We start from the raw sequence: 139,371 nt of genomic DNA on the forward strand, positions 1-139,371 counted from the left end.
GACGATTTAATTTCTCAAAGTCAAGTGGTTGTCATGCTTGGCATTGCCTTTTATTTCTCTATATTTCTCTCCAATTAAAAGATAGAGTTGAAATGTGGGTTTGGCTATACATCCTCGTCTTGTTCCATTTATCTATGTCTGTCTCTCGAAATGCAAGATCGAATCTCACATCGGTGTTAGCTTGAAATACATTGTAATCTTGTGTTGATTTATTCATTTCTCGCGTTCATTTCTAGGCCGAGTTAACTCGGTGGTGTTAGTTCATAATGTTTAATGTAGGAGTGAATGAATTACAAAGTCCTGATGAGGGGAGGGCCTGCAAATCTTTAGACTTTGACTCTAACTTTTCTCCATTTTTTCTGTCAAGTGGCACAGTGACGGTCTGGACCGCTTTCACACTAGGTAAAGCTTTGCAATTTGCTCTTGCCACTCTCCCTTGAACTTTTTTGGACATTCTAAAGACAGTATTGCCCTTGTTCAAAGTACACGATAACATATATGCAGTGGCAATGTTGGGTTTTCAGAATGATGGGGAGCGGATTCATCAAATCAAGGGTGTTTAGGCAACCAAGTCCCTGTAAATCAAAGGCATCTCTGTCGGCGTGAGAGAATTTCGGACAATGGTGGTTTGTCCAAAGAACATTTTGATACGTCTTTTGTACCTACTGAAAATTCTACTATACATATACATCAATGTATAGGATGGTCAAAAATGCATGCCCGATAACCATTATTAGGAGAGAAACTTACCAACGTCAAAAATACAACTATGAGTAGACGACAAATTGTGGAAGGTCTAGGGTTCGATGCTCCAAGCTAGTAAGTCTGCTTAACTATGGTCACGAGTAGGGTGAAATTCTTCATAGTCTCTCTGGTCGAGAAGAAACGGATAACCATGACTTGCCACTAGTTATGCTCATTTTACAAAAAAGAATAGAAAAAGAAATACAATTATGAGTATATGAAACTAAAATCATTACAAGACCTTAATACAGTTACAATAGCATCTATTTTAAAGCATTTTCAAAAGAGATGGCAAATTTTTAACATCAAAATGATATTTGATGGCTTATGTGGTAATTTGACATTTTTAGCAATTTTTTACTCCACCAAATATGTTATATAATAATAATTTGACAACAAAAGGCTTGCCTTCTATTAACTTAGCGCCACGAAAAAAATTGAAGGCTTCGTTGGAGAAAATTTGCTACCCTTTTGTATTTTTATATGTTTGTTTCACTTATTTGCGTTACGTTAACTGTACCGTAAAATGGGGGTCGTAGTAGGCGCAGAATTATTAGACACTCGTTTGGAGCTTAGTGCATGACCCTAATCATACTTAAGACGTAATAAAGCAACTTTATTCCCCGACACGTGTACAAAAACTGTACGTTGCGACACGTGTGTGCTACCAAGGGGCTTTAAGCTAACCACGTGGCTTCGTGCCGATCGTATCCAGCTCGACTACAGTATGGCTGCGTGGTCCGGAAACCGTTGGACCGTGCACTGATTCTGTTGTAATTAGTTAAGGCTGATTGGATAATTAGTGCAGTGATTAAAGGTGGGATTAGCATCGGGAATGGTGAAGGTGCGGTACGGGTGACGTCATCAGGCCAATCATGGAGCAGCGAAGGTTTAATCATCGAAGGGCGTGCAGATTAATCCACAGCCGTTAATCCATTTGCATCGAAACTCACAATTCATTGAAATTTATTATCGCAAGGTTGTTTTTTTCATGCGGATTATGTATGTACTTATAAAATGGTTAAAAGTTTTTTTTAGAGGAAATATTTTTTTGTTTCAAAAGTATTTAGAGTGTTTTCTGTAAGAAGTATTAGTTATTTGCTTTTTTCAGGAAGCACTCTAAGTGTTTTTATAGAATTTACTTGCATTTTTACTAATGATTGATCCAAAAACATTTTCACCAAAAACGTTTTCAATCATTTTAAAAGTATATCCAAACAAACACTATAAAACTAAGAAATAAAAAATTTATAATTGATTAAGATCCTGGTTTAAGATCCATTAGGTATATTTGAATACAAGTTTTTAATCACAAATTTTGAATTCTTGTTTGGTAAAAAGTTGAACTTAAAAATAATAAAAAACCATGCCTGAGTTCTGAAAATACAAAAGGTCATTATTTTTTAAAAAAATTCTTAGTCCCAATCTCTTCTCTGCGAGTTGAGCTAGGGCTAACTTGGTACGTTGTACTTTGAAAAAAAAAATATTGTTATTGTACTATACGAATAAATAGATATAAAAAGTTGTAAAGTTTTTTATAAGCTCTAGTTATAAAAATGCATTTAGCAAACAAACAGTGTTAAAGTGTTAGTAAATTTGCATGTTAAACAGTAGTGGATGTGTAAAAAGAACCAAAGGACATAATACTCGTTGTACTATTAATTTAGTTGTTTGGGAAATAAAGATCAATTATTAAATATACGTTGTTTTCTTAAGAAGTATCACATGTCGTTGTTGTGGTCAGCAAAGGAACCAGATTGAATATAAAACAAATGGAATTAACGGTCATGATTTACAGGGGTGTTAAGAAGCTAAAACGGTGAATTAAAATCACTTCCCTTACCAAACTAGCTAATTTCCAGATTTGAACAAAAAATAGCATTATCTTAAGCAATAGAGCATTACTCGAGAAGTTGGAACACTTGTTGTGAGCATTCGAGATTTAGAAAATAGACTTTGTAGCTTTATATATGTTGATGGCCAAATTTATGACAACTTAAGATTTTACATACTAGTAATTATTTACTATGGTATCCTCACTCTGTTGTACGTGTAATCTTATAGTTCAAGTACTACTAAAGTTTCTTCATTTTTTCTTCAATCGCTTTCAAGTATAAACCTTCTTCTTTTTTTTTGGTAAGGAAGCATAAACCTTTTTTTAATTTATCATGATTAAGGATCAATATTATTTGAGATCAAAATAATGTTGAATTCCAATCAAAGTAAGGCAAGGCACATGGGATTTTCCATCTATGAGGATACATTGCCTTAATTATAGATTTAGTCCAATAATTTTCTTTGGCCATCGATCCCACTGGCTAAATATTGCTAATGGAAAACATAGCTGGATATAACTTTGTTGCTGGATTTCTTCGGTGGAACCCATCATTCTTCAATGGGACCCAAAATTGCAACTTGTGAGCTAGCCCAAGTTCCTTAGTCCTAGGTCCCGACCATGACCCGAGGGTGGATATAGGGACAGACCACCTCCCTCACACCTACAAACTTCCCATCCTTAGGGACACCGTCAAATTTTTTGTGGAGGCGCATCACTGCCATGACAATTACTTGCTCTCTCCTCCTCTTGATTTCTTTTTGTTTTTTTTTTTTGACTTTTTACATTTGTCTTTGTCAATTTCTTCGTAGCATATTCGGGAACTATGATGATTATGTTTCTAAGAGAAGTTCTTTTGTACGATTATTACATACGTCAATAGCTTCTTATAAGTACAAGATCACATGCACAGTCGAATGAGAGTAAATTATAAGGAAATATATTTTTTTTTTCTGTGGTTGGTCGCATGATAAGTGTTGTCCATGATGGATTTTTGAATTTCTCCATTCCTTGGAGTATGAGTTTTTTGTTATCTCTTAACTATGTAAACTTGATGCTAAAGATATATAGAGAAATCAACGTAATACGTAGATATATGAGAACTATGTAAACATTGTGACAGTGATATAACTTGAAAATGGTTAAGATTTTGTCAACTTTGTAAGCCATGGGGCCTAATTGAGATGATTAAGTGACCAAATGCATGCATAAATCCAATTTGCAGGACCTGTGAAATGGTTTTGGTCCAACCGTCCAAGACTAATTGTGTTGATTAATGTCCTCAACCTTGAGTCGAATTCTTAACGAAGATGAGATTATAATCCCATGTTCTTGGTGCTATGAAAAGGACATTGTAGTAACTTAATCGATTTGGTACGTAGCAAAAAGATTTGCTGATCGATCCAAGTTCATCAAATTCACAATACGATCGACTTTCAATTATTTAGGGTTTCCCTGCAGCTACACTATGTTTATAATTTTATTTGCTGTGACATCTTCAATCTTATCAGATAGGCTTCTCATGTATGTACTAGGTTGGACATGTAGGAAAATGACTCCACGAAGCCTTATCCTGCCTTTCTTGATGTAACTATTTTCAGGTTTTGTTAAGAACCATATTTCGGGTTTTTAGCTTCGATGCATGCTTTTATATCTCCGATGTTTAAGTATTTATTTTGGCATTCACGACGAAGGTTTGATTCTTGTTTGTCAATGTACTTCAATGAATATTTGATTTTCATGATGTACTTCGATGAAAGTTCGATTCTTGTTCTTCTATTGTACTTTTTAGGGTTTTATAGGTTCCTTGTGAAGAAAATGAAATAAATTTTCCTTTGCAAACAATTCAAAGAAATAATGAAAAATCCAAAAATCATAAACAAAAATTAATAGGATGACTCAAATTTGCTAAACAAACCATTTTTTTATTTGGATGTACAAAATGCAAATCCCCCACCAATGTTAATAATGCCTCATGTTTCCTTGCACAGGTACGTACCTGAAGATAGTGCAACAATGTGAAAGCTCAGCTCTACCAAAATAAATCAACTGGAACTTGGAAGAGAAACAGCACACCTTCTTCAATCATACAACGGGCCAGTAGTAATGCATTTCGACCATCAGACAATTCCCTACCATCCAATAATAATGGTCGTTTATATAATTACAACGTTTCATTAATAGTACACAATCATTGAAATACAAAATGTGATATTGATCGATGCTATAAGGGCATTTCATAGCTTCATTTTTCTGAGTTTTCTACTTAAGTTCTCATATGTTTAGTAGTTTTTCGATGTTAGATTGTGATATGAATTTTGTCTGAAAATTACTTGGCACATTTCTTGTAAAAAAATATTTATTTACATATAAATCAAAAATTGATAAATATACGTAATATTCACTCAACGCATGCAAAGGAAAAATTATGTACATGTATCAAACGTCTCAAACTGTGATTTTGTCTGTAAAGAGGTTTCTTACATACAATAGCCAAGTATTTTTCAATAATTATTTCTTGAAAAATGCTAAAATGATTCTTTCAAAAGTGTGACTCTTCATGAACTATCTGCCACCTGATAGTTTAATATTAATTTTCGTTCCTAACATTATTTTTTGTTGTAAGCATTAGAATGTTTTTTGGTCAAAGCAAAAAACAGTAAGTATACTTCACACATGCATCGGTACCAATGAATGAGCTAGGGGAGGTACGAGTCTAAACAGTAGTGTCTCTTGTATTTTGACATATAATCTGTCTGATCGCAAAGCTAATTATACAACCAACGATGTGAAGTTGCATTCCAAGACATATAAACTCTCGCACTCTCACCTCGCCTTTGGCGCCTTCTACTTTCATACACAACCCAAGTGGAGTTACTGGTGACCCAACATATCCAAAAATTCTGTTCATGAATGTTACAAGTCTAACGTTCAAAATAATGATTTATTTATTCATTTACGAAAATTGACTCAATGAGGATACGAATTTTCCTTTCTTCTTTCTTACAATATGATAATTTAGATTAACATATTTTCACTTTAATGCAAAAATATTGACTCACAATTCTGACTAACGTATCTAACTCACATCTACATAGTTAATAATTTGATTTAACCTAGTAGGATTTTAATTTCTACTAAATTTGTGAGCATGACCAATTTGCTCAGTCGCCTTCTCTTCTGATTAATTTGCCCAGTTTCATTTTTATCTTTTGATCTGGTTTGCTCAATTACCTAACTAACCCAATCAATTTTCTGATCATTTTATCTTATGCAGGAAAATGTAAAAAATAATTCTCAGACAATAAATTTTCAATCTGAGTAAGATTTCTGTAAATCTAGTTAGGACTTTACTATTAAGTACTAATAACAAATGGAGATGGTGTAACATATGAACGGAAGAGGATCCTCCCCTGAGCTCAGGATGCGGATCCTCCTGACCAGCCCATCTGGACCGTTCAAATTTAACCTAACAGCTCCAAACAGGGAACTCTCTAAAAATTATAATAATTACAATCGTTAAATTAAATTTGAATGGTCCAGATGAGCTGGTTAGAGGATCCTATCCTGAACTCAGGAGAGGATCCTCTTCCCATTTGAACAATGCTTGGCTGCTAGAAGCTCAGCAGGAATTCCTGCACAAAAGTGACGTGGCATGTCCAGAGAACTACACGTGTGGTTTTATTTTTTTGTTCCATCGTCACCATCTTCTTCTCTCTTCCTTTCCAACCCCTCAGATTTGAAATTTGAGTAGGTGTGGGTTGTGATGATCGGTAGGCTATGGCGGTGGCGGATAACAGTGGCCTCAACAGATGGTGGGTTGAGCGGGAGTTGCCGATTGGAAGTCAGAAAGAGGAACATTACTTGGGTTAAAGAACAAAACCAAAGTTAATAGATTTTTGGAACTAAAAAGAAAACCACACGTGTTGTCATCTAGTTCTCCCACGTCATTTACGTGCATGAAGTTTTGCTGAATTTGCAGCAGGCCAAGCATTGTTCTTAATATTTAGGATTTAGGCCTAGCTAGTTAGTTATTCACCAGGCCATTAAGAATGTAATTTAGGATAGTTTGGAAAAATTAGTATCCGGTCCCTAATTCTTATTGTTCATTGACTAAGACCTTATTAGTTCTCAAATTTTGATTCAAGTCCCTAGCATTAATGTGATAATGAATTTACATGTTTATTATATAATTTTTTAATATAAAAATTAGTAATTAATTTAGGGTTTAATACTCACACCTCTATTAAACTTCTAATTAATTTTCAATTCAAACATTTCCAAAATAATACTAAATTAAATTAAATTAAGTTTGTACCTATTAGTTTTTTTTAAATATATATAAAAAGATTCTCAATTTTTTAATCTTAAATGTACCCATTCATATAATTTTTCAATTTTTTTAATCTTAAATGTACCCATTCTCAAATATATCAATTTGTTATATTTAAAATGTACCCTTTTTTTTTAATATAAAATCCTTTTAAATTTTTTAATCCATGTTTAAACTTATATGAATACATTCTTTTTCGTTGATTTGAGAATGTATCCATGTTTTGGTACAATAACTTTTTTTTGTTAATTTTGGTTAATGTACCCATACATATATGTACACACACACACAATATAATAGAGAGTATAATTTATATTTTATTATTTTTAATCCCATAAATTATGGCTTTTATTTAAAATCTCATTAATATAAACAATTTCAAATTTCAAATTTTTATTTTTAATTTAAAAAATATAGTAACTTACATTATTACATTAATGTCAGGGACCTCAATCAAAAACTAAAAACTAACAAAGTTTCAATCAAAGAATATTGATAGTTAGGGACTGCATCCAAAGTGTCCCTAGTATAAATCTAGTTGCTCTACTTTGGAAAACCTAGAGGATCCAAAACAAAATCATACAGTGTTGTGGTAATTAAAAGGGATTTGGATTCTCTCCTGAGGAGGGGGTCCAAATCCTCTTGATCTAATAACACGGACTGTGAATTTTGATCAAACAGTTATAACTGTTGCATTTTGATCAAATGGCTACAAACAGATGACCTCTCTAAAAATTATAATAATTATACGATCCGTATTATTGAGTTAAGAGGATTCGGACCCCCTGATCAGGAGAGGATCCAAATCCTTGCCAGATGTCGGTGAAACATTTAATACTACAATACTGTTGCCCATTGACCAGGTCAGTAAGGAGATTGAGATTAAAAAAAATAATGCTACACTTCCTAACAAAGTTCATCACGAAAATAATGCATTTAGTAGGATTGAGTACTTAATTGATGGGTGCACTTTTTTCTTCTGTTTCCCATTTAATTGGTTAAGGCAACAACCAGCATCACTTCCATAGAGCACTTGCGTGTTTCTTCACCAATGGTCATGGTGGCAAATGATTATGACCTACAAGAACATGGGTTATTAGGGATTTAACAAATTAGGTCAAATGTACGATTAAGATTATTTGGTACGTTATAATCTGTGGAATTTTTCAGGTCGACGGGCCAAGAGCGCACTTCAACAACATTGACATTGTCCCACATTACCATCTGTCCAATCCGTCAGTGGGGTTTTATCACAAAAAATTTGGTGTTAGTTAGAGTGTAATAATTCTATTTAGAGTAAATTCTAGCAATGGTCTCTTAACTTTAATCAAATTGAAGCAATGGTCCCTTAACTAAAAATCCATTACCATTGGTTTCTCAACTCATTAAAATGTGTAGCTATGGTCATTTTCATCAACTTCGTCAAATTTTTGTCAAAATAAGTTATATTGGAAGGACCATTGCTACAATTGGGGTCCTTCAACTCATCAAAACGTGTAATTATAGTTCTTTTCGTCAATTTCGTCAGAATTTTGTCAAAATAAGTTATGTTGGAAGAACCATTGCTACAATTGAGTTAAAGTTTGAGGGACCATTATTCCAATTAGGTTAAAGTTGAGGGACAATTTCTCCAGTTGGATTAAAGTTGAGGGACCAATGGTAATTGATTTTTAGTTGAGGGACCATAGCTGCATATTTTGATGAGTTGAGGGATCAACAGTAATAAATTTTTAGTTAGGGACTATTGCTCCAATTTAGTTAAAGTTAAGGGACCATTGCTACAATTTACTCTTCTATTTAAAGTGATTCTCTTCTTTCCCTCTTGCCGACGCGGAATAAATGGGATTCCAACATAATCCTTGTGTTTTACAAGCTCGAATTTCAATTTGGTTTACATCATTTTCTATTTGGCCCATTTGGTTAATCAATCAGTCATTTTCGTCTAATTCAAGTGTTACTCTGCATACATCACTCATAGAAAAACTCGCATATCATAGTTGACTAGTGTAAAGTTATGCAAAATAGATCAAGATTGTTAGTGTGATGAGACACAAAAACCACGTTAGGGACCATTTGATTGATAATTAGTTCGTTTTCATATTTATGTTTTTGAGTTCCGAATGAAAAACGGTTACTAAATAAGTTTTTAATTTGCAGCTATCAGTTAAAATCATTGATATATATTTGAGTTCCTACTTGTAAGCTCTTAGAAGTTCAAAACCACAAGGCATGCATAAAGTGAGAATAGTGAGTCGTACTCCAATGGGTAAGGGAACAAAAAATAATTGCAGAGTTTAACCCCCAAAGAGTATGCAAGAGCCTAAAATGATGGCTTATGTTTCAAGAAACACAAGTTCCAGCTGGTCTGATTGAGCAAACACAAACACAAACACATGTGGTTTGTCAAATTATCAACACCAAACTCGATTGCTCGTGGTTCTTACACAAGGCAATTATTGTTTATGGTGCCACTGCTGCAACAAAATTTCACTCCTATATTATTGAAACGAAGATAATTGAAACAATATTTTAAGGGATACTTTGGATGCGGTCTCTAATTCTTAACATTCTTCGACTAAAACCTTAATGGTATTCAAAGTTTGATCTAAGTCCCTTGACTTTATACACCTCATTATATTACAATTAATATTAATATTTTTATAGTTTTGATATTAATTGTTTGATATTTTATGAGATTTATAATCCTATAAATTTAAAATCCCTCATTATAATACTATTAGAAACGGTTACAATGAAAAAATTCAAACATTTTGATTGAATAAATGGATAAAAACTATGTAAAAATAAGAAATAATAAATGGCAAAAGAATGTATCCATAGTGTTAAAAAAATGGTACATTTTACAAAAAAATTGGTATATTTCACATATAACAAAGTGGTACATTAATAAAGAAAAATGATTATATTATAAATCAATTAGGGTACAAATAAAATATTAAAAAATTATGAGTACAAATGAATTTTTAAAAAATATAGGTGCTAAAAGAAATTAATAAATGGGTACAAAATAAAACTAAAAAGAAAATACTACAAATTTAAAAAAAAATGTTGCAAATTAAAAGTGGGTACAAACTAAAAATATAAATATATGATACAAAGTTTAGGCATAAAACATAAATATACCGTATGTAATTTTTCTATCATTGATTAAATATACAATGTCACGTGACGGTGTACACATGGGTACAAACACAAATAAAACTTTTAAAAATATGGGCACAAAAAGAAACTAATATATTGTGACATCCCACATCACCCAGGGGAGTGATCCTTAAATGTATATTCTCATTCCTACCTAGCACGAGGCTTTTTGGGAGCTCACTGGCTTCGGGTTCTGTAGGAACTCCGAAGTTAAGCAAGAAGAAGGCCAAAGCACTCCCAGGATGGGTGACCCACTGGGAAGTTGCTCGTGAGTTCCCAAAAACAAAACTGTGAGGGAATGGTAAGCCCAAAGCGGACAATATCATGCTACGGTGGTGGAACGGGCCCGGGATGTGGTGGACCCGGGCCGAGATGTGACTAATGGTATCAGAGCCAATCGTTGGCCGAAAGTGTGTCGACAAGGACGTCGGGCCCCTAAGGGGGTGGATTGTGACATCCCACATCGTCCAGGGGAGTGATCCTTAAATGTATATTCTCATCCCAAAGCGGCCAATATCGTGCTACGGTGGTGGAACGGGCCCGGGATGTGGTGGACCCGGGCCGGAATGTGACTAACTGACACACCCCGACCGAGATCAAGGCATGCTGGCCGTCGCGTGACAGTGACGTAGCCATGTGCACAGTGAGGAAGCAATAAAGATAAGAATTATATGAATAATTAAAAACCGAATTACTAAAGTGCACTACTAAACATGAAGTGATAGGAGTTAGTTACAACAGTAAACACTCCTAAGCAGAGCATATTAAGTCTAGGTGCAGTCCAGTAGGATAAGTACTAATTATACAGTACCAGGAATGTCCTTCTATTATTTAGATAAGTCAGAACCATCGACGTCCTCAAGACACCAACAACAAGCTTACTTAAAACCTGAAGATGCGCAAAACAGAAAACGTGAGTGGGCAAAAATAAATGTTTTACAAAATCATTTTCTTTATCAATATATCTAACCTCTCGCTGTAAAACATGTATTATTTTCCAAGAATCAAGATATAAGCATATATATATCTCTTTCTCTCTGAAATCATAACAATTCAATTCATGCTTCACATAATCATATTCAAATATATGCCATGCCAATATAAATCAGAGTAAGCAATTCAGGTAAGAATAAATTCATAGAAATATGATATGTTAGCTGGAACCCCTGTGGTAGTCTGTACGGTTGAATTCATAGCTCAAAAGTCAATCTAGCCGGAGTCACTACAATGACCTATACGGCAATATACTGCACATAAGTCGGAACCACTAAAAATGTCTGTACGACAAAATTGGGTGTAATATAGTTATGCTAAATTTTACTCTCTCATAAAAGCCGGGTGATAAATCGCTAGTCACCTATGAGTCGGAACCATAAATAAGGTCTGTACGACAAGACTGTGCACTTAAGTTGGATCCAATATGAGCATATAATGCGGGAGGTGACGTAAATAAACAGGCTTGTACTTCATATATCTGGCTAAATCACAATCACCCTAGGTGCAGTTTTATGAGTTCAATATTATTCAATCACATATCACATCATCGATAATTCACATAATCAAACATAACTTACCTGTGCCTCCACAGCACCACACACACACACACACACACACACACACACACACACACACACACACACACACACACATATATATATATGCAACCATGAAATGCATATTCAGAATATAAAAGCATTTGACATATTATTTCAAAGCATACTTTCCTTAAAAATGCATTTCTGGGAAATGTATCAAGTATTTAAATATATACTGAAAACAAAAGCCCACTCACTGGTACGTCGACGGGTCGTAACCCCCGAGTCGCCCATGGATACGCTTGTCCTCGGGATAAGTCTCACCTATATGTGAATTAACTATAAAAACGTTATTTTAAAGCACATAAACAAAACTAGCTAATAACTTCTCATACATTGCTCAAAATGGGTATATGAATATACCATAGTGACCTACACAACCTCAAGATCAACCCCAAATTTTTAGAATATTTTTCCGAGCTCCCACGCACCACCATGCGCTAGCCACGCGCGGCCACGTGCCTGGCACGCGTAACGGAACAGAAACAGCGTTAGGAATATTCTCTGAAATATTCCGTTAAAACCCAACGGTAACCGTCCAAACTAACTGACAGCATCAGTATATTCCATCTTCGTCCCCGACGAGTCGCCGGTCGTCGGAAAACTGGGTAAAACTTTAAACTCACTAATCTCACTATTTTTCAATCATTTTTCATGAAATTTAAACCATATGAAAGCTTACAGTGAAAAGAATGGAGTTATACCTATTTGAAGCTTCCAATCTCATGAAATCACGTCGAGGAAGCTTCGAAACTCCAACCAAAACTGCAACTCGACGTTTCTCATGATCCTGACGTCCAAATTCCTCGAACGAACTACCCCGAGACTCGTGAGGACCTCAATAAGCTTCCTATGAGCTTAGACTTCCCAAAAACATAAGGTTTTACGTGAGTATGAACAGTGCATGGAGATTACAGGTTCACGAGTTTTCGAAGGATTCCTTACCTGAAATTGGTGTCAAACGATTCGTATCATCACAAGGAACACAATGGTGACAATTTCACCCTCGATCTGCAAGGTTTGGGGTGAGTTGAAGCTTGTCCGTACGAAAGAGGGAAGAGAGAGAATGAAAACCGAGAGATAGAGTACGGGAGTGAAAGAGAGGAGGGAGGAGTAACGTGTGTGGTCCAAAACTAGCCAACAACTCAATCACAACCAAAGCTTCTTAGTTCCTAAGTGGTTCCAAAAACTTAGGAGAAGCTTAATTAATCCATCTCAAAACAAATCACGCACCACACATTTATATATCCAAGGGTAAACTAGTCTTTTCACATCAACGATAATTATTTCTCGGGATGGGCTGTGACATATATGGGTACAAATTAAAAATGAAAAGAAAATTGGTACAAATTTAAAATAGGTACAAACTAAAAATAAAAATATATGATAAAAAATTTAGCCATAAATATAAATATACTAATTTTAACATTTTTAACACTAAATGAATATATTTAAAAATAAAAATAATTTATTATTCAAATAATTAATGATGTTATTAATACCCAAGGACCTTGATCAAAAATTGAAAATGAATAGGATTTTAATCCATTGAGTAGTAAAAAGAAGGATGTGAACCTAATTTCTTCATATTTTAATTTACTGTGAACTAATTTAAACTGTGAGATGGAGTTTACAGATCTCGCAAAGAAACCAGAATTATTCTTAAAAATGGAGCATTAATGATACCATGAAAATCTATGGTTTCAGAGAGATCAAGAACTCAAGAGCTCGAAACTATACTCATTAGATTAGAAGTTTCTTTGTTAATATTACAAGAGAAAAGCCAACTGAAGTATCAATCCCACATCGGAGAAATGAGAGATTTTGCATGTGCTTATTAGCAATTGAGTTACTCTCCATATTGCCAATTGATTTTATGGTGGAACCTCAACTTTCTTCATGATATCAGAGCAGAGTATCCCATGTGTGAAGCCTAACGGCCACACGTGCTCCACGTCATCCAATTTGTGTTGCCTACATGTTAGACTTGAAAATTCGCCATATGTGAGGGGGTGTGTTGAGAGGATCAATTCCACATCGAAGAAAAGAGATAATTCACATGTGCTTAATAAGACTATAAGTAATTGAGCAATTTCTATATTATCAATTGATTTTATGGTGGAACTTCAACTTTTTTTCATATACAACTACAAGCATAGCCATTACTAACTATGAACAACTGATCATTAACTAACCGCCATGATTAATCATTACAACTAACTAACCTGCAAAACTGTCAAAACTAATCTAAATTACTAAGACTAACCACATTAAATATTGAGCTAATGCGTCACATAGACTAGCTATTACTCGGATGCACAAGGAGAGCATACTGATTCAAATCGATGTTGTTACGCTCATATCTGCAATCAATATGTTCCGGAACATGGTAAAATTTTCGCTATTCAATTACCTAATTCCTCATGGCAGTGACCAAATGTCATTTTCAAACTCCATAGAAAGGATCACCTTCACCAGGACACAAGCTTATCTCATTAATGGCGTCTGACGAGCCTACCAACAACCTTCACATTGTTGTACACAGTTTGAATAATTTATCTGGGTTAGTGGTGGTGGTGAATCAACTCATCTCATATGAAGTATGTGAAAAGCCCGTCGTTCAACCAAAATACCAACTGGTCCTACGTGCATGCTGCTCCGATCGGGCCCCGCGTCCCGCATTCAGGTCCGTTTCGTAACGTAGGACTCAATTTGCATTATTTGTTACTTTGGATAGAGAGCTAAGAGAAAATTGGTTCATCCTTGATACATAATAAGATTGGCACTATTGTCCAACTGACTAGCATGAGTTGTTGGTGTAATTTAACTCTTGTTTTTTAAGGTAAAAAAAACAAAAAGAATTTGGCAGGTAAAGTTTCGGTAGGACAACCTAATCAGCAGGAGTAGAGCATTGATGATCAAGGCTTGAAAGGTGGGGAGGTTTTAAGAGCAAAAAAGGGATGATAGTCAACTGTCTACAAATGTCTAAAACTGATTTTTATGGGCTAAAATGGCAAAAGCCCAAAATTATACAAAAAGAGCCCATATGCTTGGGCTACAACCCAATCAACTCTGAGCATAGCTCCACCCTTGCTGACTAGTTGGTCAGTCCATCTCATAGAGGAGGAGCCTCTGTGCATTGAAATTGTACTTGCGTGCTTCAACAAAAAAATAAATAAAAAATGTACTTATGTGCCGTTGAATGATAACCCCAATATGGCAGAGTTTTATTGTGAGAGTGTCATACCATTCAGTTTGTCACGCTGTCTTATTTAAGTTTTTTTTTTAATCTAACTTATCTTTTTTATTTTTTATAGTCAGTTTCGTATCCAAACAATACCAAAGTTCTTATTCAATCATTAATAAGAAAGAAGTTAAAGACAGAAAATTCTTAAAGAAGCTCAATGATGCTGATTTGTTAGGGTTTTGAAGGTGATTCTAATGAGGAGGAGAGCGAGAGAGAGAGAGAGAGAGAGAGAGAGAGAGAGAGAGAGAGAGAGAGAGAGAGAGAGCGATACAGAGAGATCGAGAGGAAGGAATGTTGTGTTATTTGTTTTAGTAAGGGTTTTGCGATTGTGGCTTTGAAAATTTTGGGTGGTTTCCGGGTTTAGTTGTTGGGTTTTATGTTGCTTTCGTTTAAAGGTTGTCTTATTGTGCTTATTCTTTCTTTTCTAAGTTATTTTAGGTACTGATAGTGTTGTATAATTTGGTCTATTAATTTGCTTAAATATTCCTTTGCCGTAGATTTCTTAATACCTAGCTGCCATTTGGAGTTAATCTTGAAGATGTTCTTGATGTCGCGGTTATGGAAATGATGGACGTGGTGTAGGCAATGTATGCAAGTTGTTGTATGTTGAAGTTCAAGTATGTGCAACGTCCTTTGTTTCGTATCCTGAAGTTTTGTCCCACGTGATTTTCTTTTGGAAGGTTTTGTTATGAGGCTCACATCGATGGAGCACACACCTAGCTTCATGTTCTCTTCTTGAAAGACTTTCGTATTTTATAGTTAATTAAGCTGGTATTTGTAAGACTTTTTTTATAATTTATGTCCCGTGATGTTAATCAGGCAGCGTGTCTTTTAATTAAGACGTAACTTTAGTTTCTGATCTTCACTTTTGGGTTTGGATAGATCTATCCTATGTATTATCTTATGTTGTTTAATTAAGCACCTGATTCATTAAAAAAAATTCCAAATCGAAAAATGAAACAAAATAAAATAATACACATAATGAAGAGTTCTGCTACTGATTCAAGGTTCTTTGGAATAAAACTTCACACATTTGGAGGTTTGTAAATGTTTAAGTTGAATATAATTAATAGTCGACTGTACTTAATTAACCTTGATATTTTCTTCAATTTAAACATTTTTTTTTATTAAACTTTGAACACAATAATGAATATAAGATGATATCTGTGCATATATTTACGTAAGACATTGGTGTTATTAAACCTTTCCTCTTATAAGAAAGAGGAGAGAATTTTGAGAAAGATCTAGCACCAATCATGTTGCTTTTAAACTAAATTGAACCCCTCCCGATGTGGTAGTCGGATCATGTTCACATGAAAGAACAAGAACACTTCAATAAGGCATACCTTATTTTCTCTTTCTTTCCGTGATGTACCTTGCAATGCACGACCCTTAATTTGTTGGAACAGGATTGTCTCCCCTTCAAGTCTCCCTCCTTTTCTTTTTTCTCCTATCTATTTAAACAATTACAATTAAGATACGTCAACATTTTGTGTTAATTTTTTTATAGACATAGAAAGATAAAGAAGAAAGTGTGAGAGAGAATTATATAATTACATTCCTAATTTGTTGGAGGGTACTATTCATTTGACCCTTTTTGTATATTCTTGCAAGTTTAGGCATCATCCATTTCATTTATGTATGATTGTGAAATGTTATTGTAAAAGTTTCTCAAGTTGGTGCAATTTGTTTTCCAATTGCTAATTGATCTTGATTAGCAATATTTTTTAAGATAAAGTGAGACAAAATATAACACGAGGTCTTCCCATTTTCTTTGTTGGGTCCGTAATACTTTAATAGCAGAATGTAGATTTCAATAGTTGTTTAAGCTCGTTTAAAATTGTTTTTAAAATGACTAAAAGCGTTTTTAAAGAAAATATTTTTGGGTCCGAAAGCACTTGAAGTGCTTCATGTAAGAAGCACCAGTTATTTTCTCTAAAAGTGCTTCTTACAGGAAGCACTTCAAGTGCTTTTTCCAGATTCACTTGCATTTTTACTAAAAATTGGTTCTAAATATTTTCACCAAAAATGTTTTTAACTATTTTCAAAACACTTCCAAACGAGAAGATAATATCTAAGTTCTAATTGCTGTTAATTTACAATGCAAGATGGAAGTTCATGTCAGAGTATGAGTCATTTGCGTCTCACTTAGGGTTTAGAGAATTGGAATATAATTCGCTTAATTATGGTTGTTGATTTTGTTTGACTTATTCGATTAAATGGTTATAAAAAAGTTTAAATGTCAAAATGATTCCTATGTTTTACTCTATCAGCCAATTTAATTCTTGTGTTTTCAATTTGGCTAAATCAATCCTGTGTTTACATCTGTAAGCCAAATTTAGACAAACCATTAAAAGACCGTTAAAATTGACATGTTCTAAATTGCATAGTATTCAAGTGAATTGAACGAAGCATCAATTTCTACAGATGGGCATTGTATCTGTTTAGGGGTGTACATTAAATTTACGTTTTTGTCCTCTGACGCACCTGACATATGTAAATTTTAACTATCTTTTAACAGATTGTCTTGAATTGGCTAACAGATGTAAACACAAATTTGGACAAATTGAAAATACAAAGGCTAAATTGGCCGATAGAGTAGAACACATAGACAATTTTGACATTTGCCTAAAAAAATGTGTAAAACTTACTATTGGAAACAAAATGTCGGTGAATCCGTTGAATGTAGAGCCTTGGAAGGGAGGAGAGCAGTTAACCATTTCAACCATTTTATTGGCACAGAGAACCTGAGAGATGAGATTTGGACGAGACAACTGAAACTGAAAGGGATGGGAAGCGCAGAACACGCAGTTTTGTCAAACCCACAAACGCATCCGCATGCAGCAGGCCTTCGGCTTTGGGTCATGTGCTCTCGTCAGTTGAAGCACATGCAGCTGCAGCACTGATATATGGAACAGAGTTAGCCCTACAGTGACCTTTTTTTTTTAATTTTTAAAAACAATATATTGTAAGAGTAAATTGTAGCAATGATCACTCAACTTTAATTAAATTAGAACAATGGTCCATCAACTAAAAATCCATTATTATTGGTCCCTCAACTTATCAAAATGTGTAGCTATAGTCATTTTCATCAATTTCGTCAAAATTTTGTCAAAATAAGTTATGGTGGAATAACCATTTATATAATTAGGATCCCTCAACTCATCAAAATGTGTAATTATGGTCATTTTCGTCAACTACGTCAAAAAATTTGTCAAAACGAATTATGTTGGAAAAATCATTGTTACAATTGGATTAAAATTAAGGGACTATTTCTCCAGTTGAATTAATAACTGCACGTTTTGATGAGTTAAGGGACCAATAGTAATGAATTTTTAATTGAAGGACCATAACTGCACGTTTTGATAAGTTGAGGGTTTTGATGAGTTGAGGGACCAATGGTAATTCATTTTTAGTTGAAGGACCATAGCTGCACGTTTTGATGAGTTAAGGGACCAATGGTAATGAATTTTTAGATGAGGGATAATTGCTCAAATTGAGTTAAAGTTAAAGGACCTTAGCTACAATTTACTCCATATTGTAATGTGGAGAAATTTACACCCGAGTGCCTATAAACTTGTTTCACTCGTCTCGTTAAACGCAACATAACCAAAATTTTCGTTTTCTTGTCTGTCAACTATGACATTGCGGGGACACCCTCACTCCCAATGCGCTTAACTACCTCTACCCTCCCTTCTTCAATGCACCGTCCATTACATGTTCAATGAAAAAAAAGAAAACTAATGAAAAGGGTTTGAAAACTTTGAGTTTTAATGATAAGAACAAAATAAAGGGTAAAGTGAATAGTACCAAGATTGACTTTTTAGTGTAAAAATGTGGTTTTTCGTTAAAGTGAACAGTACCGAGTGCTTTTCGTTAAAGTTCCCATGAAAAAAAGACTAGGCATATTATCACTGGAATTCAACCTACGCATTTGATATTAAGTTATTGTTGATATATCATATGATTTATTTTAACTTGGATATCGTATATAGTGAAAAAATTTAGAGTGAAGAAATGGTGGAGAATCTGAAGGACCTGTTGTTCCGGTGGTGATATGGAGCTCTTTGATTTTAAAGAATTTCTTGCCGGCTTTGTAGAGGAGAGACTAGTAGAATCACACAGAGAAGTCGAGATTTGAGAGCGAAAGAGAGTGACAAGGGCAGAGTTTCGTGAGAGAAAAGTGAAGAGGAAAGGAAAAGTGGAGACCAAGTTGAAGTAGAACCTTCAGCGATGATGGACGCGTGGGCAGCGAGGGCAAATTTGTCTTGTTGCTGTACAAAAATGGGAAAAAACACACGACCAAGAGCAATTGAAGGACACTTTGGTCAGTTCCCCGTTAATGAACAAGAACATTGAGTTTGAATTTTAGCATATGTATAATTTGAGCAAACCAGGAAGAGTAAAGATTTTCTGTAATGATTTAACATTTTTAATTTTTTGTCTTACGCTCTGTATGTTGTTTTTATTTATCCATTTGCTTTTGATTTATAATGAAGTTAACAACAAGAACGCTAAATTGCTAATATTGAAAAAATAAGAGTGGCATATAACGTTATATCGTAATGACAAAAAGTAATGATGTTTATATATTTTGATACGAGCTTGATTTCTATTGATTTTTTTATTTTTAACGGCTAACAAATCAACTCATCAAAACTATCCTCTTTAAAAAAAAAAAAAAAAAGTGCAGAAATGACAAACTCTCACATAAACCTCTCAAACGTTGACCTAGTGGGCTACTTTGCCCTCCTTTTTAAAGGCTGAGCATGAGCCACACTTTGATTTATAATGATCTGCCAAGTTACCCAACTAGTTCACCTACAAAGTAACTTTTTCCCCTTGCCTTTAAGGCTCACCATTTTTGTACCAAATATATTAAATTGCATTCCTGCATAAGATAGGATTGGTGCAACAAGAGATATATTCTCATATGTGTAAAGCTTGGAGCAATAAAAGGGGAAAGATTTTGGGTGGTTTGATAAAATTCCAATCTTTTGTTTTAATTTTAGTTTTTAGTGAAACGTAAAATATGAAAGTAATTATTTATAGTTTAAAAAATAATTATCAAACAGCTTCTTAGACCATCTCCAAAATGTCAAATATGTCAAATAGGATTAAAAGACATTTAGGTATTTTCCAATGGATATGCTATATATGATGTGGCATATGAGTCATTTGACTCGTTGCTTTCTAACTGACTTTTTTGACAGCAAACAAAGAAGGAGTCAAATGTATTTAATTAAACTTTTTTAATACATGAATCTCATTAACAACCAATAGAATAAAAACTACAATTAATTTGGATTATTTTTTAATAGGTAATGTAACTCTATGCCTAATAAAATAATAAAATAAATATTTGACACATCCATTGAAAAAGAAGAGAATTTAGCACTTGTATTTAATTTGTCACATCAACCATCAAATAAAATTTTGATATATTATATTTGACATCTTATTTGAAAATGCTCTTAGGTTGTTTACACGTAATAAATATTCTCTCAACGTAATAAGCGTGGGTATCTATATATAAAGAAACAATAAACATTCTATCCATATATCCTGTTGCCCATGTGATGATCTTTTATGCCAACTCAGAAGGATATTTTCAAGAAATGATGACTCAAGAAGACATCTTTCCCTTTTTAATAGTGGGTTAAGCCATACTTAACCTTTGCTTCATCATAGCCACTCAATCAATGTGCCTGCACGCGTGTCAGTTGATGCCAAGCTAGCAGCCCTAGTAGTCTGTGTGAGTGTGTTTACCCAACAATTGCGTGCTCGTTGATTTTCTGCTACTTATACCCCCCACCACATCACCAAGTACCCATAACTCCCCTTTCTTCTCTTCCTGTTCACATCACCCTCCTCTTGTCCCTGAGGTTAGTTTCGCCATTTAACGGGGACTTGTCTGTAACAATGGCCATGGCTAAGTTCTTTGCTGCCTTGTTCTTGGCTTTCCTTGCCATCTCCATGCTTCAAACCATGGTATGAGCTCAAAATTTCTCTTTTCAAACCCCCCCCCCCCAAAACCTTTGAACTTGTTCCCAATGACAAGAATGCCACCTACATTCACAAAATGACATGTTTTGTTCATCAATTTTGTTGCAGGTTATGGCAAATCATGGGCATGGAGGCCAGCACAAGGGCAATGTAAGCTCTCTCGCACTATACCCCTCACACACAGATAATGTGGATTTTTCTATAAAGCTTGAATCTTTACCTTGTTTTATGAATTATGATTGAACTGTTTACATTTTGCTTAAATGTTGTTACTATTTTTTTTTTTTTTTTCAGAATGCATATGGACCTGGGAGTCTCAAGAGCAGCCGTAAGTAGTTAATCTCACAACCCAATTTTCTTTTCTCTTCTCTTCTCTTTTAACATATTACATAGCAATGTTTCAACTATTTCAATTCACAAAAAAAGAGTATGAATTTCGATGCAATCGTGGACACACTGTCTTACTGACTTAGATGTTTACTTATTTATTTTTTCTTCTAAATACTAAAGAAATTATTTTTCTTTAACCAAAAGGAAAAAAAAAAGCTTTAATTTCTCTTCCCAGTCAAAGTCTTGACCATGGTCTTCATTCATTTACCAAGGTTCAACAATATTGCAATCTGCATCTGGGTTGGGTTACGGAGTAACTGTTACTGTTTCGGTTTTGTGACTTTTGCCTGCCTCTGTGTGTGATAAAATGACCAGAATGCCCGTCACAATGCACGAGGAGGTGCAGCCAGACGCAGTACCACAAGCCCTGCATGTTCTTCTGTCAGAAATGCTGCAAGAAGTGCCTGTGTGTACCCCCTGGGTTTTACGGGAACAAGGCTGTGTGCCCTTGCTACAACAACTGGAAGACCCAGCAAGGAGGACCCAAGTGCCCTTGATTATTAATCCCTTAATTATCCTATTTATCATAATCCTCTTAGTATTACTAATTATCTATATATAATATCATATATTCATGAAATGTATGAATTCTCTTTTGTACTGGGTTTGTTTTGTTGGTTTGAGAAGGACCTTGAAATTCTCTTAGCCAAATCCAGTCATTGAGAATTTTGTTTTAAGTTAGAGAGAGACAGAGAGCCTCCCTGATGTATTGTTACAATATATATTTGCACTACCTTTTGTATTGTGGATGGTGGAATCCTACTCATATCCATTGTGTGCCCTATAAACCAGAGTTTCTCCACTATTTCAACCACAGTTTCTCCACTATTTCAGTGGCGTCATTGGTCTAATGAAAGTTAAATATGAACGTGACTACTCGAATGAAAGTTAAATATAGGTTTAACGTGAATATTCTGTTCAACATAAGTTCGTCACGTGATAATATTTAGTTGAATTTGCATCCAATGCCATTTAGAATTTGGAGTACACAAATTACAAACACAAAAGTATAATACAGTCTTCAGTACATCAATGGTTTGAAACACTAATATTTTCGCCTTTGTTACGTATAAGTCATTCTCTCAAACACTAGGTCTAGTGTCTGCTTCCGTGACAAGACTTCTCTTGTTCTAAGTAGGTCATCGTGTTCTAAGTAAATCATTGTGCATCTTTCCAAATAGCACCTCCTTATGAGATTTGGTAAAGAAGAGAACAATGCATGACTACATTAACAATTAAGATGGGCCACAAGGCTCGAAGGCCTTAGCTCAAGCAACCATAAAAAATGTTTGGGCCTCTATCTTTAGAAAGCAAATCTTAACTCAAACAGCAGACTTCACTTAATAAAATAAAATTTTGTTGTATTCATAATAACTAGTTTGCTCTTGTAATGAAATAAAACATAAGAGTACAGCAAAATAAAATTACAAATTCACATAAAACAACCAACATCTGCATTACATAATTTTCAATTAGGAGAAGAGAGTTTATTGGCTTATACAACCATAGTTATTCCCCATCAACTCTGAAGAAGAGTCTTTGCATCAATATCGATGAGCAGTCCAGTTATACTGCAGCGCCGCCGCAACTGGGACCTCCGGCACTGCGACCTCCACCACCGCTAAATCGCCTTCACTTTGGTTCGGTGCACAACACTAGTAATTAATGAGAAATATGTAATTAGATAATTAATCATGGAAGAGGTCAGTGTAATAAGAATTAATCATGGAAGTGCTTGCTTACATATGCACTTGCGCACCAAGCTATGAGATAGGATGGTATGAGAAGACCCAACAAAACCTGTGTGTATCAATCACCATGGTGCTGAGTTAGTCTTAACCTTAACATAAAAGAATTAACCATTTTCTAAGAAGAAAATATATAGATTTAGTGTTGATTAATATCCTACTTACCCAAAAGATAGTAAGCAAATGGCTATCCTGTCCACTTTCATAGAAGTAGTACATATCTTTCATTACAAGAAATGTGAGGCACTGCAAGGCGATATTACTAAATAATAAATGAAAACTTGATAAATGTATAACTGAAATTATTATGACTCAATAAAGATATATAATTAGCTTCTTGGCCTTACAATAATTGCTGCAATGCGACATAGTGCATTTGCATTGAAAGCTATACCACCGTGAGCCTGCATAGCATGCTGGCGGCGGAGGAACTCCGCTGCTGCCTCTGTCTGCGCAGTCCTTTGTGCAGCTTGCAGCCCAGCCTGAGTATTCACCATGAAATAAGTTCCATCTCTGCGACACATGCATCCATACCCATATATCATATTAGTTTCATGATCAACGTTAATTTTATGTGGTTATAATTATTAGCTAATTACAACTATGGTGCTACTGCATGTTTTATAGCTTCGGGAAATTGGACTTGCCTGATTGGAATAGTGACATTTTCGGTTTGAGGACTGGGCTGTGGAGGGGGTATCACCATCGTATATCCAGCCTCGTAGGGCTGTGTATTCAGTGGCACAAGAGAAACAGAAAAGTTCATTTTCTAGATATAAACCCTAAACCTATATATATTTGTATAGAAAAAAAAAAGCAGAAATAAATTAAGAAGCATGCTATATGATATATACCTGGTTGCAGATTTCACAAGTCATACTTAGCCTCTCGTTGATCCATTTTTGAACACAATCCCTGTGAGCAAACTATACAGCCGAAAAGAAAGCCAGCCATATTAATTAGAGTAATGCTAAGCAAATCATTTATTTAAGAGTGATGTTACATTTACCACTTATTTGTACCATCATTTGTATCTTTTCTCTAGTAGAGGTAGAGTCTGTCAATACATGTGGGCTTCATCTCTATTAGATACAAATGATGATATAAATAGGTGGTAAGAGTAGCATTCATATTTTGTAAAAATTATATGACGTGGTTGTTAATAATTGAATTATTATTGAAATGTTGATTAACGTGCTAATACATTATTTACATTAAGAGGGAGGGGGGTTGGCTTAGCCTCACAATGGGCTAGCAATAATGTAGTTCAAAATTAACTTTGGCGAGGATTGAACTTAAGACCTCTCACTTACAAGTGAAGATGAATATCACTAAACCGTAGTACTATAAGTGACAATAAACATCATATTTGGACACATGAAACTGCCATCGTTGATGACACCATGTAATAAATGGATCCTACAAACATACCAAAACAAGTTGACTAGCTGACATTGCAGAGACGTCTTCTTAAGGATTAAAAGCGTTACATGCATGTTCGTATTCAAGTAATTAATTCATAACATATACATGATATGGTGTACCTTAAGAGTGCCGTTGCAGCGGCAAGGAGCTTCGAGTTTGTGAAGGTAATCCTCCTCCTGGCAAATTCTGCATTCATTTTGTATTCCAATACCAGATCCCTGCCCTTCTTCCGAGTTCACATTCGAGGATCCCTGACCTGCTTCTATGTCTTTGTTCAGCGCCTCTACTTTCTCCTTTGCTTCAGTACTACTTTTCCCTGAGGCGAAGGCCGCCGCTTTCTCCACCATCTTGCTAGCGGTTTCCATCGAAGATTTTGTACGTTACCTGCTTCCACAAAACATATACAGATCAGGCATGCATGCATAATAAGATGCCATCAGATCTGAAACAATAAAAAAAAATGCTATATATAAATTTATCTTGGGAAAAAATAGAATATATAATCACATTAACCAATTAAGTGTAAGGCATTTTAGTTTACCCGAATATGTAGAAAAATAATTAAATGTTTTCATTGGGAAACTATTAAACCGATGCAAACCCTCTAAAGACGAAATTTTTTTGGGAAAGATGGTCTCTTTAAACCCTAGAAAAATATGATACATCTATTATATGTACATGACCGAACCGACCAAAAAAACTATATGTATACACATAAAAATAACTCGAATCAGAATACATTTGTATATACAGCAAATTAGACAGAAGGCTCAAGAGCAATGAACTGAAGGAATGAAATTAAAAAAATGAGAGAACAAAATGCACCACTGACTGGAGATCTCCTCTAAGCTTCTCTCTTTTCAGAGACTCTCTCTCTCTCTCTCTCTCTCTCTCTCTCTCTCTCTCTCTCTCTCTTACAGAGCAGTGCGTGTTTTTCGCTTTGCATCGAGGGCTTAGAATAGCTCACATTTATAACGCAGTGGGTGGACTAGGGTCGGAAGGAAACAATGTTCATGAAATACATTTGGCGCCAGGCATGGCTGGAGATGGACGCGTAATCCAGTGTTTGTGCCACATAACCATGCTTTTGTGTGGCAATTTGCTTTTCTATTCAATTTCTTCTGGTGTTTTCTCCCCTTGTTCTACGACGGTTACGCAAGGTTGGCTTTTTCTTATCCATTTACTACCATGCCCTTCTTTTTATCAGAAAGCCTTCTTCTTAGATTTTATAGATTTACGTTCATGTATCCAAAAAAGAAGTTAACATGTATAATTAACCATGAAATTAACACATATTGAAATTCGTGATTAAGAACAGTACAATACTTGCGTCTTCTGTGCACCTTCTTATCAACTTAGTTGTGATTGACGTTTTTTAATCATACATATATCATAATCAGAACATCATTCATATTTTAATCACATTTTAAAGATTGATTCTACCAAAAAAATTATCAAACTGATGATCATTTAATCATTTATATATAAATATATGAAACAAATTGATGATTCATGAGAATGTTAGTAGAACCATTGATTTGTTATATGCATAAGGATTACTAAATAACCCCAAATTTGATTGCTTTTTTGCAAAAAAAAAAAAAATACATTTCATGGTTAAAAAAAATAAACAATTAATTATGTATGGACCATGGTTAACATTCATATTCACATATGGGTGAACAAAGGGTTCCCCTAATAAAGTGTGAGTATTTCCCTTAATTAATAAATATGTATTCCTCACCTCCTTTAGTGTAAATATATCGTTGTATTTAAGAAGAAAAAAAGTTTATCTAATTTTAAATGCTCAATATTTAAAAATTACAATTCTTAGTAATATTATATAAAAAATATTCAAATAAAATGAAAAATAAAAATTAAGCAGATACATAATGATTAGAGAGAACTCAGTAAATTTATTCCAATGAAAAAAATTGTCGCCATTCGCAGTGACAAAATTGTAATTCAACATGATAATTTTTTCTAACACAACTCAAATTCCGACAAAGTTTCACGTCTAGGTTCGTTAGTGTTCTTTTTTCCCGATAACCTAGATTCGTTAGTTATGATATGTTACGTTGACAACAGTAAGTTAATACGACAAAATTGTAAGACATGATAATTTATTCGGGATAACGTTGCGACAAAAATGTACTTTCAACTCGATTTTGTAATTATGATGTACTATACATAGACAAATGTAAATGAATTGTACTTTCAAAACATGATCAATCAACTAAACCTAGTTGTGTTATGCCTAATTGTAATGCTCAACTAGATTGCAGTTTATGCCAAATTTGTTGGAGTGTAAAATTGAATTAATATTTGGAGAGCTTAAAATTCTAATGTAGTGTATTTTTTATCTTTTGTATTTTATTGTTTTTTTTATAACTAACATTTGCATTCTAATTTTATTTATTTTTACTTGTAAATTCCTCATTCAATTATAGAAAAAGATAGAATATATAGTTACTTTCACATTTTTATGTAATAATTTTGATTCTCACCTTCTATCCACTAATAAAAGGGCTGGACCACTAAAGGGACAGTATGATGAATGGAGAAAGATGAGGCATGCCATAGTTGCAATTGTGATCGTAGGCTAGATGAATTCATAGCAGGATTGAATGCAATCACTTTGAAGTTAGAGGAAATGTATCAAGTTTGTCCACGGATCTCTCTCTCTCTCTCACTTTGCCTCTTCTTCAATTTGTGATGGATTTTATATATTTCCATTTTCCACCTCACATTAATACACTGCAGGTTGTGTACAAGTGAGCTTGTTGAACAGGCATTCTTTGTGCCACATGTACGGCGGCAGCGAATGGTGTTTCAGTCATGCTTTTGATTTTGTGTTAAATGTTTCTTTGGATGAACCTCCATGCTGATACAGTTTATGTTTTATTTCCTTTGTTGAGTAGGGTTTTCTCGAATCTTTTCTTCATAGAAGCTGCCCTAGTTACCTTTCGATGAATGCTAGAGCTAAATTCCTAATTTTATCATATCAGTAAATTAACGTATCTTTTTTATTCGTTTGACCAACATCATTTTATGCTTGATGTCATTGTAGACTTCAAGAATGTTTCTATTGTGGGGCATTACGATGAAGGACCGAACGAAAGATGGGTGGTTCGTAAGCATATAAGGTTGGTTGATTGGTGTGATGGATTATAACTGGAACCACTGACATCAAATTCACTTTGAGCTGTTGTTTCATATAACATTGTATGTTGCTTGCAACCTAAGGAACAATATTTTTGAGTGGGGGGTAGACTGATTGGGATATATATACAAAACAGATAATTGCACAAAGAGATCATCAATCCAAGGAGTTTTCTGGTGTGCGTACAAGTTGCTTAACGTGTTTTGCAGACTTTTGGAAGATCCTATTGATCTGTATACAGAAATTTCAAGCTGAATCCAGAGTGATAGAGATATTATGTATAACTATGAGATTGTGACACTTGGCATAAGATTAGCTAGGTAGTTAGATTAGTTATAATCTTGTGTTCTCTATAAATACCCTGTAAGATTGCTTACTCACTAAGAAAAATAATACTGAAGAATTACATTCAATCTCTCTCTCTCTCTAAACTTCTCTTCCTGTAAAATCTCTATCCTTCTCTCTAGTTTAACATGGTATCACTCGCCGCCATGGCTACCGCCTCTTCGATCCTTAATCAGCTTCCGCTATTGTTCATGCTAATTGACGCATTGTCGTGTCACAGCTGAATTGTGCTGTGTTCTTCTCGGATCTCTTCTTTTTCAAGCTTCTAGGGTTTCGACGCTCTGCAATTTCTGATCGGAACTCTCTTCTCGTTGTCTTTTGTGTTTCTGCACTCCAGGTGTTTGTGATTTTGCCGCTGAGAGGTATCTTTCTTTCTACCAGATTTTGTGCCTTGTTTCTTGCATCATGGTTACTTGTGCCTTGTTTCTTGCATCATGGTTACTGCTAGTCAATTGCAACTGCTCCAGTCTCCAATTACTGCACTTATTTCATCGCTTCCTACTTCGGTGAATATTAAACTTGATGATTCCAATTACCTCAATTGGAATTTCCAAATGCAATTATTACTCGAAATTAATGGTATCATGGGATTTGTTGATGGCTCCATCCCGCGTCCTTCTCGCTGTGTTTCTCCCTCTGGTCCCTCTGGTGTGGATTTGTCAAATTCATCATCTTCTGTTGCCTCTGATGCGTATTTGATTTGGATGATGCATGATCGGGCTTTTATGCAGTTGATCACTACCACTTTATCTCTAGTAGCTATGTCATGTGCTATCGGTAGTGTTAGTTCTCGTGATCTTTGGACTCGATTAAGGGATCAATTCTCTACTGTTTCTCGCACTAGTATCTTTCAATTGAAGTCCAACTTACAAAACATTAAGAAAGGAACTGATACTGTGGCTCAGTACCTCCAAAAGATAAAAGTTGCCAGGGATTATCTTACTGCTGCTGGTGTTTCCTTTGTTGATGAAGATATCGTGATTTTGGCTTTGAATGGGTTGCCTCATGAGTATAATACATTCCGAACTGTTATTCGAGGCCGAGAACAAGTTATTTCTCTCAAAGAATTTCGGTCTCAGTTGCTTGCAGAAGAAGCTATTGTTGATTCCAGTACACCTACACCATTTTTAGCTGCAATGGTTGCTACAAATTCCTCACTGGCACCTAAAGGCTCCTCTCCGTCTTTTTCCAATGGCTCCGGACAGTCTCATTTTGTTCCAAGGGGATTTAAGCAGTTCAATCAGTATAAGAACAAAGGCAAGGGCAAGTTTAATCCAGGTTCTAGAAACTTTAATCACATACCATTTTCTCAACCGCAAACTCATGTGTTTCCAACTTCAGCTCCAGGAGTCCTTGGTCAAGCTCCACACTCTTCTTATGCTCCTTCTGCTCCATCACTTGTTACATGTCAGCTATGTAATAGTGATGGTCATACAGCCCCATTTTGTGATTCTCCGCCTCCTACCAGATCGCAATGTCACATCTGTGGCAAAACCAATCATGTCACCTGGTTTTGTTTTTACAATGAGAAAGGATCGAACTACATTGGTTCTGCCTCTCACTTTTCTCCTATGCCTGGACAGCAATATTCTCCTATGCCTAGACAGCAATATGGTTCACATCCTGGACAACAATTTGCTTCACATCCTGGACAACAATTTGCTTCACATACTGGACAGCAATATGGCTATTCTCAGAGTTCCGGTCCTGCTTATCCTATGCCACAATACTCGCAGCCATCTCTGCAAGCTATGCATACTGCCCTGGCTCCTCCATCACAACCTTCTGCTTCACCGACCACTCCTCAAGTGTGGCTTACTGATTCAGGCGCCACCAATCACATGACTGCAGATTTACACAACTTGTCATTGGCTTCACCATATCCATTCAATGAAACCATTCAAACTACTAATGGTAAAGGTTTGAAAGTATCCCATATTGGTAGTACTGTTTTTAACACTTCTGTGCAGCCTATCCAGTTAAATTATGTGTTATATGTTCCTAAACTATCACAGAATCTACTTTCTGTTCACAAGCTCTGTCTAGATAACAACTGTTATCTTATCTTCGATGCTTTTTGCTTTTGGATACAGGACAAAGCCACAGGGAGGATCCTCTTCCGAGGGCTTTGCAGTAATGGACTTTATCCCATTCATTCCTTTGCTAATACCACTCTTGGTGTACCTCCTCCAAAGCTACAAGCTAAAGCTTTTCTTGGACAACTTGTCAATTCTACTATATGGCATCATAGATTGGGCCATCCCTCTAATTCCATTGTTTCTTTAATGTTGCATAAGTCCAACATTCCTTGTGCCAAAGATTCTGTCCCTCTTGTGTGTTAAAGTTGTTTAGAAGGTAAATTTTGTAAACTGCCATTTCCCACATCTGTCAATAAGTCTGTCATTCCTTTTCAGGTTGTGCATAGTGACCTTTGGGGTCCTGCACCTTGTACATCAGTTGATGGATATCGGTATTATGTTACCTTTATCGATGAATGTACTAGATACACATGGATATTTCCCCTCATTAATAAATCAGATCTTTGTGCCACCTTTATTGCTTTCTATGCCTATGTGTTGAATCAGTTTTCTGCTACTGTGAAGATTTTCCAGAGTGATGGGGGAGGTGAGTTTTGTAGTAATAAATTTCAGTCTTTTTTAGTTGACAAAGGCATTTCACATCAAAAATCCTGTCCATATACCCCGGAACAAAATGGCTTGGCTGAGCGAAAACATCGGCATATCATTGAAACCACCATTACTTTGCTTAGCAATGCTCAGCTTCCTTCTTCTTTCTGGAGCTTTGCTTGTCAAACAGCCACTTATCTTATCAATAGAATGCCTACTCTTTTACTCTCCAATAAGTCTCCTTTTGAGTTACTATATGGGAGTGTTCCAGTTCTTTCTCACTTGAAAATTTTTGGGTGTACCTGTTATCCTCTCCTTAAACCTTACAATAGCACCAAATTACAACCCAAAACTACTAAGTGTGTCTTTTTAGGGTATGCTTCCAAGTTCAAAGGCTTTCTGTGTTATGAGGTGGCTAGACAGCGAATCTATGTATCAAGGCATGTGTTTTTCTGTGAACAAGAGTTTCCTTTTACAGAATTATTGACAGCATCGAAACTGGAGCGTATTTCATTGCCTCCATCCTCGGTGTCTTTCCCACTTCCTGTTGCTACATCAAACAACGTGCTTGTTTCACCTGTTTCTACACTCTCTTCTTCATCTCCCCATGTCCCAGAGTCCATTTCATCTTCCATGCATTCCATACCATCTTCATTGTCACCCTCATCTAGTTCCAATTTACCTGTTCTCTCTCAGTCCATTACTGTTGCAGAAAGTGACAGTCTTGCGATCCCTGTGGCACCTGTCCATAGTCCTGAGACTCTTCAAGTGGTATTGTTCGTTCCGTCTTTGAACTTACATTCCATGCAAACAAGAAGTAAAAGTGGGATCATCAAACGGAAGGTATTTTTCTCTGCTTTACAGTCATCTCATACCACAGATCCGTCTTTGATTGAACCTACTTCTCACAAGTCAGCTCTTAAATGTCCAGTTTGGTTGACTGCTATGACCGAAGAGATTGATGCTCTTCATACTCAGAAGACTTAGAGCTTGGTGTCCTTGCCTTCCAACAAGAATTTGGTTAGTTGTAAATGGGTGTTCAAAATTAAGAAACACTCTGATGGTACTATAGCTCGACATAAGGCTCGGTTGGTAGCTAAAGGGTTTAGTCAAGAACCTGGGATTGATTATACTGAGACTTTCAGTCCCGTTGTTAAACCCACAACAGTGCGGATGGTGTTGGCCTTAGTTGCTCATTTCAATTGGTCTCTTCGGCAGTTGGATGTCAAAAATGCCTTTTTACATGGCATTTTGCAAGATGAAGTCTATATGGTGCAACCTCCAGGTTTTGAAGACCCTACTTATCCTAATTTGGTTTGCAAACTCCATAAATCTCTCTATGGTTTGAAACAAGCTCCCCGAGCCTGGAATGAGCGATTCACTGCATTTCTTCCTCAGTTGGGGTTCACCACTACGTATTCTAATTCTTCTTTGTTTGTGAAGGCTGTTGGATCCACATTGGTTATTTTGTTGCTCTATGTGGATGACATTATCATCACTGGCAATGACTCCCTGGCTATTCAACAGGTTATTCAGTCCTTGACTTCTGAATTTGATATCAAAGACCTCGGTTCTTTGCACTATTTTTTGGGTATTCAAATTTCTCGCACTGCAAATGGGTTGTTTCTTTCACAGCACAAGTATGTCCATGATCTATTGGTTAAAACAGAAATGGTTGACTCTAAGCCCTGTGATACACCCTGCCTGCCTTATCATCGGCTTCTCAAAGATGATGGTGAACCGTATAACAATCCTACACATTATAGGAGTGTTGTGGGTGCTCTGCAATACTTAACCTTTACCAGACCTGATATTGCCTTCTCTGTTCATCAGGTGTGTCAGTTTATGCAGTGTCCTATGGTTTCCCACTATACTGCAGTCAAACGGATTCTTCGGTATCTTAAGGGTACCATGACATATGGCTTGTCTTATTCCAGTTCTGCTTTAGATATTAAAGCTTTTAGTGATGCTGATTGGGTCGGGGATCCCAATGATAGGCGTTCCACAACTGGGTTCGTTGTTTATCTCGGAAGTAATCCTATTTCTTGGTCTTCTAAGAAGCAACAAACTGTCTCCAAATCGTCCACAGAGGCAGAATATAGGGCCTTATCTTCCACGGCTGCAGAGCTTGATTGGATTAAGCAACTCCTGAGTTTTTTGCAGATTCCAATATCTTCTGTTCCTGTGTTGTTCTGTGATAATATGTTCAACATCAACGCACCAAGCATATCGAAGTTGATGTTCACTTTGTTCGAGAACGCGTTGCTCAACATCAGCTTCATGTTCAGTTTGTATCTTCCAAGGAACAGTTTGCATACATTTTGACTAAGGGGTTGAGTGCTCCATTGTTTCACACACATTGTAACAATCTCATGCTAGGTTCCTCCAAGCATGAGTTTGCGGGGGGATGATAGAGATATTATGTATAACTATGAGATTGTGACACTTGGCATAAGATTAGCTAGGTAGTTAGATTAGTTATAATCTTGTGTTCTCTATAAATACCCTGTAAGATTGCTTACTCACTAAGAAAAATAATACTGAAGAATTACATTCAATCTCTCTCTCTCTCTCTAAACTTCTCTTCCTGTAAAATCTCTATCCTTCTCTCTAGTTTAACACAGAGGGCCCTTGAAGGTAGGTTGTCCATTGCTGTCGCTCTTGATTCAACGAAGCTTGAATGCAAATGAGGGTGGTGATACTGCCTGGATCGGGTTATCGCTGACCCGAATGAAGCTGTAGGACCATGAGCCAAGTAGGGCTCCTATCACTGGTCCAACGACGTAGACCCATATTCCTTTGTAGTATGCATTTGTAATTGCTGGCCCTATTGTCCTTTCTGGGTTCATTGATATCCACCTGATATTGGTCTGTGTATTCACCAAACACCACGTTAGCTGTTTCCCTTGCTCAAATATATGCACGGTTATTGTGTGTTTAGTGTCTATTTTTTTATTAAATATTTGTAACTAGTTCTGTTTGTGCGTATCTCCACGATATTTTACTTACCCGGCAAAGATTGAAGTTATGCAAACCGCGGAGCCAACCGCAATACCTGCTAGCTCTCCTACCTGTTGTGAACAGTCCTCAGTGAAATGTCAAATAAAGAGTTGGAATTTCATGTCAAAATAAAGGGGAAGAATTATATATGTGAAAACAGTACAGCTTTGGTATCAGTTGCGACAGCGGAGGCTACGAACTCCATGGAAAATGTCATGATTATCTCTGAGATCAAAGCTTGGATCTCTGATCCAGAAGGTGAAGTGGTGCCAAGTTGTTTAATAGGGTGCAATAGTACAGACAGGGTGAACGAGGCAGATATTGATCCTGCTAGTTGAGCTACTGCATAAATTGGGACCTGAAAAGAAAGGTCATGAATGTTTGTGGTACAAAAGTATGGTATACATTCCTAAACCACTCCACCAACTTGCTGAAAAGTGGACCATATATGGTATACATTTCTACAAGCCTTTTGTGCAAAGGGATTCTCATTTTTTCAAGACATGAGGATTGGTTGTGGGACTCACTTTACATTGAACTCAACGATCTGAACAGTCTATTTTGTAGGTCTCGATTCCTAGATCATCCTTGCAAAAATTCAATTCAATCCAAAACTATTTGATTATTTAATTATCACAATGAAATTTCATTGTTTTTTATAGAACAAAGCGTTCGTTAATTTCTTTGAACCCAATTAGATGTCTCAATTTTTTCTGATTTGATTAATATTTTGCAAGGATGACCTGTGAGGTATAACTTAGAAAATAGATTGTTCAAATCATTGACGTTCAATGTGGTATGAACCATACAACTAATCCTCATTCAAAAAAAAAAAAAAATCTCTTCCCTTAAAGACTTCTTACTTTCCTAAATCACAACATATAGAATTGGTAGCCCAAAATTACTCCATGTACCCAAAAAGTCTTTTGGGAATTTTTCACAAGACGACATGTATTATGATTTTTTTTAGTACAAATACAATAAAATTTTCGTGAGAGATTGAGTTAGACATAATACCTAGGTATTGAACTTACAATAAAAGTAAGTCGAATTTAAAACCTCTCACATATATAAGTATAGAGATTACTATGTTAATGATTTCACGAGACAATATTTTATACCATTCAAATATTTGGAGAAAAGAATTTGAACTTGTAAGGGGGCGGGCACACGCCTAATAACCCGAACTAACCAAAATGTGTAAACATATGGGTTGTTTTTAATCATAGGGTGGGGTGACTAAACTTATAATTTCGGGTAAAAAGGTAAACGTTTTTTTATTACTTGAGTTACGGAGAAATGGATCACAAAATGCAAATAGGAGGGATTAGAAATGTGTGTGAAATACAAATACATGTAACAGGAATTTGTAAATCCCTTGTTAGAAGGTGTCATATGCAAATTCCTCTTATATACCTTTGTAATGGTCATGTAATGCATTTTTAATCTATCCTATTTAAAAGAATTATGATGTATTTTTTCACTCACTTGGTCTAATTCCTTTGAAACTTGAAAAATCTTTTACCCAAATATAATCTTAAGAAATTAAATATTACAGTTTGTTATCCCCAATATCATAAATCATAAGAACAACACTTGAAATGCAATTCTCTAACAAACATATATGGATGACTATGATATAGAGGATTCAGTTCACTTCAATTTATGAGAATTTCCAACAATCTCATTCTTTTAGACCCCATGGTTTAGGGAAATTGTAATTATTCATCGTTTGATCTGAATCTGTTATTTTACGTTTTCTTACGTTGTTGAATTAAAACATAATTGTGGGTGACTAAAATTTTCTTAAATCGTGGGATCCAAGAAAATGGAGCTCTGTTTTTTTAAATGATGTTCCCTTATGATATTCACTAAAGGAGAGGGGATGGGCTTAGCTTCACAATAGACTAGTAATAATGTAGTTTAGACTCGCTTTTGGCGTGAATCGAACATAAGATCTCTCACTTACAAGTGAAGTGAAGAGGAATATTATTAGATTACTAAGTGGCAAGTTTGTTGGGTTTTTATATTAAAAAAAAAGTTGAGTTTTGTGGCCAAGTGTGTGGGTACATAGATAACGTTATGGGTTATGGGCCCAAATGGGCCTTAGCCTGGACCCCACACAAGCATCTACAATGTGAGTTTTATGGGCCTGTCTATGCATGGCATTATATTGTCCATAAGTCACGTCTCACACATAGTTCTGAAACAAATAAAAAATAAATTTGCAATTCCATAATCCATTAACAAAATGGAAACATGGGGGACCTTAGAAGGCTGGCAGTGAGTGTACCTATTCCCATGGAAAATGCCTAACGGCGGCGAAGGCAAGAGTGACGGCCGGGTTCATGTGCGCACCGGAGATGTGGCCGACCGCATAGATCATCACGGTTATGATAAGCCCTCCTGCAATCCAAGCTCCAAGCTTTGAGACTCTGTGTTCGTCGCTGGCAGCAAGAGCAGCTGAGCCGGCCGTGACAAACACCAACATATACGTTGCTATCAGCTCTGCCACCACCTGCAAGCATATACATATATGAAATTGGATATTTTTTCTATTAGTACATATTTACATTAACGATTAACTCATTTAAACTGCGAGAAAGAGGATTCAAACTTGGGTAAAGCACACTATTCTATCTGCGAAGTTGATAATTTAAGAAAACGATGAAAGTGCATGTTTGCAACGAAAGCAAAACAAAAGCATACGAGATATATACAACGTTATACCTTTTTGAAAAAGCCAGGTGGGTAATATTGTTGTTCAAATAATGTCGATGACTTCAGAATATGATCAGACATGTTTGGATTTTGGGAGGTCGCCGGGTGGTTTTCCGGTGAGGCTAACTGACCAATTGGAGCCATTTCTCGATTCACAATTAAAAACCTGGAATACTTGAAAAATATTTATAAACTAGTGATGGAGGAAACTAATTAAGTAGTGCAAAGTAGCAGCTCTTGACATATATAACTATGACATCCTCCGGGCTGGTTTGGTGCCTAGTAAGAGCTTAGTTGATCACTATATATAGAGTCCAACAATTATTGCCCTATGTTGGGGGACTTTGATTGATGGAAGAGAAGAGAATAAAACAAGTTTGAGAAAGGGACTATATTATATATAGAGAGAGAGATTTCTGTAGTGCGGTTAAATGTATTTAAAAAAAATGAACGTGCAGTTGATATGTCATTTATTAAGTTACCGTTATTATTGATAAGTCGACATTGTGAAGTTACTCTTTGTCAAAACGTTGTCGTTATGGTCATCGATAAGTCATCGTTGTTATGCCCACAAGTACAAATAACTGCAATTTTGCTGTTCGGTGTTTCCAGTGAGCAAATGATAGAGCACGGTCAAAGAGATGTCTGCCTAGAAAATCTTTTGTGTCATCAGGTATAAGATTATATATGCTATTTTATAAGATTTTGATCACGCTTGTTGGCATAGTTAGTGTCACTAGATACAGTCTCCACTAGTAGGCATCCTTTGCTCTCAACCTCAGAAAATCTAACTCGACGGATCAATTTACAAGCACAAAATCAATCATTCATAAGAGCTGACCAAATCATTTGGTCGGCAACAGTTTCGTCCCTTAAAAATGTGCTTCAGCTCGAATCTTACTAATTGTCTCATCATTGTTCTACAACAGCTCAAAATCATATCGAGTGAATGAAAGTTATCAATAAGATTTTGCTTGAGAACCCTCCTAAACAATCAACATATCAAACACGTTAGCCACCTTCCAGTTCCACCCTCATGTGCTGTATACACGATATAGAATTTGAATCCAAGGACAAAGGCCTGACACAAATTTTGACACCCATTTTCTAAGGCTCACTTTCTAATTTATTTTAACAATCCGAATCATTTATATCTTACCGTTTCCCTCAAAGATAATGTCTACCAAAAATCACTCAAATCCTAAACTATATGACCATCGTATACGTATTACATTTAGTGTTTCTTTTTAGAACCGTATCAGTTCATTTTCTTCACTACATATGAATGTCTTAATTGTTTTGAATATATCTAATTTGTAACAAAATAATCATCGAAACACAAGAATTTATTTCTCCATAGGTCCTCGAATCCCCTCTTAGACATCAGTTCCTTCATGACTCACCTGGACCTATTGGAACTCCATTATATTAAGACCTCCTTATTGTGGCCCATCCTATGTAGTCTTCCCTTGGGCTTGGCCTACAATTACACCAGAAAGAGGAAATCACATGTTGTGTATGTTCCATCAACATGTGTACAACCAGTCTTCTATCTATTTCTTAACTTGTTGCGTCTCAAAAAAAAAAAAAAAAAAAAAAAAAGAAATTGCTAAAAATTGTAGAACATATAGCAACTAGAACCCTCCCTGCCTCCCACATGAGTTTCCAATGAAAATCCAAACCCTATCAACTAGATTTTCCATTCCACACCAAGACGATAGGAATCATAGGATTTACCTATCCTTATCCGTTCAGCATAAGAAATTATATGGTCCTAGATATAACAAGTTTCACTTTTTCTTGGCACTATTTTAGCACTGCACAATAATTATTTTATAATAAATCATATTAATCAAGGTTCATTCATTTCGCGTGACGTTATTCAATTTAAACTAAATTAAACTTGTCTGGTACTGTCATAATGTTATTGATCCACTATTTATATATCAACTATATCATTCACTTTTACTATAATTCATAAATTAGTAACATCGTATGATAATATGAGGCTGATTCACAGAAACCAATAGAATCATGGATGCATCTTTATCTAAACATTATATTATCTCTAATTTGTATCATCTTTGTTGGATGTTAGAGAGTCATTCGTTAATCAAGTCAAGTTTATATAATGAAATCAACTATTATATTGAATAAAAGGACAATGTTGGTCGCTTTCTAGTTCCCATGATATGACAAGTTAGAGAATGTGGGTTCTTAATTTTTCCAGATTTTTCAAAGAAAATACAACAAAACAACGAAAGGGGAAAAGAAGGCTGGGCAGAAAATCTGACAAAGAAAAAGAATAAGTGGAATGGAGGAAAAAACAGGACATTAGATAAATTTCACGGTGTATATTAATTAGGAGAAAATTCTGAAAACTTTAAATATAAAAGTTACGACAAATATTGTACTTAATGCTTACCAAGTGACATATTTTGAGTGGATGCTAGTATGACTAGTGTCACTCAAAAAGCTTCCTACAAATTTTTCTCCTTAAGATTGTAACAAAAAAGTTCACTTTTTCTTGGTAGTACTGTACAATAATTTTGGTTTATAATAAATCATCTTAATTAAGACATGTGCATGTCGTGTGATGTTATTAAATTTAAACTTAATTGAGCATGTCTGACATAGTCGTAATCTACTATTTACAGATTAATTATATAATTCACTTCCTTTACAATACGTAAATTAATAATATTATATAACCCCGCACTCAAAAAACTTTTCCCCAGTCTCATCAAAATAAAAAGGAAAATACTTGGCTGCTGAACGTTTTGGCAAGAACTCTGCTTACACCTAATTTTGGATGAATGCGTGTCCAAGTTTTGATTAAAGAAATCAAAACTTGAACACATGTTTATCCAAAATTAGGTGTAAACAGCAACTTTTGCTCTTTAATCAAAACTTAAACATATGTTCATTGAGAATTAGGTATAAGCAAGAGCTTTTGCTGAAACTTCAGCAGCCAAGCAGCGTTCAAATAAAAAATCTATGGGCCATATCCAATCAATGTTTTTTATGGTGTGGTACAGCAATGATTGATTGGGGAAGTGGGGAAGTGGGGTGACACTGATTCACCAGAGCCAAGAGCCACGATTGTAGTAGATCAAGTGAAAAATACACTCTACCCTTTAGCCCTTTATACATTAATTTGTATGAAGTTTCTTATCAACTGCGCACTGTCCAGGTTTTTCTTCTTTCTTTCCCTGTTGTCGAGGTAATCTCAACATCTGCATCAAATTAAACAACTTTCACATTCTTTTCTTGCGTAAATTGTAGTTATGATCTCTTAACTTTAACTCAATTGGAGTAATGGTCTCTCAACTAAAAATACATTACCATTGATCCCTCAACTTATCAAAACGTACAGCTATGGTCTCTCAACTAAAAATTCATTACTATTGGTCCCTCAATTTTAATTCAACTGAAGAAATTGTCCCTTAACTTTAACCCAATTGTAGCAATTGTCATTCCAACATAACTCGTTTTGACAATTTTTTTTGACGTGGTTGACGAAAATGATCATAATTACACACTTTGATGAGTTGAGGGATCCTAATTATATAAATGGTTATTCCAACATAACTTATTTTGACAAAATTTTGACGAAATTGATGAAAATAACTATAGCTACATATTTTGATAAGTTGAGGAAACAATGATAATGGATTTTTAGTTGAATGATCATTTCTTCAATTTGATTAAAGTTGAGAGACCATTGCTACAATTTACTCTCTTTTCTTTGTCTATTTATGTGTGTCTCTCTGGGTCATGGAGGCAGGAAACCATGATGGGTTTCTCCCACATAAAAAGCAAAACAAATTACAGGACGATGACATGTCAGGGAAGGCTGGTTCTGAATTTGAATATGGCCACCAATCGAGTACCTCATTTTGCATGGCTTTCTTTAATCGACTAAATGCCTTGTCAAGTACTTTCTTCGTGCCGTTAGAATGTAAGAATCGAACTCAAAATTAATAAGTAATGTGATCGAGATGATGTAAGGCTCTAATTCATTTTTGCGTTCAAAACCTTGGTTGGTTAGGGTTTATCTTTTGGGTAAAGATTTGAACACAACCATTTTCCTTTTATACCTAATTCTGTTATTTGATTCTCCTTTAATTTTTTTCGATCGAATAATCATAAATAAATATAAATGTGCAGAAAGAAAACAAAAATGTAGAAATCTTTCTTCTTTGTTTTTAGCCTAATTTTTAATACCCTCCCAATTAAAATAACATCTCCTTTGCATTGGGAATCCTGACCCCTTTTGATTTGAAAATCCACAAACTGAGTGAACTGATACGAAATTAGCCGTGCTTTGATTTCTTTAGTGTGCAATTCTCCCATTTACTAATTCAAAGCAGTTCATGCAGCATGTCAAATTAAATATACCCTATTTTGATTTCTTCTTCTTAAATCTGATGAGACTTCTGACCTAATCACATTTATTAATCAAAAAGCAGTGCAACAGCAGACCAATCATATCTGTCAATCCAAATCACATGTATCATGTGTAGGCAGATTCACCATCCCACTTTAAGGCTTTTTATACCCTAAGAGCAACTCCACCGTGGGAGTCCTCCCCAGATAATAATACACTATGTTATCCATTAAGTGAACAGTAATTACCATAAATAAGCAGTAATCACCTTTTGCATCTTCACCGTTGCACTTCAATAACTCTGGCAATAGGCAATAAAATATTTTTTTTTTTCTAAATAATACAAAATAATTTTATTTGTAATTTCAAATATGATTTATAATTTGTACCATTTTCTATTAAAAAATTATTTTTATTATTTCTTTTCACATGGTGCAGCACACCATTCCAAAACCTTTTTTTTATTATTATTTTCTTCTTTTCACATGGTGCCAACGCACCATTTTTTCTTTCTTTTTCTCCAGCTCAGCCACACCCGGTTTTCAACCCGTCTCCCCCTGCCCCCAACGCACCAATCCCTCCTCGCCTCTCTTCCTCCATCTTCACCACCCCACCGCCGCCTCTCTTCCTCCATCTTCACCATCCCACCCACCTCAGCCTCCATCAACGGTCCCGATCTCTGGCGACCCATCTCTGCCACTCATCTCTGCCATTTTTTGTGCCATTTTTCAAGCTTAGCAGTTCCCACACCTCAGCCACCCATCTTTGCCATTTGTCTGTGGGTGTTCATCACCTCGGCGACGAACTCCGGCGAGAGCCGTTGAGTTCGAAGCTTGGGTTTTAGTTTTTTTTTTAATTTATTTTTATTTTACTTTATTTTTATTAATATTTTATATTATGGCTGACGTCGCCCTACGTTAAATCCACCTCGAGCTCTCGGGTTGGCAATTCCCCACGGGCCTGGCGCTTAGGCCTTCCCTGTCCCTCGGGCTCCCAATGCTGGAGTGTGTCACTCGAGCTCTCGGGCCCTGTTTGGTCCACTGTCCCCTGAGCAAACTCCCACGGTGGAGTTGCTCTAACATCACGAGGCTACATATTTAAGAATATAACTGCTCTCCTTTTCATCGTTTTGTTTTTGGAGTCGATAACTCGTATAATCATATATTATAGAGAATTTGAATGAAAAACTTCTGGTATTGTTCACTTTAACGAAAAATCATATTTTTACACTAAAAAGTCAATTATGGTACTATTCATTTTACCCTTTATTTTGTCTTTATCATTAAAACTCAAAGTTTTCAAGTCATTTTCATTAGTTTTCCTTATATTATATGAAGAGCATACATTATTAATGGTCCCTAGGATTTTGGCTTCAACTCAACAATTTTAAAAGTACTCAACAACTTTATTTTGTGGTAAATACTTACTCGACAACTTTGCTTATGTTATTTTCACCTTGTTAGTCTAATGGTAGCTTAACCTCATATGAGAGAGGGGTTGTGATTTTCATGTTCTCGTTTTTTCTATTTGCACTCCTCTTTTGTATTTTTAGATTCTCTTTGATTTTTTTCAATCTAAACACTAAAAAATAAAAAGGAGTGAATATAAAGAATAATGAAGTGCGAAAATCACTACTCGAACTATTTAAATATTCGGAGAGTAAATAGACAAATACTATCTGCCTATTTTAATTTTTGGAGTCAATAACTGCGCATAAGTTATAACCGTATTTTATATGAAGAGCATGGACTGTCAATGGTCCCTAGGATTTCGGCCTTTTAAACGATTTTGAAATTACCCAACAACTTTTTTTGTGGTAAATAATTACTCAACAACTTTGGTTATGTTTTTTCTATGAATAATATACAAAATATGGAGCAGATGCTGTTTTGTTGTGTTCGTATTTTAGTTACTCAAGTTTCAAAGATAAGTCCCTCTCAGTGTTATTATTTTGTTTTTTTGCCTGTATTAATGTACTGTCATCTTCTGTATGTATGTATGTATGTGTCATAGAACACTGCATTTTTTTCTGGGAAAAAAGCTGGCTCCTACAATTGTGCAAAAATTAAAAAATATAAATAGTAGTTTTGCAGCATTGAGTCGACTCGTCGTCGCATTCGTTCCTGCTCCCAAACCTAATGAATCTTAATTAGGACAAAACAAAAACAGTGTGCAGTTTGAAACCTTTTTTAAGTATTTTTAAACACTACATACTACCAAATTTACATATATACATCATCACCAGCCTTACATATAATATATGTCTGGATTCATTCTTGTTCTTCCCTTCTAGTTCTTTTGACACCTCTCTCTCTCTCTCTCTCTCTCTCTCTCTCTCTCTCTCTCTCTCTCTCTCTCTCTCTCAATGGATGCTGATTCTTCAGAAAAGTCATCATCCTTGAGCTTGCCTCTAATCCTTGGTGAGGAGCAACATGAGCAAGCTGGAAGCAAGGTAGAAGAAAAACTAGAGTCGAGCTTTCATCACCAAACTACAGCCACAACCTCCTTCCTCAAAACCTGTTTTAATGGGCTCAATGCACTCTCAGGTAATTATCTACTTCTCAGATTGATTTTTTTTAAGAAAGCTTAATTAAGTTACGAACTTATCACCTTCTCAACTTTTTTGGTGTTTCTTGCTAGAATTTCTTGCCTCTTCATTCTGCACACAACAAAAGTTAGTTATGAACAAATTATTATGTTATTTTCACATTGTTAGCCTAATGGTAGCCTAACCTCATGTGAGAGACGGGTAGTGATTTTCACACTCTCGTTTCTTCTGTTTGAGCTTCTCCTCTTTCTTCTGTCACTATATTCTCCTTTGATTTATTCGACCTAAACGCGGGAAAACGAAGAGGAGTTGATATGAAAAAATAGTGAAGTACGAAAATCGCTACCCGGGGCTATATATAATCTAGTTCATGTGGAACCATGAATTCTGATCTGTGTATGATTTCATATTGTTACATTTGCATTTAAAATGTTCTTCACTTCTAGCTCAGGAGAGTACGAGATTTTAATATCGAAAATTGTGCTTTTTTTTTTTTTTTTTGGGTTTTCAGGAGTAGGGATACTGTCAGTTCCTTATGCACTAGCATCAGGAGGATGGCTAAGCTTGATCTTCCTTTTCTTAATCGCGGCTTCAGCCTTCTACTCGGGCTTGTTAATCCAGAGATGCATGGATGTGGATTCTGATATCAGAACTTATCCGGATATAGGTGAGCGCGCATTCGGGAAGAAGGGAAGAATTCTGCTGTCGATTTTCATGAATGTAGAACTCTACTTCGTTGCAACAGGGTTCCTAATTTTAGAAGGAGATAACTTACACAACTTATTTCCCGGCGTGGAATTAGACGTGGCTGGATTAAGAATTGGCGGAGAACAGTGCTTCATAATTGTTGTTGCCCTCATTATTCTGCCAACAGTTTGGTTAGATAACCTGAGCCTTCTTTCTTATGTGTCTGCAAGTGGAGTTTTAGCATCTGCCATCATCCTCGGTTCGATTTTGTGGATTGGTGCTTTTGAAGGAATCGGATTTCATCAAGAGGGCACACCACTGAAGTGGAATGGAATCCCTACCGCTGTTAGCTTGTATGCCTTTTGTTACTGCGCACATCCGGTGTTCCCTACCCTCTACACTTCAATGAAAAACAAACGTCAGTTCTCCAATGTAAGTAAAAACTTGTTACCAAGTGACATTCATGCTATTTTGTTTCAGCATATTTATCAATCCGCTGTTTCTTTGTTGCAGGTTCTTCTCCTATGCTTCATCTTGTGCACCATCTGTTATGCATCAATGGCAGTTTTCGGGTACCTAATGTTTGGATCTACGGTTCAATCACAGATAACATTAAATCTCCCAACTCACAAAATTAGCTCAAAAGTCGCGATATACACCACGCTGGTCAATCCGATATCCAAATATGCTTTGATGGTTACACCAGTTGTAAATGCTGCAAAGAAGAAGTTTCCGAGTCACTACAACAAAAGACTCATCGGCATGTTAGCCAGCACCACCTTGGTGATCAGCACCGTTGTAGTAGCTTTGGCTATTCCATTTTTCGCTTATCTCATGTCACTTGTCGGAGCTTTTCTGAGTGTAACAGCATCGATTATATTGCCGTGCTTTTGCTACCTTAAAATTTCAGGTATTTATCGACGCCTCGGATGTGAGATGTTGATTATAGGGCTTATATTAGTACTGAGTGCTGCAGTTGTTGTATTTGGCACTTACACATCTCTAGTAGAAATAATAGGGCACTTGTAAAAGGATTCTCTTTGTGGTCAATATGTTTGTTTCGGTAGCAGTTTTCTCTTTCGTTCTTTCTTTCGGGCTACTGTATGTGCAATCTGCATAGTATGGGAAAACAGAGGCTCATTGTCGGAGGGGTCAAGGATTTGCAAACTTCCTGTTTTTAGTTATTGAAACTACAGATGCTTCTTTTTCTTCCATTTTCTTTGGGATCGAAAATGCTTCTCGAAGGGGTTCATTTTATTAACGATCACATACTAACAACGAGGACCCTTTTCGGAATGTAATGAATTCCATTACGACTGAAATACAGAGTTTCTTGAATCCTAGAAATCACAATTCGGGCTTGCAGAGTAAATTCACTGATAATGAATTTTGAATAAAAGAGGTTACATGACAATTGATTTTGATTACATGTTAACTAACTTCATGTGCAAGCTCAATACATCTAGTAAGTGGTAGATAGTCTCGTAACCAGCTTGGGAATCATAGCCGGAAAAGAACTTATGGACAGACCCGCCTAACTCAATGCAACTCTCCCCCGCCATCTTCTTCATCCGTCTTTCTTTCATAACCTTCCTCAAATTTGCGGCTTTCTCCCACATCCCAACTTCAGCATACATGTTTGCGACCATCACAAGATTCCCACCCCTTTTCGGCTCTAATTCAAGCAGCTTCTCTCTTACTTTGTTTCCTACCCCTTCATTGTCCTTAGCACTATGAGTAGTGCATGCACTAAGCAATGTCCTCCATACAATGGGATCAGGGTCAAGGGGCATGCTCCTCATGAAGCTATAGGCCTCGTTGAGACGGCCAGCACGACCTAAGATATCCACCATAGCACCATAGTGTACCATCATGGGTTTAATCCCATGTACATGTTCCATATCATTGAAGTATCGGTAGCCATCTTCTACCAGTCCAGCATGGCTACAAGCACAGAGAACCCCAAGAAAGGTGACATAATTTGGGCGTACTGACGAGCTCAGCATCTTCCGGAAAATTTCAAGGGCTTCCTTGGCAAACCCATGCTGTGCTAACCCTAGAATCATGGCACTCCGCGTCCACACATTCCGCGTCTCCATCTTATTGAAAACTATCCTAGCATAACCCAAATCCCCAGACTTTGCATACATGTCCACAAGTGCAGTACCCAACTGACAATTCAAAGCCAACCCTCTTTCAATCACTTGGGAATGAACCCATCTCCCAATGCTCAAGTTCCCAAGCTCCGAGGACGCATTCAACACTACCACCATTGTAGTCTCGTCTGGCTCAAACCCACAACCCCGCATCTTCATAAAGTACTCAATTCCCTCATCCAACCAAAAATTCTCAACGCAAGCGGTTATAATTGCATTCCAGGAAACAACACTTCTCTCAGACATTTCATCGAACACTTTCCGCGCATCTTTAATCTTCTTACACTCCCCATAAAAATGAACCAGATTGTTCTGAACATAAACATCACAGTCCAACCCACACTTCACGACTCCCACATGCACTTGCCTCCCTTCTTTCAACGCGGCGGCCGAAGCGCAGGACTTGATCAGGAAAGGGAAGGTGAGCTGGTTGGGTCGAACGCCGCGGGCGAGCATTGCTCGAAAGACCCAGATGGCCTCTCGGGGCGAGTCGCTGGAGGCGCAGCCACGGATGAGGAAGTTCCATGAAGACGGCGGGGAAGACTCAGAGTGGTCTAGGAGGTTTCGGGCGTAGGCGAAGTTTTTGGCGGGAGACGAGGCGCAGAAGCGGATGAGTTGGGTGAGGAGAAAGTGGTCGTTTTGAAAGCCGGAGACTTGGATTTGGGCGTGGATCTGAGAGAGGTGTTTGAAGGTGGAGCACCGGCTGAGGAGATGGAGACATTGCTCCTTCTTGGAGCCAAAGTTTGAATTACAGTTGTTGGCGGTTGGGTTTGGAAGCCGAACCATGCACTTGGGTTATGGGGATTGGATTGGATTGGATTGGATTGGATTTGGGGAGAAGTCTCGGCACGTAACAAAGTAGTAAAACAGAGTGACTTAACCACACGTTTGTTGAAAAAGGTTAGTACGTGCTTAATTGTTAATTTCGGGCTGGTACTCTTTGGAAATACTTTTTTAGAAAGTACTTTTCCTAAAAAAAGTTTGTTACGAGCATGAGAAATTCAAATTCGAATATATAGACATAGTAGTATGTTATATTTAATGTAACTCTATCCACGTCTACAAATGTATCCAAAAGTTACTGAGTGATTTACATTATTTACAAGTATGTGATAGCAAAAAGTTTGTACATGTATGGTGATATATGCCTAGGCTTCAATCATCGCCCTTACTGATTTCCTATCCAACTTTGCCATAGAAGTATCTGTGAATTCAGAAAGAATTGCTCTGAATTCATCTCCTGTGAGAATCTCCTTTTCCAAAAGCACTTCTACTAACTTATCAATGGCCTCCCTGTTGTTCCTCACATGCTTCTTAGCCATCTCATATGCGTTTTCAATTATCTGTCTCACTGACAAATCAATGTCCTCCGCCAGCTTCTCAGACATGATGTTTCTTGCCAGCATCCTCAGCACGACATCGCTGTTTTGTGTTGCCGGATCTATCAGCGCCCAGGGTCCAATCTCCGACATCCCAAACATTGTCACCATCTGCAAAGAATGGCAAACTTGTAAACTTTCTCTAGTACTTTTTGGTACATAGTTCTTGACATTTAAGATTGGGAAGTGATTTTCACACTCTCGTTTTCTCATTCTACACTTGCGTTAATTAAAGTATTATGTATTTACCTGTCTTGCTATCTGTGTGACTTGTTGCAAGTCTCCTGCTGCACCAGTTGTTATTTCTGGTTCCCCAAAAATCACCTCTTCTGCTGCCCTACCTCCTAGACCTCCAACTATTCTAGCAAATAGTTGTTGCTTAGAAACAAGAGTAGGATCTTCGCCTGGTATGAACCATGTCAAACCGCGTGCTTGGCCTCGAGGAATCAAGGAGACCTTCTGCACTGGATCGTGGCCGGGAGTCAGTGTCCTGCAGTTCACAAAGAATACATAACATTTAGTTCAAAAGGCTTGAAAAAAGTTGCTGTATTACTGACCTAACCTACGTTTGCGACAGCTAAATGAAGAATGAATGCAAACTTACGCACAAATAGCGTGGCCAACTTCATGATAAGCCACAAGAACTCGGCTCTTCCCATCAGTCATTTTTGTGCCTTCCATCCCTGCCACAATTCGATCAATCGAGTCATCGATTTCCTTCATTGTTATCTGATTTTTGCCTCTCCTACCAGCAAGAATGGCAGCTTCATTCATGAGGTTTGCAAGGTCTGCACCGCTGAATCCAGGAGTTCTCATGGCAATAACACTCAGAGAAACATCCTTATCAAGCCTCTTATTGCTGCTGTGAACTTTTAGCATCTCTTCTCTTCCCCTTATATCCGGTAATCCAACGCTAACCTGCCCGAGAAACACGACAAAATTAACCCGGTTTTCGAATACCAGTCACAGCTCAAAAACTTAAGAAAGTTGGAAAGCTTGGAACACAAGTAACAGCTAGCTTACCTGCCTGTCGAATCTGCCAGCCCTAAGCAAAGCAGAATCAAGAATTTCAGGGCGGTTTGTGGCGGCGATGACAATCACTCCACTGTTCCCACTAAACCCATCCATTTCAGTGAGCAGCTGATTCAGAGTTTGCTCCCTCTCATCATTTCCGCCGCCGATTCCTGTGCCTCTCTGCCTCCCCACAGCATCTATCTCGTCAATGAAAACCAGGCACGGAGAATTCGCCTTCGCCTTGTTGAACAAATCTCTAACCCTAGAAGCTCCTACTCCCACAAACATCTCAATGAACTCTGATCCCGACAGAGAGAAAAAAGGCACTCCCGCTTCACCTGCAATGGCCTTGGCCAGCAGTGTCTTTCCGGTCCCTGGCGGCCCCACAAGAAGAACCCCTTTGGGAATTCTTGCTCCAACTGCAGAAAACTTTTCTGGGGTTTTCAGGAATTCAACAATCTCTTGGAAATCTTGCTTTGCTTCATCGACTCCGGCCACATCATCAAATGTCACCCCTGTATTGGGCTCCATCTGAAACTTGGCTGTGCTCCTGTTGCTCCATATAATATAAGAGTACGGAAATCATGTCAAGTATTCAGTTGAATCAAATCATGAACGTTAAACACCCTAACTTACAGTGGTGGAGATGAGTGTGCCCTTGCACCACAACATGGGTTATAATCATGTCGGCTTCCTAATCTAATATCTAATCGAACAATTTTATCGTTTGACAAAAAGATTAAAAAAAAAAAATGTAAAGACGTCTGTTCTTTATTATTGATGTGTTATCAATAATGTGGCAATATCATCATCGTCAACGAAACGTATCAACATGGAGTCGATACGTTCTTCAACAATATTGTACAATAGAGAACTTTTGTGCATTCCTTAATAAAGAACATATGTCATTCATACAGAATTTCCGCCTTGACTTAATATGAAGTACAAAATTTATGCCAAGTATTTAGCAATGCAACCTAAACTTAGTCCGTTGTTTTGATTTGCCTTCTAAACTATTAATTTCGTCCGTTCAAATGACAAAAACAAATTAACAGTTGCCTTCTAAATTATTAATTTCGTCCATTCAAATGATAAAAACAAATTAAAAATCGAGAGAGCAAATCGAAAGAAGTTCATTACTTAAAGGTGCACTGCTAAAGTTTTTCCGGAAAATTAAAACTAGCTAATGCCATATATGAGATAGTTGGTAAATTGTATACCTTCCAAGTCCAAAAGGCAAGTTGGGGCCTCCTGGCACGTTTGAAGAACTACTCCTCAACAGCAATGTCCCGAGCAGGATCAAAGGAAAAGCAAAATTTCCCAACAAATCCAGCACTGCAGGCAACCAATTAACCTCCATTGGATGAGCTGCAAAATCTACGTTCTTCTGTCTCATTTTCCTCAGCAGCTCCGGTGGCAGTCCAGGCAACTGAATCTTAACCCTCTGGACTTTTTCCAACGCCGGATTAAAAATCTCGGCGATCGCGACGGTGCCGTTCTCAAACAAGTCCACCTTCTTCACAGCGTCTTGGTCCAAGTATTCCAAGAACCTGGAGTATGACATTCTGCTCGAAGTCGACGCGGCCGGGCTCTCTGGCTCTGGCTCTGCTTTTGCAGGGTTAGAAACAGAGAGGGGTCCTGCAGCTCCTAACAGGGTCAGTCCCAGTGAAGTGGAATTTAACAGCGACCTTCTGGTAGATTTGAAGTTTGAGGGAGTTTTGTGACATGGGTTCTGTTTTTTAGGGTTTTTGGGGAGTTGGGTGTCCTTTGAAATGTCCTGGGATTTGCAGAGTGGAGAGAGAGAGATTGAGAGGCAGAGAGCAGGTGACATGTTCTTAGGTGAAATTGCTCGATTAGGGTCTGTTTGCTACGCAGGACTGGATTGGACTGGACTGTTTTGTGATTGGAGTGCGTCGATCGTTTGAGCAAGTTTAGAGTGGAAGAGTGGTTTAATATGGGAGGCATTGGAGGTTTCTAGCACTTCCAATTTGTCATGTCTCTTCCAGTTTTCTGTTTGATTCATGAAACGTCGAGAAGTCTGTACAAACTTGATGTGCAAGATCAATACGTAATCACAGTGAAAAAAATTGGTGACCTCGAAAATTTATGAAGACGACATGAAATTTTGAAGTCTTACCATCATCTCTCAGCCGCACACTTGGAATGGAGTGGTACATTTGGTAATCAACATCAGCATAATATTGGGTCCAAATTAATCATGCATAATCGTGGGTCCAAATTAATCAAGAAACTCTTAAATTTGGAGGGTGCAGTTTAAACTTCACTCATATTGAATAAACTCTTAAATTTTGGCTAAATTTGCTAGACTTCAACAATATTTTCCAATGATCAGTTAAAATATTGACAAACTGCGATATTTCTTATAAGTTTCATTTTAAATTAGAGAAATTTCTACTGGAGCAGGTGCTATCCGAGAATGATTTGGATTGGCAAATCACCCTTTTTAGAAAATTTCCATCATTTTGTATCGAAAGCAATATATATTGATATTGATATTTCTACAAATTTACATATCAATATTTTCACCGATATAGATATTTCAAACACTGATTATACTAAAATAATCTAATCGTTCATACATGATTAACATGTCAATTTTTTTTCACTATAAACAATTATAGAGATGGGGAATCAAATTCAGATACCTCGACTATAATAACCCTTGTGTGTTGCATGCTTTGCTTCCAAAGAGAATATATCTAATAAGTAACTAGAAAAAAAAATGTTTTGTAAATTGTTTGAATTATTTTTCAGAAAAAAAAAAAAAAGATTTTGAACAGTTAACTATATGAAACAGTTATCATTTCACCAATAACCGTTGATAACTACCTAAATTTGAATTTAAACTAGTGACAAAGCCTCTATATAAATGTAATTGAAAAACCGTTTGAAAATTAAAATCCATATCCAGAATACCAATTGATCGAATTTGCCCAAAGAGAAGAACAACTACAAAAATGGACCAAAAAAGCGATGGAGTTGGAATCAAAATCTATAACAATGCAGTCTACGGGGACCCGCACGACGACGAGTCCGCCAAGTCACCACCAAAGCCGCCGCCAACTTCTTCTTCATCTCACCCTCTGCCTTTGCTCCGACTGAACCCGGACCACTTACACGGCCGCAAACGCCGTGCCGTTGCCAAAGGGGTCCAGAAAACCCTATCCAAGACCTCAATGCTGGCCAACTTTCTCCCCACAGGCACTCTCTTAACCTTTGAAATGGTGCTCCCCGCTATCTACAGAACCGGAGAGTGCACGGGCGTCACCACTATGATGACACTCGTGCTCCTTGGCATGTGCACCCTCTCATGCTTCTTCTTCCACTTCACGGACAGTTTCCGTGGGCCTGACGGGAAGTTGTACTACGGATTCGTGACGCCGAAAGGACTAGCGGTATTTAAACCGGGCCTGGGGGTGGAGGTGCCGAAGGAGGAGAGGTACAAATTGGGGCTGTCAGACTTCGTTCACGCCATTATGTCTGTCATGGTGTTTGTGGCGATCGCATTTTCGGACCGGCGCGTGACGGACTGTTTGTTTCCGGGGCACGAGAAGGATATGGATGAAGTTATGGAGAGTTTCCCGTTGATGGTGGGGATCGTGTGCAGTGGCTTGTTTCTTGTGTTTCCGAGTACTCGCTACGGGATTGGCTGCATGGCTGCGTGAATGAAGCATGCAGACGCGTAATTCAAGATACAATTTATTTGTTTTATTAATTAATGATGTTTGTGTTTCTGTAAGTTGTATTAATATGTTTTATTGTATGTGTTTTTATATGTTAATATTGATATGTTGTATCATGCTTCACTTTGACAATGAGTCTGTCTGAGTAATAGTATATCAAGTTGCAAATTTTATGATATTTATGTGTGTATGTATATATATCTAGATAGATATGTGATACTACTTTTTTTACATAATTTTTATTCAAGTTTTTGTGGAGCCTATATTATAATGTATTTTAATATTTCAAAACATCTATTTTTTAGGTTTATTTCAAAGATCATGTCTACAAAAAATACTCAAATCTGAAACCATATGACCGTTTCAATCGATCACTAATCATATCTTTATCTAATGACCTAAGTCATGTGCATGAGTTGATTTCTTCTCTCCTAATATTGCTTGAATCTTCTTTTCCATTTGCAAAGGACAATCAAAATAATAATCATATATAACATGTGTAATCAAGAATTTGCCTAATCAGTATATATATAACATATGCTGTAACCATTATCTTGCCTAATTGCCAGATTCATTCAAAATAATCATTAATATACCTTCTAAAAATTTGTGTATATATTTGGACAATCGAACATATGTAGTTTCTCATCCAAATTAAGGTGGATTAGTTTTAGATACAGAACCCACCCATCAATTATATTCTTGTTAATTATTTGTTAATATTTTTGGAAAATGGCCAGCGTCAATAAAATTGTATTTTGCATGGCGATCGTACTGTTTATAACTGTAGTAATACGACAATGAAAGCTCAAGCAACTACTCGGCTCTCTAGCCTCCCATATCCATATGTCTATCTCAACGACACCAGGCTGTCTTCCTTCGCCAAGGCCGCCGTTGCCAGTAAAGATGAAGATGAAGATGTCACATTATAACTAGAATTGATTCTATTAGTTTAATATAAGTTTGTTACACATGTAATTAGTGAGTGAGTTTGTTAGGAGTGAATAGCCAAAGGCTATATATATGTAACTGTTTATTCTACTGATGTGTGTGAAATATAACAGTTTTCTTAATCTCTAAGAAATACTCTTTCTCTCTCTTCCTCAAGAACTCTGATATTCTACACTATTTTTTGGGTTTGGAAGTACACCGAACTACCACCAGTCTCTTTTTGCATCAAGGCAAGTATCTCATTGATCTGTTGCACAAGACCAATATGGCTGGAGCTAAACCCTGTTCCACTCCCCTCAGTTCCTCCAAATTAGATCACAGTGGTGTCTTGTTACCAAATCCTACTGAATATCGATCTATTGTGGGTGCCTTACAATATCTCACCTGGACTCGACCCGATATTTCCTTTGCTGTCAACCAAGTGTGTCAGTTTATGCATGCTCCCACAGTCACTCATATGCAGGCAGCAAAGCGGATTCTTAGATTTCTCAAAGGTACTGTTTCTCACGGTCTTTTGTTCAACTAGGGTTCTTTACATCTCTCTGCCTACTCGGATGCGGATTGGGCAGGCTGCACCTTTGATCGACGGTCCACTAGTGGTTTCTGTGTATTTTTGGGTTCTAACTTGATTAGCTGGTGTGCTAAGAAACAAACCACAGTGGCTCGTTCATCTACTGAGGCCGAATATAGGTCCTTGGCTCACACAGCAGCCGAACTTACTTGGGTCTGCAAGGTGTTGAAAGATTTTGGCTTCTCCTTATCTGCCACCCCAACTCTCTGCTATATCTCTTGCCTCTAATCCTATCTTCCATGCTCGCACCAAACATGTGGAGATCGATTACCATTACATTCGGGAATTGGTTCTTGCCAATTTAGTCAGAGTGCAGTATGTGTGTAGTCAAGACCAAATTGCAGACATTCACACCAAATCCTTATCTAAATCTCGGTTTCAGTTTCTGCAGTCCAAGCTCTCTCTTGGTACTCTTTCTCGTTCCAAGTTTGGCTTGAGGGGGTGTAAAGATGAAGATGAAGATGTCACATTATAACTAGAATTGATTCTATTAGTTTAATATAAGTTTGTTACACATGTAATTAGTGAGTGAGTTTGTTAGGAGTGAATAGCCAAAGGCTATATATATGTAACTGTTTATTCTACTGATGTGTGTTAAATATAACAGTTTTCTTAATCTCTAAGAAATACTCTTTCTCTCTCTTCCTCAAGAACTCTGATATTCTATAGCCAGTATGTAATTAACAAGTTTAATTAATCCCCAATAGTAATTTAATTATTAATTAGTTATGTACTATACACAGTTAATCGACTTAATTTTGTTTGTTGAATAACATGTTGTAGAATGTGAAGGGAGATGTGTATGCTGCCCGCGTGTGTATGAACCCAAGCCCTATTGCTTTGAGTGTTGCGATCAGACAGGCACTGCCCCAACGCCGACCTCTGCTTTGCAGTATTATGCATAATCATACTGCTCTCAAGACTATGAAGAGTGAAGGCTGCCTATAACTTTTTGATTAATTAGTCAATAAATGGTGTAACTTCAATCATATAATCATCGGGATAAAACATATGTATTAATTTTAAGGCTTATTTTTAGCTATGATACATATAGTATTCATCAAATCTCACTTTATCATCTACACTTTGTATTGTCTCATTTTACCACCTGCACTTTTTCTTTGTATCCCACATATCTTCTACACTTTCTATTGTGTAACGTTTAACATGTGCAGTTTTTCTTAATGTCTCACTTTACTCTATTCCGTCAATTAAGTTAAAAAAATTTGTTAATTGTATTGATGTGACATGAACAATTTAGTCTTTTCAACTAATTTTGTTGTGTGGCATGTGACATGACATGCTAGCGGAACCCTTGGGTAATAGGAGGTGAGTTAAAATCAAACTAGGTTTTGATTTCTCTAGATTAAGACAAAAATATAAGAATAGAAGGTTGAAATATAAAAAAGAGTGTTGAATTTCAATACTTCGTGAATCAATTTAAAGTTTTCAAATCATTTTGTATAGATTTTTTGGGTTTTGTCATGAGAATCTCGACCTTTATCACTTTCCTCTTCTTTATTTTTCTTAATTTGAAAAAATCAAACCTTGATTTGAGGTTAACCCATATTCCTGCATTCATGAGTCTTACTAACATGGTTGAAAAAACAAAATTGTCCTTGCCACATTAGCACAATTAACAGATCTTTTTAACTTAATTGAGCGAATATGGTAAGGTGAGACATTAAGGAAGAGTGCAAGTGTTAAAGTGAAACAATATAGAGTGTAGGGGGCAAAGTGTGACACAACAATTAAAAAAAAGTGCAAGCGGTAGAGTAAGTTAATATAGAGTGTAAAGGCTAAAGTGAGATCTGACGAAAAGTAAAAGTGTAAAATATAAGCCTAATTTTGAAATGAAAGTTTGGATTTTGTTGTCTTTTAAGTATGAAATTTTACTTCTTTGGTTTGCATTTGTTGCAACTTGCAACATTATGCAAAGTGCGTAAACGGGATATGGCAATTGGTAGTAGCTAGCAAGGAAGAAAATATCGGTAATATCGGAAATATCGGTAGTCCGAAAACACGGAAATATCGATGGAAATATCGGGATAATATCGATATCGATAAAAATTACATGGAAACCACGGAAATTGTAAGAAAAACTTGGAAATTTTTAATGAAACTTTGTAGGATGTTTATTTAATCAATTATCTATTAGTTTATCACAAAAAATTGGAAGGAAATGCATTGCATGATGGATTTAACTGATTTAAGTTGATTATATAGCGAGCTGGCAAACATTGTGAGTGTAGAAAATATGTAGTAATTAATGAAAGAAATTTAAACACACCATAATCATTTATATATAATTAATTAGTACAATATTTGGAGGTTTTATTTAGGATATTAAAAAAAAAAAAAAGGGAAGTGAATAAAATGATGAAGAATAATGTGCCGAATTTGACACTTTAAATTTCTTACACATAAGCATGCGTCTAGGCGTTGAAGTTCTAAATTATAGTATATCAATTAACGGTTGAAAATCAATACATTGAATAAGACTAAACTTTAATTTGGATGCCGATTATGTTTTTTCAAGTTTATATAAAGTAAAAGAATTGAATTTTGGAAGCCAGGAGTGTGTCAATTGAATTTTGGCCAGTGTGCAAGGTATCAATCTCTTCGTCTCGTCGAGTAGTACAACTTTCCTTTTTGTTTCACTCAATTTCGTTGAGTATTGAAAAAGTTATACTCATTTGAATCTTACCCAGTTTCCGGCAACCTCATTGGCTTTAGAGGCAATTTCCGGCCAAACCACAACGAGTCAGACGTCATGTGAGGTACCATTCTCTTCGTCTCTTTGAGGGCTACAACTTTCCTTTTCGTTTCACTCAATTTCGTTGCGTATTGAAAAAGTTATACTCATTTGAATCTTACCCAGTTTTCGGCGACCTCAGTGGCTTTCGATACAATTTCCGGCCAAACCACGGCGAGTTAGCCGGCGTGCAAGGTATCAATCTCTTCGTCTCGTCGAGTAGTACAACTTTCCTTTTTGTTTCACTCAATTTCGTTGAGTATTGAAAAAGTTATACTCATTTGAATCTTACATAGTTTCCGGCGACCTCAGTGACTTTCGAGGAATTTTCCGGCCAAACCACGACGATTCAGATGTCGTGTGAGGTACCATTCTCTTCGTCTCTTCGAGGGCTACAACTTTCGTTTTTTTCTTGCTTGATTTCGTTTCGTTTTGGACAAAGTTATGGCTGTTTAAAGTGGGTGTAAAATTTCGGCCGAAATTCTGATTTTCTCCCCATTGGCGCGAGTCCCACATCGCCCATGTGAGGGCAGTGAGCAAGCAATTTTTCCTATAAAACCCACATTCCCCCTGCTGAGAAAATCCTAGCTTGTATGGCCTTTGAGCTATGATCAAGTGAAGTATATGTTGAGTTTTCTCAACATATTTAAGTATTTTTTAGTATTATGTTGCGATATTATTGATAATATCGATAATATTGCGATATTATCGATAATATCGATAATATCGTGATATTTTGACGAAAATCATTTTGGTAGTTAAAAAAATTTCGGATCTCCAAAAAAACGATAATATCGGCGATATTTTGCCGATATTTTCTTTCTTATCGCTAGGACCCTAGGAAAAGAAAGGTCAAGCCCCGTCCATTATATGTAAGGTTGGTCACAGTTTAGTTTGGTTCGGTAGTAACCCAATTATTTAACAGTAGATTACGATCGGTTTGATTTCGATTTGAATAAAATGGGCATATCAACAAAACAAAACCGGATTTATCCAAGAATGATTCGATTTAATAGTTTATGTTCCGTGTGTGCATGAACTCGCGTAAATTTTTGTTTTAGTATTACATTTACCATCTATTTGTACCATCATTTGTATCATCTTTCTAATAGAGATAAGGTCCGCTAACGCATATGAATTCTATCTTTATTAGAAAAATAATGCAAATAGTTCCTCATCTCATAGCCTTCAGAGGCCAATACATTACTTTATGGCATGCTTAGAAATTCTACCAGTTGTACCAATTCATTTCAACTTTCTAAACAAAGAGATTAACTAAAGCATTTTCAAGTTTAAAAAGCAAAAAGGTATAAAGAAATTGATTACAAAACAACTTGATTGTTCAAGATTGGAATAAGTAGAAGAAAGTTGCCTTTTAAATTAGATAGAAAAGTTCTTATAATTTCATAATTAAAAAAACTAACAAACTCCTTTGATAAAATTTTTATCCTAACATGTTAAATTATTCGACAAATTTCAATCATCAACCTTTTAATTCTCGAAAAGCTCTACATCATGTCTAAATTCAGATTCTTTCGATATTTCACAGTTCGAACAACCCAATCATTTAACAGAGCGAAAGAGATCTAAATTCTTAATTTGTATGTGATAAGTTAATAAAATGAGAAAAATGATCCAAATTTCTCATTGGTCCACCCAAAACTGCGAAATCTGTTAGATGACCTTGATTCCTCGTATCTCCCAAAACCAAAATGACACTACAACTTTTCATGGTGTCAAAGTCGGTGGCAGCAGACTAGAAATAAAACAACTTTTCATGGTGTCATAGTCAAAGCGAAAAATGTGGCAGCAGATTAGAGATAAAACAAAATGAATGAGAAGCATCTTCGGATTCTCTTTACGTGGATCCTATAAATCTTTAAATTATGTCGGTTAATTATATATCGTGTGATTCGTTTTCGTCAAATACTATTCATATTAATTTTAAATAAAAATATTTAAAATAATTTATGATTGCACGATGTACGATGAACGGATATGATTTGAAGATCCTTAAAATCATCACAAAGAGGATCTAGAGGAGATCCTCATTCAAACAAAATGAAAGCCAAACGTGAAATTCGTTTGTGAAGTGTTTTTTGATGATTGAAAGTACTTTTTGAGGAATATTTTTGGATTTCAAAATCACTTAAAATGTATTTTTTTCAAGAAACACCAGTTATGTGCTTTTTATAAGAAGCACTTCAAATGCTTTTCCAAAATTAACTTGTATTTTTACTAAAAATCAGTTCCAAAGCGCTTTCAGTTAAACAAGTATAATTTTAAATAGAATATCACTTTGTTGAATAAGAGAAGTGATTTTCACATTTTTTTTCATACAATTTTCTGTTGTGCTATTAAATTCAGTATATCATTTGACAAAGAAAAAAAATCAATATATCAAAGAAAATATAAAACAACAAACATGGAGTCCAACCATAAACTATCACATTATGCGGTCTGCAAAATATAGGGTTTGTTTGGAGATTCTTTTGAAATAATTAAAAGAGCTTTCAGATTGCTAAAAGCGCTTTTGACCTTGTATGGCAGAAATTTTCTCGGTTCAAAAACACTTAAAGTATTTTCTGAAAGAAGCACCTGTAGTGTATTTCTTTCAGGAAACACTTCAAATATTTTTTTCATATACCACTTGCATTTTTATTAAAAAACCAATGTGCGTTTAATAGAAACGCTTTCATTGAAAGTGTTGAAAGCTCTTTTGAGCAAAAGTGCTTTTAAATAAGCAATTCCAAACGAAATTATAGTTCAAATAGATGGTATTTCTAGTACCAGAAGTATGTACAAATTTTCTTCACATCGTCACCATAACTCGAGGAAGCCCAGGCCCACACAGAACCCGAGTCTCTGGCAGAAGAATCACAGTTCAGTACGGAGTCTGTGTTTGTGGTCGCACTATCATCCAAAACTCTTGGCGATGCTCCTTTCTTCCCCAAATTTTCATCAGCAAATTTGAGCCTTATTTCCCCTTCTTCTGTGGGACCCATCTCAACGATTGTGCTCTTGCTTCTTCTCTCTGTGTCCATGGTTTCTCTTTCTCCCGTTTCAGTTTCGCCTCCGATTCCTCCTCATTGTTCACTCCGGCGTCGTTTATCCACCATTTCCTCAATTGGGTTTGTTTCTGATTAAATTTCCTCAACTGGGATTGCTTTATTTTCATCCGAATCATCTCAGTGTGCTGTATCCGGTCTCTGAGCTCCTGCTAGTTCGCTGAGGCATTTAATCGAACACATTGTCTCATGGCTTCCATTGGGTCTCTGCATTTTATCATGGGGACCAAGACTGATAGCTCTGTGCTCGTTCACAGCAGTACTAATCCCCGGCTCAGATTCCCATTCTTCACGAATCGGCCAAGAAGCTCCATTGAAGTTAGTGGGATCAATGCTTCTGCAAATGGGTCTGCAGGAGCTGCGCGAATGTGCAGAGGACGGAATAGTTGGTGCACAAGAGGGAAACTTTGGAGGATTAAGCCGCTGAGAGCGATCCGAAAGAGCTCGGCGGAAGGTGAGGACGCGGGCGAGCCGGAGGACGCGCTTCAGGCCACCATTGAAAAGAGCAAGAAGGTTCTTGCTGTGCAAAGAGAACTACTACAACAGGTAATTTCAGAAATACTCTCTTTTGTTATGAAAGTAATTAATTTTAGGCCAAAAGATTGCATCTTTTGTGTTTTTAGGAATTAAGGAGAGTTGAAATTAGAATTAGCAAATTTGGGTTTTGCAGATTTCTGAAAGAAGGAAATTGGTATCTTCTATACAAAATAGTGATATAAGCCAAGAAGAAGGGGAAGCTTCTTTTGAACAAGGGAATGAATCGTTTTCGAATGCGGAAAGTTCTTCAAGTAGTGTTGATAAAAGTGTTGACCAAATTGGCAGCATTGTTTTGAGCAGCTATGAGCATTCAACTGAAGAAAAGGATTTTGAAACCGTGCCTTCTGCTCTTAGTGGAGGGCTTGATGAAATAGAAAAGGATCATGGAGATGCTTTACCATTTGATAAGTCTCCCAGTGAACTAGAGTCCAGTAACCATGTGGGTAAGGATAGTTCCAAGACAGAGTGGTCTGATGGTTTGCCAACTTTTCTTACTAACCCTGAGTCGTCTATGCTAAAAGATGACGAGCTTATTGATTTGAAAGAAACAAGTGAAGAGGAGGTCAGTGATGGGGCAACTGGTTTTACGAGTGAGGACGTAAAGCCCCCTCCTTTGGCTGGGCCTAATGTCATGAATGTCATATTGGTAGCTGCAGAATGTGCTCCATGGTCGAAAACAGGTAATGTTTCGTAAGCCCAGAATGCGAGATGTCAATGTCCTTTATAAAGACTGAAAATGAAGAATTCTTTTAGGTGGGCTTGGAGATGTTGCTGGGGCTTTACCAAAGGCTTTGGCTCGGCGTGGACACAGGGTCATGGTAATGCTTTTCTCTTTTATAATTTGAAACTTCTTTCCCAAGTTTTGTTTTTCAGTAATTTCATGGACAATGAGCTGGGAATATAATGAAATGTTAGGCATGGGGATCAAGTCAAACTGACATTTCCAGCATGCATGTTTTATAGACCTCCCATTTGATTTACAATTCTATGGCTGCTAAACCCATACTCTCTCTCTCTCTCTCTCTCATAGGTTGTGGCACCTCGCTACGGTGATTATGCGGAACCCCAAGATTCAGGAGTTCGGAAAGCATATAAAGTTGATGGCCAGGTGTGCAGCATCTGCAGCATTTGATTGTTACTAATATTCTAAGTTCTGAATTAGATACATTTTAACTGCTCGTCATCTAAAAATAACTTACTTTGCAGTATATGGAAGTAGCATATTTCCATGCCTATATTGATGGTGTAGATTTTGTCTTCATTGAATCTGCTGTGTTCCGTCACATGGAGCACAATATATATGGAGGAAAGCGTGAGGTAAGATATTTGTTCTCATTTTAGCTTCAATTGCTTCTCAAGAGGGATAAACAATGTTCGTCTTATTTAGATTTATTAGATTACCTTTGCTATGCTATGCAGCAGATTTATCATTAGAGACTAGCATTGAAGAACCACTACCAATTAAAAGAATGGCTCTGACTTAATGACACCTTTTTCTCCTGAAAAAATCTATCAGCTATGTCATTTGTACCCCTTGTTAACAAAGATTTGTTTGCTATTTGTTAATTATTGTATCAGGATACAGATATGTAAAGTTTGTCTTGATGGGACTTGGATGGGCTTAGTTTCTTAAGCGAAAACAAAGTTTAGGTTGGGTTTCGGATTTTAAATTAGGCCTCGTCTAGCCTGGTGCAGCTCAGTATTTATTTCTTAAAATATATTTTTCAAGAATCGGTTAGAGGAGGAGGGGGAGGGCGTCAGGTAGTTGACAGCCGGCACTCCGTTTTCACGTCGAGTCCCTATGGTTAGAATTGATTAGGACTTGCTCATACACACTCAAATCTTAATCTATTTGTGATTAGAAATGAGAAAGCAACTAAAACTAGATAACTTTGTGCATGAAAATTTACAAGATAGGCAGCAGTGGCTTCACAGATAACCAAATAAATAAATTGAGCCTAAGCGGCATCTCAACCTTGATGGTGCTCCTTGTGTGATACTTGCTGATTACATTGTTGATTTTGGGTATCATCGATTTAAAATTATAAACTCCTTTTGCAATATGGATCACTGTTGTTTTGCATGCCATTTTAATGCAAATTGAGTTACTTTTCTTTGGTTTTATGGTGCAGGATATTTTAAAACGCATGGTGTTATTTTGCAAGGCAGCAGTTGAGGTACACCACCTCACCTCTTTGCATAGAGTCAAATTAGCAAATGCTCTTTTCCATTTTAACTGCTAAGACGTGATTAAAAAAAAATAAAAATAAAAACTGGTTGCAGGTCCCTTGGCTTGTCCCCTGTGGCGGTGTTTGCTATGGTGATGGAAACTTGGCTTTCATTGCAAATGATTGGCATACTGCATTGTTGCCGGTGTATTTGAAGGCATATTATCGGGACAATGGTTTAATGATATATACAAGATCCATCCTTGTAATCCATAACATAGCTCACCAGGTTTGTTCCTTTGATAAAGTTCATTTAACTGAAACTTATTTTCAAGTCATTTTATTGTCTGGTGGAAACTCGAGCTTAATTTGCATTGTAGGTTAGAAAATAAGCTGAAACTTTGTCATTCAATTGTTAACTGCAATATTCTGGTTATCAAGTAAGTCCAGAACACCATAAGTTGTTTCAAAGGTTTTGCATGTCATCGTAGTATAAAGAATTGTTTGCATGGATTATAAGTGTTAAGTTTATCCAGGGTCGGGGGCCAGTAGCTGATTTCTCCTTCGTTGATCTTCCGGGACACTACCTGGACCTTTTCAAAATGTATGACCCTATTGGAGGCGAGCACTTCAATATCTTTGCAGCTGGTCTAAAGACAGCAGACCGTGTGGTTACTGTGAGTCATGGATATGCGTGGGAGCTTAAAACGGTTGACGGTGGTTGGGGATTGCACGGGATCATAAATGAGAATGACTGGAAATTCAGAGGCATTGTTAATGGAATTGACACAGAAGACTGGAATCCACAGTATGATGTTTTCTTGAAATCAGATGGTTACACGAACTACTCCCTGGAAACACTTAAGACTGGCAAGGCTCAGTGTAAGGCAGCCTTACAGAAGGAACTGGGTTTACCAGTCCGTGAGGATGTCCCCGTAATTGGTTTCATTGGGAGGCTGGATCACCAGAAGGGTGTTGATCTCATAGCAGAGGCAATTCCTTGGATGATGGGTCAGGATGTGCAACTAATCATGTTAGGCTCTGGCAGACCTGACCTGGAAGAGATGCTAAGGGCATTTGAACATCAACACCGAGACAAGGTCAGGGGATGGGTTGGGTTTTCTGTACAAACGGCTCACAGGATAACTGCCGGTGCAGACATTTTGCTCATGCCATCAAGATTTGAGCCGTGTGGATTGAACCAACTATACGCTATGAACTATGGGACAATTCCAGTTGTTCATGCTGTTGGTGGACTAAGAGATACCGTGCATCCTTTCAATCCGTACGAGGAGTCAGGACTTGGGTGGACATTTGACAGCGCTGAGGTCGGTAAGCTAATCCATGCATTAGGGAACTGCTTCTATACGTATCGAGACTACAAGCAGAGCTGGGAAGGAATCCAGAGACGAGGGATGATGCAAGACCTGAGCTGGGATCATGCTGCTCAGAACTATGAGGAGGTTCTTGTTGCTGCAAAGTACCAATGGTGAGCTATTGCTGCTTGACGGCCACAAGTTCTTTCTAAGTACTTCATCGATCCACCGCGGTTCTGTTAGGGAAGTAACTACGGTAGTTGTTACTGTGTAAATATTGTTCAGACTCCTCCCATCTCTCTTTTTTTTTCTTCTAATAAATCACACAGTTGCTCGTACTCAGTCCGGCACGCGAAAGTGAAAAGAATGATAGATGTTTCTCTTGTTTTTAATCAGTACTGCTTATTTTTGCTATTGAAAAGCTTCTTCTAATCTAATCTAAACTGCGTGAAAGGGTTTCAAACTTTGGGTTGCCGACGGAAACACTTTGTCTTTGGCAAACTTGGCTACGCCTAAATCTACAAAAGTTTTGCCTTGCGTAGCCTCGGCCATTTATCTGATCAACCATTGATGATGATTAAAACTAATATAGCATAACTCAATACATTAGGAATACAAATTAAATTTGTGAAAAACTAATGAAAAGAGCTTGAAAACTTTGAGTTTTAACAATAAAGACAAAATAAAAAGTAACCTGAATAATATCATGTTTGACTTTTTAGTGTAAAAATATGATTTTTTATTAAAATAAACAGTACCACGGGCTTTTCTTTAAAACTCCCCTAAATTTATTAATTTTGTCAGTATTAGGTTTGACTTTTTAGTGTAAAAATGTGATTTTTCGTAAAAATAAACAGTACCACAGGCTTTTCCTTAAAACTCCCTTAAATTTATTAATTATGTCAAATCCGAATAGAAGACTATTATTAACGTTCAACCAACAAATCAATAAGAAGACTACATCCCAAGTAAACAACTCTAATTGCATTCGGAAACATCCAACTACATTAAACTGCATCTCCTCGTAAAAGACGCTTTCGATATTTGTGACTCTTTGAAAATGAAACTCCCCTGTCCCGATCAAATTGCAGACAGGACCGCGCAGAAAGCAGTCCTGCAAAACCCTTCAACAGACACCCTTCAACCGCGCATGGAGATTTGGAAGAATTCACTGGACTGCTATGTCTTATGGTTTCCATGGAATCATCCACAGTATTTCCTGGTGTACTCTCCTCCCAGTTTGCTGGTATGTAAGACATTGGCCGACTTTTCTTAGTGCTTAATGCAGGATTCCAGTCTGTACAGTATGGGAAGAGGGCGGGCGAGGGCACCACTTCTTCCATGTGAAGGTCCTCCCCAGGTAACTTCCTTTTCAAACCAGGTAAAATCTTCAAGCCTGCACCACAATATTATTAGGACGAAAGCTGGGGGATACGTTACGCCAATACAAGCCTGGCATTAGTTAAGGTAGTGAATACTGGGACTGCGCTTGGAAGTATAGTTACATACCAGGAAGAGGGTCATCATATGTACATGACCACGATTCTGCATCACCACAGTTACAGTTGAAGCTAGAGTTATTGTTAGATCCGGAAACCCTGCACGACAAAAGTCTGTTCAATTATACATTTACGTAGACCTATCATTATGAGTATTTACAGCCTCACATTTCATGAGCTATCATTACGAGGGTATAGAGATCAAACCTGTACATATGTTCAACAAAGTCATCTATTAAAACAGGCCAAGCTCCTGCAAAAATGATTAAAGCAATGATCATTCAGATAGGAGTCTCATATCTGATGGACTCTAAGGGAAATTTGAACTTATCGTTATGGGCTTAGATAGAAGGGAGTAAGCATCAACACAAAACTAATGATATATACCTTCAGGATCATACCCTTCCAGATTTTCATGCACACAGCGGCTAAAAGCTAAAACTTGCCGCCAGGTATCTTCAGAGATGTTATGCCGCTGATTTTTCTAAGAGGAATACCAAAGATTAGTTGCCTTGAAATAGAGAAAAACTTTATGCACATGAACTAAAAAAAATACATTCTCATATTTCATATAATTTTGCACTTACGTGCAGAATTCTTGGTTCTAGCCACTACAGTGTTGACACTTTGGCTTCTGTCTATACATAACTTTATATGACAACCAACTACATGACATATAAAAATGAATTCTTGGTTCTAGACTTCTAATCATGGTCACCATTAGCAAACCAAACATAGTTCTACACAATAACTGTTTCAACAAAACATACTAGCAAGCACTGAGTTGGGGTAATCTTACCTCAACAAAATCACACCATTGATTCAGCAACCGAAACCTCCCAGCTAGGACTACTCTCCATGCATTAACCGCCTTATTTACAGCTGCAAATGAATCAAGAAAACAAGAAAGACAAAGGAGGGTGTTACATTGCAGGAATGAACAAAAAAGGTTAAGAACTATTGTGGATTGAATAAAATAAGAGAGCTTACTGATATTCTTCTGACCGTTTTCACGGCACATGAAGAAAACAAAATCATAGAAACGTGAGAATTCAGAAAAGTCTACCTGCATAGGGAGGTTATTTCTTTTGTTAGGAACTCATTGAGTCATAGTGGAACCAAACATCACACATTAGTTAACAAGAATCTACTTTAAAAACTTCGACAAATAAATCTTACCATCGAATCCAACCGCAACATTAGCTTGAAAACTTCATCAAAAATTGATATCCTGTCAAAGCGGACAGTCTACTACTCAATAAACTGATATAGAAAAGGGGAAACAAAATGCTTAAAGGCTAAAATGCTTAAAGGCTAAAATTATAGCATGATGCAGGATAACCTCATCCTAAGGGCACTCCAAATTATGTTTTGTCCCATAACTCTAGCTTCCATATAAAGATATATACCTAGCGTGCAGTTTTGATTCCACCAGATATAAGAGCTGAGTTAATGCCTCCCTTGAATATTTAGCCATCTGTGAATCATCATTTTCTCTGTATCCTTCACCGTGACCGTATCCATTTCCCGTCCTGATATCTGCAATTTAACAGTCAGAATTCGTACTCTAGACTCATCAATAATAAAAATTGAAATTTACATAATGACTGGTTATACTTTACACAGAACTGGAGACTAAAATAACTCCGTAGCTCATAAAATCGAAAACTGCAATTTCAGAAAATACCCACGAAACGGAAGCTACTTGAGACCAGAAATGCATTTGCTTTATTTCCTAAGATAGTTAACGATAATTGAAAACTCTTTTAGTAGTTCACAAACAAATGCAGTTAGTTAGCAAGAAAGATACAGCCTTTGCACCATAACTATCACAAAGCTGCAGTATTTTCACACAATGGAACCTCAAACATGTAAATTTCACGTATTAAATCAGCTCACTGCATGTCTTCTCCACACTTTCTCGGCAACCAAACAGAAAATAATTTACAACCCAACTTTAGTAAGGAAAATCCCACAAAAGTAAAGTATTTATTTTCAAATTTTCTCGCACCAAATTGAAAACTTTCAAAACCCCATTAGAAAGAAGTTAAAGGTTCAACAAATCATCGGCTTTCTACCCCAAAAATACCATAAATTCAAATTTCACAGCCAATGAACAACCATGAGAGAAAGAATTAAAGCTTTATACGAATTGGGAGAATATAATTAGCGAAACGACAATAGGAGAAATTCAAAAAAAAAAAGAAAAAAAAAGCCGGAGTAAAATAATTACCGCAGAATCGGCGATAAATCTCAAAGATGTCGAATCGAGTGGACCCGGACGGATCCATCAAGCTCCGGGGAGCTTAGGGTTTTCAGGAAGGAGGAGGTGTGTGGCTTTGGCGTCCACCACAAGCTACCGAAGCTCTTTCTCTTTCTTCTCTGGTTTTTCTCCCCTCTTCCAGTTGGGTGTGTTGATCGATGTGTCAGGCTGAGTGAGAGAGAGAGAGAGAGAGAGAGAGAGGATGTTGTGAACCGGATCTTTAATGTTGAGTGTGGGTCGGGTATTTCAGGTTTACCAGTCTCAGCCCAGTCCGTTGGGCGGGATTTATATTTGTGGCATCATAAATTCATGGCTCATTTCGAAAGATAAAAAAAATAAAGAAATATAAGAGTATAAGAGTCGAAAGTGCGAAAATTCGGTTGGTTATAGTAGTGTGTTTCTCTTCTGCACTTAAGTTCAACTCCTCGATGTAGAGTTTAGATTCAAATAATTTGAATACCACTTAAATAAAAAATTCCTCATAGCAATTCTTCTATGCCCGAATAAGAAAAAAAAATCTTTAATTGTAAACAATCGAACAAGGATTTATTTTGCAAATTATTGAATAATTTAACTAAATTCATATGAGAAGAGGAATTCGAACTGAGGCGTAAAGTGGACATCACGTAATCATAACCAATTTGCTCTAACAATGCGAGTTTGAATTGATTATTATTAACTTATTAAGGCCTTTATTTTTTAGATATTTTTAGCAATCTTGATTTAAATTCAAATACATTAATTTTTAAATGTTAGCTTCTTTCCTTATATTTTTTTCAAAATTTGTTTTAAAAAAATAGGGAAATTGTTACCTTATAATTCACATGACCAAAATAAACTATTTTCTCTAGGGTTTGGGAAGCTTGCCCTAGTTCTTGAAGAATTAGGTTTAATTTTTACCGCAGCCTTTATATTATAAATCTAAATCCCTAAATCTCGGTCTTTTTGTTAAGCAAAACGAGATCAATCTCTCTAATCCTTGAAGCTTCAAAGACGACACAAACAATGTCTTCCCAATCGCAATCTGCAGGCTCTTCCTCCGACCAACCACCGAATACTACTACTCAACCGACAACGTCCTCCACACTACACGCACGCGACGTCGACTCCGACGATACGTCCATTGTACTAGCCCTACCAGCTACCCCAGCGATGGCAGAAGTCGAAGCAGCATCCCAAACGTACAGTTTCCTCGCCTCTTATTTTTATCCCAATCCCCCGCCTGCCGCTGCCTTTGCGGCCATGGCGGGCCTGGCGTTGGTGACGGCCTTGGCTGGGGCCACCCAGGAGTCGATAGAAGCCTTGCCGAAGGTGACGGTGACGGAGGAAACAACGGCGGAGTGCAGTATCTGTTTGAAGGAGTTGGAGGTTGGGGAGGAAGCCAAGGAGATGCCATGTAACCATAGGTTTCATCCGGTTTGCATTGTTAGCTGGCTCGAGAGGCGTCCTTCCTGCCCGCTTTGCCGGTTTTCGATGCCTACGAGGGCGGAGGCGGCCGCACAAGGGCGAGGACATCAAACCACCGGGGTGGATTCGATTGAAATGGTTGATTAGGGTTCAGTGAGTGCTAGAGACTCACGGAAGAATAATAATAATATTAGTAATAATAATGATAATATAGTGTCGTTTTTTTTTATTGAAAATTGTTGTGTTATTAGTTTAAAATAGGTATTAGATAATTGTTTGTTCTTATATGTATGAGTAATATATATGACATTTAATCTCTTTTTATTCTTCTTCTCGTACGAATATATATTACATATTAATATGTATAAACCCCGTTAGTCGAGGGATTTCTCAAATAAACTTTTGTGCTTGTTTCTTTAATGGATTTATAAATTCATGGATTTTTATGAAGTTTAATTGATTTGTAGAAATTTTATATAAAATTTTGATTCAATTCCTTCGAAATCTCATGGGAAAATGTGAGATTTGTGGATACTTAAAATAATCTCCCAAATTCCCTCTAATTCCTCAACTCTCTCAAATTCTAAAAATTTCTAATTGAATACACCTGAAATGTTATAAACTTCTTTAAAACCTTAATTAAGGAGGGTGTATTCAATTGAGAATTTGAGAGATTTTAATGGATTTATAAATCCATGGATTTTTGTGGAGTTTAATTGATTTGTAGAGATTCCATGTAAAATTTTGATTCAATTCCCTCGAAATCTCTTGGGGGGAGGTGAGATTTGTGAATGCTCAAAATACACTACGAAATCTCTCCAATTCCCTCTAATTCCTCAACTTTCTCAAATTCTTTAAAATTAAATTCTAATTGAATACAACTGGAATGTTATAAACTTCTTTAAAATTCTAATTGAATACACCCGGATTTCTAAGGATTTTTATAAACTATCTTAAAATCCTGATTGAATACACATTGAATTTCAGAGAATCACTTAAATTCCTGATTGAATACCCCTAGATTCATTAAAAGAATTAAAATCCCTCAAAATCCTAATTGAATACACCCTCCTAAATACATCTGGATTTCTAAAGATTTTAATAAACTATCTTAAAATTCTAATTGAACTTAAAATCCTAATTGAATACACTAGATTCATTAAAAAAATTAAAATCTCTCAAAATCCCAATTGAATACCCTAAGTTTTGAGCGTTGGAAGAATTCCATCTTCTGGGCCCCTTCGCAAAAGAACCAAAGAAAGCAAGAAAGAAAATCTCTTCACTATTTTCCTATAGAGTCTGGGAGATGGACTCGTCCTTCACGAAGCAGGAAATAGCATGCCTTCTATGACAGGCTCGACTCTAGAGTATCCCTCTAGCGCCCCTTAATATATCTGTATTCCTCTGCAACCTCAACAAGTAAGCAAGCAAATTAATCACAGCGTCTAGCAATTCAGAAGATTATTACTCGAAGACAACAACGATGTCCCAAGAATCCAGCAACGCTTCTGTAGCGGTGGCGGCATCGATAGGATCATTCATGGAGGAAGCATGGATGACGAAGCCTTTTCTGTCGGACGAGTGGCAGTGCTGCAGTATTTGCTTGGAATGCTTGAACAGTGCAGAAGCCGATAAGGAGGTAACATTGCCTTGTAAGCATAAGTTTCACTCGGCTTGTATTCAAACCTGGCTCGCCAAGCGCGATATATGTCCGCTCTGCGGGATCAATGTTAAGCCTGCCGTGCAGCTCTGCAGGATCAATGTTAAGCTTGACGTGCCGGCAATGATGGAAGAAAACGATGAGATCAACGTGTGGGTGAATATGATCACCAATATGGCTCAACTATGGCACTTTGATAGTCTTTGAAGATGTTACTGTTTTATGTCAACTTTTTCTTATTCATCATATGTAGCTTCCTATTGACATCTTACTTTAATTAGTTTGTATTTTATGAGAGCGAGGCTTGACGCAATAAAAAGGTTGTTTCTTTGTGAACAAAAGATCACGGGTTTGAGTCGTGAAAACAGTCACTTTACAAAGCAAAGATAAAGCTGCGTACAATAAACATTCCTACCTCAACTCTCGCAAAGTGAAAATTCTTGTTGGCTTGGGTAGTCCTTTTATTTTATCTGTTTGTTAATACATTTATTTGATTCAAAAACAACAACAAAGCTTTGTCCCACTAAGTGAGGTCGGCCATATGAATTTTAAAACGCCATTGCGTCTGGTTTTGCTCCAAGTATACGTTGATTTAATTCATAAATACATTTTTTTTCTTTTAAAAATTTGAATAAGAAATAATCGACTCAAAAGACTAGGCAACAATTTTTGCAAGCAAAATGAACAAGAAAAAAAATCTTGATTTTATTCATTGGTCTTTAATCTATGTTTACAACAAACAGTATTACCCCTAAGGCTGAGAGAACTCGTACAACAGTTTGAGTGGAGTGATTTTCATTCCCTTTTTTCTCTCCTACACTCCTCTCTTTTTTGCAACAGAATCAAGAGACGGGGAGTACGTAAATAACTCTGCCATCACCAGTAATTTCCACAAGAGCAACTCCCATCCTTGAAATGGTGGAATCTGCTGGCGTCCCTCACTATGATTTCCCTTCCCGTAACCCTCGCAATTAACTTAACTGCAGAATGGCAGTCTCCGCAAATGCGGTGACTCTGCACAATTTGCAGTGGTGTCCCATCCGAAGTATTGATCAGACCATAAGCGATGGCCAGTTTCTCGCTGTGGTAAAACGACGTCTGCTCATGTTCATCGACATCAGGAAGTAGATACTTCTCCTCAGGGGTGTAACCGTGTTCTGTAATCTTGCTTATCAAGTCATCCACTTTCTGGTAGATCTCTCTTGTTTTGGCGTGGCTTTTTTCTCCAGAACGAAAAATATGCACCTGCTTTTTAATTTCGATCCAAGTGCATGCTGGAAGCATTCTCAAACCTTTCCGTCTTAGAGTCTGAACGACACCAGCAGCCTCCCTCAACTTCCCAGAACTGTTGTATATATTTAAGAGCACAATATAATTACTTAGCTTATCAGGTTCCATCCCATAAAGTTTTTCTGCTGCAAATTTTCCGAGCTCTAAATTCCCATGGACTCGACAAGCTGTTAGCAGGGCAGCCCACATATTTGCCGTAGGATCAAAGGGAGCGTCTATTATTAGTGCATAAGCTTCATCCAAAAGCCCCTCTCGACCTAGCAATTCAATCATACAAGCACAATGCATCGCCCGGGGCTTGATCTTGTGATCCCTGCTCATTGATTCAAAAATCTCCCATCCACGTTCTGATAAACCAGAATGACTGCAAGCAGACAATACAGCAAGAAATGTAACATGATTAGGTACCATTCCTTCCCGAAGCATCTTCTCAAACATCTCAACAGCCTCATCGCCCCGGCCATGATTACCATACCCAGCAATTAAAGCATTCCAAGATATTACGTTCTTGAGAGGCATCTGGTCAAAAACATGACGAGCGTCTTCTATTCTTCCCCATTTGCTATAGAAGTCAACGAGTGATGTGTTGGCCACTATATCTAACCCAAAACCATGACGAACTAGACCTGCATGAGCTTGCTTAGCATGTTCCGGTGAAGCCAGCCTTGCACAGATTCTTATGATCATGGAAAATGTGAAATGGTCCATCTTAACACCGGAATCACGCATGTCATAGTACATACCCAGAGCTTCCTCACTGTAACCATGAAGTGCATAACCTGCAATGATGGTATTCCATCCTACCGTCGTCTTCCGTGGCATCTCATCAAAAACCCACTGAGCATCTTCGATACTCCCACACTTGCTGTACATATCGATCAACGCACAAGACACGAATATATCAGCACCTAGCCCCATCTTCAAACAACAAGAATGAAACTGTTTTCCAGCAAAAATGAGTCCGAACCCAGCCGATGCCCGAATCATGGTGGCAAAAGTCCGTGACCCAGCATCAGAAAACTCCTGCCACATAATTAGAAACAACCGGAAGGCCTCCATGAAATTCCCCGAATCCACAAGGCCCCCGATTATCGTGTTCCAAGAAACCTGGTTTCTCACAGGCATTTCATCGAAAAGCCTACGTGCATCAATCATCATCCCACATTTCACATGCATAAGCAGCACCCTGTTCCTCATATACTGATCCAACTCAAACCCATTACTAATCATGTAATTAGAAACCCTCTTAACCCCCCTAATCGATTTCAAAATAATACAAGCGCTCACCAACGCGTCATAAGTACTACCCGCCAATTCATACCCGCCTTCAAACTCCAAAATCTCAAACAATTCAAGTGCTTCTCGGTACCGATTACACAAAACCAGCTTCTCGATCTGACTACACAGCCCAGTATTGCGTTTAACGATCTGGGTATCTTCCAAAGGCGCTCCCTTGGGCTCATCGACGTCGATTTTCGACGGCACGGGCTTCGGGCGCGGCTTCAGCTCCTGCTCCACTGAGGAACACCTGATATGCGGCAATGGGTTCCTCCATTTTAGTCGATTGAACTGGAAACAGTACCCAGAAAACAGAGATAACGATCTCCGCCTTAAGAACTTAGGATCCGAGAACGAAAAATGGAAGCTGGATCCGCTCTGGATCTGATCCAACGCCAAGTTTTGATACCGCAACACCGGGATCTCCATGATTTGGAAAATGGAGCTCACTCAGTGAATCAGAAATGGAGCTGATGAAGAAAGATGGTACCTTTGAAACGGAACACCGGAGTCTCCGTTCAGTGAAACAACGACGTTACGGTTGCGAAGAGAGGAATGGTGCCGTTTCAGGGTGGAAAGGTGGAGAGTGATGGGGACGGAGGGGTCGGTGGTGTAGGAGAGAGGATCAGCATTGGGAATTCCGCCGAGAAGAGTCAGGTGCGGGTAGTTCGAAGTTGCTCACCTTCCAACCGAAAGCTTCTATATTTCTGTGCAAGTTTTGAAGGTGGAAGGTAGGGAAAGGGATCCTCTTCGTACCAAAGCTCAGGAATTAAATGATTCGGACCTTTACGATTCATCACGGTTAAAAGCAAAAAGGTTTGTAAAAAAATTTAGAAGTTATAATAATTTTGAATCGTAAGATTAAATTTTAAAGATCCAGATCATTTGATTCTTCAGATCTGCATGCATAGATAGGGAGAGGATCTCTTTCTGAAAAGTAGAAAGCAAACGAAAACGATGCGTTTTTTGGGGTCAAATCGATACTAAAGACTTGGACAATTGAGTACTGGTTAGGATCCAACCAATCTAATTTTTTTTTTTTGTATAATCAATAAGGGGAGTGATTTCCGCACTCTGTAGCGTCTATTTTGTTTTTATGTAAATTTTATTTAAAGAATTTTAACGAAAATTTTTTGGTATTGTTTATTTAACGAAAAATCATATTTTTACACTAAAAAGTCAATCATGATACTATTCATTTTACCTTTTATTTTGTTCTTATCGTTAAAACTCAAAGTTTTCAAGTCATTTTCATTAGTTTTCCTTTTTATTTATTTGTTAAATTCAATAATCTAAAAGAGAGGGATGCATATTTTATTTTCTAATTATAAAAAATAGACTCGTGTCTTAAAAGGAGTATCGATTTTTCTTGAGCGTCGATGGTTCTCGATCACTCAACGTAAATCGTTAGATCAAATCAAACTGTTAAATATACGTTAGTGCTTAGCGTTCGTAAGTACTCAAAATGGAAAAGCATGCACACAAAGTCTTGTGTTTGAAGTTTATCAACTTTGATATTGCTTATATAGAAAATTTTACATGTACAGAAAATACAAACAATTCCTTTAAATAAATATGTTGGCACATCGATCATATAAATATTTACAAACTATACACTTTACTAGTGGTAACTAGTTTTACTTATGTGATTGTACATGATTAATTTGAAATACCGTTATCATAGAAAAGTAATTTGAAATACCGAACGATTTAAAATAATGTTATCATGGACAACATGATTGATTTGAAATACCGTTTTATGTGTAGCAATAATGACAAGTGCAAAAAATACAAATATTTATAACTATACCTTTACTAGCGATAATGAGTTTTACTTATGTGATTATAATGGGACACGTATTATACTTTCTAAATCAATCACACAATGTTACGCGCCTGAACTTTCCCGCTTGATTGTGCATTAATTTGAAATATAGTTATCATGCACTGTAATTTGAAATACCGTTACTGTGTCATCCCAAATGCAAAGGAGTTCATCGATTGAACCATTTTTGGGAAGAAAAAGAAACAAAAGTGAATTTCACTAAAGAAAAATGAAACGCCACCACATTTTCATGATCGCTTCAAAGGAAAGGAAACCTCCTTTATGCCAACATGTACCCTTTCATCTTTCTCAAAACAAAACAAGGTTCACTAGTACTCTAACTGCAAGCATTCTCTACATTCCTGCAAGCGTAAGGTGAAACCATGTCAAAACTTCCCCCAAAGAAGATATCGTGAACGTTAAACGTCAAACAACGTAAACTCAAACGTATACGCGAAGTCCACCGTGAATTTCTTCGAGAATTTGTGCCTACGAAACCATGTACCGCCAACCCACCCGTGTGTGCAGATGAACTGGTAGAGCAACAAGGAATGTTTGAACTGAAAAAACCTATCAACCATTGCAACGTCTGAGTCTTTCTAACCTAACCATAGGAGTTTCAAATTCGAAATTCGAAACCCTGTTACTCTTGAGCAGAATGAGAAAGCCTCGATCTCCTTTTGAACACAAGAGGAGATATCAAAGAATTTAGTACTCCCACGGCGTAATGGTATTGAGAAACATGATTCATCGGAAACCTACACGAGGGAGCACGCCCTGCAACCGCAAATGAATTAGGAATGCATCTAACATTTCACTGGCAACCTACAAGACTGATTTCTTTATGATAAAGCTTAAAAGCTAAACTGAAGCAGAATAAATTACTCAGATGAAAGCAAAGCCAAGTAAATTATACAGTGTGGTGCAAACATGAGTAGACAAAGCATATCATAACCGGAGTCAAATCAAATGTTTAGTTCCTTCGGGGAATTGCATTGAGTTTACCTCAACAGTTTCCACTCATCGAACTGGAACATCCAAGCCAAGTTTCCAGATTGCTGTCATGATGCGAATGAAAAAGTTACCTGCTTTTACAAGTTTATATAGCCAAGCAAGCTGTAAGTTTCAACAAGAACCGAAAAATCACAGAATCGGAGACCGCCCCTCTGCAGCTAAAGTATGATACACTGCTCCTAGTCTCCTAAGCACTGAGTAACAATTGGATTGTGCAAATGCAGAGAAACCATTTCAAGACAATCTCACCTCATAGAAGAATCATATCTTATAAACGAAAAGAAAAAGAACCGATCAACTGCATCAATGAAGGACCAAATTCAAATTTCAGGTTCAAAAACTTTAGGGAAAAACATATAACCAAAAGGAAATGAAATTAAATAAGGGATTGTTATATATTCCTCACTATAACCAAGGGTATATAATCCTTACAACTTATTCCATGAGCTAAGTTTATTTAAAAACAACACTGTGTTCCGAGAAGACGGCCTACAGAACGGCACTCTTCTTCTCTGCATTATGACTACTCCTTTACTCATAATTTGTCCTCCCTATGGTTTGATAACCACATCCAATCCTACTTCTTGATCCTTTTAAGCTTCTTCGGTCCGGGAACTTCCAACCTACCAACAGAACACCCGCACCTAGCCCGAAACAAGAGCACTGCTCTCCCATTAGGAGGTGCCATCTTCTTAAGCTCGGCCTCCAATTCGCGGTGGTGATCGCGAGGCAATTCGAATAGGCCCTTCTTCACTGCGTCCTTAACCGCCGAAGCTGAATTCTTCACGCACTCCTCCGTCTCTAGCTGAATGTCGAATTCAGCTGCCTTTCGGAGGCCCTTGCAATTGGGATTCCCACACGTCCTGCTGGTGCAGGCCAGCAGAGCCCAAGCGGCCAGTGCCGCACAGCACATGCTGAGTCCCATACATCCGTACACCAACGGAGCATTCGAAACCTCCTCCCTCAGCACATACATGATTATTTTCACAATTTCAATTGTCTTAACAGATACAAACTTCACATACGGCAATAGCAAATATCCAAAAGCAACAACCACAGCAATAAACAACACAATATCGATCATCAAAGCCCATCGAGATCGATCGCAAGACGGAGCTTTTGAGCAATTGGGAGAATTGGGTATCTTTCTTCTTCCTTGAACATGGTTGGTTTGCCTGGATTTGGCACTTGGGTCGGTTAAACTCATTGAATCCGCCATGGGAGTGTTTGGTTGGTCAACGGAGTTGCAGACCGAGATTGAGCTATGGATATATACCATTTCAAATCGAACCCAGAATCTTGATTTCCAATCCAATCAGCAAAATCGGATAAAATTCAAAACCCACCAACCTATACCGAAAAATCAGATCGACCCACCTCGCAAAAAAAAATCAAAACAAAGAACAAGAATCCGATTTGCACCTGACGATCCAATAGAATCACTCGTCGGTGCCCCGAATTGAATCCGAATCAAAACCAATCAATCCTGTTTCGACATCTCAAATTCTTGAATCCGATTCAAACAGCTACGAACTTGAGATATCAATACAGAGAAACAGAAAACGAATTGAGAGAATTGGAAAAGTGCGAACTGGGTTGGGATGCGATTGGCCGGCTCGAAAAGCTGAGAAAGCAGAGCGGACAAGGAAGAAGCATTTACTGGTTGTTTTTATCACATTTTTCTTCTTCTTCCGCGATGAACTAGTAAAACTCTCTCTCTCTCTCTCTCTCTCTCTCTCTCTCTCTGGTGCCTTTATACACGCAATGGAAAATCCGAAGCGACACGTTGTGTGGGATTACGCGGGCTGCTTCTCAGATGGGCTTTTTATATTTTGGCACCGCCACACGATGATGTGTGCATGATTTTGTGGGGCAGTTCATTGGGCTTGGCCCACTTTTGCTTAATTTGCAGTATTTAATGGAAAGAGATTCTCCGGATCCATTTCTTCTAATCCATCAAATCATGGAACATTACCGTTGAAATTTGATCCAATAGCTACAAACAGATGTTCATTTTAAAATTTAATAACTTTAACTGTTAGATTAAATTTCAATGGCACTGATCTTCTGATTTGGTGGATTAAAAAGAAGGGATCTGAAGATGATCCCTTTCGTTTAATAATTAAAAACTATTTTATTTTTATTTCTCTTTTACTTTATGGAAAAGAAACCAACTTTCGTGACTGATTTGTCCTCTTTTCCTCACACTTTCGTGAAAAAGTGTTCTTGTAGCGAATTATTAATTTTGATCGGAAATGGAGTTAGGATTTTATTTGAGAGGTCATAATTTAACATAAAATGTTTTGATTCTCTACAAAGGAAATTATGGTTTGTACTTTTAAATAATAAAATGGGCCCCACCTTCTTCTTCGTGCCCATTGAAAACCAGCCACACCCACACATCCCTCCGAAGAATGCTCCGCGACCCAACTGCTCAAAGACGTTGTAAGACCTCTCTCGACTTGCCGTTTACTAATACATAAAATGAAAAAAAAGTATGAGTTTCTCATTAAAATTTAGAGAACTTTAACGAAAAACTTCCGGTATTGTTTATTTTAACAAAAAATAACATTTTTACATTAAAAAGTCAATTCTGATACTATTCATTTTACCCTTTATTTTGTCCTTATCGTTACAACTCAAAATTTTCAAACTCTTTTCAGTAGTTTTCCTTAAAATTTATAATCCAATACCTCAAAACCCATGAATTAAATCAGACTTCCTCAATTCATAAATCTTCATTCCAAATAAGTAAACATGTCATAAAAATAATGAAATAATCTTCTTTGAATGTGTAGTTTTTCTAAACCAATCGAACAATCTAACATTTTTATTATTATTAAAATAATACAACATGTTAAATTGTCTTCTACATCTGCAATTTTGATACGTTCTAATACTCATATGTCAAATTAAATATGTTTCCATTGATGAAAAAATGCATTTCTTTGTGGGGAAATATACCAAACAATTGACAACAGAACGGAAGCAACAACGAGATGAAGAATTTACGCGTTTGGGTTGGGAAATGGGAATCCCAATTGGCATATTTTTCAACCAAATGGACGCATCATATTCCCCATCAGCCGTGTTGCCCTTAACCTTCTTGACTTTGATGAATGCTTCCCCTTGACGTCAAGTCATGTTACCAGTCAACTATAACACGCTGGATTTTACTTTTCAAAACCCATGATATTTGTGTGAAAAGGACCCCATGAAAGGTACACTTAGCCTTGTCGATGCGATCGTTACATTTAAAAATTTATTTTTACGCGTACTTAGACGGTTTAACATAAGATCCCAAGTAGGGTAAACCAACGAATTTGGTAGAGGTTGTGCAAAACGAGAATGTGTTGTGTTTTTTTTTTTTGCCACGGAAGGCAAGGTCCTAACCTATAGAAAAACTTAATGTATATTTCATATATCAAACAGTTACAAGTTCATACATAAATAGGAGAAGAAACGGGAAAGAGAGTGAAGAACAAAAGGTAGGGGACAATGGCAGCTAAGCAAGCTTTACAGCCACACCACTCTCTCTAACTTAAGCCACTAACAAGCTTTACAGCCACTAACAAGCTTTACACTGATGAGGGAATAACAAACAGCTAATAGTAGCACTAAGACTAGCTGAATGCAAGTTGAGCTGTTATCCATCAAAGCTAGATAAAGCTTGCATTATTCTTCCAACTGTATTAGGTTTAAAGACTGATATTCAATACTCCCTCTCAAGCTGGATCGAGAGATTTTCTGGATCCAAGCTTGAAGAGAAAACGATCAAGTTGTGCAGAAGGAAGAGGCTTGGTGAACACATCGGCAAGTTGATCACTGGAGCGACCAAATACAGTTTGTAACAGCTTGGACTGGACTTGGTTGCGGACGAAATGACAGTCAACCTCGATATGCTTTGTGCGTTCATGGAAGACGGGGTTGGCAGCAATATGCATTGCTGTTTGATTGTCACAGTGGAGGAGAATTGGCTTGGAAAGGAAGATTTCAAGATCACGTAGCAAACTCTTTAGCCAAATTAGTTCGCATGCAGTAGATGCCATTGCACGGTACTCAGCTTCTGCGCTTGACCGAGCTACAACGGATTGCTTTTTGCTCTTCCACGTGACGAGGTTACCACCAACAAGAGTGCAGTAACCAGTTGTGGACTTGCGATCAAGTACGTTGCCTGCCCAATCAAAGTCTGTGTATCCTTCAATGGTGAAGTGTCCGCGTTGTTTTGCATGAAAATCCCGGTAGACATTGAGCTTTTCAAGTACCGAAGGATCCTTTTAACTAGTTGCAGATGATGAGATGAGGGAGAATGCATGAACTGGCTGACAAAGCTAACAGCATAAGCAATGTCAGGTCGGGTTATAGTCAAATAGATAAGTTTTCCTACCAACCTTTGATACTTCGATGCATTTTCAAGCTGGATGCCTGAGGTTTCATCCTTGAAATTTGTTGGTAGTGGTGTTTTGGCAGGCTTGCAATGCATCATATTGGCTTCTTCTAAAAGATCGAGAACGTACTTTTGTTGATTTAAAAACAGACCAGTTGGAGATTGATCCATTTCGATTCCAAGAAAGTATCGGAGTTTACCAAGATCTTTGATTGAGAATGTTGAATGTAAGGTGGCTTTGAGAGCAGTTATTTCTTCTGGATTATCTCCTGTGACAATAAGATTATCAACATAAACAAATACCACCAATCTTCCATGCGTACCAATCCTAGTGAACATTGAAGAATCTGCATTGCTTCGTTTAAAACCGGATGACATAAGGACAGAGGTCAGTTTTGAGTACTAAGCCCTTGGAGATTGCTTGAGACCGTAAATGGCCTTGTGAAGCTTGCAGACTATTCCTTGTTCCTTCTCTCGTTCATGACCAGGTGGTAGGTGCATGTACACCTCTTCTTCTAACTCCTCATGTAGGAAAGCGTTTTTTACATCCATTTGATGTAGAGACCAGTGTGAATTGATAGCCACCGAAAGAAGCACTCTAACTATGTTCATCTTTGCCACCGGGGCAAAAGTTTCATTGTAATCTACCCCGAAGGTTTGCGTGAAGCCCCTTGCAACTAACCTTGCCTTGTGCCGCTGTATGGTTCCATCTGAGTGAAATTTTGTCTTGTAAATCCATCTTGCCCCAACCACACGTTTATCTTTTGGCAGAGAAACAATGCTCCAAGTTTTATTTTCATCGAGTGCCTTCAGTTCTTCAAGCATGGCACGCCTCCATACAGGAGATTGGTTTGCCTCTTCGAAGGATCGAGGCTCAGAGTTTTGAGATAACTTAGTAACAAAGGTTGCATGAGATGGGGAGATCTTGCTGTGGTAAACCATTTGTCCAATAGGATATATAGGCGTGTAGATTTCAAAATCATCAAGCATGGCTGAAGGTTGTCTGTTTCGAGAAGGATTCCTTCGTGGAGGAGGAGGTTGTTCAAGTTGGGGCTCTCTCCTTTCGTGGAGGACTTCTTCATCATTTGCTTCCATATTTTCAGGAGCTGGCTCTATCTCAACAGCTTCATTGTCCGGTGTTGACAGCCTTGGATCATCAAGGAAGAGAGGAGTGGGAAACACTTCATATGAAAGCTCCCCATGAGGTTCATCATCATGCTTCTGAAAGAATGAGTATGTCTCATCAAAACGTACATCCCTGGATACAAACATCTTTCTGGTCTTAGAATCATAGCATTTGTATCCCTTTTGGGAAGTTGAGTAGCCTACGAATGCACACTTGATAGCCCTTGGATCAAGTTTATCTCTATGAATAGTTTGAATGTGCACATAGCATACACATCCAAACACACGGAGATGACTTATGTCAATATCTCTCCCCTTGAGAATTTGGTAAGGAGATTTAAACTTCAAGATTCTGCTAGGAAGGCAATTGATGATGTATGAAGCGGTTTGTATAGCTTGAGACCAGAACTTCTTTGGAAGATTTGCTTGTAACATTAGTGATCGTGTTTTCTCAAGCAAATCTCGGTTCTTCCTTTCTGAAATGCCATTTTGTTGTGGCGTTCCTACACAACTTGTTTGTTGCAAAATTCCATGCTCACTTAAGTAAGTTGTCATGATTTTGGAAGTGTACTTAGAGCCATTATCAGACTTTAAGATGCCAATATTAGAGTTAAAATGATTTTGAACTAAGTTATGAAAATTTTTGAAACACTGGAAAGCTTCGTGCTTGAATTTAAGTAAATACACAAAGGTAGTTCTAGAGAAATCATCAATGAAAGATATATAGAATCTGTAACCATCAAAAGACTCTAAGGTTGCAGGTCCCCAAATGTCGGAATGGACAATTTCAAAAGCTTTGGTAGTTCTAGAGAGAGAATGAGGAAAGGGTAACCTGGTAAACTTAGATTTGTGACAAACTTCACAATCTGGGATCTCTTTATAGAAACTAGGAAAAATAAAAGACATAACATGTGAAGAAGGGTGAGCTAATCTCATGTGCCACAGCTGCTCCTTGTTTACTATGTTTAAGTTTACGTAGAAACTCTTTGGAAAACTTGAAGAGAAGTTGACATAGTACAGGCCATTGAGGAAGAAACCTTTACCAATCGTTTCCTTCGAAACTCGATCCTGGAAAATCACACAGTGAGTGGAAAAAATTGCAAGACAATTAAGCAATTGTGTTATTCTTCCTACTGACAGCAGTTTGAAAGGAAAAGAAAGGACATGCATGACAAGGGATTCTTTTTTACTTGAGAAGATTTTGAGTTTCCCTATGCCTACTATACGAACCTTGGTGCCATTAGCTACGGAGACAAAAGAAGGAGTGGAGAAGTTTTGAAAATCATTTAGTGAAGATGCATCGTTAGTTATGTGATCAGAAGCTCCTGAGTCGACTATCCAAAAATCACGACTACTACTAAGATCCAATGCAGTGGAAATAGTTGCAACAATACCTGGCACGTCATTTTGTGACACTGAGCTTGATTGTTCGAGGAAGCCAGCAAACTTGCCGAGCATGGCTGAGGGACTTTCATGATTTTTTGTTCCTTGTTTCTGTTGCAAGAAGTTAGCAAACTCATTTATGAGAGTAATGGGACTAGAAGAAGAGTTCATCATATTATTGGAGGCATTGTCGCAAACAAGGTTTCCTCTAGGAGTGTAGGCAGGCTTCATTTGGTTTCTTGGTGCTCTTCCATCATCGTTGAACTTGGGTTTAAGTTCTGGATGAAGAATCCAGCACTTTTCTTTTATGTGTCCAACGCCTGGACGACCTATCTTCACACAGTGAGAACACTTTAAGTCTGGTCGTTTTCCCTTGTATGGTCTGGAAAAGGTGAAGGCTCTCGCTTCTGATGGCCTAAGATCTGATTCTCCAACGACCATGTCTGCATTCATGACCTTCTTTCTTATTTTTTCGCGTTGAATAACATTGCAGACCATCTGGAAGGTGGGAAGTTCAGGTGTCATCAAGAGATGGCTTTTAAGGTCTTCATACTCTGGTCCAATGCTGGCAAGCAACTGGAACACCTTGTCTTCTTCAGCACGCTTTAAAAGAATGGTTGTATCCGTGGTATGAGGTCTGTAGAGATTCAATTTATTCCATTTGGCCTTCAGGTTGCCAAGATGTTGAACAAAGGAAAGATTTCCCTGTTGTAATTCTGTAAGATCTTTCTTCAGCTGGAAGACTCGCCCAACATTGTTTAGATCTCCATACATGTCTCGTACAAAATTCCAAAGGTGGTGAGATGACACTGAATAACTGAAAATCTCAGCCATCTTTGGTTCCATAGAATTTAACAGCCAAGACATGATAAGTTGATCTTGGGACACCCATGCTGCATAATCTGGTAAAGTTGTTTCGGGCATGATATCATCCTTTTGAATGAACGGGAGCTTTCCACGTCCTCCAAGAGCGAGAGAAATAGCTCGTGACCAGGGCAGATAGTTGAATTCGTTTAGGAGCACAGAGCTCAAACATTGAATTGGGTTGGTATCCATGGTTTCGTTTTTTGAGATTTTCTCTGATGGTGTTGCCATAATGGCTTAACTGGTTTGGATTTGGTAGGATTTCAGAAGAACACAGATGCAGGTCCAAGAGGGATCACTGCTCTAATACCATATAGAAAAACTTAATGTATATTTCATATATCAAACAGTTACAAGTTCATACATAAATAGGAGAAGAAACGGGAAAGAAAGTGAAGAACAAAAGGTAGGGGACAATGGCAGCTAAGCAAGCTTTACAGCCACACCACTCTCTCTAACTTAAGCCACTAATAAGCTTTACACTGATGAGGGAATAACAAACAGCTAATAGTAGCACTAAGACTAGCTGAATGCAAGTTGAGCTGTTATCCATCAAAGCTAGATAAAGCTTGCATTATTCTTCCAACTGTATTAGGTTTAAAGACTGATATTCAATATAACCAAAGTATGAAAGTTATTAAAGCTAAACCAGTACTAGTGACCCCATCAACCAAGAAGTTTGCCTGCGTGACACATGTTTCTCAATCACTTAATGTCTTCAATAATGTTTTTCAATCTCCAGGGAATTGTTTATGTCTTTCCAAATTTGCCAACAAATTAACAGAGCCTTACTCAACTTAGATAGGCTCTCACCATCTGAGACATCAAGCTTTAGAAGCCAATCAATTAAACCAACATGATTACCATGTGGTACCACAATATTATATTAAACTACCATTCAATTTGATAACACATAAAATTGATAGGCTCTCACCATCTGAGACATCAAGCTTTAGAAGCCAATCAATTAAACCAACATGATTACCATGTGGTACCACAATATTATATATTAAACTACCATTCAATTTGATAACACATAAAATTGATTAAACTAAGTAGATGCGTTCATAATACCACACTATTTTTCAAGCATGACAGAGTATAACTGGCTTAAAATACCGTTTAATGATTGTAAACATTACATTGTATAGAAGTTCTTCACGATTCATGGTACTTTATTTATCGGCCTTGACCTCATAATCTACCATGTCAAAAAAATCATCCTGGCAGCCACAATTTTACGATATTTAAAAATTTATTCTTTCCAAATACCATTTCTTTATTTTTTTTACCTAAAAATGGTAAATTTAAAATGTTACACAAGTTTAAAAATAGGTTTAAAATTAAGAAAAACTAGTGAAAATGATTTGAAAATTTTGAGTTTTAACGATAAAGACAAAATAATGGGTAAAGTGAATAGTACCAAGATTGACTTTTTAGTGTAAAAATATGATTTTTCGTTAAAGTGAATAGTACCAGAAACTTTTCGTTAAAGTTTCCTTTAAACTATGCTTCTCTAACCAATGGGGTTATCTTATCACAAAATCTATGCACCATGAATCATTAATTCCTTTTGTCCCGCCCAAATTAGTAGACCAAACTAGAAACAGACACCAAGCCCAATATCAAATCTTACAACATAAAAGCCCGATTCAGACTTTTTATTTTACAAGACTCATGAAAAGCCTTCAGATTAAAAAGAATTATAAAAAATTCGGCCCTTTAAAGGAAGAAATTTTTAATTTTTTTTTTCAAAAAATAGGAATTAGTTATGGGGCAATTTCACAACGAGCTGGAACCAGTTGAACCCACGAAGCAAATTTTTTTTACCGTAGACAATTAATTATCACCGCCATTTTCTTATTTCTAAATCAAAATAACAATTCACGACCTGAATTCCTTGGTTAAAGTGTTCATTTGCCAAGGTACTTCACAACTAAGATTGATAACATCAATGATATGAATAAATACACTAATCACAATAAAATTAAAGAATTGTTATTGACACTTCAAAAATCTCATTTTGCACTTCAAACTTTCTATAATTAGTAAGAAAATTACACTCGTGAGGAGTGTAGAATGATATTTTTAGAGTGTTAATAACAGTTCCCTAAAATTATGCTACAGATACAATTTCAACAAAAAATTCTGGCCCTTTCATATTCCTTAGTGGACAATCTCATCCATAGTCAAAACAAAAAAGCGTTTTTTGCAAATAAAATACAAATTAAAGTATGAAAAAAAGAAAGAAATATTTTCCAATAAAAATGAACCTTAATCCAATATTTATTTCAGGCCAAAAGAATCAATCACAAAAAATTAAACAAAAATAAACTAACAAGTGGTTAGCAAAAAACCAAGAACATAAAAAACAATAAAAAAATTATATTCCATCTAATCAGACGGCTGCGCGTCAAACGAAAAAAACTAAAAGATATGATCCGGCTTTCGTTGGGGACACGTGTGCGCTCCAGGAGAGATGTCTATCTCGAAAGGGAAAATCACAGCCTGTAGCATAAGATTCTTTTAGGCACTTCGCCCCAAGGGCCAGGAGATGCTTCACACGTGTACCTCAGTAGACACGTGTGACGAAAGTAGGGGACCTGAATCATTGGGTTGGCGTTTGGTGACTTTTCGCTTTACTTTTCAGGCGGGGCCCACTAAAAGTATGGTCTGACCTGGCACTTTTTTATCTGCTTTTAATGCCTAAATACTTTTTATTATTTAATTATTTAATTTGTAGACTTGGTTTTCTACGTCAATTTATGCAACTACAAGGCAAAGACTAGGCGAAATTCCTTTTTTTTTTTTTTATTAATAAAAAATTGAAAAAAAAAAGTACTTTGCACTTGCAGTGTACGCTATAATTATTGCATGACAGTCACAGATAATTCATATAAATATATATACTCATATGATGATCATTTTATTGTCGAGATGATGATTATATTAAATACATGTAAGTATTGTGACTAAATTCAAAGTATCATTATCAAACTATGAAACTATACTCATATTTAATTTTAGGACCGATCCATCATACTTACATGTATTTAATACAAACGTCGTTTCAATAAGATGATAATTGTATTAAATAAATTTGGTGCCATATTTGATTCCCCTTAATAATTTTTGTTATAGATATATCTAATTCCCCTTTTTTCAATTGAATAATTCCCTCTTGCTGAGAAAAGTCTAAAGAGGTTAGGCAATTAGCAAAATTTCATTTAATAGAAATGGGGAAGAAAGCTCGTTTTTAATGTAATATATTTGCAACCCACTATGCAGATTCGAATTTAGTCAAGTTAATTAAAACAATGTACTTTTTTTTTTCTACATACAAGTTCAAATCTCTATCTCCCTAAATTTTATAAATTTAGTGTAATCATCCTATCTCTAAGAATTAAAAAGATAAAAATTTAAAATGAATACAAATTTTTTGAAGATATATAAACAATAAGTTCAGTAATTAGGATTAAATAGTGAATAACGAACACACTTGCTCAATTTAATTTTTTTTTTTTTGGTGAAGAGCTCAATTTAATTTCACTTAATGGTTAACTCAATTAATTTATCAATAATTATAAATTCGTGTGCGTGAATAATTGACGTGGGAGCATTTTTGCTCACCACCATAAACTATGGTGTATGCTCACCATACACCTAATCAATTGACACGTGTCATTTTACTTAATCTTGGTTAATTTTTTTCAAAATTGAAAAACTAACATTTAATGTGAAAGTTAACTAAAATTCGGTGAAAAGACACGTGTCAATTGATTATGTTTATGATGAGCATACACCATAATTTATGGTGGTGAGCAAAAATGCTCCCTAATTGACGTAGGAAAGGCGAGGATTTGAAGACTTAAAAGTGGAAATTGGATCCAACTTTATGAGACTATTCTTCCATGACCCAAAAGGTGTGTTTAAAGTTGATGGTGATGGGGTGGGCGTGGGGGGCAAAAAGCAAAAGACAGAAAGAAAAAACACAGAATAAAAAATCTTTTTCAAAACCACAAGTAAACTTGTGGCTCAGAATTTCCCCCCCCAGATGACGTGGTACACCACCTCCATAGACAGCTGAAGGAGAAGGGACGAACGCACACACTCTCTCTCCTCTCTCTCTCTCTCTCTCTCTCTCTTCTTTCTCTCTCCTCTCTCTCTCTCTTCACATATGCACAGCGAGCACACAACGTGTCAGATCTTTCGTCGATTTCTCTCCATCTCTCTGTTTTTCTTTTCGAAATCGAACTTTTGGTGAAAAAAAAAGGATAACAGGAAAGGAAAGGAAAGGAAAGGGATAGAAAAGCGTAGCAAAAATGTCGGAGGCAGCAAAGGACCCAGCGATCAAGCTTTTCGGGAAGACGATCCCGGTGCTGAGCTCCGACGGCGACTCGGTCGGAGTCGCCGGAGCTCCGGAACCCGATCCGTCGGCCGGAACTGTCGCGGAAGAGACTGTCGATCAGGACCGCGCCGCCTCCTCCTCCTCCAACTCTTCGCCCGAAGTCAATACCCACAGAGACCGGGAAGAGAAAGAGGTCAATGACAACAAGGTAATGGGATTTGGGTGTCCGAAATTTTCAATTTTTAGTCTCGAACATTGCTTGGAAGCTCGAAAGGATTCATGGGTTGCTTTCTGTGGAGGATTTTTGTTGACTTTTTGGTATGCTACTCTGGTTTTTGCTTTTGGGGGCTTTCTGGGATTCTTTTCAATTGCTTTCTGAACATAATTTTTGCTTTGGTTTTGCCTCTGGGTTCTTAATCTTATGAATTTGTTTGGAGATTGCTGGCTTTTGTGAATGGAATAAGATTGTTCAAGCTATTCGGCTTTCTTTTGTGTTTTCTGCTAGTGATTAATCAAGCAAGAAACTTTAATTTGCTGTTTCAAATGGGGTTGCTTCCCACTTGCTCAGCTTTTCATTTCTGGCTTCTTTTGAAATTTGAATTGACGGGTTAATGAAATTTGTGTGAATAAATGGATTTCCTTTATGATTTGTGGCAGTTTGGGGTTAGATTTTGTTTCGAAACTTTGCGTATTTTACATTTCTGTTGGTGATATCGAATTCTAGTTTACACAGTTTGTTCATACTTGCTTCTTCTGTTTGGGGGTTGAAAAGATTTGGAAAAATACTCTTCAAACAAGCTAATCATTTTGTCCTCCTACCGTGATGCATTCGGAGGCGAAACTTCTGTTTTCTAGTGTTGATCTCTACTTCTGCCTGCCTGCTTATAATACTTTCTCATGGCCAATGAGGACATATGAATATCCTCGGGAACCCTTATGTCGTGTTTTCTTTTAAGCGTTGGAGTTTGATTTTCAACATAGATCGGTTTCAGACTCTTTTTGTATGCATTAGCAACATAGTAGACATGAAGGATGAATGCAATAGTTTTGTTTATATTTTAATAAGACAGTTTTGAAACTCATCTTCTCATTTAATTTTTTGATCAATCAGGACACATTAGGAGAAAAACCAATTCAGACGAAGCAGGAAAATGGAATCACGGCATTATCTTCGGAAGAGTTGAAAAATCCAGATGCGGCATCCATAATAGGTGTAAACCCTGAATCACCTGTTGAGAAGGAGAATGCCACATTAAAGACTGAGAAGACTGAAGAAGAACAGAGTGAGACAAGTAATTCGCAGGATAAGACCCTGAAGAAACCAGATAAAATACTTCCATGCCCCCGCTGTAATAGTATGGACACCAAGTTTTGTTACTACAACAATTACAATGTCAACCAACCCCGGCACTTCTGCAAGAACTGCCAGAGATACTGGACAGCTGGTGGGACAATGAGGAATGTGCCTGTGGGTGCCGGTCGTCGTAAGAATAAGAATTCTGCTTCTCACTATCGTCACATAACTGTCTCTGAAGCTATGCCGAATGCTCAAGCTGATGTTCTCAATGGAGTTCACCATCCTTCAGTAAAACAGAATGGTACTGTCCTAACATTTTGCGGGGATATGCCCCTCTGTGAATCAATGGCTTCTGTCCTTCATCTAGCCGATAAAAATATACAGAGCTGTACGCGTAATGGATTTCAGAAACCTGAAGGATCGAGGATTCCGGCTTCTCATGGAGGTGGAGTAAATGGAGATGATCATTTGACTGGATCAACGGTGACAGATTCAAATTCAAAGGATGAAGCGTTCAAATCTGGATCACAAGAGCAAGTTATGCAGAATTATCAGGGCTTCCCACCTCAAATATCATGCTTTCCTGGGGCTCCTTGGCCTTACCCTTGGAACTCTTCCCAATGGAGCTCTCCCGTCACCCCACCTGCTTTCTGCCCTCCAGGTTATCCTATGCCCTTCTACCCTGCAGCAGCTTATTGGGGTTGTGCTGTGCAAGGCCCTTGGAATATCCCTTGGCTTCCTCTGCCATCATCGTCAAACAACAGTGCTCCAAGTTCTGGTCCCAACTCTCCCACCCTGGGGAAACATTCGAGGGAAGAGAACACCATGAAACAAAATAGCTCCGAGGAAGAGGAGCCACCAAAAGAAAAGAGTGCCGAGAAAAACCTTTGGATTCCAAAAACTTTGAGGATTGATGACCCTGGAGCAGCTGCAAAAAGCTCTATATGGGCAACATTGGGGATTAAGAATGATAAGGCTGATTCAGTTAGCAGCGGGGGACTCTTCAAGGCCTTCCAGTCAAAGGGCGATCAAAAGAATCACCTCTCCGATGCCTCTCCGGTCTTACAAGCCAATCCAGCGGCGCTGTCTAGATCACTCAATTTCCAGGAGAGCTCGTAAAATCGGTAGCTTATTTTAAACTTCTTGTTTGTTTCAAGTGATTCTAACAGTTCAGCAAAGCTCAACTGCTCCACACAATATGACACCGCCTTTCTACGCCCAGCAGTCTTGTTGATTAGCCATCCTCGGCCACAAAACCAAATGTCAAAGCCGTCAATGGAGGAACATGAGAGGAGGATTTTGCGGCCTTTTCACTTAATTAGGAGCCACTAATTTTTCCCCTGTGAGTGCTACTATGAATATTTGCAACTATGTATTTTGAGTTAGACGGTTTGCTTGAGTTCTTGTACATATATTTACATGTAAAATTGAGAACTAGAAGAGTTCAGGTTTGTGCAGCATAATCCCAAATATGTACTTAAATAACTTTGGGGATTCAAATGAAAAACTTCCTTTTCATTTGTGCTTTTAATTGAAGATCCAGTTTTTATTTTTATTTTTATTTTTGTTATTATAACTTATATCCACTTAATGGGCGACGCTAAGTAAATAAAGCTCCTCGCTTTGCAAGAGTCAAGGGACGTCTATCGTACGGAGCCTTACTCTTGTTACAAAGAGATTGTTTTCATGACTCGAATCATAACCTCTCAGTCACAATGTGGCTGTTTTCACGGCTTGAACATTTAACCTTTCAATTACAAATGATCAACATTTTCGCGCGTTAAGGCTCGCCCTCAAATACTTTCGAAACTATAAATAGCGTCAACGAAGTTGGGAGTAGTTGATTTGATTCTCGTTCTTTACTCCTCATACTCCACATTCATGTTAAGTAAACATGACCGATTGGTATGAAAGCAAGTCAATGGCATAATTGACTTAAAGAATCTGAGATGACTAGTTATACATATGTTAGCCATTTTCTAGTATAATTAACAATATGATTGAGGATTCGGGATGCGGTTGGACATAAATTTACAGGAACTGTGGCACCATAATAATAATATCTTAATTTGTGCCAGCTTATGATGTGAGTTACCACTATTGTAGCGTAATAGTTGCATGTAAATTTTGTTCATAGAATGTGAGATTCAACTATTTTGAGAATAGAAAAGATTGGAGACCACTACGTCGTCCGTAGATGAAGAGATATTTCAATGTTCTCGGAACATGAGCGGTGCGTTATATGTTATTATACAAGTGGAACAAAGTTTATTTTGAAGTGTCTTTCCACTTGTATAATGACATATGACCTATGTACCCGTGTTTCGGACACACTGAACTGAAAAGTCAAGTACACTTCAGTTTCCATTCAAACCAAAAGACACCAGGTTCATCTTTTAATGCAATACAGCAAAGCCTGTAGTACAAAAGGCAAGGGAAAGCAAGATATCATGAAAAAGAAATTCGAAGCCACGCAACATATGGTTGGATTTGTACTTGGGAGTAAATCATGTCACGTTTTGGGACATAGCAACGAAATCTTCAAAAGTAAAATGTGTGACTGCAAACAAAGAACATTTTGTGATACTTTTTAGGCTTAGGGTATTTTTAGAGAAAGGTTGACCACCAGTTTTTGGATGGCTCGAGTTTGCTGGTCTTCGAGTTGGGACCCCATGCATGTGAGCTTTCTTGGTCCCCCTCTTTCCCTTTGTTATCAGTTTGTACTTAAATTCGTAAAGGGAAATTTGTTTGAGTTTGAGTAGAAAAACTTTCAATACGAGCAGTGGGTTTGTCCACGCTCCCACCCCCACCACATACATTCAAAGAAAGAGTAAATTGTTGTAATGGTTGCTCAATTTTAATCAAATTGAAGCAATAATCTTTTAACTAAAAATTCATTACTATTGGTCTCTCAACTCATCAAAACGTGTATCTATGATTTTTATTGTTAACTTCGTCAAAATTTTGTCAAAATGAATTATGTTGGAAGGACCATTGCTGAAATTGGGTTAAAGTTGAGGGATCATTAGTAATAGATTTTTAGTTGAGGGACTATAGCTGCACGTTTTGATGAATTGAAAGACCAATGATAATGAATTTTTTGTTGAGGGACTATTGCTACAATTTACTCTCAGAAAAATTTAAAGAAGACAGTCTAATTTACCTAATATGTTAAGTAGCTTTGGAGTGTTGATTAGAGATCATTGAGATTTGTGAATTGTAATGTCAACTCATTTGGGAGTACTATGATTTGTCTGGTTCTTTCCAAGTCATTAAGCTGTAAACAGTAAACTAATCCGCTGAGAGGGAGGTCGAAGCTTCACTTTGCCTGGAAAGCAAGAAATATATAGAGTTTATTAGTGGAAACACCAATGGCTTCCCCCGTTTAATTATGAGAAATTTTAAGTTTGATTAGTATTAACTTGACATAGGTCTGGATGATCATGTTATTATGACAGTATCTCAAAACAACCATACAGACGTTTTAACTTTACCGAATGATATTGCACGATTAACTTGATACAACTACATTGACATATTCCCGTAACATGGAAGTCATTTTCCACCATATTTTAAGTAGATTTAAGAAAGTGAAAGGCTTAAAGGACAAAGAAGAACCTTGGCAACAGTGAAGAAGATTAAAAATGGAATGGGCTAAGCATGGGGCATTAATGTGGGTTAACTCGTGTGGAGCTGATTAAAATCCATAATCTCACTTGCAATCACTTTTTAGGATAAAAATGTAGTTTTTCGTTAAAGCGAATAATATCGGGAGCTTTTCGTTAAAGTTCCCATTTTATTTTAAGGTTTAATGGTGATCATATGAAAGATTAATCTCCATTTTCCTTCACTACCTGAGAAGCTTACTAATAATAAGCAAACTTATCCATGTTAATTAATCTCCTGAAATTGAAAACAAATAAAAGAAGTCAACTTTCATAGTGTCTCGGTTTTTTTGTATGAAGCTAATTAATTTGATTAATTATTCAACTCACCGACTTAATTCCGAGTTTAAATCTTATGTATTCATTTTGTGTGTGGTCTCTATAATTAATTGTCACGTGTTTAATCATTTTTAACTTTATTGTCATACTCTTAGCATGTGTCAATTAATGAGATAACCACAAACAAAACAAGTGTAGAACATTAACTATTAACGTTAAACTGTGAGATGTCAAATAATCAATCCCACTTCGAGATAATCTCCCTATCATTTCTTATCCTCTCTAGATTTCTCTTTTAATTTCGGGCAGTAATGCATAATTTCTGACCTCCTCAGGTGGTTGAGTATAAATAGGGTTCTTGAAAGTATCAACCTCTGTGCACCTTTATCCCCAGCCAATAATCTCCTTACACTCCAAAATTTAACTCTCTTGTGATCAGATCTGAAAGCTCATTCCAGCCTTTCGGCATTTCTTCCTCAAATCTCATCAAATCCCAAGTCGTTTTCAGAATTCTGAGAGCTACCCAATTCCCAGAATTCTGCAGGAAAAGATGGGTCGCCGATGGTTTCTGAGATTTCTCTTGGTTTCTTCCCTTCTCGCTCTTTTTTCCTCTCACGGTAAGCAACTCACACTGTAACGTTTATACTGTTTCATTGCAGCACTTTATATTCTGAGAACTGATTTCCGCACGCTTATTCCCAAAGTAGTGTGCAGAAATAAAAATAAGCGTGCGGAAATCATATCCCAATATTTTTTTCGATTCCCGAAAAGCGGATTCTGAATTTGGTTTTGTTTTTAAAGGATTTGGGAGAAAGCTGATGGAGACTGCTGAGCATGGTGAAGATTCTTCAGTTCTAGTCTCAAAGGTAAAAAGAGTCTTTGTCCCTTCACCTTTGTTGGGTACTAAATTTTTTTATTTAATCAATTTTCTGTTTGTTTCTCAGGAAAATGATGGAAAATCGAGGAGGATGATCACAGTGATGGATTACGCAGATCCAGAGCCGAATGTGAACCCGAGAACAGGGTATATCTTTGCCCCTCCTCCTCAGCCCAACTAAGATGATCAAACTTTTGTGGCAAGAAAAATAATGTCATTTGTTTTCACTTTTTACTTTTTACTTTCTAAATTTTAGTTCTGAACGGTAATTTCTAATTACTTTGTCCATTTTTTTCTTTGAACATTTGTACTATTTGTCTTTTTTTTTTTCAATATCGGTTCAATCTCAATCATTCATATTCCGTAACGTGTTTTCTGCTATTGAAGAAAAATTATTGAAACGGTTATAATTTGAATGTGTATGCTTTGCTTTTATTATTGAGAGTTTTAACAAAACACTTCAGGTACTATTCACTTTTAATGAAAAATCACATTTTTATATTTAACTGTCACTATTCATTATACTTTTAAAAATGATTTTTCATTAAAAGATAAGTTTTTTTGGATTTTTCGTTAGTTTTCTTTTTATTTTTTTGGTTAAAAATGTTATGAATGATAGAGTGAATACAATAATTTTACTTCTACACTCTAATGACGTAGTGATGAATACTGATGGATAAGTAAAAAAAAAAAAGTTGACCTTTTTGCTGAAAAGAGCAAATAACGAGGATATTTGACATTGACTGTGATGAAGAAATAAGCAAAAAATGGACAGTTAAGATATCGGGTGTGACAATTTCTTATATCATTTGTTAACTTGACATAAAATAATACGAAAATAATATATTTCAGGTCAATCTGTTATCAATTGGGACATTATCGAGTCACTCGAAGAACACATTAATGAATCGGTTGGTCACCAGTTAAGATAATAGGTATGACAGGTAAATGACACGAACACGACCCGTTTGCAAAGTCTAAATATTAAATATGATAATTTCTTGTATGACCCATTAACTCAACATAAAACAACACTACTTGTTAACGAGCCAGATTGTCATTGGGTTACCTGTTAAGAGCTCATTAACACGCAAACAATATGAACACGACAAGCACGATCAGTTTGTCAGACCTAATCTCAACATTAGACCAAGTATGGGACTTTTAGTGGTAGACGTCTTATCATGTTTGGCGATATGGGTTTTGAGAAATTGGGGAGTATGATCCTTGAACCAATAACTACTGGGCCTACATATTGGGCCTCAGGCCCAAATGAAGAGGAGGCCTGAACCTGATTGAACGTAAAAACTACCGGATCCTTCTCGCACGTTAGCAAAACCAAACGTGTGCGGAACGTGCAACGACTAAATATCAACATGGAAAAATGCCTTTGAAACTTCAAAATTCCAAGGCCACACTCAAATTACAATTTCCACAACTTTTACAGTTTTACCAACGAATTAAGTAACTTGGAATTTCCTAAGGAGTCCATAATTGACTTTTCACATATATAACATTTGATTTTTCAGTGTGCCGGGAACATGATTCGGTACACCAAGTGTCTAAATACAATTGGTAGCAAATTTTTTTTTTCTTTTCAATTTTCTAATCAATTGTATCATTAGACTTGGTGGACTAAGCAGTGCTTCTCGCACACTAAAAAATCTCTCCTAAGATAAATGGGAAAAGTAAAACCACCATAAAATATTTCGAAAAAAAGTCTCATTGACTAAAATAAACAGTGTGGAGAAAAAGGGCATGCAAATATCATTTCCTTTGCAAATTGCATAGAGTAAATAAAATAACACTAAAAATGTAAGCAGCATATATGCAGAAGTAACTCACCAAAAAATAAAAAAATTATCGATTGCAATTAGCCGGTAAGTATGCTCATTATATCAAATCACAAGTTGACAAATATGCAAAAATAACTCATTTGTCAACACATTTTTATATCCCAATTAGCAGGAAAGTAAGAAGAGTTGTTATGAGCAACTACTTTTCTTAAAAAAATCAGTGCACGGAAATTGAATGGCAAATAGTGTGAACCAACAGCCGCCCTAACCAGACCCTAATTTCCAAGAAACCCACTTCAAGAGATTTCTTTTCATTTTCTATTTCCTATTTGATTAACTAGTCAACCAGCCGTCTGATTCCCCAACACACAATCTCCACATACACCAAAAGGAGTACAGATCCCCTACGGATCTAAAAAAATTGAGCCTAAGGATCAAATGATCCGGACCGTTAAAATTTGATCCAACGGCTATAATTATTATAATTTTAGAAAGGCATCCCGTTTGTAGTCATTTGATCAAATTTCAACGACCCGGATCATTTGATCCTTAGACTCAATTTTTTAGATCCGGAGAGGATCTGTACTCCACCAAAAGGACACAGACTAAAGAAATGCAGTCCAGCCGGACCCACCACATCTCCCTTCACAAAAAACATAGAAACTTCCACACAACATACATTATGCCAAATGCCTAATTTCTAAGGTGACCATATATCTCCATCAACTTTCCACCATATCTTCCCAAAGACCTGCATCAGCAACTCACAAGCAACTTCCTTGATATTCCGGGGCTTGACCAGTTTTGATTTGATGGCTTCAAACAGAAAGACTCAATCTTTGGTCCCCTATAAAACACCTCCCTACCTATCTCTCCCTCCACAAGTAAGATCCTTAATGTAAATCAACACCCTAATCTTTTCTCCCTTTGTATTAGCTTTGTCAAAGAGATCTCTAACTTGGTTTTCTAGTTTCTGCTGTTTACATCTAACATCCATGCTTTTCAGCCTATACTACTCTATTACAATGGAGAAGACATCGTCGTCGACTAATTCTAACTCGAACACATTACCCTTCTTCGTTTTGATCGATGCAATCTTGTTGCACGCGATTTCTAACTGCTTAAGTAGAGTTCAGAATGTTTTTTCAAGGTTTCAGTCTGTTCTCCTCCAATCCCAAGACAGTTGTTGTAACTCGACAAAGGTTTTGAATGAGAAGAAGTCGGCTTCTGAGCCAAGGCGATTGCAGATGACCTTCGAGAAGAGAGGTGATGATGGGAGTTTGAGAAGAGAAGATGTGCATATGGTGATGGGAGACTTGGGAGTTTTTTGCAGTCCAGAAGGTGAGCAACTGCCGGAGACGCTTAGTTCCGATGAGCTTTCAGGGCTGTTTGATGAGAAGGAGCCGAGCTTGGGGGAAGTGAAAGAAGCTTTTGACGTGTTTGATGAGAACAAAGATGGGTTTATCGATGCAAGGGAGTTGCAGAGAGCTCTTCGCATATTGGGGTTGAAGGAAGGATCAAAGCTAGAAGACTGCCAGAAAATGATCAGGACCTTTGACGAAAACGGAGATGGAAGGATAGAGTTTAAAGAATTTGTAAAAGTTATGGAGGCCAGCTTTTGCTGAATCATTTTTTTCTTCTATGTTAAGCTTATAAGATTTCATGCATCTGTATTCTGTTCTTTAACGTCTTAGTATAATTCTTTCTTACTAATGAAAACTTGAACAAAAAGAACTCATATTTTATTTGACTTCTAACAGATACCATACAAGAAACTTTAATGCTGTTCTGATTGAATAGAATCTGCAACGGAAGCTGACAAATGATTAAAGGACTTGAAAACTAATGAAAATGACTTGAAAACTTTGAGTTTTAACGATAAGGACAAAATAAAGGGTAAAATGAATAGTATCAGGATTGACTTTTTAGTGTAAAAATGTGGTTTTTCGTTAAAGTAAACAGTACTAGGAGCTTTTCGTTAAAGTTACCTTAAATAAAACAAAGTACCTGAGCTCCAATTCTGATAGATGATCGTCTGAGTGCAAAAAAGATTAGTTCCCAATTTATATGTGAAACCGATGTATTCACCTGAAAGGTAGACACTCAATCAAAATCTTTAACCATTGAAAAAAATTGAACAGGAGTGTGAATTTCATAATCTTTTTAAGAAACTATTTACTACTTACATGGCACGGACCTCTGCAAAGAAAGCTCTGTATGCTTAGGTTGTCGTGGATGCTTACATGGAGTGATCTCTATGACGCATAAGATGTTCCTTCTCTGGTAATCCACTTTGATTAAAGGTTTCACCGTTATCACCAGTAATCAGCACAAGAACATCTCCCATCCTGAAATTGGTGGAATCTATTGGCATCTCTAACAATTATCAACCTGTTTGTGACTTTTGAAATAAGTTTCACGGCAGCATGGCAATCATCGCATATCCTCAGGTTCTTAATAACACGAATGGGGGCATTTGTAGGCGTTTTCATGAGGCCATATGCTATAGCCAACTTCTCACTGTGATAACTAAGATAATCTTCCTTCTGCTCATCCTCCACATCATGTAGTACTGCAGCAATATCAGGTACATATCCCAAGGGTTTAATCTTGGCCAACAATTCCCCGACCTTTTCATGTATCTGACTAGACTCTGGATGCATGTTATCATCTGAAACAAAGATATGGGTAGTATTTCTTATCTCCACCCAGCTCACCCCAGGTTCTTTCTTGATGTTTCTTTCCCTCATCAATTTCCGGATCTTCACAACTCCATCCCACCTCCTTGACTTGGCGTACATATTTGACAATAGCGTATATGTTCCCACATCATTGGGGTCCATTCGCACAACAACCTCTGCTACTTGCTTACCTAAACCATAATTCCTATGTACATGACAAGCATTGAGCAAAGTTCGCCAGGCAACAATGTCCCACTTGACCGGCATAGTCCTCATATATTTCTCAGCTTGATCGAGTTGTCCAGACCTGCTGAGGAGCCCCACAATACAAGTATGGTGCTCTAGGCCAGGTTCAATGCCAATCTGTTTCATTAACTGGTTCAAATAGTAGAATCCTTCCTGCACCAAACCCAAACTAGCGCAAGCAGAGAGAACCCCTACGAAAGTAATACTGTTAGGACATTCTCCTGCTGCCAACATGTCTTGAAACACATTTAGCGCTTCCTTGCCAAGCCCGTGATGGGAGAATCCAGATATCATTGCATTCCAGGTAACAGAGTCTCGACATGTCATATCCAAAAAAACTTCATTTGCTGCTTGAATGTTGCCACACTTGGAATACATATTGATCAAAGCATTCCCGACAATGACATAGTCTTTGAAACCCGACTTCTCAACACAGGTGTGTAGTAGGTCTCCCTGTCTTAGCGCAGACAAACCTGCACTCGAGTTAAGCAAGACTGCAAAAGTATATTCATTTGGAAGAATGTCTTCGTTTCCCATTTTCGACAACACACCTAATGCATCCTCAAAGTACCCATTTTGGAAATAAGCAGCCATGATTGCCGTCCAAGAGACTATGTTCCGTTCTTGCAAGCGATCAAAAACGTTTGCTGCATTCGAAACCTTACCACATTTCCCGTACATGTCAATCATTGCACTGCTAAGAAAAACATCACACTTTATATCATTCTTCAACATTTGTCCGTGAACTTGCAAACCCAATCTTAAATCCTTAAGACGGGCGCAAAGGCCAAAAACAGTAATGTATGTAACACTGTCCCAATCCATGCACTGGCTTACCATCATGCCTAACATTTCCATTGCTTCTCTTACATGCCCATGTTCTAAAAGCCCATTTATAACTGAATTATACGAAAGGATATCACCACCTGGTACAGTGTTCAAAACCCTCATAGCCGATTCCACTTCCGAACAACGGGCATACATGTGAACAAGTGCATTCTTAACATACTCATAAGACAGCAACCCGGACTTCAGCACATAGCCATGACACTGCTTCCCCTCTTCAACTCTCCCACTGCCAGAACAAGAGGAAAAAATAGTGGCAAAAATGTATTCATTCGGGCACAACCCGTCCACTGAAACCATTGTCTTGAACAAGCCAAGAACTTCCAATGCCATCCCATTGTGTAAATACCCCGCCATCAAGGCACTCCAAGAAACCACATTTCTCTTGGGCAAACAATCAAACAGGTGGCGCGCAATTGAAACTTGGTCACATTTTGCATATAAGTTGATGAGAGAGTTTGCTTGAAATATATCAACGGATTTGGAAGGTTCACCAGAAACGATGAGATGGGCATGGATTGTTTTTCCCGTTCGTAAGTTCTTGGTATCGGCTGCTTTCTTCAAAAGCTTGATGGGGTCGTCAATGGAGGCGGGTACGAGCTTTGGTTTGAATACAAATGGCAGGTGTGAGTTTCTTGAGAGTTTTAGATTGGGCATTGCTGCTATGAAGCTCTGCATCCAAGTTTTGTCGCCGTTGGATTCAGTTTTATTGGATTCTGCTTTTGCTTCGTTTTGTTTTGCTAATATTGGGTTGGGCTATGAATTTGTAAGAGTATACCACCATTTTATGGGCTTAAAGCCCCTATGTTTGTACTTGTATCGATCCAGAAGATCACGTCTTCTGTACTCCACTTACAATCAAGTAGACCTCATGTATTAAGGTTGATCAAATTGGACCCATGAAATACCCCAACACAAGGGGTCCCCTGTTTAATCCAGTTATTTGATTTTGTTTGATTTATTCAATTCAATGGTTAGAAATAAATAGAAGTGTATGAGAAACTAAAAAAATGTGTGAAAACAACAATTTTTTAGTAATATTTCTCCCATCACGAGTTACATGTAGTATTTATTCGAGAGATGCCCGTAAAGGAATATACCGCTAGTTGTACTTAAGAGTACCCCTAAACTTGGAGAAATTTTTTAGTACGCCTAGACACGGGTGGTACATCATATGTCATTATATAATTGGAGAAAAAAAATTTATTTTCAAGTATCCTCCACTTGTATAATGACATTGGTGTACTACTATGTATTTGGGATACACCGAAAATCCCTCCTACACTTGAGTCAAAGATCAAGCCCGAACCAACAAGTCTTTGAAAAAATCAGTCCACTCTACTTAAAATAAGGAGTTTTTACTTTTTCTTGATACTATTCACTACACATTTATTTGTCATTTTTCATTAAAACTAAAGTTTTTATTTTTGTACTTTTTGTTAGTTTTCTTCTTAAAATAAGGGCCATTAGGTGTGTTGAATGGGAAAGTATTAGATCAGCTGCGCATGCTCGTGTGAGTCGGCTTTGGACGTTGTTATTTTATGATTTTATAAGCATGAATAGTCAGATCCGATCACAACGCACAGTTAGGTCTAGCATTTCTGGGACTTGCATGTTGCTGGCATTGATGAACAGTTGAACAATATCGGTTTTGTGATCTAGATGGCCATACATGTCATGCAACCAACCAGCTGGTGAGCTGGCTCACAGAGTTCGATGAAACATTAGGTGCCCTTTTACTATCACGCACCATAAGTCCATAAGGACCTACAAACTAAATCATCAATGCACTCCAAATCGAATCAGGTAGTTGCCCCAAATCTAAGTCTAAAATCGCCACAGCTAATGCGGTGAGAAAATCTGCCGCGTAACCGGTTCTATCTCCCACAAGTCACGGGATAAGTGTTTTTCCTTGGACTTTATAAAATTGCAAGCACCAAAAATTCCAAAAGATTCGAGCTATATGTCAAATGTGGTTGTCCTGACTTGATAATTTGCATCCCAGTTTGGTATCTGCATTCTGCACACAGCTTGCCTAGATGTCAATGTGGTTGTGACTTTGATGTGATACAACTTACCAGTGCAATTACGAGAAAAATGAAGGTGTTCAGAGTAAAGCATAAAACCGCATATTTGGGAATCCTAGCATACAATCGGAGATATATTGTTTAAAATTAACACTATACAATATATTTAAGAAATTAGCATACAACCGACATATATTTCCCTCTCATGATATAAACGTCACGTGGTGAAAAGTATAAGGAGAGGACAGCCAAGAGTCTACCTTTTGTATTAGATCAGAAGTTCCATAGAGATTAATTGTAATCAGAAGTCCTCACTTTTACCTACCTTTAGGACCAAATACAAAAATGTAATCAGAAGTCCAATAGAGATTAATTGCAGCAATCATTTGAAACCCTAACCCGATCTTATTTGAGCACTGGCTCCGTTAACGTGTTATAGTGTCGGTGCCTCTGCTTTCCATATCTGTTGCACCAAAAACATTCCTCACTTTTACCTAGCTGAGTTAAAATCTTCTATCCCATAAAGCACTTTTCAACCACTCAATGAATGAATGGAGATTGGAGACACCATGTTCTATTCCATTCGTACTTTCTGTTGTTTTTGTTTTTAACAGTTGAGCGTTTGTCTTCACTCTGATAATTACAAGAGCAAACAGCTCCACAATGTTTCACTATCTGCACTAAAATGGATGATACATGACAAAATATACGTACTCTCTTTTGGGGTTTTCCTTCTTTTTTCGAGGCATAAGTTAAGATTTTTTCTTTCAGACAAAGTAGGCTCCATCTTTTACACTCGGTTATAATCTTGAATGTAATTGTAGATCTTGACTAGGTCAATTCGTCAGAACAGTGTCCATGCTCTTTTTACACAGTTTGAAGTTCATCCATGTATTAGAGTAGTTTAGATTAATATCGGCTTCGAATGAAATTAAAAGCCGCACAATAGACAGCCCAAGTTTATTACATTTGCTAATCTGGTAGTAATTCTTAAAAAAAAAAAAACCCTTCTATTTATTATTCATAACTTCATGAATTAACAGCGGGTGGTAAATTTCCACTACCAGACTGCCTTACATACAGATTCTCTCTCTAGCTAGATCTCTCTTTCTCTCACTCTCTCTCACTCTAGCAGATATGGCCATGAGGCTTCAGCATAATTCCAGCCATGACCTGCAAAAACTCACAAATCTATAATCAAATGAAAAAGGTCACTCACTTTGAAGCAAACCCTTTTCATTTTTTACCTTATAATAAGCAAACCTTTTTCATCTTTTACCCTTACATTTTACCACATGTAGCTAAACAAACTGGAATAGTAAAACAAGCTTTTCTAACCATACACAGAGAGATATATAATTAACTAATAGAGAAACTGTCTCCCGGTATATGTCTGACCAAATGACCAATTAGGAGGGGCAACATTGTAAGAAACCAGTCTGCGGCCATCACTGGTGGTCACAAGAAAGGAGAGGCTTTGTCCATTGAGGTAAGAATTGCTCTGCCAGTTTTGGCCCCAGTTTCTTGACATTGCTTGCCACCGAGTCCTCGAGCCCTTGATGGCCACAGATTGCACATCACCAGCACCACCAACGTTTGTCACAAGGACTAAGTTGAAGTAAGAGTGTCCATTGACTGTGAACCTTATGCCTCCTCTTCTCCTGCATCTAACCCTACAAAACACATCGGAAAAACAAGTCGGAAACTTGACAAATTAAAATATAGTAATAATAAGTGGTTCCACAACTAATAACAGCTAGACATTTTGTGATAGAACCCTAAACTTTGCTGCATTATGCATGTGTAAGATTTAATTTACCTTCTGTAGGAAACTGGGACAACCCCGGCTTTGTATTGAGCAATGCGGAGGAAGACAGGCTGAGAGAGATCAAAGTGTTGCTGGGGAGGGTCGCACCAGCCACCTGGTGGGCAGAAGTTTGTGGCAGTGACTATGATGGAGCCAGGGAGGCACCACTGAGGATCATTCACACACCTGATCTGATAGCATGCCCCACAGGTCAAGCCATTGTTGAACAGTGCAGTGCTTAGAGCTGCTGTGTTAGTCCCATAGCCCTGGCTGTATAGGTTCCCATATCCACAAGCCCCTCCTATAACATTAATTGCTTGCCCAAATAAGTAGAGTAGAAATAGAAGAAAAGTATTACTTTTACCATAAGTGATTAGACAGAGCTGCTGTTATTGACACTCCAAAATAGTCATCATGCAGTTTTGTCTAATGAAAATAAGTGACGAATGAAGGAGTACGTTATGAATATTTTATAGTGCTAATAACCGTTCGGTTGATTAAATCAAAATCATAGAGCGAGGCATACCCATTGTGCCAGAAGCATCACCACCTCCATAAAAGGTTGCATGAGCATTGGACCAACCTCCATAGTAGCCATTAACAGAAGAGACAAGTGAGAGAAACCCAATTACAAGAATCCCCAAGGAAGCCATTTTCCTGCACAAAAAGGAGGGTACGAAGTTATGAACTCTTCTAGCATTAATGTTACTAATATTTATATAAGAAAACTAGCTAGTAGTAAATAGTACACTACTGTATTATTTATGAGAAAAGGAAGTTATGGGAGAAAGAGGAAAGAGAGAATTATTACAAAGAGGAAATTATGATATGATGAAGTTTGAAAGGATGAAGTAGTGAGGAAATGAAGAGGAAGGGAGGGGGGGTCTGATAGTTTTTGAAGAAGAATAAATAGAAGTCAGTCAACATCACACCTGAAATGACAATAGCTGACAATTTTGAGAAATTTTTAGTTGTGACGGGAACACGGATGGTACACCACATGTTTTTATGCAAGTGGTGGAAAATTATAATTTTTAAGTTATTAACCTTTTAACATACATAACTCACTATTTATATAGAGACACAAAGTGTACCATCTTATGTGACGGCCACACTGAAAAATCTCTTGACAATTTTAAAGCTGTTGGGACCCTGCATGCTGCTAAGTGGTTTTGGGGACTCACGATATCTGTTGTTTGTAGAATCAATAAATGCAGTTTTTGGGGACTGAGAGAGCGGTTTTTAGGGTTCAAACCGCGTGGTTTTCAAGTTAATTTCCACCATTTGGCAATTGCCGTAGTGAAACCAATGTGTGGCAGTGGCAGAGAGTAATTTTGGCTCAACCCCCCATAGTAACAAGATAGGAGAGAAATTTCGATAGAGCTAGTAATTTTAGGGCAATTCTCATAACGGCTAGGACTAGTATGGAGTTCGATACAGAACTAAATGCATGGGGGTATGCTTTGTGAGAGATACCCTACAAATACGTTGTTGGACACTCCTCTTACCTGCTCAAAATTTTATCCTCCAATAGTAAAATAATCTGGTCCTGAAGACAAGGTACTGAAGATGGTAAATTTTTAGGAGCTACTCACATTTACACTTAATTTACCTGCCACGTGGAATTTCCTCTCCAAACTCCAAATTTATTGAAATCAGTTCATGTAGTTGCAGGTAATTTCCATCTTTTTGTACTACTGCCTGTGAAGACTGCAAGTAGCTAGGGCTTGAATGTTTTCATTTGCAACAAAGTGCACCTTGCTGTAGTTTTTTTGGCTGATAAATTCCGTTCATTCCAGACCAATGGGTTAACAACAGCACATGTATAATTAAATTAAATGTTTCATGTTTATTATCTTTTTTTTTTAACTGGTTATATAGTTTATCGGATCTATTCCTTTCATCACATGAACCTGCCATCACATGAACAGGCCATGTAAAAAGAGTTAAAAACAAGAAGATATACAACCCCATAGCTATGAATCTCTCATGGTGTATGGGAAAGATACATACCATTTTATTACAAGCCAAACTATATATAGATATAGAGTGAGTGACTTTAAAGCTATGGGGGTAACCTTGCCCAATACATATGGTGGTGTGTAATAGAAACAACCATTTTGCAAATTAAGTGGTCATGCATGTGGGTTTTATCTTTATGTCCAGAAACTTTATTCTGCATCTGCGTCTGGATTTGATGTCAAGTTCGTAAAGAATAGAAATCTTGTCTAGTCGAGGTGAAAACAGCGGATCTTTGCAGGAAATTTTGTGGGCCTTAATGCTTTCAATTTTCTCGTCTCAGTGATCGATCTACACCAACGCCCTTATTATCATTAGATAATATATATCATGACGCTAATTGTTCCAAAACAAAGAATTAGGGTTTAATATGCATAGATCGACTTGGCTATGACTTAATATATGTAAGTCTGCAGTATATACACTAAACAAACAACAAATCGTATATAAATTTCAAGATTTAGTGCTCTTTTATCCTTCGTTTAGTGCACCTTCAGTCCTATTTGTGCTCATTCCCTAGTAAAAATCAACTGAAGCTATTCTTTTATTTGTGTAAACTGTGTGATTGGAAGTGGTTTAGATTGGTCTTCATGGTCAACAACGCAGAGGCCAAGGTTTTCACCAATTGCACATGTCGGAAGACAGATGTTAGCGTATGTATGCACCACTCACTCACTCACTCTGCATCACACACACACACACACACACACACATATATATATATATATATTATATGAGGAGCTTGCTTTTCTGGATATTTGGACACTTGCTTTCTGAGCCATGTTGAACAGTTTTGCAAATTAAGCTAAGCCTACCAGACAGTGGCCTAATCAATCACCCAACCCCAAGTGTTAGTATGCATCATTTTCACCATAACTGAACTCACAAACATTTGAAATCAATATGGCCAATATTTGCGACTGATGATGATATAATGGACAATAAATTGTTGCTAGGGTTTGATGCAGATGGTGCATGCTTCCGTTATCCGTGCATATATACTTCTCGATCACATGCATTTGCGTTTCGAAAGCCATGTGATGGCAATTCTCCATCATTAATTTGATGAGTACCTATTGAATGTGACGTAACGTGTAATACATATGCATGTGCAGCAACACGATAGAAACCCTACCATCAAGTGTTGTACATAAACGTCTATCTCTTCTCACATAACAGTTAATACATTAAACACATATGTTGAATACAGAGAAAGAGACAAACCCTAATTTGCATGTCACGATGTGTATATCTTTCACCTCATGTGACACATGAACAACAGAATTACAGATACTGATGTATATACATTTTCTGAATGGTAAGATTACACTTCTCCATTAATATATAGCACAAACATCTGCATCAGACCCTAGATTACACTCCTAAATTAAGCCATTAAGTTAGACCATACATGCTGATTTAACGGTATATATATCAACAAAATCAAAGAGTAGTATAATGTATAATCAAGTTCGACCAGAAACCGTTAGACTATATTAGACCATGTCATAGTTAGATATTAACCTCCAAATCTCCAATGCACAGCTAAATATATCCAGAAAGTTCGTGGCTCTAGTTAATTAATCTTGTGTCTGCCTCCGACCGGGCATATGACATATGGATTGCCTAGGTGAAATCGAGTAATAAGCGCAAAACGTGTATGTTCTATCTCCTTCATTGTCCTTCATTTACATCACCAAAAAGGTAAATTACCACACTACTAATTTGGAGCTTATTATTTGTATGTTTTGTTAGTTCTAAGAATTGGATTTACAATGAGGTAATTGATCTGATTCTCATTCTTTACTTCCCGTTATTACTAAGTTTTCAATTTCTTACTCCGTCATTACTAATAAGTAAACATGTAATTAATCAATTTCTTGATCATGCTCAAGTTTATTGTGACCATAACAAGGGTATGACTTTTGACCAACTATATATATAGTTCTCGGTCTACCTTCTCTTTCTAATGTTCAAAGCTTTCTAAGTTCGGACTCCCCTCCCAGTTGATTTAAAAAAAAAAAGGTTTTTTTTAGCCAAAATGATCTTTGAGATTGACATATCTCCTCACTTTGGTCTCTGATTGAAAATCGCTAAAAATTGTCCCTAAGATTGTACATCATCAATCATTTTGGTAATTCTGTGAAAAACTCCGTCAATTTGATGGTATTCTTGTCAAATCAACCCCTCCAATTAAACTGGTGGTTTCTTCAATTTAACAGAAATTTTTTATAGGACCAAAATGATTGACATTAGACAATCTTATGGACCACTTCTATCAATTTTAAATCTCAGAAACTAAATTGAAGAGTTATTACAATCCTAGAAACTATTTTGACTAAAAGATAAAAAAATCTCAATGAATATTTAGTTAACTTTTGATAATAGATTTCTGGTAAACTTTTAACTTGGCAAGCGGTACAACATCACCAACCCACATGGAGGAACCATATTTTTAGCCAATGCTGCATAGTAAATTAACAAGACCAGAATGTCACATCTGTATATATGTGAAATAACTTAATTATTTGAGTTGATTTTGGTGGAGCTTGTATGAAATTGCAAGGACAAACCAACTAATTGACAGCATCTGGATGCTTAAGTGGTACGTAAAATTTTAAAGCTGTGGGTCTTTCCTTTGATGTATGACTTATTCTTAAAACTTTTCACTACTGATTGATTAAACATTTATAATACTATGGTAGTGATTTATGCACTTCAATTTTAAAGCTATGGGGATTTACAATTTGCAATATACTAATTACAAGTAACTCTACAGAAGTATTAACTATTAAGTAAAGATTTGCCATGTTCCTTAAAAATGCAACGAAAGAAAATGACTTCCATGTATGAAGATGAAACGCACAAACTTCGATTTTTGATTAATGGCAAGACTGACAAAAATTACAATCAACGAAAAAACAACGGTAAGATCGAAGCTAATCATTCCGAGAGTTTAGGCACAAAACGATATACAACCAGTTACCAGACAGATTCTTTGAATATATTGTATAGCAAGTGTACTCATGTGGTGATATACTATGATGTTTTGCAGCATTAGAATTTGAGCAAAGAGTTCAATCTTGTTGACTATTCAACTAGATTATCTTGAGACAGGTTCACATTGGGATGTTTGAGATCCGACAGCTCTCGAGCTCTCCAGTCACCATCGAGGCAAAATCTTAGGCGCAATCAGTGTACGTTACTTTATGCTCCTCGCTCGAAGAAAGATGGGCACAAGGAATAGACGCTCGGTTGCACTCAAGTTTTTCTCCGCCATTGGGGTTTGATCACAGAGTTTGATCAACTTCAGGTGCGGACCCACTGGTACTGTGAGAAAGTTGTTCGTGTTGTGTTGAACCACAAGCCTGCACAACTCTCTTGTTTTAAATGAAGTAGGCCAACCAAGTAATTGACCTTACATTACAGGCTTTTGGAATTTACTTGGTGGTTGAATTCTCCATACGGTTCGTGGAAATAGTGAAAATCGTATGCTACTGGCCCACAGCAGCACAGGATGTCAGCGTTGCGGTCCAAACGAATCATGCACCATCATGCTGAAGATTAAAACACAAGACAATGCATGATTCACTAAGAAAACCGTCACAGCAGAATCCCAAGAATAAGTTAACGGGACATCGAATTATTGTTAAGCATATTGAAACCGTTCTCAGGTTCCCGGGACTTCAAATTGAAGGTGTGGATACAAAAATGTACTTCAGAAACAACAGAATATATATGGGATATTCAAACTAAAACCAAAAGAACAGGTTCCAATCAAAGCAGGGCAGTGCTGAGTTTCAGACACTGCAAATCGAATTTGGGGTCGGACGCATTCCCAACAACAACAAAAATACACAAAAGATGAGCCCGGCAATACCCACCATTCGTTTAAAGAAAACAAAACACTACGTCCTATTGGCCGTAGTACGATGGTGAGGCACCAGGAGGCCGAACCCCTGGAGATGAAGCACCACCACCAGGTCGCGCATTGGGTGGAACCCCTGGCTGAGGCATTCCCCTAGAACCCATACCTGAAGCAGTTGGACCTGATTGGAGAGGCGAAGAACCCGCTGGCATTGCTGCAGAGTAATATACAGGACCGGATGATGCCTGGTATGTTTGACCGGGAAAGGTGCTAGGAGCCGAAACAAACGTTGATCTGCCTGCCTGCATGGCTGGATCCCATGATGAGGGTTGTCCTGGAGGACCTGGAGGAGCTTGGGCCTGCACAGAAGCTGCACCACTGTACTCATTGCCTTGGTACATTGGAGCAGCTTGAGGATTCTGCCAAGCACCAGGAGGAGGAGGAGTGTAACCAGAAACTTGTTGCGCCGCAAGCAAACTAGCATCTGGGATCGTATAGTCTCTACTTTTGTCGCTATACGCCTGCAAGTAAGAATAAATACAAGCAATCAAAATCTCAGGAAAGATATTTTGGGAATGCATTGAGATAATCAGATGGAAAGGTAAGTGTCAAGAAGCATACATTTAAGGACCAAATCGTTTTTCGACCAATAACAAATCCGCTTTTTCTTCTAAGGATGTCTTTACAATTTCCTTATTTTTATTCTCATGAACAGTTTAACTCAAAAACTCACATTTATACCTTTACATTGAGATCAGTATGACGAGAGTATGATAGATGAAGCTTACAATAGCCACCATCATAAATGCAGTGTCCCTCTAGAGCTTCTCTGGCAACTGCTGCTGTATTGAGATCTGAGAATAACAACTTACAAGTTAGCCACAGCCGAATTCTCAAAGATCAGTGACAAATCAAAGAGTCGTATTGAAAGAGGACATACCAGGGTATTGAACTAATGCTTGTGTTTGACCATTCTTCTCGAATATAGCAATTTTTTGGACAGTGCCAAACGCAGAGAACACCTGTAGCATATAAGAAAGGATCATGATATCTACAACTCCTCTTAGTAAATTGAGCACTTAAAAATACATGAAAGGTGAAAACCCTAACCGTGTGAATAACATCCACTGTGACAGCATATTGCATATTTTCAATTGAAGCAAGAAGCACGTTACTCTCCAGCTCTTTCTTCTTTCCATCAGGACCTACAGTAGGCTGGAGATAGCAGCAAATTAGAGCAATGTTGGGCTTCGGTAGTAATATCCAATACTACATAATATATGTTTAAGTAAATATTCTAAAAGCAAGAAGATACCTGCATAATTCCCTCTATTGCAGTAGGATTTACAGGAAGGAGCGGATTTGTATAGTCCCTACAGGATCAATGCAACAAAAATCATACAAATTAAGCCAAAACTACACATGTGAACTGATGTGAGAGTGTAAAAAACTGCCTCAAAGTAGAAACATGTCCGTAAAGCCATTTGAAGCCCAAACAAAAAGGTAGATATCGTTTTACAAAAAAAATTGAAGAACGCTTATTAAGAATGGCCATGATTAAATGATAAAGGCAAGGCATTAACACCATAATAAGACAGCCAAAAAAGCTAGAAAGATGATGTTCGGTGAAGTTTGATGATTAGTGGCAGTGTTGTTTAATCACCTTGTTGTCCTCAACTTTTAGATGTACTATTAAATTCATTAAATACTGGAACGATTAAGTCAGTTTTTAACTCTCATTAGTAGACAAGTCGGGTTCTCTAAAATACATTACAGATACTTTCTAATTGTAGAATGAGAAGCGATCATTTAGTATAAAGAGGAATATGTGGCAGATACAAGACACTGACACGAAGCCATCCCAACAAGAAAAATGTGTTGGAAAAGAAAAAGAGTGTGATCGTGTAAGATCAAGGCAGAAGAGAACATTTCCCACAATATTAAATGAGCAACACTAACTACAATGAAATTAACAAATACATAAAGGCCAACATGTAAGATCAAGGAATTACTAAATGGACATGACAAACACATCTGTGTTCTGGCTACCAGGCTTCACTAATCCCTAGATGACAAAAGGCACACACACCAATTAGCATTTGATTTTACACACAATAAAATCAACTAAAGAGTGTAGAAATAGACACAATCAGAGACAGAAAAATGAAGCCAGCAAGAAAAAAAGAAAGATTATTGACCTGCTGGTTCTGTTTCTTACCTGCTTCGGTGAGACTGGAACTTGATGTTCAGATCAGTGTGTGCCGAATAAGAAATACGTAAGTGGCAGGAACCGACATGCTCTGGAAGCAAGTACCTGAATGCAAAGCATTACATGCCAAAATTAGCAACAATACACACTATTCCAGATGTACTGATCTCTATGAGAAAAATGATGGTGGGAAGAGGGAGCATATGGAGATTGCTTGCCTGGGTATGCTTCTTCCATCCAACGCATTCCTTGCCATAGATGCAGTGCCAGCATCACTGAACTGAATCAATGCCTGCAAAATTAAAATGAGAGAATAAGAATGAAGCACAAAGCATCTCGAATACAAGTCATATGCAAAACTAAGAAAGATCATCCAATACAAACCTGGAAGCCAGCTGCTTTTTCAAAAGTGGCAATCTTGTGAACAAAGCCAAAAGCAGAGAACACCTGAAAAATGGTTCGGTTCATCATACATGTATTACATTGATACTGAAAGGAAACAAGACAACAGCAGAAACCCTCCACGATGAAAATACTATGGGCAGCAAAAAAAATCCAAACAGATGAGTTATAAGTGCAGAATGACACCTGTGCATATATGCGTGACCTTAGTAAGGAGTATGACGTACATGATAATAATTCCAAACTGCTTCCAACAAAAGAATTTAAATAAGAGGCATAACCATCTGTGATTCAACTGATTTCAATAAAAGGGGCAAAAAAAAAAAATTCTGCTTTACGTAAATTAAACGTAAATGTTTATCCAGAAACCCATGACTTAGAAAACAACTCGGCATTTCATGATCTCTAGACATGTACCAGGCAGGTTGAAACAAGGTTTTGCAAATATATTATAAGATATGCTCAAATGTTGGCCAAAATACACTTACCAAGTGAATAACATCAATGCTCACATCGCCGGCTTCAACACCCTCGATGGTTACCAACAAGACATTTCCGGGTACGTCTCCCGGACTTTTGTTGTTGACAATTTCATGTCTATTTGAATACTGAATGTAAACGGTTTTACCACGGACCTGGGCAGGCTCCGAGGATGAAGCATAATACGAAACCATATTTATGGCCTGGTTTAGGTCTGCCTGCAAAATTAATAATCACATTCATCAACATATAAACATTGAGCGATGCGAAATATATACCATAAAATCCTTGCAAGAAATAAGAACATTCATACATATTAGGCAGCTAACTGGATAACCCTGAAGCCATATATCATAATTTCTGGAAATTTTTAGTAAATTTATAAAAAAATTAATGGCTTGTATTAAATCCTTACAAGAAATAAGTATACTCGCATAATTACGCAGCTAACTGAAAATTCCAAAGCGAAATATCATAAAATCTGGAAAATTTAATGAATTTATTAATAAAGAAAATACAATACTGAAATCAGAACGGAGAAAGGTGAGAAGGAGCATACGAATTCGACGAAGGCCTGATTGCGATTGGCGCCGACATTACACTTGGTGTTGACGATCTTGCCGAAAGGTTTGCAGAGCTCGATGAGCTCCTCCTCGGCGCACTCCCACGGGAGATTGCGGAGGTGGAGCACCTTCGACGGCGTCTGCGTGTACCGGAACTGCGGCGTACCCGATGTCGACATAGGGCATAGAAAGGGTGGACCAAGTTGGATTGGGGGTTAGGGTTTGGGGAGAGAGCGAGAGCGATTGTGGTGTTTGGCCGTCGAGAAAGTGTGGGAGATTTGACCGTGAAAATTGTGGGTTTGGGTCGGATTGGGTGGGAACTGGGGACGTCTGGTGGGAGGATTTTTATCGATAAGAGACGAGGGTAAATATGTCTGCGACGCGCGTCATGTCCTCGCGAACGCCGTTTTTGCTTGGTGGAGGGGTTTTTTTGTTAGGTAACGCTACGTTACTATTTATTTAAATTATATTTTGTGAATTATACCATGGGTAAATTGTAACAATGATTTTTTAATTTTAATCAAATTAGAGTAATGGTTATTCAACTAAAAATTCATTATCATTAGTTTCTTAACTCATCAAAATGTGTAGTTATAATCATTTTCGTCAACTTCGTTAGAATTTTGTCAAAATAAGTTATGTTGGAATGACCATTGCTACAATTGGGGTTCCTTAACTAATCAAAACGTGTAGCTATATAGTCATTTTCGTCAACTTCGTTAGAATTTTGTTAAAATGAGTTATGTTGAAAAAAACATTGCTACAATTGGGTTAAAGTTGATGGACTATTGCTCCAATTGAGTTAAAGTTCAGGGGCTAATTCTCTAGTTGGATTAAAGTTGAGGAAACAATTGTAATGATTTTTAGTTCAGATACCATAGTTGTACTTTTTGATGAGTTGAGGGACCAATGGTAATGGATTTTTAGTTAAGAGATCATTGCTCTAATTGAGTTAAAGTTAAAGGACTATTGCTACAATTTACTCTTCTATGATATGATTGCTAATTATTAAATCATTCAGTGTTAATTCATATGTTTATTTTTTATGGTTTCCAAATGTGATTTAAAAAACAGGTCTACTTATATTACTTTTTCTTAAAAAGTAAATGTTTTGATTTTATGAGAGAAAAGTAAATGTTTATATGGTTTGGGAGGAGAAAAACTTGTGTGGAGCTTTGCTTGTCATTGGACTTTGCTGAGTGGCACTATAATCCAATCAAAACTTGTTACATGGTAAGTCTTAAATATTTATTTTTTTCTTCAATATTTAAAACTCTCATAATTATATTTCCTATTAATTGATATACACCATAAGATTAATTTAATATTTCATTTTTCCTCTGATCTCCTCTGTCTCCCCTTTTTATTCCCAAATTTTATCTGCCCGCTTCTTCCCCACTCTGCCTTTCCTTCCTTCATAAGAGTAAATAATGGTGAAAAAAAATTAAACTATCTTCTCCATCCATAATGAAATGAAAATATGATAATATATATATATATATATATATATATCCTAACACATACTTGATGTTTAACAAAATTTGTCTGTTCATTTTTTCATTTTTTTCCTCTTCTCATTCTCTCTCATTTTTCTTCCTTAGTTTATTTTGGTTGAAGTACAACTATTTTGGTTGATTATCCATCTTTAACATGATGGCAGAAGTGGGAGAGAGAAGAAACTGAAGACTTCTACAGTAAAACATAAACGTACCAGAGGGAAAATTTAGGAAGAAAAAAATATACATCATTGGATTGTAGTGTCATTTAACAAAATCCAGTGGCAAGTAAAGCCCCACACAAGTTTTTCTTGTTTGGGAGATAATTGCTATTTATCACTAACTACTCATAAATACGTGCGTAGGTTGTTTATATTGAGTGGATATTAATTTCCTAATTAGGAAACTAAAGCAAAATGAGTTTTTTTTTTTGTTTTTACAAACGATATTATCTATACTAGAAAAAATGAGTATTAAATTATATGTAGATTTAGAAATATACAATCGCATAAAATGTAGTAGGATGTGATCATGTGATAACATTCGTTACAAACTATGCTTTAATTTGATATACAAGCTTAGTTTTATACTTTATATTCGCTAATTATTGGTCTAGCAATATATTTGTTATGTGCAAATGATAATTACTATTGAAGTCACACCTGTATTAAAATTTTTTTTTTAATAATACATAATCTAGTAACCGTAGCAAGTGATTGAGTTCAGTAGTTCCTCATATATAAGTATTGACCCTAGAGATATAGTAATATGGAGAAAACAAAATTGTTTCAAGCACCTACAAAACCAGAAGCGCCCAAAGAGGAGGACAGGTTATTCACATTTCATTTGATGGTCAGAAGTGAATTGAAAGCTAGTGGTAATTCTAAGGATTTCTCTGAGAAAAATAAAGATGTCTCCTACATTACCCGTAATATATGAAAGTATCGACGTAATTTGATGCGAGAATGAATTACAAATATCATTAAATGAACCGTAACATTTAAAAACTGAGAAGGGTCTTAGTTTTATAATTTTATAGGAAAATTAGGTTCACATCCTTCTTTTTGTTACTCAATTGATTAAAATCATATTCATTTTCAATTTTTGATCAAGGTCCTTGGGTATTAATAACATTATTAATTATTTGAATAATAAAATATTATTATTTTTAAATATATTCATATAGTGTTAAAAATGTTACAATTAGTATATTTATATTTATGACTAAATTTTTTATCATATATTTTTATGTTTAGTTTGTACCTATTTTAAATTGCAAATATTTTTTAATTTGTACCAATTTTCTTTTCATTTTTTATTTGTACCCATATATTAGTTTCTTTTTGTGCCCAATTTTTTTAAAGTTTTTTTTGTGTTTGTACCCATGTGTATACCGTCACGTGACATTGTATATTTAATCAATGATAGAAAAATTACATATGATATATTTATGTTTTATGCCTAAACTTTGTATCATATATTTATATTTTTAGTTTGTATCCACTTTTAATTTGCAACATTTTTTTAAAATTTGTAGTATTTTCTTTTTAGTTTTATTTTGTACCCATGTATTAATTTCTTTTAGCACCTATATTTTTAAATAAATCATTTGTACTCATAATTTTTTAATCTTTTATCTGTACCCTAATTTATTTATAATGTACACATTCTTCTTTATTAATATACCACTTTGTTATATGTGAAATGTACCTATTTCTTTTGTAAAATGTACCAATTTTTTTAACACCATGGATACATTCTTTTGTCATTTATTATTTCTTATTTTTACATAGTTTTTATCCATTTATTAAATCAAAATGTTTGAATTTTTTTATTGTAACCGTTTCTAATAGTATTATAAATTATAATGAGGGATTTTAAATTTATATGATTATAAATCTCATAAAATATCAAATAATTAATGTCAAAACTATAAAAATATAAATATTAATAATAATATAATAAGGTGTACAAAGTCAAATTTCTTTTATTAAACTTTAAATACTATTAAAATTTTAATCAAATAATATTAAGAATTAGATGCGCATCCAAAATATTTTATTCTCCTCGCAAGCTTTAGGGTCTTCCTCTAAGTCTATATGGTAGTAATACAAAAAAAGAAGAGCAAGGGCGGTCAAAACCCTAGAAATCTGAATCTAAGATTTCAAATCGCAGAGGCAGCAGAATCTGGTAGTTCGATCATCATCTCTCTCCGTGCTAAAGGTACTCGATTTTCTTCTCCAATTTAGGGTTTCTGTGTACCAATTTTGGTTGTAAATTATATTTTAATCGGATTTCGCACTGATTTTGTTTCAACCGAATGATTGGGAAACAGATAGCGATGGCAGGTCAGAGGAGTAGTTACGGAAAACGTTCGCATTCGCAGTCGGAGTACGCTGACAACGGCGGCGGAGGAGGAAACAAAAGGAGAAATTCCGGCGAAGAAAGAGAGCAATTCATCATCGATGCGGAGGACACCGTTTACCGTTACTTGTGCCCGGTGAAGAAGATTGGGAGCATAATTGGGAGAGGAGGAGAGATTGTGAAGCAGCTGAGGGTGGACACAAAGTCCAAGATTCGAATCGGCGAGACGGTGCCGGGCAGCGAAGAGCGGGTGGTTACTATTTACAGTGCGAGCGATGAGACGAATGGGTTCGAAGATGGCGGGACGTATGTGGCTCCGGCTCAGGACGCTTTGTTCAAGGTCCATGATAGGGTGATTGCTGAGGACACGCATAATAATATTGACGAGGAAGCGGACGGTAGTGGTGGCGGGGGGCACCATGTGACTGCGCGGCTTCTTGTGCCGTCTGATCAGATTGGTTGCATTATTGGGAAAGGAGGGCAGATTGTTCAGAACATTCGAAGTGAAACCGGTGCGCAGATTCGGATTCTCAAGGAAGACCATTTGCCTTCTTGTGCCTTGAACTCTGATGAGCTTGTGCAGGTAGATTGAATGAATTTTTGAGCTTTGCCATTTTGTTGCGTATGGATATGTCTTAAATTTGTGATTTGATGCGGGTTCTTAGCGCTTTTGATCTGTAATGGGTAAATTTCTTGGTAGCATTTTGACATCTTTTAGCTGAAGTGAGTAGTGCTTTGCATTTTCTTATCTGTTTAGAGATTTCGATGGAACATGCTATATTATATTGTGAGACGTGCAGTTGTTGAGAATTTTTCTTTGGAGTCACTTTGTGCAAGTTATTTGTTTTGTGGGGACTTGGATATTGCTTATTAAGTTCTTGATAATGGATTCAGATATCTGGGGAAGCTCCGCTTGTTAAGAAGGCTCTTTTTCAAATTGCATCTCGCCTACATGATAACCCGTCACGATCTCAGCATTTGCTTACTTCTTCGGTGCCTATGTATTCTGGTGGTTCACTCATGGGTCCATCTGGTGGTCCCCCACTGATGGGAATTGCTCCAATGATGGGTCCTTATGGAGGGGGGTACAAAGGTGATGTTGGAGACTGGTCACGCTCCTTGTACTCGGCTCCAAGAGATGAAGCATCCTCAAAAGAATTTTCTATTCGCTTGGTTTGTCCAACTGCAAATATTGGAGGTGTGATTGGAAAGGGTGGTACCATAATTAACCAAATTAGACAGGATTCTGGGGCTGTCATTAAAGTTGATAGTTCAGCTACTGAAGGAGATGATTGCCTAATTACTGTATCGGCAAAAGAGGTGAATTACTACTCCATTTGTCTTTTGCATGCAGATGTATCGTTGGAGGATATTACATCATTGTTTTTTTTTAACATGTACCATTTCAGTTCTTTGAAGACACATTCTCAGCAACTATAGAAGCAGCAGTGCGTTTGCAACCCAGATGCAGTGAAAAGGTAGAAAGAGATTCAGGAATTGTCTCATTCACAACCCGCCTGCTTGTTCCAACCTCACGAATTGGCTGCCTAATTGGGAAGGGTGGAGCTATTGTAACTGAGATGAGGAGACTTACCAAAGCTAATATTCGCATACTTTCCAAGGAAAATCTTCCCAAAATTGCATCTGAAGATGATGAAATGGTGCAGGTAAAGCCTTTCTCCCGGTGCTGTGCCTGACCATTGTATTTTCTTGTGTCATTTTGATTTTTTTTTCTTTTTGATAATGCATTTAGAGATTTTCTAGATTAAGCTAGTATGAATATTGACAATTTTGGGTTTCATTTTACAGATTTCTGGAGACCTTGATATTGTTAAGGATGCTCTTATACAAGTAGTTACCAGATTAAGAGCAAACATTTTCGACCGGGAAGGTGGAATGTCGGGATTCCTGCCAGTTCTGCCTTATCTTCCTGTGTCAGCAGATGGTCCAGATGGTCCAAATTATGATAGTAGGGATGGTAGAAGACATGGCCGTGGGCATTCATATAATGCTGGCTATGGTGGCTCAAGTGATTTTGCAGCTAATGACAGTTATGGAAGTTATGGTGGTTCACAGGTATCTTTTTATAGTTTTTGACTATTCTTCTAAGAGTTAAGGTGACTTGTTTTCACTTTACAAAGGTTTTCTTCTTCACTTAGTGCCATCTTTCATAGATTCTTTATTTAGTGCAGTTGATTTTGTTTATTTACCCTTTATGTGCAACCACCAATATTTTCATTTGTTCCCTCACACTTTTTCTTCATATCATATGTAGATTGGTGGTAGCGGCAGTGCTTACGGAGCCTATGGAAGTTTTTCTTCTGGGCGGAGTGGTAGTTCTGGGTAAAACTTTTCTTTCATCGTCCTTTCTTAGTTGGATTGCCTCTTCTTAATTTCAGCTCCCCGCCTCCCTTTTATTTTTTGTTCTTTTGCTCTTTCCTGCGAGTGTTTATCGAGTAGCTAGATTTATCCCTAATGTTAGGTGACAACTTCACCATCAGTAGAACACCTCTAGTTGGATATCCATAAAATATGAATTCTGGAACTTCATAGTAGCACTTAACGAATTTTAGACAAAATATCTCTGAATGGAGTCATCCGGCTTTGTTCATGAGCGCAGTAGGCTTCTAATGTTGGGTTTATTAAATAAGTAACCTGTTTCTTTTTCCCACGAATACCGGTCTCAAAACGCATTAATCCTGATTTGAAGCTTATGATATCAGGTTATCTAGCCAGAACCCTGTTTCTCGGAGGAGAAACTATGTTTAATGATGGTCCCATCAGGTAGACTATGATTGTCTTTTGAGATTTTCATGTCTGTTATTATAACTGGCATTACCCCTTGGCCAGTATTTTGATAATCGTAACCTCTCCAATCTCCCTGTATATAAAATTCTGATGCTCTTGTTTTCCCTCTTTTGCCTTTCCCATCCCATCGAAACAGCTGAGTTCTATGAAGCCTGAAGCCAGCCTACTGTCTGCCTAAACCAGAAGACGAACCAGCATATGACATAGTCATGGCCCACCTTGACGAATCTACTTAAAAAGTCCAAGAAACCAAAATTACCAAGCTTCCTTAGAAACCATATACCAGCTTGCCTGCCCATGTTGCTGTTTTTCCTGTTACACTTTGACATTATGAAGCCATGTTACTTCAACGTTGCCTCTGTATTTGTGTTTTCTCAGCTATGTAGTTTGATTACTTTGTTGTTTGAATTTATATGTTGTGGATCATGAAAACTTAACCGGTTACTTTGTGATGTAGCAGATTGTTGTACCATCTGACTGCACGCATTTATGATTTCACTTCTATATCGTTTCATATTACATTTTGGTTTCCGATATCTGTTGTGAAATCCATCTACATAACTGTTTTTGGGGTCTACTAGTTCTGATTTAAAAATGACGAGGATGTGTAATTGAAGCTCAATCTCAACACGACTAGGGTAGTGGAATTGGAGTAGACTCGAGGGATCTGTTTCTAGAGTAGCTACCATTACTTAAGCTGTGTGCTTGGTGGTGTTTGCGCTTGTGTTTGAGCTTTAATTAGACACCTGCCTGCATTTTTATAAATTGAATGCCATGCAACGAAATATTTGCTGTCCTGGGAAATTTTTGGTTGAACACAAAATTTAAGTGCAAGGTTCCTATCAAGTTCTGCTGCTGGCAGTTTTGTTCATGTTCATGTTCAGGTAAGTTTGGAGTTTCTTTCAATTGTTTGTTACATCCCAACTCGATGGATGCTGGAGCTTCAGACCTAAGTTTTGAAGGCCTAGTCGGAAAGTTGTGGGGTTGAAACTCGACGATTCTGAGTGGTAGGTTGATTTATTATGTTATGCATGGTCGTCGTGTCACTGTCTGGCTATAGTTAAATGTGATCTCTCTTGTACAACGCATTTGACAGGTTATATGAATGAATGCCGTCGGCATGATCATGATACAAGAATTGCTTGTTGCAAACACGATTTAAGCAGGCGTATATATCCTCTGTTGGTTGAGTACATAATCTGATCGGCAACTTATTGCGTATTGTTTGTACCTAGTGGCTCTGGATGGGATTGACTTTTGCAATTTTGTTTTTCTCTTTGGAGGGAAGGGGATGTGTGCGGGTTGTGTACTTGTCGGGGCGCGGCCCCGTCATGCTTTTGTAGTTCAGCAGTTTTTCTCTTGTTTATGAGTTGGTGTGATGTGTTTTGAAGCCTTTGGTTGCTTTCTGCGTCTTGGTGTTTATCACAAATGTCTGAAGGGAATCAAGAAATTGCCTTTCCGGTGTTTTTTATTGCAAACTTTGGATCTCTTTCAATGTTTAGACGGAAAGTACCACTAGACCAAGAGCTGGATGACGATTTTACTTGCACAGAATAAAAATTGACAGGAATGCCGATGAGCACGTAAGGTGATGACCCTCGTCTAATTTAGTGGTCATCTGCAGAACATAAAGGTGACGCTGAGACATTACTTTTAGCAAAAGTAAAAACTTGTTTAATCAACTGTATCAATGTTATGGCCTGAAAGAAACGTACTTCGACTTGAAGGCTTCAATTTAGCGGAAAGTTTGTACTCAAATGTTATTTTTGGGTCTTATATATTGTTGAATATGCGGGTTCGTGTTAAATAAAGCAAAAAGATTTACATCAGTCATCTCGCAAAAAAAAAAGTCACAACTTATAACAAATTTTTCAACTTCCACTTGCCCCAAGGTCTTTAGGTATCTTGTGCTACATGTGGTTAAGTTGGGGACACTATAGGTATTGTACTATTTGGCACGTCTCAACTTCAATTCATTTTTGAAGGTCAAAACACAAATATAATTTTCATTTCAAGTGTAGTTCGCGGATCTCTAGTTAAAATTGAAATTGAAATTCTCGTTTTAGGTGTAATTTACGACAATGACACTGTAATTCAATTGGTTTATAACATTTGCTTTATGCACTTAAGATCCTGAGTTTGATTCACCCTCCCTATATATTGCATTTATAATAAATAAATAAAAATTTGGAGCTCACGCGAGTTAAATTTGATCTCTAAGAGCATCTCTAATGAAGATGTCAAAAGATAAATGTTAAATGTTAATTTGATAGCTGACGTGACAATATCGGATTTTTTCTTTTTTTCTAACCGATATATATTTTTTGTTATAAATAATATTTGTAGAACCCATTTTAAAAAGAAAGCAATTAAAATACATTTTCAAGTTCTATAATTAGTGATTAATGAGACTTACACAATAAAATAATTAAAAATTATTTGACATCACGTTTTCTCTAGCATCTCCAAAGGAGATATCAAAATTTAAGCATAAAATTTAAATTTGACGGCCCATGTGGCACTTTAACATTTTTTTAAGTTATGTTCTCCACCTGATATGTCAAATTAAACTATTATTTTATTACACCATTTTCTTTTCATTTTCATTTTATTTTTAAATGCGAAACGAAGCCCAGCCCCTCCTTTCGGGAAATCTCCGGATTCGAAGATACTGTGGAGAGGGTGGAGAGGGGAAGGAGAAAGACGAGAGGAACTGTGGAACGGGAGAGAGAATCCTGTGCACAGACAAGAACACGAATTAATTTCCATTGCAGAGAAAAAATCCAACTTTGAAGACCACGACGAAGAAGGGAGGAGCGGATTTTACCTTTAGGCCTGCAACTCCGTTTGCAGGTGTGGTGATGGACTCCATGGATTTTCTTTCTCCGGATTGCAGCGAAGATCGTGAGGTTTTAGGTTTGTTTCTGGGTTTGGTTCCTAGAAAGGGAAGAAGAAGGAGGATGAGCGACGACTGAGATTCTAGGTTCCGGTGAGAGAGGAGAGTTGGAGATTTGATACAAATTTAATAATGAATTAAAAAAATATTAGAAGCTGCTGTAAAATTTGTCAGCGAGGCAAAGAGATTTTATTTCGTGTTATATCACATCAGATTTGGTTGTTTGGTTGGAAAATATTGTTGGTGTCTTTTTTATCGTTAGTGCTAATTTGGATATTTTGACATCATTTTTGAAGATGCTCTCGTATGTCAAATTTGACATATGAGTTTCATATGTCAATCTATATAGGATTGACATATCGGTTGAAGTTTGGTCATTCATTCAAATTTGATTACATGGTATTCTACTTAAGATTTGACATCTCCTTTAAAGATGGTATAATATAACATTTGAGTTTTGATTTCAATTCTCAGCCAATTCGTTAAATTTTAACTTTGAATTCTTACTTTGTTGCACATTACGAACATTAAACCAAATTTGAGTTTTATGATAATGAACTCATATCGGGATCTGGATATCTGACAGATATCTATGCATATATATTTGAACGGAATTGGATCCTCTCCGAGGCAATGCTTCGGCATCCTACTGATTGGACAATATGAACCGTTGGATTAAACATGAATGTTCTTCTACAGTTATAATAATTGTAATCGTTGGATCAAAATTCAACGATTGTTGTTCAGTCATTAGAATTCCGAAGCGTTGCCACGAAGAGGATCCAATTCCAATTTGGACTTGCATGAAATCTAAATCAAAGTTGGCATCTTCTCAAACCAATGCGATGTCATGTGATAAATCGAAATCAAGTTGTGTCATATCATTGGTGAAAGAAAAACCCTAGCCCTAAAACTTTGTTGGGAATCTTGGGATGCGGCGCATTCCCAAATGCAGTAAATTAACTCACCTCACCAACCCATTCCTACTCGATCGTACACGTTCTGAAGATAGCCATACCAATTAATTTAAAAACAGAGTATTCAAAGATGAGTAGAAATTTTTATTTAAAATTTCTTAAAATTATTCGTTGTTTATTTATAGAATTTTATGTTTGTAATTAGAATTATTTAAATTATAAATCATCCTATAAAGATCGTCTTTACAAAAAATAAATTAAAAATAAGAAAAACTAATGAAAAGAGCTTGAAAACTTTGAGTATTAATCAAAATGACAAAATTTGTTGTAAGTTAATAGTACTAGGAGTGACTTTTTAGAGTAAAAATATCATTTTTCGTTAAAATGAACTATATCGTGAGTGTTTCGTTAAAACTCCCTTAAAAATAAGGTTGTTTAGTCATTAAACTGTTTGTAAACAAATGAACGATACATGTAAAAGTATTACGAACCGTTTATATATTTTCTACAATAGATTCACTAAACGACCTTAGCTTTAATTTATTTTTGGCATAGATGATCTTTACAATGTGATTTATAATATGAACAGTTCTGATTATAAGCACAAAATTCTGTGATTAAGACATTAAAAAATTTGAGTAGGAACTCCTACTTATTTTTTAGTAGTCAAATATTGTTCCCAATTTAAAAGCACATCAATTCCCTAGAAATAATGCACCATGAAGGGTGATGGGGATGGATCTTTAGGCTTCGATATTCTTTGGATTATGCACCCATGCAAAGTCACATCCAAATCTAAGAACCCTCTAAATTACTCGTTTTTTTGCTCAAATCCTATTGGACAAAAGACGCGGGTCGGACAGTACTAGGGTTGCTCTACTACTGTGCAACATCTGACACCATTAATACAAGGACTGTTTGGATACAGAGAAAAAGCAGCTTTTCCAATTTCATAAAACGTGCAACGAGCCAACTGCAAGACAGTAGAGTTCTAGGGTTTGCTCTATATGTATGCTTGGCTCAAAGCTTATTCGTCCAAGCACTGCCAAGCGGACTTTGTAGTCCAATCGGCTTCTTTTTCTCTACCTGTTTCTAACAGCTTCTTGTTTGGGAAATTTGCTTGTTTTCTTGTTGAAATAAGTAGAGGGGTTTCGTTTCCGTTTTCTGCTCGGGAATGTTGTCTTTCTCCTTTGGGAAAAAACCCTAAACTTCTGCCTCCATTTCTTGAGTTTCTTGCAGTTAAACTCTACTTTGATTGGTTGCCCTGCGGGAAAGTCTGCCCTCTTTCTCTTTGCTGCCAAACAAACACATACAATCTTCACTGTATATCGGAACTTCATATTATTCTACTTATGTGGTATTTTTCATCTTAAGTCTTGCATGTGGGAACGAGGTATGCAGTGCAGCCAAGGATGACTTGCCGGCAACAATGCTCCCATACAATATTTGTATATCAACCCTAATCTTGTAGATCTATATATGTATATATGTATATGTGCATAGCATATACATATGGGATGTATCATGTATGTTAATGTCATCTCATGCGTATATGCATGATTGATAAGATACATGATCTTGTGACACTGAGTTGATCGGCAAGTCGTCTCTGGCTACATTTTTGCCTCCTTTTCTCATGCTAGATTTGTGATGACGACGATAACAACCACGATCTCGACAATCATGCATGCAGTGACGGTAGTTGTAGTCATGGGAGCATGTTCTCATGCCATAGACCTCAATTTGAAGGGTTAGTTGGTCTATTTTTATGGAAATCTCGTTTATTTCTTTATGCACTTAACATTATTCCTTGATCTACAGATTTGGGCATTAGCCACATTATGTACTCGAGTTCGAATTTAGATTTGCCTCTCTCTATATATTAGATTAGTTTACAGTATAGAATATCGGTTGTATTAGTTAAAGAAAAACATTATTCCTTCATCTAATCTTTTTGCATACTTTGCAGATGGGAGTCGCCGGCTTGATACATCTAATTTTATTTAAGGTTTCTTGAAGCTGTCTGCTTCGTATATATGTAATGTTTTGAAACTTTCTACATGAAACAGAAGTTAGACAGCTTAGCTTTACTGTCAGACTAATGTCTGTCTTTATTTTCACAAGGTCGGATATCACAGATTAACACAGGACGACTAGCTTGCAAACTTTGCACAATCGTTTTGACTCGGGTAACTTATTATAACTGGTCAATGTTATGTGAGGTAGTTGGGATTGGATTAACTGCTCTCATAACATGAACGTGTTATATGTATACATACCATATATTTCATAAATCTATGAAAAAATGGGATCCCGAGTCGCTACATTTAGTATCGGTACATGCATTTAGTTAAAGTTCAACCACTTAATTAATCTAGTGGAGTTAACTATTCAATGACACCATATTTATATCAAATTTGATATTTGTACCGGATCGATTTTAGTTATATAGTTTCAATCAACATCATTTCTAACATCAAAAGCTATCTATTGAAAACAACTAATTTCTCAAGAAAGTATTCCCATATGCACTTATGATCCTTGATTTGCATCATAATACATAGAAAGAAAAAAAAACAGACAGATTACATATAACAAAAGCCCACCAATCCAAATAACAACTATTAAACAAGCTCTAGATCATACAAATCTCCCAGAAAAATAAATTGTAGAAAGCATATCAAGCAAATTTCAATTACAAAAACGAAAAGGGAAGCGAAATAAATTTATCCAGAGTGATGGAGTGAGCTAGAGAGATATGAGACCTTCCCTGACCAGCAACCCAAACATGAGAACAAAGAGGCCGACTCCGATGCACTGAGTTGGAGAGACGAGAGTTTGAGAATAAGCAGACAGAGTCACTGCAGCACCAACTATTCCAATCACAAAAGCACTTGACTTCGGATCCATTTTCCTTTTTTTTTTGTTAAGAACTTATGAGGAATAAGAGAATGCGTACACTTTTTGACGAACTTCAACGCTGATATAACTGAAATTTTTGATGGGATGATTAGAGTTCAACAGCAACTGAGGTCAACTACTCTTATGGTTGCCTCTTGCATCTCAATTCTCAAGGGCAATGCTTGCCCCTTAATGTTCTCTAAGAGTGCCACAAGTCAACCCTTTAGGTGGATAATCGATAATTTGATGATTAAATTTTGTTTGCCACATTTGTCAATATTTTGAGAATTGAGTCCAATTTTTAAATGTTATGTTTGGTTTGGACGGTGATGTCACACTTCTCTTTGAAAAATCATTAATACTACATAACTTATAATGCTACGAAAAATGTAGGGTGAGGATTGAAGGAATTCAATCAAACGGTTGTGAAAAACATAATTCGTCACAGATACAAATTACTGACTAGAATACGGTATCAGGAATTAAGTCGAATTAATCATAATTAATTCAGTAATTAAGCTTAAGCCGATGTGAATTGCGAAATATTTATCGTTTTTTCTTCTCTTAATTTCAAGCTCATCCATGGCTACCAGAACTTGAGCGGGAAAAGCTTTGCATAATTTTAGACTGCCAACTGCTGATGCGTTTAGTCTTATTTTTGCAAAATTGCTAAAAGTTTACTCCATCTTTGTCTCTTGCATATATGATATCGGGGAAAAGGAGTTACGCTCAAGCACGATCTACATGCAGATGTCGTCTTTTGTGTGAAAGATGTCGCATACATTGCTAGTTTATATAATGAAAATTTGGCTTTAACAAGACAATAACAAATCCATTTTACTAAAATAGGAAAACCAACATCATTGATGCAATCAACACAAAACGCAAATGTCTCATATGCCATAATATATGATTCACGTAAAACAACATGATCACCGATTAGAATTTTGCATTTAGAAGATGAAATTGAATCAAAAATTGTTCATTGTGAAGTTTTAAATTGTATCAATATAGGATCTTGTAAATATTTTCGTATCAAAATTTGTGTCGGCCGTGTTGATTTCCCTATTTTGAAAAAAGGTTTGTCCTTTAACAACTAATTCCTCTAATATAATGGCTTAGAAAACAAAACGACCGACCCTCTTGTCGTTCCGACTTCCACACAAACGCTAATTACCTTTTCTCTTAAACTCTGCTTACGGGTACTGAGAATTCCCTCACTATGGGCCAATGCAATGCATAAATGAGACGAAGAACCACCACCGCCACCGCCGCCGCCGCTCTCTGCGATGGGATGCTCCAACATTTATATTCTCACTCGCCTCACAGACCCTATATCAACCAGGTTCCATCTCTTCACACTTTCTTCTCACTCGTGACTACTCGCCGCCAATTCTCATGTCTCACGGACCCTTCACCGCCGCCATCTCCGCCGACCCCAGATAACAAAACCCACATAGATTTATCTTCCGTTTGTTTCTCTGGAATTGCCCAGTCTGTGTTTTCGAGAAGCTCCCAATTTTTTGACAAGAACAAAGGCAGAGACTTTGCCAATGCTTCTCTGAAAGACCTTCTTTTGGAGATTTATGATGTGGTGCCCGAATACGCTCGTAGAATTAGGCGGGTTTCGGAGCTAAAACCTGAAGATGTGCTCGGATTATTACTGGGTTTTCGGTTTCAGTGTGGGAGAGTTGGGTTTGAAGTTAGAAAGGTCGAGTCTTTGTGGGAGATTTTCAAGTGGGTTAGTGGACAGAGTAAGGGTTTTAAGCATTTTTCGGAGTCGTATGTGGTCATGGCCTCGATGCTTATTCGAGTGGGGTTGCTTAGAGAAGTTGAATTCTTGCTTTCCACAATGGAAAACCAAGAAATTGTATTGAGTAGTAATGAAGTTTTCAGTGATTTGCTTGAAAGGTATGTTAATGCTGGTGAATCAGAAAGGGCCATTTCGATGTATGATCGAATGAGGCGGCATTTAGTCCCTTCATTATCGTGTTATGATGCTTTTCTTGATCATTTAGTTAAAATGAAGAAAACCAAATTGGCTTTTCGAGTTTGTTGGGATATGGTGGAATTGGGTGTGGATTTGAGAGGTTTGAAGGAGGGTACAGTTGAGAAAATCATAGGATTGCTTTGCAGGGATGGAAAGATACAGGAAGCAAGAAATCTTGTGAAGAAGGCTATGGCTTTTGAGCTCAGGCCTAGCAACTCAGTTCTGTATGAAATTACTTGTGGTTATTGTGAGAAGAAGGACTTTGATGATCTGTTGAGTTTCTATGCCGAAATCAAGTGTGCACCTGATGATCTGGCTGGGAATAGGATTATGCATTCTCTATGTAGCAGTATCGGGACAGGAAGGTCGGAACTATATATGCGAGAATTAGAACATTTAGGCTTCAGTCCTGATGAGTTAACCTTTGGGATCATGATTGGCTGGAGTTGTCGTGAACGAAAACTCAAAAATGCCTTCATTTACTTGTCAAATATGTTGGCAAGACAACTAAAGCCCCATAAGTATACCTATAATGCTCTTATCAGTGGGGTCTTTATGGGGGATATGTGGAAGCATGCTGGGGAAATTTTTGACGAGATGGTGGATAGAGGGGTAACACCTAATCTATCGACTTTCAGAATTCTCTTAGCAGGCTATTGTAAAGCTAGACAATTTGATGAAGCGAAAAGGGTAGTTTTTGATATGGCAGGCCACGGATTGGTTCAAAACTCTTCAGTAGAGGATCCACTATCGAAGGCATTTACAATTTTAGGATTCGACCCATTAGCTGTGAGATTGAAGAGAGATAATGATGTGGGGTTTTCTACAACGGAGTTTTATGATAGTCTTGGAAATGGACTTTATTTGGATACAGACTTGGGTGAGTATGAGAAGAGAGTCACCGAGATCCTAGAAGATTGCTTGGTACCCAACTATAATTCACTTACGATGAAAGAATGTGCTCTTGGAAATTTTAAGTGTGCGTTGATGTTGGTTCATGAAATGGTTCAATGGGGGCAAGAATTGTCTTTTTCTACCTTCTCTGCCTTGCTGAAAGGGCTCTCTGCTTCCCCTTCGCATATAAAGGGAATTGCCAATATTGTGGATAAAAAGCTTCACTTGGTAAATCAGCTCGACGAAGAAATTCCAAATTTTATTGTCCAAGCATACATCAAGAAAGGATTGACATCTGATGGGTGGAGAATGTTGAATGAAATGTTCCAAAGGCATCTGAAAATCAATAACGAGACGTATACTGCTGTAATTAAAGGTTTATGCAGGAGAGGAAACTTGAAGGAGCTGCATGTTTGTTGGGATTTTGCTCAACACGACAGATGGTTGCCAGGGTTCAAAGATTGTAAATCTTTAATAGAATGCCTTTGCAAGAAAGAAATGATAACAAAAACGGTGCAGCTTCTTGAAAGTATGCTTATATCCTTCCCTCACTCAAGGTTAGATATATGTCATATGTTCATAGAAAATCTTTCCATTCAAGGTTTTACAAGAACTGCGCATGTATTGTTGGAAGAACTTGAACAGCGTGGTGGCATCCTCGATCGTATGGCTTATAGGTATCTTATAAGGGGATTGTGTAAGGAGAGAGAGTTTCATGTAGCTTTTACGATACTGGACAATATGCTGGCTAGAAATTTGGTGCCATGTTCGGATGTTTTAGTCCTATTAATTCCTCAGTTGTGTAGGGCTGGTAGATATGAAAAAGCCATTTATTTGAAAGAGATTGGTCTAAAAGAGAAATCTTATTCTCCACTTACCATTGATCGTGCATTATTCGAAGGCTGTTGTATTACAGGGAAAGTTGGCGAAGCAACCGCTCTAATACAGAGTATGGTATTGAAGGGGCTACATCCGGATGCTGAAGTTTACAATATTCTGGTTCAGGGTCATTGTAAGATTAACAACTTAAAGAAAGTGAGGGAGTTACTTGGTATCATGATAAGGAACAGTTTCAGCATTTCATTCTCAACTTTCCGCAATTTGGTGCGGTTGATGTGTGTGGAAGGTAGGGTTCTTCATTTGTTGAGTCTGAAGGAGCTCATGATTGGACAAAGTGAGTGTCATGGTCTCACCATTCACAATATTATGATTTTCTATCTTTTCCAAACCGGGAATGCTTTGCTTGTCAATAAAGTGGTAGATCATTTGCAAGAGGAAAAATTGCGGCTCGATGAAGTAACTTACAATTTTCTTGTTTATGGGTTTTCTCGGTGTAAAGATGTGTCAAGTGCTGTGGACCATTTGTGTACTATGATCTCCAAGGATTTCAGGCCAAGCAACCGCAACTTGAGAATGGTTATAACCAGCTTGTGTGGTATTGGGGAGCTTGAGAAAGCCGTGGGGTTGTGTCGAGAAATGGAATTGAGAGGCTGGGTTCATGATTCAATCATTCAAAATGCGATTGTTGAGGGCCTTCTTTCTCAGGGTAAGCTTGAAGAAGCAGAAGGTTTTCTTGACAGGATGGTAGAGAAATGTCTAGTTCCTGAAAATATCAACTATGATAATCTAATTAAACGATTTTGCTCTTATGGAAGACTGAGCAAGGCAGTTGACCTGCTAAACATAGTGTTGAAGAAAGGAAATCTTCCGGCCTCTACCAGTTATGATTCTGTCATCAGCTTTTGCTGCGTGGTTAATAAACTGGACCAAGCTATGGATTTTCTTACAGAGATTTTGGACAGAAATCTCAAGCCAAGCATCAACACTTGGGACATTCTTGTTCACAGTTTATGTCGGGATGGACAAACTGCAGAAGCAGAACGGCTTTTGAATTCTATGGTTTGTGTAGGCGAACCAGTGACCAGGCAGATATATTTGTCTGTAATTAATAGGTATCGTTCAGAAAACAATCTCAGGAAGGCATCAGAGCTCATGCAAAAAATGCAAGAGAGTGGTTTTGAGCCAGACTTTGAGACACACTGGTCTCTCATAAGCAATCTAAGCAATTCTCGTGACAAGGACAACACAAACAGCGGTGGGGGTTTCCTGTCAAGGCTTCTCTCTGCAAGTGGATTTTCCCGGAACAAGAATTCATAACAAAACTATGATAACACAGTAAGTAATCATTCATTCATTCTTTTCCCAACACCACATTTGTAATTCCTGTCTACGTCGCGTATGACTTTAACTAGTTTCCATCTTTAGATGCTTTGGTGGTTGATAGAACTGTAGTCTATAATGTAAAATTAGGTCTCTTATACCGTGAAATGTATATGACTGAGTTTGTCAAACCTGAAAAGAGTTGTACAATACGTGTTCAAGTATACCGTGCTGTAAATGTAACACCGGTTTCTACTAAAACCACATTTTGAATTTCCCTTCTTGAATAGGGTGCTTCTCATGGTTATGAACGGAAAATCGCAGGCATACAGCAAGCGATATAGCCCGAATTCTTAACAAAACTCAAAAGCTGTTGATTGTGCTTATACAGTAGGGCAAGATGCAGTTGTACGTACAGCATTGCAAGCAGTATTGTGTGGGTGGAGTAGAAAGATAAGCGAGAGCTGGCTTATTTTTCCAGCATGCAGGCGCAGGTTTTGGTGTTGAAGGATAATATAAAGTAGGAAAGCATACCAACTCTTCAGTAACAAAACCGACCGTCGATATATAACATTGTTGTGGAACATGGTGGGGAATTTGGAAAATTGTAAATGGAATAAAAAAAAAAGCCAAAAGGTTCTAGATCCAACATCTAAGATTTGCATAATTTGGTTCAATGGAGTAGAGAAACTCTGGTGATAAATCTTATGTCATGGTTGTAAAACCGAAATTTTTTTTAGTGTGACGAGAACACGCTCTGATACATCAAATGTTATAAGACAAGTAGCTGAATTTTTTTTCTCTGTAGCCAACCAGTTGTACCATGACACTTGGTGTACATGGCTGTGTTCTAGGCACACAGAAAAATCTCTCATAAAAATTGCGTAAAGTCATTATTATTATTATTATTATTAATTTTTGTTATAAGCGATAGTGGGAAGAGAAAATTGAACTTAAAATTTCAAGTGCAGAGGTAAATACTATTAACCACTTAAATTACAAATCTTTTGTAAGATTAAGTAGAGGTAACTACTCGTTTTTGGGTTAATAGTTTTTATTTTATTTTTTTTGCAAGATAATTCACGCTAAAGAAGTGAGAAATTTATATTAAGCTACACAATAACTCAACATAATAAATTGATATCAAACTTGCTATTTAGGAGAATCGAACATAAAACTTTCAATTTACAAGTGAAAAAAAACATCACCACACCTATTAAAATGCAGATATATCGTTGATATGTATCTATATTACTAATAGTTTAATATGCTTCAACAATGGATATAATTGTTGATAACACTGCGCACATCTACGATAAGAGCAATCATTGACCAACTCAGTTTTCATGCCCTTGTAGCCTCCAGTTGTCTAACTGCCCCCGAGGGCCCGAAGTCTCAAATTTTCATATCCCATGCACTTTACCAATTTCGTCGTTGATTCACTTTACCAAAATGGGGTCAAATTTGGTGCAGTTGGAGTTGTGTGGTGGCCTTTATTATTTGCTCTAAAATATTTGTATAACAGAGCAAGTACTAGTAGGTGATCTTTTCACTTCATAATTTATGTGTTCCGTCCGCCCAAGGAACCTTTTTCATTTTTTATGAAAATTTTCAGGTCCTGATGCCAACGTAGAGAGACTTTATGAGTTTTTTGCATGCATATAAACAACCCTTCGACTCCTCTTCCATGCACACCAATCAGCTTCCACAACTCGAGTTTGCAAAATCGATTAAAAACCGTGAGTTTAATCAAGCACAAAAAACATTAACATGAAGGCAGGAGCAGCTATTGAGCTTGGTCGTGGTGAGTCCAACTCCAAAGGGATGACTTCGACCGCTGCAAGGGCAGGGGTGAACCGAGGAGCGTCTATCCTCGACTTCATTCTACGTATAGTTGCGTTTCTAGGGACGTTGGTGAGCGCAGTCACCATGGGAACCACCCGGGAGAGGCTTCCTTTCTTCACTCAGTTCCTTCAGTTTCGGGCTGAGTACGATGATCTTCCCACATTCACGTATGTGTTTCTCACCATCAACTTTTCTGTGTTCATTAAAATAATACCCTTATGGCACATAAACTATAGTGAAGTTCTTTGCTTCTTATAAGAACAGGTTTTTCGTGGTTGCGAATTCCATCGTGTGCGCATATCTGGTGTTTTCTCTAGCCCTTTCCGTCTTCCACATCATACGAAGCAATGCTAAGAAGAGCAGGATTATCTTGATCTTCTTCGACACGGTAATACCTCATTACGATTTTGCAAGTTTACATCATAATATCCATTAAGTTCGCTTAACGGAAGTGAGTTTTTATACCGTTGTGCAGGCAATGCTTGCTCTTCTGACGGCAGGCGCCTCCGCAGCAGCAGCTATTGTTTACTTATCACACAAGGGAAGCGCCAAGGCGAATTGGTTTGCCATCTGCCAACAATTCAACTCCTTCTGCGAGCGCATCTCTGGATCTTTAATAGGATCCTTTGTTGGAGTTGTTGTGTTCATCCTCTTAATCTTGCTGTCAGCTGCGGCCCTCTCCAGGCGCTGAGAGTTTCACAAATAAGTGCCAAGTACGCTTCGTGCATCAGTTTGTTAATAGAATTTGTGTGACTCGAGTGTCATCTACGATGTTTGTTTTTCGATTTGATATGAAACGTATATTACTATATTGTGTTAATGTATCCCGTTTCCTTTTCCTTGCCAAATTATTGTATCTCAATTCGACTGCAAATTCGAGTTTGTATAACAAGTGTGACCTAATGTTTCTCTTAAATTTTTCATGCATCTCAAGTTACTACAGTACGTATCATTCGAAAATAAGGAACGAACCAAATTGAAGGCAAACGAAAATGGGTAGCCGCAAAGGGTTCGAACTCATTCCCAAACCAAATAAGAACTTCTGAGAAGAAGCAAAACTTCCTATTAGAACTACTATATAGGTGTTGACCCTAAAAACTACCAAGTTTACGTGGCACACAGGTCGAGTAATTACTAAGCTAACTACGTCATTCGGTTGTGTGCGGAGCATGCCACTCATTGGCTAAGGAGTAGAATGCGTTGATGTGGCGTTGGGCATGCTGCTGACTTCTTGACCTCGCGACTGCGGCCGAGGAAGGAACACGTCTTGGCCTTTGGGTTCTAGAGCCTGAAGACAAGGCTACTAGTTCTGCGAAGTTCAAATATCAAATTCGGCTTTCAATGTGCCGAATGTAGTAACCTATAACACCTCACTTCGCCGAAAAGGTTGATGAAATGACCTCTACCAACAAAGACTCGAAAATCCTTATCGACCGAAACTTGGATAAATAACTAGTCGGTTGAGAAGCAGTGTTGTTTATCGAAACTGAAAATGTTGCCGGTTGCCTTCATGGTGAGGTTTATCCAAACTGAAGATGTGTTGGTGGAAAAAGAAAATAAAAAATCTCAAGATGTTTGAGAGGTTTGCGCAGGGCAATTTGTGTGTTGAATTGGAGAGGGCTTGAATGATACACTCCCTCCTCTATTTCTAGTAGTAAATTCCTTCACAGCCGAGCTATAATCGTACTTGGATTAGAACTCCTCACCCCAATTTGACTCAGTCTCGGCCAATCCTAACCCTACTAGGACTTTGAACCAAGCTCTTTATCAAACCAGATTCATCCCTAACTCTTAACGTCATTAGCCTCAAAACTCCTCGTTGTGCTAGGTTTCGATTATTTCATCTTTATTTGCACAAAACTTCCTCGGAATATAATTTGGCCGACCCATACCGGACGGCCCATAACAAGATAAGACTAATGCTACTGGGTCGAGAACATTTCTAAATTCAGCCCAAAATAACATTTTGGGCCCAAATAATAGGTCACACTTTGTTAGTGCATATCGATTGTAAATTGTAATTGGCATTTTTTTAGCCTAAACCTTTGTGTACAAGTTGAGTCTTAGATGTTAGGATCGGTTCTACTCAAGCTATCGAAGATCGTTGTTCTACGGTAACTACGTAACAATCTCAAGTTTAGGACGGTAAGTGAGACTTAGAAACCTACATGCATTCTTAGATGGTTTAGAAGCATAAAAAAAATGTTTTTCTGCGTGTGCAGGATTGAAGTGGCATTTCAATCATATGGTGTCCGGGAACTAATTAAAGTTTGTGTAATTCTATTAGCTAAGTGACTGGTCCTCATTGTTTTAATTTAAGGCTTCGGAAATAAAGCGCATCAGACTTGAAATTTTAGTTTTGTGATTTAGTTTTCTACACTTTATTTATCTGTGTAACAAGATTGATATCCGCTTTCAATATTGTTGATTGATTGTTATTTACATTCCACTCAATACACACGTTAATCACAACTTTGTTTTCTATTTTCGCTGCATACTTGATCAACGTGATTATTAAAAGTCTGCAAAAATTGAATTAAGCCTATTCAGAACAACCCCCTAGGGTTTGTGTTACAACCTACTGCATTTTCATTGAATCCCAGGTGTTTCTAACGGGACTTAGGTTTGGAGTCGAACAAAAAATGCATGAGAGCGCTGTTATCTGCTTCAACTAAGCTACAGCCAGCCTCCTTCTTCACCCCACTGTCATCCATTAGCTTTCTCACCTCTTCAACCCCTTGCCACTCACCTCTTGAAGCATATATGTTCGACAGTAGCACGAAATCCCCACTCTCGTCCCTTCTCATTTCAAGAAGCCGCTCATTTGCGCTCCTTCCCAGCTCCACGTTACCATGTACTCTGCAAGCCCCAAGCAGAGTCCTCCAAACAATGGCATTGGGAGCAATCTCCATTTTCTCTATGAACTCAAAGGCTTCGTTTAATATCCCGGCACGCCCTAACAAATCCACCATACACCCGTAATGCTTTATGTTTGGCTCGATTCTGTAAACATTCCTCATGAGATTGAAATATCCGCGCCCCTCTTCTACTTTCCCGGCATGACTGCATGCAACCAAGACTCCAACAAACGTGATCTCGTTAGGCCTGACTCTCAGCCTTCGCATCTCTTTGAACAGATTAACCGATTCCTCAGAGTGGCCGTGGAATGCCAACCCTCCTATCACCGAATTCCACGACGACACATCCTTGTCCCTCATCCTCCGGAACACCTCAAGTGCCCCTTCGATACTCCCACACTTAGAATACATATCTATAAGCGCATTTCCAAGTATGATGCTCATATCTCCTGAACCCATCTCCAAAAGAGCGGAATGTATCTTTTGCCCTACGTCCAAATCTCCAATATCCGCGCATGCAGACAAAAGACTCAACATTGTTACTTCATCAGGCTTTTCTCCCAGACTTCTCATCTCCTCAAACATCTGCAATGCCTGCTCATTCGATCCACAAAGTACATAACCCGCAATCATTGCATTCCAAGTCACCACATCTCTTTTCGGAACCTCATCAAGGAGCTTCCTTGCACTCTCCATCTCCCCTTGCTTGGCATACCCCGTAATCATAACATTCCAAGAAACCAAATCCTTAACAGGCATTTCATCGAAAAGCCGCCTAGCCACATCCAGCTTCCCTCTTCTTGCATATCCTGCTGTCAAAGCTGACCATGGCACAACATCCCTTTTCGCTGAGTCATCAAAAAGCGCGCTCGCAATCCTCAAATCCCCACAATTAGCATGAAAATAAATAAGGGTATTCCTCACAAACGTATTCGACTCGAACCCGAACCTCACAACCTTCCCATGAATCCCCATTCCCATCTTAACCCAAGAAAGTTTAGTGCAGGCCTTGAGTACAAAAGGGAAAGTGAAACCATCAGGCCTCGCGTGCCGATTTTCCATCCGGGTATATAGTAAAACCGCATTTAAAGGGCTCTGGCTCTGAGCTGAGCCTCTGATCATGGTGTTCCACAAGAAGTTGTCTGGTTCGGACACATGATCGAACACCTGGTGGGCATAATCAATTGTGCCCGAAATAGCCATGGCGCTGCAGAATATGAGCTCTCGTATGGCGGAATAGTTCGAATTGAAGCCGTTGACCACCATGGAAGCGTGGACTTGCTTGAGAGCTCGGAGGTTGGTGCATTTTTGCCAGAGGCTTGACCGTTGCTGGCGATTGGTGCTTCTGTCGTTTGGTCTCTTTCGGATCATTACACGTAGCTCCGCCGCTAGCACTCCTTGGAGGGAGCCGAACTAAAATTGAAAGAAGAATGGGCTGAAGATGGGCTTAAAGCTCGGATTTTTTGCCCATTTAATATTAGAATGGACCGGCAATCTAAAGTTTTAGGCTCCAATTTATTTATTTAATTTTTTATTAGAACATCGATATTTTTTTACGCGAGGGGGGGAAGAGTTCGGTTAAGTCACACAATGAGCAGCCTAATTTGATATTGAATTCGCTATACACGAGATTTGAACCTAAGACCTCTTATTTTTAAGCAAAGAGGAATACCATCAGACCCTGATAATATATATTAGGCTCAAATTTATTAAAACCGGGATATGGAAGGTGGGAGAGAGTGAGAGTTTGAATAGTTGGAATAGGTGTGGTTGAAATTTTATGCGCAGAATGACTTTTTTATGCTAAAGCACGGATTTGTATTTGATTGTGTCGATTATCAATAACTCGTCGATACGTTTTGGTAATAATATGTTATTGATACTTTAGAGGCACTATATCAACCATCTACGTAAGAACCAGTTCGTGTGTATTAGCCAAATGTTTTATCATCGTAGTTGTTAGCATCACCATGCCAATACCTAGTTTATTTGAATCATTTGTGGGTGTTGTGTTGTATAGTATAGGGTGTTTGAGTTTACCTATTTATAATTGTATCATGTTCGTGTCAACCGGCGAGTTGATTAAAGCGCAAAATGATACAAAATTAATAAAATAATACTACAATAATGCATACTATTCATCAGAAAATGATTTTTTTATCATTTTATTAATGTTATAATATTCGACAGTGTTAGCTATGTCTTTAACGTGTTCACATCGTATTTTATGTTCATGTGAATTTTGAATTATGTAGTGTGTCGTGTTTATAATTGTCATTCCTAATATAGACGGTAGTGTGCACTTGTTCATAATCCTTTTGTGTATCAAACAATAAATAAGTCAAGCACAAATAATTGTGAAAAGAAAAAAAAGAAATCAAACTTAGGTGGTAACAAATCTATGAAATAATCACACTACAACTGCCTCCTACACAAGAAATTGTTTCAAATTTGTCCCCAATTGTCTAACATGACAATTTCGTCAACGGTACAGTCTTAATCATCCTGATTTCTCAACACAAACATGTTCGTGATAATTGCTCAAACACTTTGAAAATTTTAAAAGAAGAACTAATGTTGTATTTTTAAAAGAGAAAAAAAAAGAGAGAGAAAAAGAAGATCTGCGTCTCTCTCAGATATCATATATAATTTGGAAACAAAAATTTTAATAAGGTACTTCTGATAGCCATATCACACCTTAAAGAATAGAGTTAATAATTAATTAGATATGTTTTAGTCACACAAGACTAGTCACTGGGAAATAGTTGTAAATAATATCCTTCAACAATATTATATGATGAATATAGGTGCCACAATTCTTGGATAAATAGTTGGAGACATCATTTTTTTTTTTTTATCTTTCCTTCTGAATTAATTAGTATGCTTTTTTCTCTTGATTCCAGAATGTAGATGGCAAAATTATTGAGCATGCCTAGTTGGGATCTAATAAAAAAGTGGTGGATTTCACTATGGTATTGTGTGTCTCGTCATGCGATTATTAATCTAACGATTACAAGGTGATCCAGTAGTTGAAGACGAATTATAAGTTCATAATTCACACGGTACGTCCTACGTTCGATTCTTGGCATTGATGAACCACACGATGGTGGTTAGAAGACTGAAATGCCTATATGAGTATTCCCAACCCTCGAAAATGAAAATTGTTGTAGCAAAGCTACTAGCTAGTTCCTTTTAAAAGAAAATTGCCGTAGTAATGATATTTGATAATGTTTTGACCGGTTTATTATCTGAT

The 139,371-nt window shown here is 37.2% G+C and overlaps 19 protein-coding genes, 1 long non-coding RNA gene and 1 pseudogene across 28 annotated transcripts; 11 read left to right on the forward strand and 10 right to left on the reverse strand.

Annotated features, from left to right (window-relative positions):
• The first annotated feature begins 20,620 nt into the window (after window positions 1-20,620).
• LOC103411196 (gibberellin-regulated protein 6-like) lies at window positions 20,621-22,116 on the forward strand. The gene is made up of 4 exons (XM_008349850.4): window positions 20,621-20,906; window positions 21,030-21,071; window positions 21,216-21,249; window positions 21,627-22,116. Exons 1-4 carry the CDS (start codon window positions 20,838-20,840, stop codon window positions 21,806-21,808), a joined length of 327 nt encoding a protein of 108 aa, XP_008348072.1. The 5' UTR covers window positions 20,621-20,837; the 3' UTR covers window positions 21,809-22,116.
• A 739-nt stretch (window positions 22,117-22,855) lies between these two features.
• Window positions 22,856-24,849, reverse strand: LOC103411367 (uncharacterized). The gene is made up of 7 exons (XM_008350005.2): window positions 24,604-24,849; window positions 23,914-23,985; window positions 23,707-23,786; window positions 23,407-23,572; window positions 23,225-23,305; window positions 23,055-23,111; window positions 22,856-22,966 (listed from the first exon to the last, which is right to left on the reverse strand). The coding sequence occupies exons 1-7, from the start codon at window positions 24,847-24,849 to the stop codon at window positions 22,856-22,858; spliced, it is 813 nt and encodes a 270-aa protein (XP_008348227.2).
• Window positions 24,850-31,792: 6,943 nt separating this feature from the next.
• On the forward strand, window positions 31,793-32,944 carry LOC108174020 (uncharacterized mitochondrial protein AtMg00810-like). Its single transcript, XM_017334257.1, has one exon. It carries the CDS (start codon window positions 31,793-31,795, stop codon window positions 32,942-32,944), a length of 1,152 nt encoding a protein of 383 aa, XP_017189746.1.
• A 290-nt stretch (window positions 32,945-33,234) lies between these two features.
• On the reverse strand, window positions 33,235-36,600 carry LOC114826805 (aquaporin NIP2-1-like; annotated as a pseudogene).
• Window positions 36,601-42,643: 6,043 nt separating this feature from the next.
• LOC103442353 (amino acid transporter AVT1I) lies at window positions 42,644-45,179 on the forward strand. Its single transcript, XM_008381133.4, has 3 exons — window positions 42,644-43,276; window positions 43,790-44,397; window positions 44,479-45,179. Exons 1-3 carry the CDS (start codon window positions 43,096-43,098, stop codon window positions 44,992-44,994), a joined length of 1,305 nt encoding a protein of 434 aa, XP_008379355.2. The 5' UTR covers window positions 42,644-43,095; the 3' UTR covers window positions 44,995-45,179.
• A 146-nt stretch (window positions 45,180-45,325) lies between these two features.
• Window positions 45,326-50,485, reverse strand: LOC103442354 (ATP-dependent zinc metalloprotease FTSH 6, chloroplastic). Its single transcript, XM_029107812.2, has 6 exons — window positions 49,735-50,485; window positions 48,524-49,064; window positions 48,105-48,418; window positions 47,750-47,990; window positions 47,294-47,611; window positions 45,326-46,844 (listed from the first exon to the last, which is right to left on the reverse strand). Exons 1-6 carry the CDS (start codon window positions 50,343-50,345, stop codon window positions 45,390-45,392), a joined length of 3,480 nt encoding a protein of 1,159 aa, XP_028963645.1. The 5' UTR covers window positions 50,346-50,485; the 3' UTR covers window positions 45,326-45,389.
• A 963-nt stretch (window positions 50,486-51,448) lies between these two features.
• On the forward strand, window positions 51,449-52,353 carry LOC103421500 (protein DMP8). Its single transcript, XM_008359541.3, has one exon. It carries the CDS (start codon window positions 51,493-51,495, stop codon window positions 52,198-52,200), a length of 708 nt encoding a protein of 235 aa, XP_008357763.1. The 5' UTR covers window positions 51,449-51,492; the 3' UTR covers window positions 52,201-52,353.
• A 6,939-nt stretch (window positions 52,354-59,292) lies between these two features.
• LOC103429037 (granule-bound starch synthase 2, chloroplastic/amyloplastic-like) lies at window positions 59,293-63,922 on the forward strand. Its single transcript, XM_008367179.4, has 8 exons — window positions 59,293-60,109; window positions 60,234-60,780; window positions 60,854-60,918; window positions 61,131-61,208; window positions 61,307-61,417; window positions 62,233-62,277; window positions 62,384-62,557; window positions 62,805-63,922. The coding sequence occupies exons 1-8, from the start codon at window positions 59,753-59,755 to the stop codon at window positions 63,759-63,761; spliced, it is 2,334 nt and encodes a 777-aa protein (XP_008365401.1). The 5' UTR covers window positions 59,293-59,752; the 3' UTR covers window positions 63,762-63,922.
• Window positions 63,923-64,451: 529 nt separating this feature from the next.
• Window positions 64,452-67,605, reverse strand: LOC103429038 (defective in cullin neddylation protein AAR3). Its single transcript, XM_008367181.3, has 9 exons — window positions 67,317-67,605; window positions 66,493-66,622; window positions 66,263-66,314; window positions 66,074-66,149; window positions 65,883-65,965; window positions 65,471-65,567; window positions 65,291-65,336; window positions 65,094-65,182; window positions 64,452-64,980 (listed from the first exon to the last, which is right to left on the reverse strand). Exons 1-9 carry the CDS (start codon window positions 67,372-67,374, stop codon window positions 64,592-64,594), a joined length of 1,020 nt encoding a protein of 339 aa, XP_008365403.2. The 5' UTR covers window positions 67,375-67,605; the 3' UTR covers window positions 64,452-64,591.
• Window positions 67,606-71,094: 3,489 nt separating this feature from the next.
• On the reverse strand, window positions 71,095-73,754 carry LOC103442358 (pentatricopeptide repeat-containing protein At5g50390, chloroplastic-like). The gene has a single exon (XM_008381137.4). It carries the CDS (start codon window positions 73,408-73,410, stop codon window positions 71,290-71,292), a length of 2,121 nt encoding a protein of 706 aa, XP_008379359.3. The 5' UTR covers window positions 73,411-73,754; the 3' UTR covers window positions 71,095-71,289.
• A 2,437-nt stretch (window positions 73,755-76,191) lies between these two features.
• Window positions 76,192-77,614, reverse strand: LOC103411197 (uncharacterized). The gene has a single exon (XM_008349851.4). It carries the CDS (start codon window positions 77,097-77,099, stop codon window positions 76,398-76,400), a length of 702 nt encoding a protein of 233 aa, XP_008348073.2. The 5' UTR covers window positions 77,100-77,614; the 3' UTR covers window positions 76,192-76,397.
• Window positions 77,615-87,609: 9,995 nt separating this feature from the next.
• On the forward strand, window positions 87,610-90,755 carry LOC103442359 (cyclic dof factor 1). The gene is made up of 2 exons (XM_029107814.2): window positions 87,610-88,135; window positions 89,039-90,755. Exons 1-2 carry the CDS (start codon window positions 87,902-87,904, stop codon window positions 90,341-90,343), a joined length of 1,539 nt encoding a protein of 512 aa, XP_028963647.1. The 5' UTR covers window positions 87,610-87,901; the 3' UTR covers window positions 90,344-90,755.
• A 2,625-nt stretch (window positions 90,756-93,380) lies between these two features.
• LOC139188066 (uncharacterized) lies at window positions 93,381-94,412 on the forward strand. Its single transcript, XM_070805094.1, has 3 exons — window positions 93,381-93,785; window positions 93,970-94,034; window positions 94,113-94,412. Exons 1-3 carry the CDS (start codon window positions 93,719-93,721, stop codon window positions 94,224-94,226), a joined length of 246 nt encoding a protein of 81 aa, XP_070661195.1. The 5' UTR covers window positions 93,381-93,718; the 3' UTR covers window positions 94,227-94,412.
• A 3,149-nt stretch (window positions 94,413-97,561) lies between these two features.
• On the reverse strand, window positions 97,562-100,383 carry LOC103442814 (pentatricopeptide repeat-containing protein At5g39680). 2 transcript variants are annotated; one of them, XM_008381614.4, is made up of 2 exons: window positions 98,028-100,383; window positions 97,562-97,929 (listed from the first exon to the last, which is right to left on the reverse strand). In XM_008381614.4, the coding sequence occupies exon 1, from the start codon at window positions 100,290-100,292 to the stop codon at window positions 98,157-98,159; it is 2,136 nt and encodes a 711-aa protein (XP_008379836.4). In that variant the 5' UTR covers window positions 100,293-100,383; the 3' UTR covers window positions 97,562-97,929; window positions 98,028-98,156. The 2 variants fall into 2 exon arrangements, with proteins under 2 accessions (XP_008379836.4, XP_070661190.1); XM_070805089.1 differs by having other exon boundaries at window positions 97,734-97,929; window positions 98,039-100,383.
• Window positions 100,384-102,636: 2,253 nt separating this feature from the next.
• Window positions 102,637-104,368, reverse strand: LOC103442361 (expansin-A10). The gene is made up of 4 exons (XM_008381145.3): window positions 104,260-104,368; window positions 103,975-104,105; window positions 103,461-103,749; window positions 102,637-103,314 (listed from the first exon to the last, which is right to left on the reverse strand). Exons 2-4 carry the CDS (start codon window positions 104,099-104,101, stop codon window positions 103,005-103,007), a joined length of 726 nt encoding a protein of 241 aa, XP_008379367.2. The 5' UTR covers window positions 104,102-104,105; window positions 104,260-104,368; the 3' UTR covers window positions 102,637-103,004.
• Window positions 104,369-108,317: 3,949 nt separating this feature from the next.
• On the reverse strand, window positions 108,318-113,408 carry LOC103442360 (polypyrimidine tract-binding protein homolog 1-like). Of its 8 annotated transcripts, none has more exons than XR_011571203.1 (12): window positions 112,986-113,408; window positions 112,435-112,644; window positions 111,929-111,991; window positions 111,763-111,836; window positions 111,554-111,649; window positions 110,651-110,708; window positions 110,446-110,550; window positions 110,276-110,357; window positions 110,077-110,189; window positions 109,352-109,856; window positions 108,912-109,024; window positions 108,318-108,835 (listed from the first exon to the last, which is right to left on the reverse strand). XR_011571203.1 is itself a non-coding variant. In XM_070805091.1 (11 exons), the coding sequence occupies exons 1-10, from the start codon at window positions 113,166-113,168 to the stop codon at window positions 109,383-109,385; spliced, it is 1,458 nt and encodes a 485-aa protein (XP_070661192.1). In that variant the 5' UTR covers window positions 113,169-113,408; the 3' UTR covers window positions 108,318-109,024; window positions 109,352-109,382. The 8 variants fall into 8 exon arrangements, 5 of the variants coding, with proteins under 5 accessions (XP_070661192.1, XP_070661193.1, XP_070661194.1 ...); XR_011571205.1 differs by adding an exon at window positions 112,133-112,190 and having other exon boundaries at window positions 108,318-109,024; window positions 110,124-110,189; window positions 112,986-113,363; XR_011571204.1 differs by having other exon boundaries at window positions 108,318-109,024; window positions 110,124-110,189; window positions 112,986-113,400.
• Window positions 113,409-116,510: 3,102 nt separating this feature from the next.
• On the forward strand, window positions 116,511-120,176 carry LOC103442364 (RNA-binding KH domain-containing protein RCF3). The gene is made up of 8 exons (XM_017334544.3): window positions 116,511-116,708; window positions 116,821-117,432; window positions 117,744-118,169; window positions 118,259-118,516; window positions 118,659-118,925; window positions 119,125-119,192; window positions 119,573-119,633; window positions 119,794-120,176. The coding sequence occupies exons 2-7, from the start codon at window positions 116,827-116,829 to the stop codon at window positions 119,616-119,618; spliced, it is 1,671 nt and encodes a 556-aa protein (XP_017190033.2). The 5' UTR covers window positions 116,511-116,708; window positions 116,821-116,826; the 3' UTR covers window positions 119,619-119,633; window positions 119,794-120,176.
• A 4,876-nt stretch (window positions 120,177-125,052) lies between these two features.
• Window positions 125,053-125,635, forward strand: LOC139188098 (uncharacterized). The gene is made up of 2 exons (XR_011571277.1): window positions 125,053-125,220; window positions 125,440-125,635. It is a non-coding gene; the product is annotated as an uncharacterized lncRNA (long non-coding RNA).
• A 1,893-nt stretch (window positions 125,636-127,528) lies between these two features.
• LOC103442816 (pentatricopeptide repeat-containing protein At5g15280, mitochondrial) lies at window positions 127,529-132,178 on the forward strand. Its single transcript, XM_008381616.4, has 2 exons — window positions 127,529-131,430; window positions 131,706-132,178. Exon 1 carries the CDS (start codon window positions 127,615-127,617, stop codon window positions 131,410-131,412), a length of 3,798 nt encoding a protein of 1,265 aa, XP_008379838.2. The 5' UTR covers window positions 127,529-127,614; the 3' UTR covers window positions 131,413-131,430; window positions 131,706-132,178.
• A 949-nt stretch (window positions 132,179-133,127) lies between these two features.
• On the forward strand, window positions 133,128-134,000 carry LOC103442366 (casparian strip membrane protein 1). The gene is made up of 3 exons (XM_008381148.4): window positions 133,128-133,427; window positions 133,525-133,648; window positions 133,736-134,000. Exons 1-3 carry the CDS (start codon window positions 133,186-133,188, stop codon window positions 133,949-133,951), a joined length of 582 nt encoding a protein of 193 aa, XP_008379370.2. The 5' UTR covers window positions 133,128-133,185; the 3' UTR covers window positions 133,952-134,000.
• A 1,668-nt stretch (window positions 134,001-135,668) lies between these two features.
• Window positions 135,669-137,536, reverse strand: LOC103411206 (pentatricopeptide repeat-containing protein At5g15300). Its single transcript, XM_008349857.4, has one exon. It carries the CDS (start codon window positions 137,487-137,489, stop codon window positions 135,870-135,872), a length of 1,620 nt encoding a protein of 539 aa, XP_008348079.2. The 5' UTR covers window positions 137,490-137,536; the 3' UTR covers window positions 135,669-135,869.
• Between the last annotated feature and the right edge of the window lie 1,835 nt (window positions 137,537-139,371).

Source organism: Malus domestica, chromosome 09 (assembly GCF_042453785.1).
Source record: "Malus domestica chromosome 09, GDT2T_hap1".
Lineage (NCBI taxonomy): Eukaryota > Viridiplantae > Streptophyta > Magnoliopsida > Rosales > Rosaceae > Malus > Malus domestica.

What these genes read in the sequence shown, in the direction of transcription:
- LOC103442360 (XM_070805091.1), bottom strand. Translation starts at nt 113,168, where the DNA reads ATGTCGACATCGGGTACGCCGCAGTTCCGGTACACGCAGACGCCGTCG. An exon ending in CAATAGAGGGAATTATGCAG is followed by an intron (nt 110,551 to 110,650) that starts GTATCTTCTTGC and finishes TGCTATCTCCAG; the next exon opens with CCTACTGTAGGTCCTGATGG. An exon ending in ATACTGATCTCAATGTAAAG is followed by an intron (nt 109,857 to 110,076) that starts GTATAAATGTGA and finishes TCTTACTTGCAG; the next exon opens with GCGTATAGCGACAAAAGTAG.
- LOC103442814 (XM_008381614.4), bottom strand. Translation starts at nt 100,292, where the DNA reads ATGCAGAGCTTCATAGCAGCAATGCCCAATCTAAAACTCTCAAGAAAC.
- LOC139188066 (XM_070805094.1), top strand. Translation starts at nt 93,719, where the DNA reads ATGGGTCGCCGATGGTTTCTGAGATTTCTCTTGGTTTCTTCCCTTCTC. An exon ending in CGCTCTTTTTTCCTCTCACG is followed by an intron (nt 93,786 to 93,969) that starts GTAAGCAACTCA and finishes TTGTTTTTAAAG; the next exon opens with GATTTGGGAGAAAGCTGATG. An exon ending in CTTCAGTTCTAGTCTCAAAG is followed by an intron (nt 94,035 to 94,112) that starts GTAAAAAGAGTC and finishes TTTGTTTCTCAG; the next exon opens with GAAAATGATGGAAAATCGAG.
- LOC103442364 (XM_017334544.3), top strand. Translation starts at nt 116,827, where the DNA reads ATGGCAGGTCAGAGGAGTAGTTACGGAAAACGTTCGCATTCGCAGTCG. An exon ending in AAGATGATGAAATGGTGCAG is followed by an intron (nt 118,517 to 118,658) that starts GTAAAGCCTTTC and finishes TTCATTTTACAG; the next exon opens with ATTTCTGGAGACCTTGATAT. An exon ending in GAAGTTATGGTGGTTCACAG is followed by an intron (nt 118,926 to 119,124) that starts GTATCTTTTTAT and finishes TATCATATGTAG; the next exon opens with ATTGGTGGTAGCGGCAGTGC.
- LOC103442366 (XM_008381148.4), top strand. Translation starts at nt 133,186, where the DNA reads ATGAAGGCAGGAGCAGCTATTGAGCTTGGTCGTGGTGAGTCCAACTCC. An exon ending in GATGATCTTCCCACATTCAC is followed by an intron (nt 133,428 to 133,524) that starts GTATGTGTTTCT and finishes TTATAAGAACAG; the next exon opens with GTTTTTCGTGGTTGCGAATT. An exon ending in TCTTGATCTTCTTCGACACG is followed by an intron (nt 133,649 to 133,735) that starts GTAATACCTCAT and finishes ACCGTTGTGCAG; the next exon opens with GCAATGCTTGCTCTTCTGAC.
- LOC103429038 (XM_008367181.3), bottom strand. Translation starts at nt 67,374, where the DNA reads ATGGATCCGTCCGGGTCCACTCGATTCGACATCTTTGAGATTTATCGC. An exon ending in AATGGTGTGATTTTGTTGAG is followed by an intron (nt 65,568 to 65,882) that starts GTAAGATTACCC and finishes TATTCCTCTTAG; the next exon opens with AAAAATCAGCGGCATAACAT. An exon ending in ATATGATGACCCTCTTCCTG is followed by an intron (nt 64,981 to 65,093) that starts GTATGTAACTAT and finishes ATTGTGGTGCAG; the next exon opens with GCTTGAAGATTTTACCTGGT.
- LOC103421500 (XM_008359541.3), top strand. Translation starts at nt 51,493, where the DNA reads ATGGACCAAAAAAGCGATGGAGTTGGAATCAAAATCTATAACAATGCA.
- LOC103442359 (XM_029107814.2), top strand. Translation starts at nt 87,902, where the DNA reads ATGTCGGAGGCAGCAAAGGACCCAGCGATCAAGCTTTTCGGGAAGACG. An exon ending in AAGAGGTCAATGACAACAAG is followed by an intron (nt 88,136 to 89,038) that starts GTAATGGGATTT and finishes TTGATCAATCAG; the next exon opens with GACACATTAGGAGAAAAACC.
- LOC103442816 (XM_008381616.4), top strand. Translation starts at nt 127,615, where the DNA reads ATGAGACGAAGAACCACCACCGCCACCGCCGCCGCCGCTCTCTGCGAT.
- LOC103411196 (XM_008349850.4), top strand. Translation starts at nt 20,838, where the DNA reads ATGGCCATGGCTAAGTTCTTTGCTGCCTTGTTCTTGGCTTTCCTTGCC. An exon ending in TCTCCATGCTTCAAACCATG is followed by an intron (nt 20,907 to 21,029) that starts GTATGAGCTCAA and finishes ATTTTGTTGCAG; the next exon opens with GTTATGGCAAATCATGGGCA. An exon ending in TGGGAGTCTCAAGAGCAGCC is followed by an intron (nt 21,250 to 21,626) that starts GTAAGTAGTTAA and finishes TAAAATGACCAG; the next exon opens with AATGCCCGTCACAATGCACG.
- LOC103442353 (XM_008381133.4), top strand. Translation starts at nt 43,096, where the DNA reads ATGGATGCTGATTCTTCAGAAAAGTCATCATCCTTGAGCTTGCCTCTA. An exon ending in TGGGCTCAATGCACTCTCAG is followed by an intron (nt 43,277 to 43,789) that starts GTAATTATCTAC and finishes TTGGGTTTTCAG; the next exon opens with GAGTAGGGATACTGTCAGTT. An exon ending in ACAAACGTCAGTTCTCCAAT is followed by an intron (nt 44,398 to 44,478) that starts GTAAGTAAAAAC and finishes TCTTTGTTGCAG; the next exon opens with GTTCTTCTCCTATGCTTCAT.
- LOC103442354 (XM_029107812.2), bottom strand. Translation starts at nt 50,345, where the DNA reads ATGTCACCTGCTCTCTGCCTCTCAATCTCTCTCTCTCCACTCTGCAAA. An exon ending in TTGCCTTTTGGACTTGGAAG is followed by an intron (nt 49,065 to 49,734) that starts GTATACAATTTA and finishes ATGGAGCAACAG; the next exon opens with GAGCACAGCCAAGTTTCAGA. An exon ending in TCACACAGATAGCAAGACAG is followed by an intron (nt 47,612 to 47,749) that starts GTAAATACATAA and finishes CATTCTTTGCAG; the next exon opens with ATGGTGACAATGTTTGGGAT.
- LOC103411367 (XM_008350005.2), bottom strand. Translation starts at nt 24,849, where the DNA reads ATGGAAACCGCTAGCAAGATGGTGGAGAAAGCGGCGGCCTTCGCCTCA. An exon ending in GTCGCATTGCAGCAATTATT is followed by an intron (nt 23,306 to 23,406) that starts GTAAGGCCAAGA and finishes ATCGCCTTGCAG; the next exon opens with TGCCTCACATTTCTTGTAAT. An exon ending in ATTTGCTTACTATCTTTTGG is followed by an intron (nt 23,112 to 23,224) that starts GTAAGTAGGATA and finishes TGATACACACAG; the next exon opens with GTTTTGTTGGGTCTTCTCAT.
- LOC103411197 (XM_008349851.4), bottom strand. Translation starts at nt 77,099, where the DNA reads ATGGTATATATCCATAGCTCAATCTCGGTCTGCAACTCCGTTGACCAA.
- LOC103442361 (XM_008381145.3), bottom strand. Translation starts at nt 104,101, where the DNA reads ATGGCTTCCTTGGGGATTCTTGTAATTGGGTTTCTCTCACTTGTCTCT. An exon ending in TGATGCTTCTGGCACAATGG is followed by an intron (nt 103,750 to 103,974) that starts GTATGCCTCGCT and finishes TTAATGTTATAG; the next exon opens with GAGGGGCTTGTGGATATGGG. An exon ending in GTCCCAGTTTCCTACAGAAG is followed by an intron (nt 103,315 to 103,460) that starts GTAAATTAAATC and finishes TGTGTTTTGTAG; the next exon opens with GGTTAGATGCAGGAGAAGAG.
- LOC103411206 (XM_008349857.4), bottom strand. Translation starts at nt 137,489, where the DNA reads ATGATCCGAAAGAGACCAAACGACAGAAGCACCAATCGCCAGCAACGG.
- LOC103442358 (XM_008381137.4), bottom strand. Translation starts at nt 73,410, where the DNA reads ATGGAGATCCCGGTGTTGCGGTATCAAAACTTGGCGTTGGATCAGATC.
- LOC108174020 (XM_017334257.1), top strand. Translation starts at nt 31,793, where the DNA reads ATGGTGTTGGCCTTAGTTGCTCATTTCAATTGGTCTCTTCGGCAGTTG.
- LOC103429037 (XM_008367179.4), top strand. Translation starts at nt 59,753, where the DNA reads ATGGCTTCCATTGGGTCTCTGCATTTTATCATGGGGACCAAGACTGAT. An exon ending in CATATAAAGTTGATGGCCAG is followed by an intron (nt 61,209 to 61,306) that starts GTGTGCAGCATC and finishes CTTACTTTGCAG; the next exon opens with TATATGGAAGTAGCATATTT. An exon ending in TCCATAACATAGCTCACCAG is followed by an intron (nt 62,558 to 62,804) that starts GTTTGTTCCTTT and finishes AAGTTTATCCAG; the next exon opens with GGTCGGGGGCCAGTAGCTGA.